The 118,951-nt window shown below is 40.4% G+C and overlaps 7 protein-coding genes across 14 annotated transcripts; 2 read left to right on the top strand and 5 right to left on the bottom strand.

Annotated features, from left to right (window-relative positions):
• Nucleotides 1-1,055: 1,055 nt before the first annotated feature.
• baz2a (bromodomain adjacent to zinc finger domain, 2A) lies at nt 1,056-17,600 on the bottom strand. 3 transcript variants are annotated; one of them, XM_080898228.1, is made up of 30 exons: nt 17,423-17,600; nt 16,043-16,166; nt 13,971-14,864; nt 11,311-13,416; nt 10,868-11,143; nt 10,452-10,781; nt 10,312-10,372; nt 9,807-9,915; nt 9,555-9,656; nt 9,203-9,425; nt 9,043-9,104; nt 8,883-8,948; nt 8,375-8,767; nt 8,022-8,276; nt 7,711-7,925; nt 7,546-7,620; nt 7,284-7,458; nt 7,141-7,203; nt 6,911-7,055; nt 6,183-6,817; nt 5,756-6,098; nt 5,423-5,578; nt 5,179-5,339; nt 4,785-4,850; nt 4,398-4,681; nt 4,157-4,292; nt 3,885-4,031; nt 3,543-3,772; nt 3,276-3,419; nt 1,056-2,997 (listed from the first exon to the last, which is right to left on the bottom strand). In XM_080898228.1, exons 2-30 carry the CDS (start codon nt 16,164-16,166, stop codon nt 2,838-2,840), a joined length of 8,136 nt encoding a protein of 2,711 aa, XP_080754354.1. In that variant the 5' UTR covers nt 17,423-17,600; the 3' UTR covers nt 1,056-2,837. The 3 variants fall into 3 exon arrangements, with proteins under 3 accessions (XP_080754354.1, XP_080754356.1, XP_080754355.1); XM_080898230.1 differs by having other exon boundaries at nt 17,531-17,591; XM_080898229.1 differs by lacking the exon at nt 17,423-17,600 and adding an exon at nt 17,079-17,306.
• A 3,435-nt stretch (nt 17,601-21,035) lies between these two features.
• Nucleotides 21,036-26,390, bottom strand: LOC308406932 (prostaglandin E synthase 3-like). Its single transcript, XM_080898252.1, has 8 exons — nt 26,168-26,390; nt 24,907-25,020; nt 24,736-24,805; nt 24,530-24,628; nt 24,350-24,439; nt 22,284-22,340; nt 22,122-22,149; nt 21,036-22,020 (listed from the first exon to the last, which is right to left on the bottom strand). Coding segments are annotated over exons 1-8 (480 nt in total). The 5' UTR covers nt 26,170-26,390; the 3' UTR covers nt 21,036-22,000.
• Nucleotides 26,391-29,497: 3,107 nt separating this feature from the next.
• naca (nascent polypeptide associated complex subunit alpha) lies at nt 29,498-39,948 on the bottom strand. 3 transcript variants are annotated; one of them, XM_080898242.1, is made up of 8 exons: nt 39,843-39,925; nt 39,243-39,317; nt 30,842-30,927; nt 30,557-30,634; nt 30,324-30,470; nt 30,023-30,151; nt 29,817-29,939; nt 29,498-29,621 (listed from the first exon to the last, which is right to left on the bottom strand). In XM_080898242.1, the coding sequence occupies exons 2-8, from the start codon at nt 39,310-39,312 to the stop codon at nt 29,607-29,609; spliced, it is 648 nt and encodes a 215-aa protein (XP_080754368.1). In that variant the 5' UTR covers nt 39,313-39,317; nt 39,843-39,925; the 3' UTR covers nt 29,498-29,606. The 3 variants fall into 3 exon arrangements, with proteins under 3 accessions (XP_080754368.1, XP_080754366.1, XP_080754367.1); XM_080898240.1 differs by lacking the exons at nt 29,498-29,621; nt 29,817-29,939; nt 30,023-30,151; ... (1 more) ...; nt 30,557-30,634; nt 30,842-30,927 and adding an exon at nt 30,934-33,499 and having other exon boundaries at nt 39,843-39,948; XM_080898241.1 differs by lacking the exons at nt 29,498-29,621; nt 29,817-29,939; nt 30,023-30,151; ... (2 more) ...; nt 30,842-30,927; nt 39,843-39,925 and adding exons at nt 30,934-33,499; nt 39,568-39,836.
• A 927-nt stretch (nt 39,949-40,875) lies between these two features.
• Nucleotides 40,876-49,297, bottom strand: prim1 (DNA primase subunit 1). The gene is made up of 13 exons (XM_080898243.1): nt 49,069-49,297; nt 47,670-47,827; nt 47,481-47,587; nt 47,322-47,395; nt 47,090-47,226; nt 44,075-44,133; nt 43,615-43,724; nt 43,405-43,496; nt 43,188-43,320; nt 42,578-42,647; nt 42,384-42,496; nt 41,281-41,379; nt 40,876-41,173 (listed from the first exon to the last, which is right to left on the bottom strand). Exons 1-13 carry the CDS (start codon nt 49,175-49,177, stop codon nt 41,154-41,156), a joined length of 1,281 nt encoding a protein of 426 aa, XP_080754369.1. The 5' UTR covers nt 49,178-49,297; the 3' UTR covers nt 40,876-41,153.
• Nucleotides 49,298-56,425: 7,128 nt separating this feature from the next.
• On the top strand, nt 56,426-67,898 carry LOC308406931 (rho-related GTP-binding protein Rho6-like). The gene is made up of 5 exons (XM_080898251.1): nt 56,426-56,684; nt 57,101-57,188; nt 64,502-64,611; nt 64,705-64,839; nt 64,967-67,898. The coding sequence occupies exons 1-5, from the start codon at nt 56,565-56,567 to the stop codon at nt 65,210-65,212; spliced, it is 699 nt and encodes a 232-aa protein (XP_080754377.1). The 5' UTR covers nt 56,426-56,564; the 3' UTR covers nt 65,213-67,898.
• Nucleotides 67,899-77,462: 9,564 nt separating this feature from the next.
• On the top strand, nt 77,463-86,394 carry ddx23 (DEAD (Asp-Glu-Ala-Asp) box polypeptide 23). Its single transcript, XM_080898239.1, has 17 exons — nt 77,463-77,619; nt 78,847-79,004; nt 79,134-79,253; nt 79,757-79,850; nt 79,935-80,000; nt 80,715-80,853; nt 80,940-81,073; nt 81,248-81,360; nt 81,444-81,587; nt 81,692-81,917; nt 82,056-82,201; nt 82,324-82,501; nt 83,914-84,156; nt 84,252-84,403; nt 84,491-84,599; nt 85,393-85,567; nt 85,680-86,394. Exons 2-17 carry the CDS (start codon nt 78,847-78,849, stop codon nt 85,901-85,903), a joined length of 2,421 nt encoding a protein of 806 aa, XP_080754365.1. The 5' UTR covers nt 77,463-77,619; the 3' UTR covers nt 85,904-86,394.
• Nucleotides 86,395-89,822: 3,428 nt separating this feature from the next.
• Nucleotides 89,823-116,171, bottom strand: cacnb3a (calcium channel, voltage-dependent, beta 3a). Of its 4 annotated transcripts, none has more exons than XM_080899291.1 (15): nt 115,869-116,169; nt 114,918-115,010; nt 101,695-101,814; nt 100,525-100,615; nt 99,782-99,904; nt 99,532-99,647; nt 99,367-99,446; nt 99,250-99,269; nt 98,602-98,679; nt 97,465-97,523; nt 97,250-97,350; nt 96,559-96,710; nt 96,384-96,479; nt 95,219-95,389; nt 89,823-91,792 (listed from the first exon to the last, which is right to left on the bottom strand). In XM_080899291.1, the coding sequence occupies exons 2-15, from the start codon at nt 114,962-114,964 to the stop codon at nt 91,379-91,381; spliced, it is 1,668 nt and encodes a 555-aa protein (XP_080755417.1). In that variant the 5' UTR covers nt 114,965-115,010; nt 115,869-116,169; the 3' UTR covers nt 89,823-91,378. The 4 variants fall into 4 exon arrangements, with proteins under 4 accessions (XP_080755417.1, XP_080755416.1, XP_080755419.1 ...); XM_080899292.1 differs by lacking the exon at nt 100,525-100,615 and adding an exon at nt 94,951-94,996 and having other exon boundaries at nt 91,655-91,792; nt 115,869-116,171; XM_080899290.1 differs by lacking the exon at nt 100,525-100,615.
• Nucleotides 116,172-118,951: the final 2,780 nt, after the last annotated feature.

Here is a 118,951-nt window from a genome sequence, read left to right as displayed (position 1 = left end):
GTTAAAGTAACTAAAGTGGTGATACAGAAATGTTTTGATTCCACCAAAAACATACCACATATTTCAAATATGAAACCTTCAACTGTGTGCTGATGTGCGGTTCAGTGTGTGGTATCAGGAAATCTACAAGGAAATAAATCCATCCAGCGTTTATATTATCTGCTTAGCTTTCTGTGAATGGTTGAGTCAGAGGGGAAGCAGTTGTTTGGCATTAAAGGTTATTTATATGCATTCAGGAGTGTAGAGATGGTCAAGATGACCTGCTGAAGTTCAAAATGAGCATTGAATTTGGAAGATGCGCAATTTAAGCGATCTTATGGTTTTTAGTACAAGATGATCCGAGTACGTCTGAGATTTACAGAGAATTGTCTACAACGGAGAGAATATCCAGCGAGCGGCAGTTCTCCGGGTGAAAATGTCTTGGTGATGTCAGTGGAGAATGCCAGACTGCTTGCTTTAACGTTTAACGAAAAATGTTTTTTGGTTGGATGAGTCTCAGTTTTCGCTGCAACATTCGGATGGTATCATCATGTCAACATGGAGCAAAATCTCTTTCGTTCTGAAGTCAAAGCGGGTACAACCCAAAAGCAGCGCTTTCCCCAAGTATTACAGCAAAGATATTCAGCAACGGTTTGAAAAATATGAAGATTACAATTTAAAAATGTATTTTCAATCGAACATTAGCAGGATTTACTAGAACTAACCCAAACCAGCAACCCACGTTTGAAACCACAGGTCATCCCTGAAGGATCGTTGTCCACAGAGATGTTTTGTCAGGATGAGAGTTTACAAGATGGATGGTTTTAAGATTGGAGCTGTATACCCAACTGCTCGAGTAGAACATATAATAGTTTTTCTATTGAACTTTGCAAGCAGAACCTTTAAAACTTTCAGTTAAATAGCCAGTTACTAGGTAGTTTTTCCAGATTAGGATAAAACTGAAGCACCTGAAGGAAATCGAACAACTGCGGAGTGGGAGACGGACAGAGAAGAGATGCAAGCATCCAGATATAAAGCTCCGTGGAGAAAGGGCAAAACAGAAATACAGAAATAAGTACTTTCTACTAGATGTGGTTCTTTATTCAACTCACAGTACATTCTACAGATGCACACGTGTTACATCACCTTAATACAACAGAGTCTTGTAATACCTCCTCTTAAAAATGATGAATTGGTCCTAAAAATATAAAGGAACAAATTTAAAGTCACCAAAACTGTACATTATTAAAAAGTCACTTAACACCACATTTGGTTTTTGTCCTTTTTTTTGTTGTTTTTTGAAAAAAAAAAACCAAAAAAACCCCACTGTCCCTTTAAGTGTAATAGGGAACATCCACGTTTATTTCCTATCAGCGGTGTTGAGTTCAGTGTAAGAAACAAGTTTAAATAAAACCCAGACTGTGGAGTCATCCTGTCGCCTTCATAGCACACCAACCATGCCGTGCAACATTGTACATTGGCCCATGTACAGCACAAAAAATATGTATCAATAAAAGGAATGTAAGGTTGAAACCCAGGCAGCACTGTGCCCAGCACTTCATCGTCAGCTCCTTTGCAATTCTAGTCTTTAAAAAGAGAGGATTTTAGCCTACTGTAGCCTTTCAGAGGTGTTCGTGTGGTCAGACGAGCTACAGAAAAACGTGTGTGTGTGAGAGAACTGCAGGTCTGAAGCTTTAATACACTCCTGTCAATCTTGATTACAGTGTAAAAGCAAACTTTCATTGTGTGTTCTCGCAAACGGACTATTTAATAAGTGCTTAAAATTACAGTGCCATCCTTTTGGTTGCACACAGTCAGAGACACAGATCAGGTGTAGCTAGCTGAATATTTACTCTTATCAGACAGGAAAGTGAAATAAATAGTCTACGACTGACCGACCAACACTAAAAATCCTCCAGTTCCGGAAACCAGTGTCTTTCACACAGCAGCAGGAGATGGGTGTGTGTCTGTGTGTTTGTGTGGGACTGTGTGCATGTTTGTGTGTGGTGGTGGAAAAGTGTTTCACGTGTGCGTGCAAGACTTTAAGTGGAGGTTATACAACGTCTACTCATGACAGTCCAGAAACAGATTCCTTTTAGTTTAACTGGCCTTTTCATAAATCATCTAGACATCTCTATAAGGTAATCTGTACACATTCACTACAAGCTATTGCTATTAAATAATCCCAGCTATTGTAATCTTTATATATATTTATATATAGAATATATAATAAAAATATATTGAGCAAAAAAATTACTTCTAGGCATAAGACCACGTTACATTACATTTCCAATGAACAGGTAAGAAATGGCCCAAGCTCTGAAGAGTTTCGATACGTTTAGTCATTGAGTGGTGGCTAAGCAGGTCCAGTATCCAGCATGATGGCTGCAATAGTGTGATCGGTCCCTGACCTTCAGGGTGAGTCTGAGGGCCAAAATACTCAGGGCCTGAGACCGCGTCATCAACCCACAGCGGGGCTTGACCAAAGGCCTTGCTACGACATGGGGCTCACGTGAAAGGACATGACAGGAGAACGCTAACAAAAATGAGGTGCTGAGGTGAAGATGCGGAGACACGGAACAATGGAAGGTGAACAGAGACTCGTTCTCGCTATCTGCGATGGGGAATGGGTACAAGTTCAACCCAGTTCAGCTTTGGGCCCTTAGAAAAAGGTTAGGCCGGTAGAGGAAACAATAACAGACAAATAGCCAAAATCTATACATATATACCTTTACAGAGAATACACATAGCTGGAAGAAACTCCAGACAGTCTTAGCAGTAATGGAGAGTGTGTGACTGGGACGGTGAAAGCACCAACAGTCTACAGCCCCACCATCAGCGGGGATCGTCGTAGGCTCCTATTTCTCCTTATTTGAGTAGAACTCCGCCCAGCGGCTCTCAAAGAAACGCCTCATCGAATGTCCTGCCATTCCCACCTCTGACGTGTCTTCATTGAAGAGCTCACAGTTGTTGAAGACCAACTGAGCATCTGCTGCAAATTCCTCGCAGCTGAGGTACCTGAGATGAGGATAAACAGGCAGAGAAGCTTAGAAACAAGGGACAAATGACTGGCAGGGATTAAAAATGTCTGAAAAATCCAAATCATTGAACTGTATAAAGTAAGAGCAGTTGATTTAACATCATTGTGATCTAAAGACTCTTGTGCTTTTCCATTCAGTTCTCATATAAGAGCGAGAGAGAGAAAGACTACCCCCCCCCCCCCCCCTCCCCACTGCAATGCAGTGAACCCTACGCTTCTTTGCATTAATGAGACGTGCAGCATAATCAGCACTTACCCTCCTTGTAACAGTCTTTCTCTCATGGTGAGGAAGTCCATGGGGTTCTTGATGATTCGGCGGTAACCTGGCACCAGTCGGGGATTGACAGGTTCAAGGAATGGCCAGGCGTCTGCATGAGCCTCCATCTCCATTAGAATGATCCTGGCAGGAATTTTTTTTAAGAGTATTAACACGAATCCCCCGCAATGTAGCTGTCAAAACATCTCAGAAGACTTTAAAATCATATCATGCAGAGCTGGTGCACTCATGGCAGGTGGGACTCACTCGCAGAAGGTGAGGTCGGGTTGGTTGCGTGTTGTCATGCGGCGCCGTTTAGCGCTGCTTCCTTCTCCGGAGTGACGAGAAGATGAGGGAGGTGTCGTCACGTCTTTGTGCCGTGTCGTCATTCCGCCACTGCGTCGTGTTGTCACCTCGTCCTCGGAGCTGTCGTCTTCGTAACGTCTCTTCTTCACCCTGGTGCGCTTTTTGGACAAGCGCAGTGAATCGTCTTCATCCTACAAAAAAGGAGAATATTTCTTAAAACGAAGCAATTTCAGGGATACGATCTTAAGATTGAAAAACGGCTCAAAGTGTTATGACGTCAAGAGTGAGAAGAGGAGTTCTCACCTTAGCGACACAAGTGGGACAAAACCAGTCTCCCTCTGGAATCTGGGTGATTTTAGGCCGCAAGCAGTACATGTGGCAGCCACGATCGCAGCCGTCGCACAGCAGCAGGCACTCATCATTGTCTCCCTTCTTGCAAACTTGGCAGATCTTTAAAAAAAAAAGAAAAAGAAAGAAAAGAGAGAAGCATTTATCCCATAAAGGTTAGAAACCTTAGGAGTTTGAGAAGAATTTAGTGAAATTAAGTCCAACCAGGCATTTCTAAGATTTCTTACCACTTTAGTCACAGATCTCTCCCAAGCAATGGCCTTTTCCAACTGAAGTAAACACAGACACAGCTGGGGAGCACTACGGCAGCGGTCTAAAGCCTGACGCCATGTCCGCAGTCGAGACGTGATTTCACTTTCCAGACTGGAACAGAAGAAAATTAGTTAACCCCAAAAAAAGAAAAAAAAAAGTGTACCATATGAAATGTAGGATTAATTTATCCCATTTAGTCCAGGTTGTTTTTCTCACCTGATGACATCCATGGGATGCTCCTCTCCAGGTGTGGGAGTGAGAGGAGCGAGGCGCATCACTTCTGCGGGGTTCCAGAGCGGCTCCTTCAGGTAGCGTCTCTCGATGTTTCGCTCGAGGTTGGCTAGCCGCAGCACGCCCAGGTCCAGCGGGTGTGTGGCGATTCGCGGCAAGCCAGACCACTCCTTCTTGGTTCGCACGATCCAGTCGTCACGTGGGTCAGCGTCATGTTCGTAGTATTGGAGGTCATCGCGTGTGGAGTCTGGATCTGGGATTGTGTAGGGCTTAAAGGAGACAGAGATAGGAGGAATTTAAGTATCAGTGACGGACTTTAACACACATCGGGTTTCAACAGAGGAAATGTGTTATCAGTGTTTTAAGGTTTACCTGAAATTCGGCCATTGGTGCGTCTGTGGTTGTTTCAGCATCGGTCATAGCGCTCTGAGGAAGTGCCTTGAAAAAACAAAATAAAATAAGTTTTACTACAAAAAATTAAAAAAAATCTACATGCACATTTGTTGTAACTTAGATACTTTTCTTGTTGCCATTTAAAGTTTACGCATATTCAAACCTAAAGCTGCATCCTGGAGCATTGTATGAATTCTTTGACAGCAGAGACACACACAAAGCAGGGATATCGAGGTCTGCAGAGGATATGAACTTCTTGTGCAAACATTTCCTGCTTTTATTTTCTTTAAATCACATTAATTCACTCCTGTTAAAGCTTTAAGAATACAGAGTGGTTCTGTTTTATTGTGTGGTTTTAGTTGTGATTTTCTACCTTCAAATGGAGGTCAGCAGCAATAACCCGCTGTTCCAGGTCCTCCACCCACTGTAGTGCGCTGATGTCTGTCTCCACTGTTTTCTCCTGCACTTGCCAGGGCTGCTGCAGAGCCTCTAGCAGAGCATCCTTCTCTTCTACCTTCAACTCAAAGATTGGGTCTAATTGGATGAGAAAATCTTAATGAGAACAAATATGGCACAATTATGGGAAAGCTCATAATGATCCAGTTAACAACATTCACCGTTAATCGGTTTGGTGCATATCTCGGCCAAGCTCTCCATGTGTTTGGCTAAATGCTTATGGAGCACCTTCTCCCTGATGCCTCTTGGATGGAGGGACTGCAAGGTGATAAACAGTTCCTCTGGGGTCTTGATCCACCACCAGCCACGCACCATTGCTGGAGGGGGGAAAGAAAAAGAAGCAAAATTAAACACATTAAACAAGTGAAAAAAGAAACCAAAAACACAGGAAGAGTATGTCACCCCAGAAAACAGTGAAGGCCACAGAAATCTTCATGCATATTTATGGAATTCAAATAATTTCTGAGGTAAAACTGATACATTTCAGTACTTACATGCTGGGATAGGCTTGACCACTAGCTGTGTGAAGTACTGCTGTTCAAGCTCCTGGAAAACTGAGTTTGGTGGGCGGCCGCGGCGTTTTGCTGCAGCTCCACGGGGCCCTCTGCGGGCAGGACTGCTCCCTCTGCTGCCTCTCCTTCGCCTGCGAGCTGGTCTGGCAGGTGTGGCAGGAGTGGATGGAGCTGGAGGATTGGGAGTTGGAAGGAGCTGAGGGTTTGTTGGTGGAGAACTGGCTGGGACAGCACAACCAGGGCCTGTAGGTGGAATGTCCTGTAGTGCTGGTGGTGCTGGAACCACAGGGTCAGCAGGAGGTAGGCAAGGCAAAAGTGGGTCCGGCTAAGAAGGAGGAGATTATTGATTTTTACATTATACAGACTGTGCATTGTTGTAATATTTACTATCATCATTCTGGTGGCTAACCTGCACGAGTGGAGCAGTAAGTGCAGACAGAGCACTCGGGATCTGCGGGAGAAGTTTGGGGGGTGAGCTGGGTGAAGTGGGCGTCTGGAGCTCAGTCAGAGAGTTATCATCACACGGTTGTTTGGGGAGCAGGTTGAACCACTGTCCTTGCTTCTCTGCCAGCTCTTTAACACTCTCCTCCGGTCGATTACCCTCTGGAGCTTCCCCTGCTGATGAGCATGTGCCATTCATCACTGCTTCCTGTGATTGGCTGAGCCAGCTCTGGAAAGCCGCTTGTGTGAGGTCTTGTGTCCCGCTATTTGGTGATCCTGGCCCTTCCTCACTCCGGGACCTGACGCTACTTCTACGCCGGCGGCGGATTTTTGCTGTGCGGAGGTGAAGCTCAACTTCAGGTTTGATTTTCCGGGGACGTCCGCGTCCTCTCGGCCTGCTCATGAGGGATGCAGTGCCCGGGAGGGGATCCTCCTCCTCCGCAGAGAAGGTCTGGGCCTGGCCTGGGGTCGCAGAAGTCGGAGAGGAAGGCAGAGTAGGAGGAGGAGTGGTTGGCAAGGGAGCTTCCTCAACTTTGGGCTCCTTTTTGGGCTCTTTTTTAAGGAAGGTGACAGGCACCTCCGCTATAAGGACTTCTCCAGAAGCTACAAGATAGAACAGTAAGGAAATGCTGAAGTAACGACAGACAAGTTAACGGTTTATAAAGCATAAATATTCGAGTTTAGACTCAGACTTACTCAGCAGCTCTTCAGGGCCCTCGACGAGAACTCCTCCAAGGTGAGGTAGGGCCAAATATCTGCGCCGGTAACGGTCCTGCCCCAGCAGTATAGCCCGCATGGAATGAGATGACTGTAGCAGCTTTTTACGGAAAAACGCTTGGCGCTGTGGAGGATTAAGAGCAAAGGAATATTTAATATTAAGCAACAAACATGTATACAGCACTGTGCCTGTGTCATATCAGCTTTACCTTAGTTAGCTTATCTATCTGCCTTTCAAGCTCTGGAATGCTAGCATTGGTAGGGCTCTCGCTCTGCAGCAAAGAAGGAGTTCAATTAGTCTCAAGTGCATGCATGATCGTGCTGTAGTTAAAACAGTAGAGCTGAAACATACATCACTGAGTTTGGGTTCTTCTTTGCGTGCACGGCGGTTCCCTCTCTCAAGGATTACACCACTCTCCTCCAGGCTGAGGTTCTCCTCCTCAGCTACTCTTGCACTACGCCTCCTCTCCTCAAAACACAGCTCTTCCTCTGAGCGTCCTGTACGACGTGATAGCGCCGCCTTCAGCCTGGCAGGAGGAAAACAAGTCCAACATTTAATACTGCTTGGATAAGTAGCAGAACTGAAAATAAGCGTTTAAGAACATTGATCTTACTTTCGGAGTTTCCCCTCAATGATCCACTTGTTCTTCCTGTAGGTTGTCATATTCTCCACTGTGTTGTCAATATCACTGAAATTTAAAACAAACACTGATCTTACTGTTTCTTGAGTAAACTCTCCCTTTAAGCAGTCTTAGAACAAGTAATCATCTTGAACATACTTGATCACAGTGTTACTGCTGTTAAGCTCTTCCACAAGGAAACCCAGGATGGCTGCCTTGGTGTCAGGAGGCAGGGCGTGAAATGGTTTGGTTCTCAGGGTGTTGCACACTTCTGTCTCATAGCCATGAGCTTCCAAAAAAATGCGAAGTACTTCTGAAACTGTGCTGCGGGTCAGCTCCAACTCAACCAGCTTTTCCCCAAGGATCTTTACCGACTGGAGATTAAAGAAAAACTCAGACTAACGGGTTTCCGCCACATACCAAATGGGGTTACATTAATAAGCAGAATGCTTGAAGTGTATCACACACACCTGATAATACGATGGTAGGCCTGGATCATGTAGTGCAGCCTCCACCAGCTTTAGCAGTAGATCCTGCAGCTCTCCTTGGCTGTCACCCAGGCCCAGGAGGCCTTCCTGCAGGGTAGCAAGGCTGGGGATGTCCTTGGGTATGTTGAGACCGATCACCTTTCCATACGCGTGTAAGAACTCTACCACAGCCAGACAGTGTGCAAAAGCTGTTCCAGAAAGCACCACACCAGGAATACGGGACAGCTCCGGGAGGGGCTATTGGAAACAAAGTTCAAAGGTCACAAAACATCAGTTTTTACATCAAAATTTTAAAAAAAAACATTTTCTAAAAAGGGGGTTAAATTAAAACTCACTTTGTGATCAGTGAGACACATATCCTCTGTGGGCTTCTTCAGCTCTTCGGCTATCAACTGCTGCCTCTTCCGCTCCTCCATCCGTCGCTGGGCCTGTGCTCTCCGCTCTGCTGCCCTCTTAGCAGCCAGAACAGCCTGAGCTGCAGCCTCTGCCTCCGCCTGAGCTTTAGCCAGGGCCTTGGCTTTACTCCGAGCCCCCAGCACCCTCTTACCCTGGGCCACCCTTTCCGTGTCAGTCTGCTGAACCGGTGGGGTGGGCTCAACCTTAATTGACCTCCTCCGGCCGAGATTCTTAGGCTCTGCAGCAGACTCTGATGCCGGCTGTGAAGCCTGTGGCGCTGATGGGTCAGTTGGTTCAGCCTTTGCCTCTAGGTGCTGGGCCTCTTGCTCGAGCTAAAACAAAAATGAATAAAATAAAATAAAATAAGAAATAAACACAAAATGATGAAGAGGTGGAGGTGATAAAGATGTGCGTCTGAGGACACGAGTGTTAAGCATTTTTCTTTACCTTTGCTCTCTTTTTTTCATCTCTCATTTTCTTAATCTTTGCATCCTCCCTTCTCTTCATTCTTGCCTAAAAAAAACAATAAATAAACGGCACCAACAAAATCAGGATGATAAATGAATAGTGTAACAGATCAGGATTACAATCAACTTGATCTACATACCTTTCTTTTCATTTTCTTTTTGATTTTAGCCAATTTCTCCTTTTCCTCCTCTGTGAGAGCTTCTATTTTTAAACACAGGGAATTAAAAATTATTTAGTCGCAGTAGAAAGAATGAGTTTATATAATGAGCAAAGACATTACGCACAACTTCTTTACTCACCCTTGGCTTCAAGTCGTTTAAGCAGCTTGGCATCAACCTTGCTAAGGAAATCAATCATCTTCGGTTTAGGAGGTCTACCGGGGCGACGGACCTGTCCTCCCTTTACCCCACGAACCCTGCGAGGTTTTTCTTTATCGGGATTTGGAGGTCGACCACGACGACCAGTGATGGCCATGATCATAGAGGGAACTTCCTCATTAGCCAGAAGGACCCACTTCACACCCTATAAAACACAGAGAAAACAGACTTTCAAAAACAATTTTCCTATATATTTTTTAAGCATTTTTAATACCTAAAGTTTAACTGTTGAGTATTTGAATACTTTATAGTTCTAATGTGAAAATATACAGACCTCGGGAGTTTCTCTCTCTTCGTAGAAGTCTCCAACAGGCATGCGTGGACTGAAGCTGAAGTGTTCTCGCGTGACCACACTGTCTGTGTGTTTCTTCAAGTACTGTGTCATTAAGTAATAAAGACACAGCCGGAGAAGCATGAGACAAAAATCCGAGTTTTAACATAATATAAAACCATAAATGAGAAGACCATGATTTTAAGAGTTTCAAATAACTTTTTAAGAATAATTAAAAAGTTCTGGGAAATTCACCTTGATAATTTCTGGAAACTGTTTCATCCTCCTTCCACAAGGAGTATAGTACCAAGTTTCGCCCTTCATCCGGTTCTCCATTTTCTTCACACGAATCTCTCTCTTCCAACTACAATTAAAACAGCGTTGATCATTACAGTCTTGTCATACCTTTTTCCAACTAATTTAAGGATATTTTTGTAAACAACAAATATGAATTTATCATCCTTCCAGATATACGTCTGGTTTAGTTTGTTTACATCTAGGTTTCCATGGTATCACATTTGGCTAGCAAGGACAAAACCTCACTGAAAAATTGACATTGTTAATGAAGACGTTTTTATAATAATTTAACTTGACATCAGTTATTAAAGCTTCAGCAAAGATAAGCGTGCTCACTAAATCCAAATAGCGCTTCTGTCATGTGAATATTTGACTGTGTTGACTTAGAATTTTTTTTATATGACGAGTTCTGACTGAATTTGTGTCGTGTAAAAGCTCAATAAACAGTAAAAGGAAACTTTACCCGTGCAGCAGAGGGAACTGGACCTGCTCCTCTGTTGCCACTCTTCGTCTGCCAGATTCACCTGTTCCAACAAACCAAAGGTTTACCATCAAACTCTTAAACAGTGACATCTTCTTTCAACAAAATGGCCTTTTCATTACCTGCAGTGGAGCTGTCGTCGTTTTCATCAGCATCATCACCAGCTGTTTCTGCATCTTGTTTCTTCACCCTTTTCATCTTCTTGGCTTTCTCGACTGTTGGGCTGATAGATGAAGCGTTGGCCAAAACAGCGTCAATCGTGGCTGTTATTGGATCAACCTCTTCTGTGGAAGGCCCAGCCTCCCCAGATGTTTCGTGCGCATCAACCTTTAGAGACTTCTTTCTCTTTCTGCCCTTAGCTGGCTCCACATTAGTCCCTTCCTGTTCGTTAGACTTCATTTTCTCCACCTTTGGGGTTCGACCCCGAGGCTTCGGCTGGACCTCCTCTGGAGCTGAACACAAAAGAGAAAAAAAATATTGTAAGGTAAAATCTAATACTATTAGAATAGCACTCTGTTGGAAGTCGACTGTTAAATACCTGCAGGTTTAATCCATATTGCCTTAGTAGTTCGAGGTTTGCGTGGTTTCCCTGGGGTTTTCAGATTTCCTCCGGCAGCTGGCAAAGTCTGATCAGTAACTTGTTGGAGTGGGTGTACAGCAGGGCTCTGTGCTGGGGTACTGAAGGCGATGAAGTTCTCATCTCTCATCTTGAAACTTGGTGGTGTCATTGTGTCATCAGCAGCGATTTTAGTATTAATGCCTCCAGATGAGTCTGGTGTATCATGTCCTCTGGGATCCCAGCCTGCTTCAGGTCCTGAGAATGAACAGAGCTCAAGACTAAGTAAGTGATGTTAGGCGTACAGTTCCAACAGAGAAAAGAATATTCTGATAAAGAATAATACTCTATTATTTAAACTGACAACTTCTTCCTGTCAAATGATGCCATACTAGTTTTAATGATCAGAAAAGAAATAACTGTACCTTGCTGAGATGACACAAACAAGTGTGTGTTGGACACATCACTCAAATCAACAGGAGGCTCTTCAGTCTGAGAGGTGTTGTCTAGAGAAGACTCCATCACTGATTCTCCTGTAATTTCGCAGCCGTTCCTGGTTTCTTCTGCTTCTGAGGTCTCTCCTTCCCTGGTGGAGTCTAATGTGTTGTCTCTGGAGTCTTCCACAGAAAAGCTGCTATCTACAGAGTTGTCAAATATACTAGATGGCTCCTCTTCTGCGCAGGAAGTGTTGTCAAACTGAGAATTGCCCTTTCTCACGTGAAAGCTGTTGTCAAAGTGAGTCGAGTCCTCTATCCATGAGCTATCACCGCCTAAAAGAGAGGTCTTTTCTAAAGTAGAGTCGACACTGATTCCAGAGGGGGTGTTGCAGGTTGAATTGCCGTCATACTGAGAGGCCGGATGCGAAGAGTTTGCAAAGCTTGTCCTGCTAAGGTATGGAGACTTTCTGAGAGGAGCTTGGTCTATCGTGCAGTCCTCTGCTGCCCAGACATCACTTGGCATGTGGTGATTTTCAGAATCTGTTTGCCCATTCTTGGGCTTTTGATCAGGAGCGAGTGTGGTTTGTAAAGTTTTCCCAGGAAGCTCAGAGAGGGATTTGGGTGGCTGACTTTCAGATTTATGACTCTCAGGTGCTTCCAGCTGTGGCATCCTTACCAGGCCTGAATCAAGCAAAGGGAGGTGTTCCTCTGCGTTTTCATTTCTTTTATCAGCTAGTGCTTTCCTGTCCTCACAATGGCCATGGTGCTCAGACTTGGAAGGTGACTGCTTTAGCACACGAGGAGGAGCGGTGTTAGGAGGATGTCGCTCAAGGTCAGAACTTTGGACCACTCCAGAAGATGTACCCGTTACAGGAGGCACAGACACCAAGGCAGGAGGGCTGGGTAGGGGTGCAGTCCTGGAGGCTTGAGTGGTTAGAAGAGGTAGGGTAGACAGAGGTCTCACTGTAGGACTTACATGGTCAGTGATCGAGGGCAAATTCATGCCCCCTGGTGGTGATGAAGCAATGGAAAGACCCAAATCAACAGCTTGAGGAGTGTATTTCTGACCCTGCAGTGTGAATGCTGGTTCACTGCCAACTAGAGGAGTTTTTTCCACTGAAGAGGGTGATGCAGATGGCAATGAGCAAGGGCCAGGTGGTGTCAAGGTTGAAGGTCCCAATAAAGACATCTGAGATGGAGCTAAACCGCCAGATGAGGAATTTGCAGCCACAGAGTCAGAAATCAGTTTTGGGGGTCCAGGCTTTTCATGTTGACCTCCAGATGCATCAGAGAAACGTGGTGGCATCAAAGGTGGCTTAGATTCTTGAACCATTTGCCTCTCAACCAACAAGCTGGGTTCAGAGTAAGTAGATGCAGACACTATGGAAGGAGGCAACTGTTGTACAGGAAGTCCAGAAACAGTTGCAGGCTTTTGATGAAATGCAGACTCCAATGATGAAGAGACTGAAGAAACTGCTGCAGGTCTAGACAAACTATCAGTCGAAGCAAGAGGTGTAGACAGCTTTGAAGGTGATACAGGAAGCGATGAGGTGGATGAAGACCCCACTAACAGATGCTTGAATCCTGCAGGTGATATATCACTCATGCCAGGAGGGGGAGGCCTGAGGCCTTGAACCATCAGGGGAGGAGAAGAGAGCCTGGGAGCAGCTGTTGGAGATGGGGCAAAGGATACACTGGGAGGTGTTGATATTTGTGGTGAAGTAGATTCTACATCAGGAGACGAAATTATAGTGGGTCCAGCCTCAGATGTAGGAGATCCAGAGAAAGCAGGAGCTGCAGACACCTGAGGTGGTGTTGAGGACTTGGTTAAAGAAACAGATGTATTTGCTGTAGCCACAGAGAGCTGCGACTGAGGAGGTGGGTTAACAGCTGGATCTCTGACTGGGGAAGACATTTCTGGGCGCTGAGCTGCTGGCTGTTCCGAAAGCTGACGATAATCACTCGGAGGACCCACATGAGCAGCAGGAGGTTTGGATTGGTGACTATCAGTCTTGGGTAGCCTCTGGGCAACAGGTGACCTATCACTGCCGTTGTAGCTTGTGTCTACCTCCCTGACAGTTTCCCTCGTATGCCCTAAAATAAGGAGGGAAAAAAAACATAGCAAAACTGTTAATATAATGCGAGATTGTTGTACACTGAAACACATGGTTTTTATTCTCATACTAAACATAGATAGTGAAAATAAAAAAAAAATAATAATTTCGACTGATCAGACATTAAACATAGTCAAACATTGGCACCTGCTGGTTAAATAATGGCACTGTCCCCAATAATAAATAATGTCAACGAGTGACGTAATACTGAACACTGTATTAACTAAGACTGGAAATATTTTCTGTTTTATTATGAATTAAACACTTGATGATTTATTTATCCTTTTCCAGGAATTAAAAGGTGACTCATTAAATTGCAATATTTTGTCTAAATACATTTGGCTTTCTGATTACCAGGACAAAACATCAGCTGTTTCTGTTGGTCAAGTAATCAATTCACATTTAACAACTAACACAGTCTATCACAGTTATTTGTATCACTCAAAAGCTGGCATTAAAATGAGGAAATAGACTATACACAGATTGATTAAATTGATTGAAACTGCAAAAAACAAAAATATATTTAAGGGTCACCTTGCATTGGAGAGGACATCCCCACATTGCTAGAGTGGGGGCTCCGTTCCCTGCTGTGGCCCTTTGGAGATCCACTATCCTGCACAGCTGATGGTGACATCATTTGTGCCGAGGACATCCCCACGGGCAGAGGGCTGCCAGTGCTCCCTCTGCCTAAGCTGTGGTGCTGAGGGCTGCCACGTGGAGGAGTGAAATTCTGAGAAGCTGGAGGCATCATCTGAGCCTGGGCTTGTGGCTGAGTTTGCTGTTGTGGTGGCGGCTGCTGCTGCTGGGGTGATGACAGGGACGGGTGCTGATGCTGGTAATACGGCATCCCATTCGGCATCATGCCGTAATGCTGTGGTTGCTGGTGCTGCTGGTGGCGGTGGTGTGGGAGAGGCTGGGAGGAATGGAAGTGTTGTTGTGATGCCTGATGAGGGGTTGCCTGTAAGGACTGCTGCTGGTGATGCTGTGGTGGTGTAATCCCAGGATGTGCTTGACTCTGGTAGGTCCCATACATGCCATGGGAATTATAACTCATCTGCTGGGTGCCAGGGTTACTCCTGTTCCAGTACTGGTTCCCCGTGAGAGGCATGTTCGCTGGGCCTGAAACAGGGGCCTGATGGGAGCTTTCTATCCCCCCATTCAGCTGGTACTGTCCATGACCCTGGAACTGATGCTGTGACTGAGGCTGAACCATCCCAGGTGTAGACTGCTTCTGATGCATCCCATGCGCAGGAGAGTTGCTCACAGCTGGGCCATACTGAGGGTGCCCTCCCCACAAGTAGTCATAGCCCACGCTGCTCTGGTGGTGGTTGCTCAAGTGTGGATAAGGGGCCGATGGTGGGTGGGAACCAGGGACACTGGATCCGAGTACAGTAGTGACGCCATTCACATTCATTTCGCCATTCATATCTGTTAGTAAGAAATACAAGTTGAAAAAAAGCTATAATGGTAAAAATCTGTCTCTGAGTCACTGAGATCTGGGGCCTGTACTGCAAAGCAATTTCAACATACCCAAGACATCATTCCCTTATCTGGTTTCACACTTTGTCAATCAGGCTAAGTGGTCAATATGGTTACCAACTCCATAAATCAAGCCAGGGTTTCCCAATCTAGCTATGACCATGTGCACATTAAAAGGGTGACAATGGCAGCATTTGACCAATCATCCACAAATCTACTGAAGGTAGAGTACTGATGTTACAAAGGAATAAAATTAAAATATTAAAAAAAAACTATAAGGAGTTTTAACACATAATACAGACTGAAAGCAGTGTGTGGGCATGTGAGAGAGGAAAAGGACAGTATTACAATTGTTGTATGAACGTGTGCGGACTTTAAGTGATATAGTCAGTAAGACTGGAAAAGGCCCAGTATGCCAAAAACATCTGGCCTAACTGAAGCAAGAAAGAAAAGCTGGAAAAAATGCTGCGTAAGTTACCAGGCGTTTCAGTATTACAGTTCATTCAATGTCAAGATGTGCCTAAGACACTTCTAGCTTTCTCTTTCAACTGCAGCCCAAGTGATGTCAAGTGTTTTGAGAAGAAGGAAACAGCACACACACAAAAAGTTCAAACCGGTCAGGGTACTTTTTCCTACTTGTAGTTTGTGGAAATGTCATCAGTTTCATGGCTTAGGTGAGCACCGCATAAATATATTAAGGATAATATAACAATAAATATCATTGCAGGAAACAAAAAAACATCAGGAATAATAAAGTCTCACCTGAAGAAAAGGGAAATCTGAGTTTCTTAATTGATGTTCAGCAAATAAAAGCAAAAATTTCAGTTTCTAAAACCTCTAGGTCTTTTCTCCAAAGAAATGCTCTAGTGATGAATTCATATACCTGATGTTGTCTTATCTTGAACATAAACCGCTCTAGCAGGTGAGTTCTGCACTATAAGTTACCACGGTGATATATTCCAAGTTGAACAACAATCCTACCATTGAAAACCCAGGGTTTTAACCCTGTAGTTCTCAGTAAGAACTCAGTAAGCCCCCTAATCCCACTTTATGGTAAAGGCCACAATTTTTTTCTTTTATATATAAACAGTAAGGTTCATTTTATTCTAAGGTGCAGAAATACTCACTCTTCCCCTGCTGAGGAAAACTCATGGAGGACCCGTTAGTATAAAGAGAATCCCCTGAGGAGAGTTTCAGTCCTGAGTTTGCTGAAGAGTGAGTGCCATAGTTGAAATGATTATTTGAATCCATCTGAAAAACATCAAAAATAAATAAATAGTTAATTTATTAAATGTATTCATTCAGTCTGCTACCTAATGTTAGTCTACAGTATGACGTATGGAAGCGGTGCAGGTACTGAGCACGGATTAAATGTGTGAGAATCTGCATGACCAAATGGCTCTCAAACATATTATTTAATTCATTTTCGCTTCTTTTCGTGCACTTTTGAAGGCAGTCGACGCTACGTAATGCGTGCTATTTCTTCCACGAAATGTCTTTCCTCGGTGATTCTGGCAGCTGCGGCTTGTGACAGGCAGCACCATTTCGCTCCAACAACAACCGTCAAAATGTCGCAGCCAGCAACAGCAGATGCCAGGCCCTAGCGAGTGTAATGGACAAACGGGATATTACGATAGAAGCTCATCATTACCGCTGATGAGGCACTGCTGCTGCTAACACGAGCTCAGGCTCTTCAGGTCTACGGTGATAAATGTACGGCCCAGACACAAACAGTCTGAAGACCCGGCGGCCTCAGCTCAATAACAATGGGAGTGATAATATTTCACACCGTGAGGCCTGGATAATTGTTTTCTACGCCACTCTCCGTTTAAAGGCTGTCTGCAATGCATAAATAGCCCTCAGGACACTTGATTTCCTATTTCAGTAAGGCCGTTGCAATAGCAGGCGTTAGCTTGTCGCGCTAGCTGCGCTCTCAAACGAACAAACCCCCATTTCTACCACTTGCGAGTCAACTGAGCTAACCATTGATAACGTTGGATACAAGTTCAACTCTTCAAAAAGCCATTCAGACAGTTTATTTTAACGTGAAATTCCGTGCGAAAACCCACCCCGCTCCAGTTCCAAGGTTATTTAGCTAAATCATCACAAAAGAGCCTAGCTAACATACGCTAGCCACGTAGCTAACTTAATAGCATTCTTTACGTTTATCCAGAGTAAGCGCTGCGATGTTAGCTCATAGCCGGGTAGCAGGTACCATAACCACGCTACGTTGGATCCATGATGCCCATCAGTGATAGAGAGCTCCGCGAACGAAATAAATATCCACCGGTCTGCCGGTAATGACCAACATCAACCCCCTCATCAGGCTCGCTAGTTAACAGATGGAGGCGTGCTCCCCTTTTGTTCACGGGCTAACGTTAGCTAGCAGCCAGATGAAGTTACATTGTTTACGCTGCGAGCACAGACAATTTTCACAGAGCATCACGATCCTCCCACACTTCCACCGTCCAAAGTTTCCCCGATATTTCTCTAAAAGCGTGTCCGACCTTTCAGTCCTCGGGTCCCGAAGGCGCAGGTGTCTCTAAACGTTCTTCTTAACGGATGTGCGGGTGAAGATGGCAAGGCGATAAATAATAAACAACTATTCCCCTAACCTTTGGGTTTTAAATTAGCAAACATGGCTGGTGTGGTCCGGTGCAGCCATGATCACAGAACAGAGCGAACAGGAGCAAATGTCCCAACAATAACTACGTATGCATCCGGTTACATTTGTTCACTAAATTTCACCCAAAAAAAAGTAAATAAATAAAACTAAACAAATAAAAAATAAACAAGGACATTAAACTATAAATACAAATAGATAAAAGCTCAAACTTAGCAATAATAATAATAATAATAATAACTATTATTATTGATAATTATAATAATATAGGAATTATTATTATTATTAGTCAATACTAACAATAGTATCTGCTATTACAAGTAAAAGAATTACCAACCAAATGCACGTAAAACATGAAAAATAGTTCCTTTTTATTATGAAGAATTATAATAATTTTATTGCATTATTATTACAGATGTCTAGAATTGAAGCAGCATTAAAGAGACAAAGTTAAAATAATTTACTACATAATTGCTATGGTTAATTGACATATATTTTATGTTAATTTTGTTATGTTATTGTCTATTTATATATTATTATCATTTGATTATATTTTTTGTTTTTGCAATTCATATTATCTCTATATTGTTCAGATTTAATAATATTAATATATTCCTCTTTTTTACTTGTGTGTGTTGAATAGCAAGGCTTCTGACATATAATCCTTCCACTATGTAAAGGCATCTTTATGATTACTTTAAATGCTTCTAATTCTGATACTTATTGCTTAGTATGATCGCAATTAGTATGTGCTTGTGACATTTATCATGTCTGAAACGTGTTGGAGGAAAATAAAAGTAAGTCAATCAAGCAATAGCTTCATTTAGAGAAGCATAATTGTTATCATTACATCACCATGGTAAATATTATTATTACAATATTATTAACCTTGAGCCTTCCAGTCTTCTTGAGTGGAAAGTTTCACCAGTCATCGTGAAACACTTTCATACATATTTGGCCAGTTATCTTTTAGCTTTATCTCAATCTTTATCTTAATTGACATTCACTTGAAAAACAAAAAAGATTAAAAGATTATTAACTTTCAGCAAAGTAAGTTTTTAGAAGTTTTTTCCTCTCTTGACGTCGTACTTGTACCACAGTTTTTGTTATTGCAGAACTCTTTAGTGGGTTTTAATTCATCATATGACTGCCATGTCTCTCTTTGTCTCTCATAAACGTTCTGTATATGAGAGCCACGCTTTTATTTTAATGCGCTTCAGGGTGAAAACAGGAAACTCATGTTGCTTATTACCGTCACCTTCTGCTGAATGACAATCAGTGAGAAATTCAGGCCCGAAGAGGAAGTATGCTAATATTCTGGGCCGAGGAGCCTGAAGGCTTCAGGGTCATAGCGCCGAAATACACGGGTAAAAGTTACAGTTACCCCAAATCCTACTCAAGTACAAATACTCCAGTACAAGGTAAATGACGTGTGGGCGTTTTGTATGTTAAAATGATGTAATTATGCGTATCCCATGCCGGCTGATCCCAATGCAATTCACTGATGCCCCCTAAAGGTCTTTTATAATATTTCTCTAGTTTAGGAAGCTTCACTGCCATCCACCTCCTTTTCTTTGCAGTAAATTATTTAGTGCATCATACACTCAGCAGTCATTTTATAGTTGAGCTTAAAATACACACTCACTAACTCCTTTGTTAGATATGTATAGCATCTCATTTTGCCTTCAGAACTGCTTTAATTGCAAAGATTCAGAAAGATGCTGGAAACATTTCTCTGGATTTTGCTCCATATTGACATGATAGGATCACAAAGTTACTGGAGATTTATTAGCTGCAAATGATGTGTGTCTCCCGTTTCATCACACCCCCAAAGTTCTCTACTGGACTGAGATCTGATGACTGTGTCATGTTCAAGAAACCAGTTTGAGATGATCTGAGCTTTGTGATATGACATGACAGTTAGTACAAAGGAGCCCAAAGTGTGCTATGAAAATGTCACCCACACCATTACACCACCGGTAGGGACCTGAGCTATTGACATAAGGCACGATGCATCCATGCTTTCATGATGTTTATGCCAAATTCTGACTGTCCCATCTGAATGTCATAGCAGGAATCAAGACTCATCAGACCAGGTAATGTTTTCCAGTCTTCTATTGTTCCGTTTTGATGAGCCCGTGGGGATTTTAGCCTCAGTTTCCTGTTCTTAGCTAACAGGAGTGGCAACCGTTGTGGTCTTCTGCTGCTACAGTCCATCTGTTTCTAACAGATGTGTTGTTTGTTCAAAGATGCTGTTCTACATTCCTTGGTTGTAACAAGTTGTTATTTGAGTAACTGTTGCGTTCCCATCAGCTCAAAGCAGACTAGCCATTCTCCTCTGACCTCTGGCATCAACAAAGCCATTTCACCCAGACAACTGCCACTGACTGGATATTTTCTTTTTGCCGGACCATCACCCAAGATGGTCTGGTGTAAGTTTGTTATAGCTAAAACAAAACAAAAAAACAAAACTAGATGTGAAAAAAAACCCAAACATTTTCGATAGCTAAAATTAAATAAGAAAGAAATCTAACTGAAATTATTTTGTGAACTTGGAAAATTAACTAGTTTCAGTCTTTGTCAATTTGGTAAAACTTTGTTGTCACTTCTTGCCTGATGAGTCTTTGATGGAGGTGTTTGGTGAGACTTTGGTTTGCTGGAGGTCTACAGGACTGTGAGAGTTAACTGTGTTCAAAAGAAGTTCTACATTTTTATTGCAGTATCTTAACAGATTTTCCCAAATCTTGCCTCTCGTATATGTTCTCCATATAGTAATATCAAAAAAGAGATTAACTAATAAAAACTAAAGTAAAAGGAAAATTTTTCAATACAATAAAAACTGAACTGAAACGACAAAACCCAACCTTGAAACTAACACTCAACTAAAAGGAGAAAAAAAAAAGTCAAAACAAACTAAAATAAAAATTGGAAAATGCAAAACTACAACTGGTCTGGTTTGATGGTAAGATGGTTATGCAGAAGAATCCCTCGGACCAGCCTTTCTGACACTTAAATCCTCTCATTGTGAAGCTCAGTCTGGAGTTCAGCAGGCCATCCTGAGCATATCTACATTCCTGAATGCACTTAATTCCTGCCATGTGATTAGCTTATTGGACATTTGCATTAACAAGCAGTTAAACAGGTGTACCTAATAAAGTGGCAAGCAGATCAGCGAGACTGTCATAATTTATTTTCCCCGATGCATTTTCTTTTTGAAAAAATCTGATGCATTTATGAAATTTACCTCCTCCCCCAGTGGTCCCTCAAAATTAAACTCAGTCTACTATAGTTGGGCAAAAAACATTCACATTATAAACTTGACAGAGAATAATTGCATCATCCCTGCTGTATTCATTTGCATCCGATTCAAATAAGAGTCCAAATTTGCACAGCCTGAACTTCCAATGATTAGAAGTCGTCCCAAAACGCCAGTGATATTGGCAGGCTAACTCATTAACCCTGACACCTCATATCTAAGAAAACAAAAAGCATTTAAAAATGATTCTTCAACAGTTTATTAGAAAGATGTAGACAATAAAAAAAAAAGAATCCCCACTCTAATTCAACATTACTGGTCTCCCTTTACAGTTTATTGACAGTGCAAGTATAATTTGGTCATTACATGTCGCCGTATCGTTCAATCAAGCTGCGTTTTTCAAGCCTCTTTACCAGCTGCAAAATATGTCAGCTCACTTGTGCAGTCTGACACAAGTGTGCACGTTCGGTGGTATAAAGACATAGTCCATATGTTGAATTCATTCAGATTAACAAAGTACAGTAGGTGATCACTGGGAAGATGCAAATATGCCTGGAATGAGTTCAGAAAATTCCAATTTTCTTTCTTCTTCTTCTTTTTTTTTTTTAACGAGCATTAAACAAGAAGTAAAGGGAAACATGTAAGTTGGAAGGTTAAGCTACTGAAACAGTCTTCTTGGATCTCTAATTCACCGCACATGAGAGATGCTTGAAGAAGAACCCAATTGGTAAATTTGCCTAATTATTTTCTTAGAAAAAACAAAAAATCATGAGAAACTACACTGGTCGACTACCTTAAAAACCACAACATTAGGAATGGTTGTGCCTAATCAGCTTTGAACCAATTCATTTGAAGACAGACTGTCAATCTCTTTAACACACATTGCTCAGTTGAGGACAACTATACAGTTTTTTTCCCTCCAACAAATAAGGTGTGCTTAGTTGTAATATTTAACAGTAAAACAAGATATCCAAAAGGTGCAGTACAGCAAATGGAAGTGGAGATAGCTGCTCTGTACAATACCATGCATATCAACCTTCAGTGAACTGATTGGTCAAAGGTTTGGAGCTGAGGCTATGGATTTAAATATGGCTACTGACTCATTATGTACAGTTGTTTGTCACTGCCTTCAGTTTCAAGATATACATTTGTTAATAGTCTTCTCTGTTCTGTTCTTCTGTTTTCTCTCCAGAGTTTTATGGTCTTCTACTCCAAATCTGGCATTTCTGAAAGCAAAGTGAAAAGGAGACATTAAAAGTTGATTGAAAATAAATAAATAAATAAATACAGCTATAAGTGTAGATGCTACAGAAGCTCAAATACTTACTCTCATCGTCACTATCTGCAGATTCATCCTGAAAGAAAAAAAATAAGAGACCTGTGAAATCGATCTTAGGTTACGTCCACAACCTCTAGTGTCACCAATTAAAATCTCCCTTATCTATAAATATAAGATCAATCAAAGAGATGACTGAAGAGGAGGTCTTACATCATCTGCACCGTCTAGATCAGGTAGGTCATCCTCTCCTCCCATGTTGTTCATCATCTGCAATATAAGATTAGCAATTAAAGCCACATCATTTAAATGCCAACGAGTCGAAGACAGATTGATTTTTTTCCCCTTCTTCCTCATGAGATTAGATTTGAGGCATGCATTAATCAGTCAAAACAGTTTTGTTTTGTTTTTTTAAAAGCAGATCGATTACACTTATTCCAGCCCTTTATATGAAAATATACATGGTTCTATATTGTCTTGGACTCTACCAGAGTACTTTTGCACAATTTATATTCAAAATGATCATTCATATTAAAAAACACAACAAAAACAATGGGAAGTGGGTGAGTCCAGGGTTACTTTTCCCAACTTCTAGGTGCGCGACTGAAGCGAGTACCAATGAGAGCTGGGGATACTGCTGATTAATGTATGACAGGTTTGTAAATACTTTACAGGGTTACCTAGGCAACTGGAGCCTGGAATGTCCACTAGCAACCAACAGTGACAGACTGATACATTATGAGCAAATCGCTTCCTGGGTGGACGCCCTATATTTATTTAGACTTAACCTCTCAGTGAATTCATCAAGATTCAAGACTAGTTAAAAACAACTAAAACTGAGTATTTAGAGCAGTTTGAAGCTTTGATGTTTAACAAACAGGAGCAACCTGAAAATCTGCTGAGCTCATTATTTGAAACTTTGTTTAATATGACCATTTACCAGCATCCACCATTGTAACAGTACATATGGCCGAACATAAACACAATGGTTCCACTTTAACGTTGGCAATAGCAGAGCAGAAACAACTTGTTTAGTTTATCATTTACAGACACGGGTAGTCAACAGATTTCTGTTGTTATTAGACACACTAGTAATAAAATAACCTTTCAACCAATTGCACATAGGTGTCACGTTTTTAGATTCAGAAAAATGTGCAGATGATGGGAGACTTCAACCTATGCAGATCTGATAAGTAGTATAAAGTAGGGCTGTGCGATATGGCCAAAATCTCATATCCCGATATAAGACATCTATCGTCCGATAACGATATAAATCACAAAAATGTAACATTTTCTGTAAATTCTGTGAATCTCGGGCAGCTCGACATGCGTGAAGTGTTTCCAGCTGGGCGTCGTGTACTTGGAGTCGAGTGTTTTAACCGATGCATGAAACGATACATTTTTAGACATAAGTTGTAACGGCTGCCGTTTTCTTTGTGAGTATTTATTACACGGCGTGCTGCAGGGAAAAGCCTGTTCTAACGTTTGAGTCTAAGGTTTATTTTTTAGCACCTGGCGGCTCTTTTTTTACTTCTCATCCGTAAATAATCTGCTCTTTCACGTGATTCAATTTATTTTGAAAAGTCTCAATAGGATCTTGAGGTTTATTGTGAAAGGTTTATGTGGAAAATAAACAAGTGGACACAATGGTTTTACTGTCGTTGTTGCTAACGACAACGCATAAAAACAGGCGCTTGTCCGTCCATAGTGTGGTTATATTAAAAATAAGAGAAAGAGAACTGTAAGAAATTAATATAGCCACTACAGTGACCATCAAAACGGTGAAAGAAATATTGCCGTAACACGAAACAAACGATAGCGTAAAATGAAACGACAGACGTTTTTATATCGTCATCCGATAGATATCGTTATATCGAACAGCCCTAGTATAAAGTATGTTGAAGAAGGTCATGTGGGGAAGTAGGTTAAAGTACAGGAATTTTCACCTGGAAGAGTCGAGACTAGAGTCTGCAAGAAGTCTGCCTAAACCTACTGTTTTTAGGAGGATGACATGTCTGGAAGAGAAAAGAGAGGGCTACTTTCTATGTCTCTGGCATTTGTTGGCTTTAGCTGAGTTTATTTAGACTAAAAAAATAAAAAGCAGGGGAAAAAAGTATTTTTACAGTCAGGTACCCTATATCTGCCTTCAAAGTTGTTTCTTTTGCTGGTTCAATTTGAAACTGTCTGTATTAAAGCTTTGTATTAGCCTCATTACGTGAAAAGTGTTTTTTAATTAAGTACTTTTCAAATATGAAGTATGATTTTATCAAAGCGCTTACATCTGAGAATTGATCGAAGTTGCCCATCTCCTCATCTGAGTCGTCCTCCCAGTCTTTCCAATTGTTAAAGTCGACACTGAGCCAACTCAGCTGTGGAAACAAAGTCAACAATTTTTTTTTTTAAATTGCTGTCGTTGCTTAAATCTGAATATTTTTCAGATGTCCTCACGTGTGGCAGACCTTCGCCTTCTCTTTCGTTAGCCTCGGCCACGCCTTCCCTGGCTGCGCTTTTCGTAGATAGCACAACACTGAGCGGTCTGTGCGTTTGTGTTTGGATTCCTGGGTCGAGGTTTAAACAGAGCACAGAAACAAATGCGGTCACTCCTGCATTGTGTGCAGTGAATAAATGTTTTATAGCATTTTTGAAAGCGGTCAGTACAACTTACATTTTCATCAATGGCATCGAAAAGGTTTATTTCATTCTCGTGCTTCACATTGTCAGTTCCTCCAAGACAGCTGCAGGGAACAAAGACACATACTCACTATAAATATACCATATAAGAGAAGGTCCAACAAGAAATGCACAGATAAATGTAGCCAGAATTAGGAAAACTCACCTGAAACCACACTTTGTTTTATCAAAATTGATCTTAACATCTTTGCTGTCTGCTACACAGAACTCTATAAAAACAGAGTCCCTCCTGTCGTACCACTTGGCAGTCGCTGGATGCCTTTAAGAAAATGAAGGGCATGAGAAAAGAAGAAAAAGCATGCAACTCACTTTTATCCTTTAAAAGTTCAGCTTTTCAAGCCTTCAAAAACAACTTCAATGAAAAAAAACAAAAACAAACAAACAATAAATAATCCGAGTGCTGGTGAAGAGACAAGACAGCCTGTTATCAAACCTCCTTTGTGTGAGGTTGCTGTAAAGAGCATCGAGTTACACACACTGCTCCAGTATCAAAAGTGAGACATCTGTGGATACTAAACTGTGACAAGACACATTTACAAGCTGTTGTGGATGGAGGGGCCCCCTTCTCAAATTTTCCTTTTAACTTTTAAGTCTTTAGGGTATAATGTGAGCCAGTATTGCTAATTTTACTTAATGTGGTCTAGTAGCATGACAAGTTCTGAAAAGCTCATCTCTAACTTTGAACATGAGGGATGAACAGAAAAGCCATGTACTTTTCTTTTTTTTTTAAAAAACACCAATGGATACAAATTAAATGATGGGTATATTTGGCTTCATTACCACACACTTCCACCTCAAGTAATTTTACAGAACACATGCATGAGCCTGGCTGACCTGCATCCATTAATTAAATGGTCTTTGCATGGAAGCTACAGGTATGTTTACTGCTCTCTTAGCATTGTGGTGACTGTCTCATTAGATAAATCCTCTTACAAACCCTCAATGCAGTGTGGGGTAGCTAGCTTTAAACATCGTTACAGCCCAAACAAAACCACTGATGGAGTCTGATTTTCTTTACAAATCGGAAATCTTGCCGCAGATCCGATGCTAATCTGATCTTAGCCTTCCAGAAGTCTTAATGAAGCCTCCTGTAGCCAAGCTAACAGCGGTGCCGCTACGCTAGTCGTGCCATGCGGTACACCTGACCCATGCTACAGCTAAAATAAACCGACTCTTTCGCCAATGAAGGATAAAGCGGTCTGCTATATTAGCCTTGCCGATACACTGTGAGGTTTTACCCAGTTTGTAAGGCAGCGAGTCACGCTGAGTCCCTACTTCATTGAGGCCATGCCACCCTCCCGCCTTTCCAACAGCATGTTTCAAGCTGCTAAAGCTAGCTAATCATTCAGCCTGTACTATCGTACTTTCCCTCCACTGCGCCTTTACGTACGCTCCCCACAACTTACATGTCTTGGTGTGAAGTGAATTTCTTTATCACAGATAAAACAGCCTCGTGAAAAAGATCGGTGGCGCCTGTAAAACAAGAAGGAATGCCGCCCAACACACGGCCAAAGCAAACGCCTCTAGCCCCTGGACTCTACTCCGGATCTTATTGCGTATCCCAGGAACGGAATAGCAGTGCTAACGCACTCCGAGCGCACTAGACGTTTCTAGAGCTTTCAGCCACAGCTGCGAGTGATGCGAGAGAGGGCGACTACTATGGCAAGTCACTACAACCTGACTGCGGTCCAAACACCTCAAACGGTTTATCAAGGCTTATGAAGCTGCAGGATCCTTGTAGTATGTAACTGCAACTAGCAACTCAAATGCATGCAAAAATATAAATACAGATAGATCCATAAGTATTTTTACTCTGACGGTTTTTTTGTTTTGTTTTTAATGATTTATTTTTATTTTGCCACCACAGTTTTTAAATCAAGCAAGATGTAGCTCACTTTCAGGTTTAATTTAAGTGGTTTAAATGAATAAATATTTAAAAAGAAAAACTGTCTAAACACCTACGGACCTAATATCCCGACAATTTTACTTATAATCTAAAACACTTGAGCACATATAATCTGTGTTAATATGTGCTCAAGTGAAAATAAAACAGTCAGAAAATAAATACAATATAAAATATAGAATTAAAACATGTAAAAGGACATGCATAGTTTTAGTATGAAGTTTTCTTCTTTTTTTGTCTTTTTTTTTACCAACCCGGTGGCAGTGTCAAACCCACAACCAGTTCTAAGTATTTCCACAAAAAAGCCCCCAAAACTGCAAAAGAACAGCAACACACAATTTTGTTAAGAAGTTTGTATTATTTTACTTAAAAAAGACTAAAAGATAAATAATACATAATGAGTTTTTGTTTTTTTTAAACGGTGAACACCGAGTACGGCAGTCAAACGAGTAAAGCAGGGTTTGAAGCCATCGACCTTTTCAAGGAATGATCAGAAGTTGATAACACAGTCTAGAAAACTGGATACTGGTTGCAACATTATATCAAATACATTACATTCCAACATTCTGTTTATAAAGTGTTGCATATAAATCACAGCTGGGAAAAGAAAGCAGGTAAAATAAACGTGGAGCACCATGGAGCACCATTAACTCAAAAGGTGTTTTGATGATGGCCGTGAAAAGCTAACACCTCACTCTGAAATCTCCCATAGGTGCTCAGCTGGGTGGAAATCTAGTTAAAAATGTTGTCAGTGCAAGATCACCAGTTAGGTAACTTGATATGAATCTCTTGTTCCACCACATCCCTGAGGTGCTGTACTGGGTTGTTATCTGGTGATTGTGGAGGCCATTAGTGTGGTGAATGTACTGTTATGTTAAAAAAAACAAAAAACAGTTTAAGAAATGGCCTGTTATCCTGCTGAAAGCTGTCATCAGAAGATGGGTTCACTGTGGTCATAAAGAGATAGGCGCAGTCAGCAACGATAGGTAGGCTGTGGTGTTTAAACAATGCTTAACTGGACCCAGAGTGTACCAAGACAATATGCTCACACCATCACAACACCCCTGCAAACCAGAACTGAGGCAGGCCTAGCATCTGAATGTTGCATGTTGAGTTTTAACTGAAATGCTACATTCAAAGTCACTTAATTCACCTTTCTATACCTATCTGATGCCCAGTTAAAATGTCATGCGCTCACTGACGACATCTACATAACTAAATACACTGATATTATACTTAGCCTGATAGGGTGAAGGACACTGTCTCAGCTGAACTATGGACACGCACACACTTACACTGATAAGCACTCACACATCCCCCCTCCCCTTCAAATGCCTTCGATGCTTGTTGCCTTCTGGGAACACGAGGCGGGTCTGGGCCCGCGCTGGAGAGTCGGCGCAGTGGCAGGATGGCTGCTGTGTTGCCTGGGATTACTCCTTATCCCCTATCCAACCCTGTTGCTGGTCACGTGCTCTATAATGTTGTACTGTGGACATTTGTGTGCTTTCTGTGCAGTTTTTTTTGTTTCCAGTCTCATGCTGTCCTCCTGTAGCCCAGCATGAGCAGAGGTCTCTTTTTTTCCTCTTGTACTTTTCCCATAGTAGTGTACATTTCAGTGGTTTTTCTGTAATGCAACCGTTCTCTGACTTGTATCCCCATGTGAGGTCTGTGTTGTGTGTGTATGTGTAAGGTCGGGGGGCGGGTTCATTCCACTGCAGGGCAACCTGCCACTGCATGTGGCGAATAAAATTTGAACTGAAACTGAACTTGGCTGCCATGCACTTGGCGTGATGAAATAGTGTTGAACAGGTGTACCTAACATAGTCACTGGTGAATGTATACCAACCATATTAATCACTGCTCAGTCTGCCAGTGACTTAGTCATTTGCAAGCTAATTCAGCTATGCTTTAAGTATAATTTTGCGGCATTTTTTCTGCAATCAACAACTACTTTTAGCTGTACTGAATTTTCTTGTGCTTTTCCAGGGTCGGGTTGCGGGGGCATCAGCCTAAACAGAGAAACGCAGAGCTCCGTCTGTCCAGCCAGCTCCTCTGGGTTATCAAGGGGAACGTTGGGGTGTTCACAGGGCAGCCAAGAGTCCGTGTCCTGGGTCTACCCATTGGTCTCCCAGCAGGACACACCCAGGAGGCGCCCAACATATTGGTACTCTATATTAGCTTAACAGTTCTACCTTATAAATGTCACATTAAAACACTATACACAAAGTAAAAACAAGCAGATACAAATTTGATTATAGTTGTCTCAAATGACGCCGTCAGCAGTTCCTGAAAAAATAAATAAATAAATCCTTAAATCCTTTAAGGTCTGACAAAAGTACTCACTGTCATTTTGTGCAATTTCCTAAACAAATGAGAAGTTATGCATCAAGTCATTTCAGATTTATCAATTTTATTTTTTCCGAGAACAATGTGATACCTTCAGTCTTACACAAAGTCCACAAAACATGGAGAGATCTACAGTTTTCTTAGAGCAGGAATCCACATCCCCCACTAAATAAAACACCAACATTCTTCTACAGTCAAGTTTTCAGATTTTTACTGCAAAACAAAACAAAAAAGAAAACTAGTGTCTCCATTATACCTCTGTGCTGTTAGCACTGTAACAGCTTCAAACCTAACCTGCAGTCTGTATGCTGGGCCTTCGTAAGAAGACAGGAGAGGAAAAAATAAAAATCTGAATGAACCCACACTACATATATACATTTCCCAGATTAGGACTGTGACTATCCCGGCCTTAACCAGACTAATAATTACACTTGCTCATACAGCAGAGCTCCATTTTCCCCACTAAAGAACCACAAACGAAACAAAATTTAATTTCATCAAGCCACGACTTTATTTCCATCTTGGGTATAAATTGTATAAATGAGTTTGGATTAAATCAGCAACCTTTCGTCAACTCTTCGTCGACAGGGTCCCCATTACATTGTCAACTCCTGCAAAGCAGCAAAAGCAAAAGTCAGTGGATGTGTAAATATTAGCTGATATAATTTTAAAGCTTTGCTCTCTTCTCAGGACAGAAATATTGGCTTCATATGAATCAGAAGAACGAAAGTCACTGTGTTAAATCATCACTTAAGAGCGCTGGAGAGTAAAGTGTTTAAATTGTTGATAGATAGTCAAAATCTCACCATGATGGCATTGACGATGTCGTTGTTGTTATTTTTCAGGGCCCGAACAGCCTTCGCCCTCGACACGTTGGCTTGTGACATGACGAGTTCGATGTCCTTGACCTCAACTCCGGTCTCATCAACCTATGAAAATAATCAATGCAAACATTAATCATCTCTCCAACACAAAGCCATGCCCATCTTCATTTGACTAAACTGCATCTCACCTCTTCTTCTTCGCTTTCCTCCTGTACTGTTGGCGTCTGTGTGTTTTCCTGGACGTTTGATACAGTTTCTCCCGGTACCTTGAATTTTTCTGCAGCGGCCAGCTGGGCTTGCTGGGAAAGATCTTCAATCTGAGGAAAGCAGTGAGGAAGTTAAGAGGTCAGCACATCATTTAGCAAAAATATTTAGCTTATGAATGCGGTGATGAAGTCCATTTGCCTGCATTACACAAAGCTAAGACTACACACACTCAGCAGCTCTACTGACAAACCCTGACAACTGGTATTGTTGTTGGCGCGTTACCTTAGCTTCCCCGAAGACGATGTATGTATCTGATGCAGGGCTCTTGTAGACATCTGGTTTGGTGATGACGAACAAGATGTTCTTTGACTTGCGAATGGTGACCCTAGTGACTCCTGTTACCTGCCTGAGACCAAGCTTTGACATTGCCTGAAAGAAATGGAAGTAAATTTATCAAATCTAATCTTTAGACGTACAGAATGTTTATAGAGCACTGAGTGAACTGGGACTGTTACCTTTCGTGCCTTCTTTTCACTGCGGCTCTGTTTGGCTTTGCTGACAGGTTCCTCATCTATTTCGGCAGCTGCTGCAAGCTAAAGTAGAATTTACATTAAGTGTTTTACACCAACGAGTAAATGCAGAATCAGCGATTAGATACGTTTTATATTCATCTCTTCTCAGGACAGAAAGGCTGGCTTCAGTAGGTTCAGAAGAACGAAAGTCACTGTGTAAATCATCAGTGAAGAGTCAATGACGGACACCTATACCAGTGAACACAATAAACCAGACTCAAGTCTCACCTGAGCTTGCTGTGTCTGTGTCTGTGCAGAGTCCTGTTCCTCCAGCTCAGGGACTGAGTCGTCGCTGTCCGACTCAGTGCCGGATCCTGTAGAGACCAACAGAAAAACTGTCACAATGTGCCACTTAGGTTACATGTGTACACCTGAAAGTTAATCTGAAGGTAAGCTGCACCAATATTGTGGAACAAAGTACTTCGATTCAAAACAGCACATTTTCTGTCATCTTATTACCATTATAGTAATTTTCCTCAGGACTTTGAGAACATAATCTCTTTCCAGCCAAAAAAGCCATTTCCAAACTTGATCAGACAACACATGATAATACCAGCATTGACCTGCACTACATTTTAAACAAACAGTAACCAATAGAACTAATGCATTCCAAAACCAGGAGCACACTTGCCAAAATCTAATAGCATCTTATATTTTAGCATCTATAGGAGATATATTTATTTCGCAAGCTAACCTTTGTAAGAGAAAAGCATATTTAAGCATCCGAACATCTTTCAGAACGCTAACAGATTGGGGGGGGGGGGGGGGAGAAACCCCAAAACAAACAGACGGCACAAGAGGAGAGAAAGGAGGAAATACCATTATTGTTCTTGTCGTTCACAGGCTCCATCTTGGCTGGGGTTTTAGCAGGTGTGGGGACAGGCTTAGGTGGCGAGACAGGTTGAGGAGGAGTTGAAGTAATTAACTCAACCTCAGGTTTAACAGGGGCAGGTTTTGCAACTGCCTCAGCAAACGTGAGTTTACGGGGAGCTGGGTTAGGAACAGCAGGCTCAACTGGAGTGGGCTTTAAGGGAGCAGGTGAAGGGTCTGCAACTGGTTTTACAGGTTTAGCAACCTCAGCTGATGCTGCACTAACATCCACCACTTTGGCTGGCTTGACATCTTCAGCTGGCTTATGTGCTGCAGCTGTCATGTTAACATCAGCAGGGGCAGACATGACCTCTGCGTTTGGCTTTGCAGCCTTAGGAGCTGCAGTTTTAATCTCTTCAGCTTGTTTAGGAACCTTGTTGGGGCCAGATTTGGCCTCAGCCACTGGCTTAGGTGTCTTCTTGGAGGCACATTTGGCTGCCTTAGTGGCCTCAGTGGTTGTAGAGTTGGCTTCAAACAGTGGCTTAACGGTCTCTGAAGGAGCAGGTTTGGCTTCAAACAGTGGCTTAACGGTCTCTGAAGGAGCAGGTTTGGCTTCAGCTGCTGGCTTAGCAGTCTGTGGAGGAGCCGGTTTGGCCTCGGCCGCTGCCTTCGCAGTCTCTGAGGGAGCCGGTTTGGCCTCGGCCGCTGCCTTCGCAGTCTCTGAGGGAGCCGGTTTGGCCTCGGCCGCTGCCTTCGCAGTCTCTGAGGGAGCCGGTTTGGCCTCGGCCGCTGCCTTCGCAGTCTCTGAGGGAGCCGGTTTGGCCTCGGCCGCTGCCTTCGCAAGTGGTTTAGCTACATTTGGGGCTTTGTCGACAGTTGCTGGCTTACTGGCCTCTATGGGAGCAGGTTTGGCCTCAGCTGTCTGCTTAGCAGTCTCAGTAGGCACAAGTTTGGCCTCAGCTACTGGCTTAGTTTCTGCAGGAGCAGGTTTTTCCTTGGCAGGTGGTTTAGTTCTATTAGAAGCTTTGTCAGCAGCCTCAGCAGAAGCAGTTTTGGCCCCAGGAGCTGGCTTAGCAGCCTGGGTAGGAGCAGGCTTGCTTGGGGTTTCCACCACAACCTCCTCAACTTTGCCAGGGTTTGCTGGTTTAGTCTTGGAACCTGCTTTAGGAGCTTTGACAGGAGCTGGTTTAGCAACATCATCAGCTACAGCTGATATTTCAGAAGACACCTTAGCAACTTCAGTGGGAGCTGATTTTACTAGGGCTGCTTCAGCAACCTTAACAGGCTTTGGCTTGTCTGCCTTTGGTTTAACTGGTGTCTTTGTAGCCTCTACAGGAGCAGAACTGCAGCTCTCAGCATTAGGCTTAGGAGATGTAGCAGGCTTTGTACCTTGTTTCTCAACAGGAGATGCACAAGCTGGCATTTTAACTGGTTTCTCAGGTGGGATAAGGGGAGGGAGCTCATCGTCAACAGATGCAATAAGTGGAGCATTTTTCAACGAGGTTGCTTTAACATCAGCTGACTTAGGAGGACTAGAGGCAATAGTATCTGAAAATGATACTGGTGCTGCAACAGCAGGCTTTGAGGTAACTTTAAAAGCAGGTGGCACTGCACCAGCCTTTGTCGCACCTGGTGATGGGGTTTTTGTCTCACTCAGGGCAGGTTTAGCATCATCAGCTACATTATGCTTGAGGCTAGGCTCTGTTGGCTTTTCATCAACTCCTGTGGCCTTGCACTCAGGGACAGGAGCAGGCACAAATGCCTCTCCCTTTTTAGCCTTACCCTGTTTGCCAGCCTTGACAACTTTTGGGCCTGAACGGTTACCCTGATTAGCAGAGGAGCTGCCAGGTGAGGCAGCAAGGGGAGATGGCAAAGGTGACAATGGAGTAGAGGAGGGAGTTGATTTTGGCGAGGTAGGAGAGGACGAAGAGACAGACATAGAGGAACGCTTTCTTCTGCCAGGGACAGCCTTTGGGGCAGAGGCACCCTGTGCACTCTTGGCATTTTTGCCTTTGGGCTTAGCAGGGCCTGAAGATGCCTCAGGTTGCTTGGAGGAAGCTGGGGCAGGAGGTGTAGCTGAACAAAAAAAGATTCAAGTTTTTCTTTTGTTTTGATATTGGAGGTCTTTCTCATGCGGGTTAAATCAAGACCCAATCTTCTGGCTTATGGTTAGGAAAAAAAGCATACCTCCCTTGAGTTGGATGCAAACAGCCACTCAATGTACAAGACACTTTAACTTCCACACTGAAAAACTATTTAGTGTAGACGCACATTTTACGAAATCACGCAACACAAACACAGCACCAATGAACTGGTACATCCAGTAAAAGCAAACACCAGGCAAAACAAACTAACCCAATTCAATTACATCCAAGTTTTTATTGAAATGGGTCATAATTATGCATTCGATTTACCATAATTTTTAAAAAACTACACTTTAGGCAAACAAATGTGTAAAAAGTCATGTAAGGATGGTAAAAAAGGACATTACACTGCATCAAAACAAGTCAAAGAATAACTACACTTTATGTCAATTATGATATACTTCCATAAAATTTAAACTCTCCCTTAAAAAAAGCCAGCAGCCTCAAGCAACTTGGCACCTTAGTGTTAAATGTCATCATGACCACATGCTGAATAGAAACAAGCCAACAAGATGTATTGAAAAGGTGGGGACCAAATAAATCATAAATAAACAAGAGGTGTTTAATGTGATTCTGGTTTCACAGAACATAAACCAACCTGAAAGGTGGCGGGTGGAAACAGGTTGGGCTTCAGATTTAGCGGCATCCATTGACTGAATGACCTCAGACAGAAGTATTACAGGCTCCGTCTTGTCAACGTTTTCATTTTGAGTATCCATGGTGACGTTCACGTCACCAGCATCTACTCCATCTTGAGCTGCATCCAAGCACATATTCGTTAAACCTTCTACCACAGTCTCTGCGTCATCGCTGGCCTTCCCATCTTCAGAAGTACAAAGCTTTGGATCAGCTGAGGTTTTTCCTCCAGGTACTCCTGACTGTTCTTCAGAAGTCAGCATAACCTCTTGGGTGGTCAATTCTTCGGCTGAAATGAAGAACTGATTTTCCTCTCCAGCAATAACTGCTCCTTCACAAATATGCAGCTCTGAAGAAACACTCACAGCCTCAGCAGATTGCAAAGACTCATTGAGAGGTGCCAAACCAGCTGAAGCTCCTGCTACTTCAGCAGTGAGCCCTTGCTGAGACAAAGGTATTGGGTTCAACCCACTTGCTTCCATTTCCCTGGTCACTTCTTGGTTTGCAGCTACACCATTTGCTTGGTCACAGGTAGCCTGACTGCGAGCTTCTTCTGCAGAAGCGCTCTCTTTAGCTTGAGCAGAGGTTTCTGGGGGGTTCTCCAGTGGGATTGCCTTGCTCGCAGTGGAAACAGCTATCACAGGAGGAAATTCATTCAATACTAAGAACATTGTGACGGGGTGTAGGGCATTCACCGTGATGACTTGAGGACCAAGACTACGAGCTTCAACACGACAAGGAAAAAAAAAATAAAATAAAATTGTGCTCCACACGTGAAGAAGAATTTGTGTATGTGAGAAAGTTGCAGCAATGCAGGAATCAGCCCAGTTTTTTGTTGTTAAATATGCTCCCAAAATCCCCCCAAAACAAAACTGTGCTCAAGTCCTAAAATACGTGCAGTGTCCAAATGTGACAGGAAACAGCAGCATGTCAATTCAAAGTGTAAGACTCGATATACAGGACTGCACTTAGAAACCGCTGAACGAGATCACTTCACTGCTTCAGTAGCATTTCTTGACTAAATCAAAAGTACTCTTATACCAAGAGGAGATCAGTACAGGCAGCATTAGCAGATCTACAGGCAACATTACTATGAAATGTGTCTCTGTTAATTACCTCACAGCTTTTATCTTGAACAATATCCAGAACTCACCCAGTCTAAAGCTTCAGCCACTACACCTTTCCAGTCAAAGGTTAATTTGTGTTCCTATGAACGTCACATTGCTCCCTCTAGTCTAGAGCTGGGCGATAGAACGATAACGATATGTATCGCGATATAACTTTTACTCGATAGAGAAATTAAGCTATCGCGATAGACCTCGCCGCTCTTGTCCTCTTAAAATAAAAAAAAAATAAAAAAGAACAGCCAATCCAAACTAAGTAGCGCAGAGCCGAACCAATCACAGCCGCAGCGTCACGTCGCGTGACTTGTTACGTACAGCACAAATGCCAAGCCGCACGTGTGTTTGTTTGGGAAGCAGCCAGCGGGTAATGGAGGAAATGAGTGTGCCGACTAGAAAAATCAACCGAGCGTGACCGAAGAGAAAACAGATGATGGTTCCAATGCCGGAGAGATTGTCGAACGGAAGAGCCATAGAAGTTCCGTAGTGTGAAGGTATTTCAGCTATTTCAAGTCTGACAAAAAACAGAGTAGCGTGCACTGTAAATTGTGCCGAAAGAAAGTCTGGAAATACAATAAACTGGTGCATGCGTCACACTGTGCGCCACGTTATTGTTTCGGTGAAATGAATTTCTACAATACTGTTACTGTTAATTCTACTCTCTACAGTGTTTAAATGCTTACATATACACACAGTTACTGTCCCTCCACACATACGACTCGGTTCTGCTTCTATGCCGCAGCTTTGTTTACTTTTTCCCACCGAGGCTTCTAGACTTCTGATTGGCCAACATTTCTGCACGGTTAGGAATCTAGCGCCACCTGCTGCTTTGGCATGTTCATAGCAGCGTTTTCCTTCATTTCTGCCTTTATGTGTGGACGGGATTATTTTTTAAAACAAACGGAAAATCTCCGTTTTCAAAAATACCCGTGTACGCGTGGACGTAGCCTCAGTCTCTGACTGGAAGCGCTAATTCGTCATTTGGCTTTTGTCAGACTAAAGTAACTGTTAAAACTGTTTGAAAAGCTCAGCTATACAACAAGGAGAGATTGAGAATTTCCTTTTAGTTCTCAGTTTATTTGATATTGACAAAAGTTAGTCAGTTTTGTCTGTTCTTCTGTAAAACAAACTAAGATTTATTTTTAGAATTAATATTTTGTTTCTAAGTGGAATTGACAATTTAGTCTGTTTCGTTTGTTCTATTTTGAAACTTAAACGCTTTAGCGGCTGCCTTTTGTGTAGTTTGCAATATTTGCCTTTATTTATCTGAAAAAGTCTCATGTTCCTTAACCCATTCACTGCCATTGACGTCTATAGACGTCAATTGAAAAACTTACGTTGACTGCCATTGACGTCTATAGACGTCAATTACGTTTTTCAATGGGAGGGGCTAGAATACAACCTCGGGCAGCTTGTCAGTGAATTTTATTTTTTCATATATTTGTAAATAAATTGTTTTGATAAAACATAACCTTTCTCAGTGTCATTTCTGTTTTATAGAAGTGAAAAACTATTTTATATGTTAGGTGTCACAAAGCAAGAAATATTAGTGTCAAAGGCACTTTTCTGCTTGAAATGTATTTTTCACAAAAAGCTCGTTTTCTCCCTTTTTTTGGTCAAAACAGGCATTTTTGGTGGAACCCACCTCTCCTACAGCTGATTACTAAAGAATGGGAAATGGTAGAAACAAGCTTTTTTTTGGATGAAAGAAGAGAGTCTGTTCTTCATTTTGGTAGGTTCAGCGTTTATATGATCATAACAGTTTTCTGTGGCTCTTCAAAAATGAGTAAAAATGCTCAAAAACCCTGGCAGTGGGGAGTTACCTGATTTGAAAATGGCTGGCAGTGAATGAGTTAAGTACATCTATCCTGTTGAACTTATTATGGGAAATAAATATTTAAATAAAAACAAGCTGCTGATTATTTCACATTTTACTTGTGAGCAACGGCACATTTAAATCTTACAAATATAGTTATTTGGCTTATATCGTGATAGATATCGTTATCGCCTGAAATGGAAAAAAAAAACATATCGTGATATGAAAAAAATCTCATATCGCCCAGCTCTACTCTAGTCCAAACTGATCATGGGAGTACAATAAGACTGCAGTGCAGCATCTGCCATCACTCTGTTGTCTTAAATCTGCATGTTCAAAGTTCAAATAAATGCACAAAGCTACCTTTGCTACTCTTAGTCCTTCACCAATATCCAATTACATGGATAAAGAGAGTAAACAACAAATACAACCACTATGAAAATTACAATTCTGTATTTTACATAGTGTCCAACAAAAGTTACCAGCAGGCTTAAAGTTAAAAATAAAGTAGTATTCGTTTGAATTTGTCACAATGAGATGGCTTTATTTTTAAATGTATAACTTTGGAACATATTTCAGATCAATATATTTTAAGCTTTGAGCACCCTATCAACATATGTTCAGTCATTTCATGTCATCTGACTAAATGCTTTCAGTAAAACCAAGTCTGATTTCCCTATAAAAACAAACTTACAACAACACCAGATAACTATAATTGCCTTTCCTCCCTTTTCTGGTGAAAATGGCTTCGTGCAGGGGTGTCCGGCTCCAGTCCTCGAGAGCTACTGTCCTGCAGCTTTTAGATGCATCCTTGTTCCAACACACCTGCAGCAAATGAATGGCTTGCTACCGGGTCTGTTCCAAACATGATGGCATGCTCAAGAGGTAACCGAACCATGTGATTCGGCGGTGTTGGAGTAGGGATGCATCTAAAAGCTGCAGGACAGTAGCTCTTGAGGACTGGAGTTGGACATCCCTGGCTTGGTGTAACGCATACAGACTAACTTTCAAAATTATTTTAGTGTAATTTGTAGTAGTGCACTGAATCCCCTCTGTAGTGAGTGACTGCACTGCATAACATTGCATGGCCATCACGAATTAAACCGGTCTGTTCATGGTGGACTACAGTTTCAGTCCTTTTGTCCTACTAAGTTTATATGTTTTATAATACCACCAAACAGACTTATTGCCATCATTAAGGTCTGTGCTGTACTGTCAGGGTTTTTCAGACTTTAAAACTGGCCTTTTTAAGTCCAAGTCTAATTTCTGAGCCTTTTTCTTCAATTTAATGCATGAGGCACATTCTTTAGTCAGAGGCCAAGCTCTGTTTGATATGTGGCAAAAACTCTGCAGGAAAAGCTTACATTTTTTTCCACCAAAAACCACTCTGTCTTCCACAATAAAACCACTGGGACAGATAAAAACATTTTCCAAGTGGGGCTTAATTTACTCAAGCATATAATGCACTGTTGTTTATCAAATTGCTGCAAACAACAGGAAATTGCATAGACTTTTGTTAAGGCAACAGACTCATTCGTTTAAACTGCAGATTAAACAACGTACTATTGCTGCAGACAACCTGCCCTAAACAAGTATAACATGTGCTTAAAAGCACAGTTTTCTTCAACGAAAATAGATGGTTTATAAAGTGCTGCTAAAGCAAAATTGTAATGTCACATGAAAATAATTACACAACACACAATGCCACTACTTTGTCACACCTAGTTGGTTTTCAAGGCATTCATCATGCACATGGAAAACCACACTTAACACCATGCATTGTGTCCCAAATCCAGCTATCAGTGCAAGTCACCACACGCATTTGTGAGCCTGTGTTTAAATGAAAGAAAGGGGTCCTGGATTAGCGTTTACTGCCGCAAATCCCCTCAGTGTGGGCATACATTCTGCTCCAAACACACGTATTATTAACTGTGTTTTAGGGCCGGACGTCCCCAACACACAGCTGGTGAGTCACCTGTTACGTCAAGTCAGGGTCCTGCCAGCCGAGTTAACTCCCTAAACCCCGAGCCTCTCATCCAGAACCCCACTCTCTAATATGCAGCACTGCATGCAGGTTGTGAGAAAGCCAAAAATATACGAACCAGTCTCGACTTGAGGCTGCTGCATCTCCTGTTCGGTGACTGGGACCGTTTCTGTGGCTTCACCAGGCATAGTTGCTGCGGAGAAAAATAAGGATTAGATATTTAGTTAGTTACATAAGTCGGGACATATGAGCTCCCCAACATAAGTGACTGTTAATACACCGACTTGAAGTTGTCATAACTAGCTGAATAGGCCATAATGAACCCATGCTTTAGCCCGCAGGCTTAGTGTTAGCTCAAGTTAGCCTCAGCATGGGGAAGCTCGCTGCTAATAACCCAGTCTACCGCATTTTTCTCCAAATTCATCCTCTTTAAAGTGACCTACTTGTTGTCACTCAAATATCTCCCTCATCTCAGGCCACCTAACTCACTGCGGCCCTGACAAGGTGTGAGCGGACTGCAAGACATCATGCTCCCCCATTTTGAGCCGGTAATCAGCGGCACAACGACACATTTATCACCGAGTAGAGAGCCCACACAACGGTAATAGTTGTACGGATATAATGACTCTACATTCAATAAACACGCCAACCCTTTGATTCAGGTGGGAATGAGTAAAAAACAGCTGGATGATGTTGGATTATCAGCGGAGACACTCACCGACTCAGGACGTTATATCCAAGATGGCTGTGAGAGAGAACTTCTGACCTCCGCCTCACGATAATATCCGCTTCAGCCACAATTTCTACTTCCGGGTTATTTAAAGGCAAAGGCCTCGTTTGTTTAGCTTTATCCTACCGCGAAACACAGGAATACAAACAAAACTCAAAGCTTAATGTAATAACATTTCCAATAGTACTATAGTGAAAGAGGAAAGAATTCTATTCTCTGAAATTAAATCAATAAATTTAAGTCACAAATACCCAAATATTCCCTCAGATTGTCAGGTCTCAAAAAATGAAAAATAAAAGAAGAAAAAATGCTTTGGGCTTATACAGTTTTACAACAGTAAAAATGTTTGGGTCTTCATTTATTTATTTATTGTCCCCCATGGGACAAAGAATATCCCTTTATGGCATATTGGTGCAGCTGAAGGCAAAAAAAAAATAAAAAAATAGAAGGGCTGTGTTTAGGTGCTGGAAAAATTAAAAACTTTTGAGATTAAAGTAATAGATTTTTGAAGAAAAAAAACTTGGTTAGAAACAAAATGGCCAACACCTGCCAAAACTGAAGGCAAAGATATATTTGAAAATATACATATTTTGAAAAAACATAACATGTCAAAACAGAGAAAAACCTGGAAAATCATATTTTCCATGGAGTTTCAGTTTTTGAAGGATGAAAATTAATTTGAAAAGAAATGTGTTGTAGTAAAATAATGTTAGAACATGAAACAGAAATCATAACATACCTAAATCTCGCATTGCAGTATAATTCATGCATGTAACTCGCTAGGAAGGAACAGTAAACATTCAGATTGAATGGACTCACAGGAACTGCTGAAACTCTCATTACATGGACTAGATAGTTACAGATGTTATCATTAAAGCCTATAACCTGAATATTACAGATTTGAGGCAGAGTCCCTGCTTACACATCAACAGGACTCCTCATCTTTAAGCTTCAATGGATTAAGTGAATCATGTGAGAAACCCTTTAAAAAAAAAAAAATTAAATAAAGGAAGACAAAGTGTTTGCAAGAGTAGAAATACTGAATTTATTCATCACAAATACAGCCAACAATTAGACAAATAAAACTTTACTGTGAAATTTTATGGTAAAAAATCAGGGATTTATTAAGCATTTTATTAAATGTTTTATCAGCGAGTCTTTTATTACAAAGCATAATAAAACAGATTCTGGCGAAATTAATGTGTAGTAGAAAAATGGCACCAAAAACACCACAAAGCATAATTAGCAACATTAGCCAACAGGACGTTGTTCTGAGGTGTCACCTTCTGATGATCCAGTTCAGAATTCTTTCTGAAGATCTGAAGGAGAAAAAAAGGAAGAAAAGCAAAATGATTAAAAGTTGCTGTAAATTTTCTGTTTAATCTATTAAAAAAAAAAAAAAAAAAAGAAAAAGAAAGAAACCTACCACTGTTTCTGAGACGCTCTCCTTTCCATGAACGAGCCATTCCATCCAGAAACTGGTCAAAGTATTTTATGTACTTCGCCAGGCTGGTTCTTTTGTAATCTGAGACGAAATGTAGTAAAAGTAGCATTAGCTGAAACACTCAGATAAATCAAAGATATGTTTAAATATTTACACTATATGAATATAGTAACAATAAAGTTACTATATAAAGTTCCAATTTTGGGGGGGAACTTTATACTGCAATGCACCAGTCATTCATTCAGGTGTACATAGATTTTGAAAAGTTGTGACTGAATGCAGTTTCTAGTGAAATTAGTCACAAGTTTGCTTTTTAATTGCTTTGGTTGCTAGAAGATTATGCAGTCCATGTATAGTTAACATGGGAGACACCGACTTGTCTGCACTTACACTCAACTATTTGCAGTGAAATTGTGAAAAATGCGATGTAAACCAGACATGGAGAATGATCACCTTCAGAGTAAAAGTTCCACCATTTGAGATATGTTGTGTTACAGCAGTTAGGCACAACTTTTAATTTAAAGGCAAAATGTACATAAATAGTATTAACTTTGCTACCCAAAATGTACATTTTTATCCAGATGACAACATTTCATATGCCACTAGCTCTTCCCTTGATCTGGTCCTTCAACATCTTTTGGCTGTTTTTGATGCATTTCATAATTCTGCAACAGCAAGCAATTATGCAAACAATAGGTGATCTTATAGCAACCACAACAATCATAAGATTTTGGATGAAGCACGCCCTTTGCAAACAATCTCGCCTAGCAACAGCCAGCAACCTTCAGCAACCATGTGCCACTTTGCAGGGGAATTGAAAGTTTTTGGATCGCTTACTAGTGACTAGGCCTGTACGTCTTAGCCAATTATGTGTAACGAGCATTTTTTAGAGTGCCGATGATTATTTTACATCACATGATCTTTACACTCAGAAAAAACCATCATGCCATTAAGAAGACCCTAGCCCCCAAAACACCTTATGTCAGCCCATTTAAAGGCCTGAAGATTTCAGTTTTATGTGCTGTCCAGGTGTATTTTAGGTAAAAGTTTCAGGTAGATCTTTGCATTTTTCTTTCCCCCAGCACCTCTGCTCTTGCGCTTCTCTATTGCATCTTTCTCGTCTGCCTTCTCCTTCGCATCCTCCAATTTCTCTTTCTCTTCGCCTGGCCTGGGCCGATCCAACTCCTCACAGATCAGACTACAACAAGATAAAACAAAAGTCTTCATGAGGATCACTCACATGCTGCAGACAACAGAGCACCAAACATTAAATTGTTACCTGATCGTGGGCACAGAAAAGGGATCAAATTTGTCTAATTCACTGACATCTATGGGAACAGAAATGCGGCCTGGACAGAGAGAGAGAGAGGACACAGTTTTATACACTCATACTTAAGTCAGATTAAATCAACCTGGTGACAAAGAAAAAAGATCCAAGGTCCTCTGAGTTTGGAGGTATATCAATAAAAAGCCTTTAATATTACACAGCTGACATTTCAGGAATAAAAACCTTGATATGAATGACAGAATATCATTTAACAGAATGAAGAAGCCAATATTTTATATAAATCCAGTGTAAGCTTTTATTATTTATGTTATTATTTTCATTCATTTAAAAACAGAATTTTATATTTACTTGGGTTATCTTTGTCTAATATCAAAATGTATCTGATTATCTGAAACATTTAAGTCTGACAAATATGCAAAAATATAGGAAACAAGCAAGTAACTGCATTTTTGTCTTCTTGTTTACAATCATGTACATGTACAGTATGACTCTTGACTCCAAGGAGCACCTTTGCCCAAAAAGTGTGATACAATATTACTAGCATGTACTCTTAGCAAAGGCCCAGACATTTCCAGTACAAGCCTCTTTAAAGTATGCTCACCTGTTTTGGGGTGTACACTGAAAGGACTCTTCAGCAGATGGTTCACACCTTTGCTGACGTTGGCGTCGAGCCGTGGGTAACAATACTGCAGCATGATTTCGTTTTCAAAGTACTGGCCCTTCTTTGCAGTGCTCTTCAAGGAGACAGATTGTAAGACCATAAGCCCTTCTGTTCTAATGTGTAAAACAATGTAAAAACTGTGAGCGAAGTTACCAACCTGTTTCCTTAAAGCCTCTTCCTTAATCAGTTTCCAACGTTTCTCAGGCTTCTTCTCCTTTTCGAACTCCTGCTGTAGGTAGCTTCTGGCATGTAATATATAAAGTCAAGTCACTTTCAACAAGATCTTTGAACTCTTTGCCAACAAATGTCTATAGGTCCAATCAATTACTTTATGCGGCAAATATGCGGTAAACTAAGAAAAGGATATCCTCAGGAACGAGTGCCAGCACTTTTTCTACAGACTCCTTGCTTCCCATCAGGTCCTGGTCATGTAGTGCATATCGGCTAAAGTATTCCTTTACCACTTCCAGAGACTTGCTGTGAAAAAGAATCACAATTTTAAAAAGCACAGAGTGCACTGTACCCAAGTGTGTGTAACCAGTGATCCCTGTATGCAGGCATGGTGATCACTGTGCTCACAACTGCACCCAAGCACAGAAATCCAGGACAGCTGTCTCAGTGAAAGTAATTAGCAAATTCACAAGGCAAACAAGAACACAGTGTGTCACTGCTTACAAAAATGGTCCTAATTAAAAATGATGCCCAGAGATTGTGTTGATGAAAGAGAGACAAAGCAAGAGAAATACTGAAAAATAAATGGGTACAATCTTACTGGAACACAGACACAGACTATAAAAGACAAACACCAAAATGTATCAAACAGTTACCTGATAAAAGGGTGAATTGGTTCAGTCAGCACTACTTTCTTTATGGTTTCATCACCACCCTACAAAACATCACATTTTTAAAATCAAACATTGCAGGCCATTTGAGGAAGATACATTTCACTAATATGCTGCTCATGAAACAAGACAAGACAACAGTCTGATTAACAATCAAATCAGAGTCTTAAGACTGTGCAGATGTAAGGAAAACAGTCACATCTTTTAACTCAATAAGTACCATATTACAGAGTTCATCCACATTTCTCAGGGTCAAATTCAAGCACTTTTTAAGCACTTTCAAGGTCCACTTTCAAGCTTTTCCAGCACATTACCCATAAAAAGAATGCATGTTTCACTTAGCATTTAGGGTACAAACTCAAAAAACGCATTTCTCTTAAAAATTAAGATTTACAAATGTGAACAAATCAACTTGTTAGAGATATTCTCCACTTGAAAAGAAAAAAAACATCAATCCCATAAAACAAGAAAACTGCGCCAAACACCACAATAATACACAGCAAGGCCAAATTAATAAGTCTTCTCATCAGATATTGACTCTTCTTTAGTATGTGGCACAAAAAAATAGGAGACAGATGTTTGTTTGTTTTTAACTAGTTAATCACCCACGCCCCCAAAAATGGGGGCAAAAGGAAGATTACCTTTAATCTGTTATAACACGAGGTCAGAAATATAAGTGCCGACAAGAGTAGTGTCCACAGAAACCTCTGAATCTCAACTAAAATCTCATATAAACCATTTCTACAAACACCAAACATTTTAGAGCAGTTACGTCACCATGAATCTGGACAGGTAATATCCATATTTTGATTTATGATTTTCTAGAGTTAAATGTGAACCAAAGCATATTTTCAAAGGTGTTACATGCTATAAAATACTTTTAAAAATTAGGCGAGGGATATAAAAAAAAATCAAATTTTTCTATGTTTGAGTCACAGCGACGTTGACATAGTAACATCTGCAGTAATATTTACACGTCTGATGACATCTCACAAGTGTTACCTTTATTTTTGATACCAAGACTATTTACACAGACTCTGTAACAGCAGAGAAATACTCCATTTATTTTGGTCATTTCATTTTCGAGCAGAAAGCTCAGAAAACCCCTGAGGGCCTAACAGGTTAAAGTTAATTCCCAACAAAACCAACTTTAAGTTGTTTAACTACATTGTCTGTATTACTGTAAAAGTCATAAATGATCACCTTTAAATTGTTTGTGCTAATAACACCATTTACAATAAGACAGGCATGGAGCACTTTGAACAGATGACATAGTTCGATTCAACATATAAGACTTTAAGAATGCACAAGCATCTACCTAAAATCTATTTATTTAGTCTATCATCTGTGATATTATTAGGTACAATTATAATGAGCCCCACTGAGCTTGAAGCCATTTATAATTTATAACAATAATCAGATTTTGAATGAAAGCGAGGGAACTTGGGTAGCACAAAAAAGAGGCTATTCTTTGTGCCCATGTAGATCAGTCCCTCTTATTACCATTATTTCTTTAAGCCTTAAGTTGGCTAGTTAAGTATCGGACTAATGTTTAAAGCTTTTACTTGAGTGAAGTAACTTACATTACTGCTACTGCTAAGTAATGTTAGCCAAATTCACAGCATATTCTATAAATCACCATGTCATAACTAACTGCTATAATAGCGCTGCCGTACTAGCACGATCGGATATCGTCGTGTTGGTGTTGTTCACAGATCATCATACTAAATGTTGTTCCAGGCTCAACATTGCAAATGACCAATCAGAATGTTGTGACGTCATACTTTTGCGACTTCGGGAAAAACCGCCGTAAAACAAAAAACTGTACTTAAGCTGCGAGAAACCGCCTCTGTCCGCCGATCAACGGACCCTGACCCTTTAATAAACGGTAAGCAAAACTGATATTGTCCTTGCAACATTGGAATTTCATAAATGCACGAATGGCTTGGCGCGCAAAAGAATAACGTCACAACAATGTGATCGGTCACTTGCAATGTTGAACCTGGAACAACATTTTCATGATGATCTGGGAACAACACCAACACGACAATATCAGATCATCCGCCGTGCACCCATCACATTCAGTGCATTTCAATCATTTCTCCAGCAAGTTTGATAGCTAGCAAAATAATAATAGTTTTAAAAATTTGCACGTGTTATGTACACATTCTCAAAAATGATTTACTAGGACTCACCTATCATGTGACTCGAGAGCGCAAAGTCTACCATTGTCATTTCCATCAAACACTCATTAAAACGGCAATCTCCAGGCATGTTAGCGCACGCACCCCCGAGGGGCGGGTCACACATTGAAACAGACTGACATGCAGAGGTGCTACGCAGCTCAGTCGGAGAAATTTTGCTTTTAGAATTTGCGACTCATTTTCTTTCTCTATCTGATAAGAAAACTATTCAGTCAGATAGTTATTCGTGGTGAATGAAATACAGTTTCAAGCACTTTTAAGCACCACATCTGAAATTCAAGCACTTTTCAAACCTTGAAAAGACAATATTAAAATTCAAGCATTTTCGAGGATTTCAAGTACCCGTACGAACCCTGGTATTAGTCTCTTTTTAATAATGCTCTTTTTATTTTGTTTTAAGAGTCTTAATATTTGTACTTCATGTCTGTCTATCACATGCTGTTCTAGCTGTTGTGTGGTCTGTTCTATGAATCCACATGAAGCACATTGTAATGTAGGTGCGACACTTTGTTTAATTATAATAATCATAGTTCACCTTATTATAGTAGTCTTATTTGGTCTGGCAGGAAAAGTAGCTTTTGGTGGTTTATGAGCAATGCATCAATTGACTGACTTTTCTCTAACTGCGTTACATTCAAATTATGTTTTAGCAATCCCAACCTGTCCACTGTGGTTATATCCAATAACATCTGTTAATTACAGTTTCTAAAAAAAGAAACAAAAAACTTGAATTGATTAGGTTTGGAAGTAGAAAGTACTTACAAAGGACTTCTATTAAAAGTTGAAGTACTCGTACCTTGACCAGGCTGAGGTATTCTGTCACAGCAGAGCGTGCTGCTACAGACAGTTTCCGGGCAGCTTCATCACACACCCAACAATGTACTCCTCTTCTGCCAGAATAAACCCACAGACGGTGCTGGAAACCAAAGTCATCTGGAAGTAACACAAAAACCAGCACATGCTTGATGAGAATTTCAACAAAAATCCACACAAGCTGTCACCTGGCACTGAATCTGTGATGACCAAACCTTGAAGAGCTCTATCCAGGATACGGATGGCGATGGTCATTAAGGTCCAGCACTTGGAGCAGATGTCAGCAGCACTAAAATGACAGTTTTAAAGTGTTATGTGGGCGATGAAACGGTCAGGATATTCTGCGACAGGAAATAAATACATAATTCACCTACCTGCAGCAGCTTCGGACGTCATCATAATCTGTCATATCGATATCAAACACAAGCTCCTTCTCCAGAGCCTGGAAGGTCCCCGACTTCACAGTGTTGTGTTGACTTGGCTGTGGGCAACAAAGGGAGACAAACATACTCCATACATATGTCTGCTGTGATGCACAAACTCTGTAAGGTGTGGAAAATTACCCTGTGGCTGTACACTGCTCCCACGTCGATCTTGTAGGGGTTCATCTTCTGCATTTCTTTCTCCAGCTCATTCTGCATGCTGAACGACTGGTAGCGTACATAGATGTCATCTTTCAGGGTAAACGAGAACTCGCGATTTTGAAAGTAGTTTTTCTGCACTGAGATTGTACAAGAAAAACAAAAACAAATAACACAACAAGACACACACACATTAGTCCTGTATTTGGGCATTTTTAACTCTTTGTCTAACTCTTAATAGTTTTACATGTCAGCATCACAGAGCAGTGGATCCTGGCTAAATTGTGAACTGCACTTTTACGGTTTCATTTATAAGCAAATGTTACAGAATCAGAATCAGAATACTTTATTAATCCCGAAGGAAATTAGGGTACAGTACTGCATCCATCCAAGTCAGTAGATGTAATACAAAATAAATGTCTGTGAATGAGAGGGAGACAGGTGTAACAGTGAAGCTGCAAGGAGGAGCGGTAGTAAAGGTGGATATATTTATACATCTGCAGTTACAATAATGGCTAGTGCACAACAGAGGTCAAGAAGAGAGTGCCGGCATGGAAGTGACAGAAGGATAGCAGCAAGAGTGAAAGGGAAGGTCTGCTAAATGGTAGTGAGATCTGTTGTATGAATTGGAGACAGGGGCACTGTCAAAAAGTAAGGAGGTTGATCCAGAGGTGGCAGAGATGAAGATTCTCAGGTTTTTATTGAGAGTGACCAGGAGACAAAGAGAGCCGAGATGGACGTATGCACAGAAGGGACAGTGAATGTACTGGGAAAAGGATTTTGAATATGGAGGTGACAAGCAGGAGGAAAAGAGGAAGACCACTGTGCAGCTTCGTAGATGTACTGAAGGAGGACATGCAGAGGGCTGGTGTGACAGAGGAGGATGTCAGGGACAGGGTATTATGGAGGAAGAGGATCCACTCTGGTGTTAAATGGCATAAAAATCAATAAAAGTGATGAATGCTCACATTTTTCTGCAGATCAGCCGTGTGTCTAATGCAATGTTTATGCTGGATAAATGATAACTTGCTGAAAACGTGAATTATTTTAAAACACTTCGAACAAAACAAACATTTGTTTCATAACTGGCTAGAGGCTTATTTTAAACACGAGTATCTGACCAGAATTTCAGCATCCCTGTTAAATAACAGCATTACTATAGATTCATAGGGATACATAAATACAAAATCATTTTACTTTTTACTGAAGCTAGAATGGTTGAATAGGATGACTTACTTAAGTTGGAAGAAAGTCAAATCCAGAATAATTCTACCATTTTAGTGCCTAACAAAACACGTAGCTTCCTACATAACACAACACAGATCAACGTCCACAGTTATTTAGCCGCATTTATGCTAGGTTTCCATGCCTGTGTACTCACCTCCTCCGTAGCTCAGCCAGCGGTAATACTGGGAGAATGGGAAAAGCCGCCGGTAGTACAGCGGTAAAAGGTCCGGCAGAGAAGCCGGATCATAGTCTGATGATGGCATAATATGGTAGCAAAAATTAGCTTTGGATGTAAAGATACGGTAAAATATTGTCAAGACGCTAGCTACACTGTGACAGCTCACTGTGTTGTTTTACACCGAGGGTAGCGCGGGAAAACTCTCAAGCAACGGACAAAACCAATGACACAAGGTTGGGACAGTGACATCACCACAACCCGGAAGTTGAAAGGCAAAAAATATATTTTCCGTCACCCGTTTCCCTTTTAGGCCATAAAAAATCAACGAGGACAAAATCATCCAGGGTAATCAGAATTTTTTAAACTATTGCTGCATCGAAACGTTTCTATAACACTGACAATGGCTTTCCTTCTTTCTTTCTTATGGTTTTACTTAACCTTGTAATATTAGTCCTAGAAGCTTACAAAAGGCGGACGTGACGCCAATGAAGAGAGGTTCATGGGACATGTAGTCGTTTGGCAGCAATAACTACAAAATACAATATGACAAAATAAAAAAGCTGTGGTAAACATTATAAATTAATTATTTAAAAAATAAAGTAGCTCAATGAGTAAACATGAAAACAAAAAACAAAGAGCACAGAATATAATACAATAAAGTGGTTTTTGGTAAAGTAGCTCCATAAATTACTATATTATTGTAAATCCATCCAACCATTGCTCTCACTTCATCCCTCCTCCAGTTTTGCTTTTTGCTTTTGTCCTTGATACTACCAGTAGCATGAGATGGTACCTGCAGCCCATTCAAGTCACACATGTGACACGCTCTTCCAGGTTAGAACATGCAGACACGCTGCAAGGTTTGCTGTGTGGCATAGCATCAGGCCCTTACATCCTTCAGTGGATGTTGGGAGACCCAGCATTGATACAAATGTCCCTTTCATTTGCACCAACACAGCTGAAATGGTTTCATGATGGTTTATGCTTCTGGGCCTGGGGGCCTGAGCAAAGGAAACAAAAAGACTGGAGTCTGAGATGCGACATGATGGGGCATAGGACAAAACAAACAACTAATTAGAAACTGAAAGCAAACAAACGAAAATGGGGGAGGGGGGGATTGAATTGATTTAATACTATCAATTCAATTTTTCCTAAGCTGCACTTTGTGCTGTACATCCCTAGAGGGCAGTACAGTCTCATGACAATAATTTGAACTTTCCCACATTAATCCACATTTCAGGAAATTTGTTTTCTTTTAGTAGTTTTCATCATCCTGGCAGATCAGTTGTACTAAAACACTCAGTTATTCTGTTTCTTGCATCTTTAGTATGAGCAGTAAACACTCAGGAAAGAACAGAGGACACTTCCACAGTTTTCAGTGAAGCATGGATGAAATGGTGCCAAATACGGGATCCAAATGAGCTAAACAAGGACAAACAGCAGCTTAATTCAGCTCTTTTTCGTGTTAATTGATTGATTCATGCCATTTTTACTCTTCAGTCAAATCCACCCTTTGCTTGACATTTGAAAAGGCCACATGCGCTTTCAAGACAAAAAGTGTCAGGCATGGAGCCTCTTTCTGTCCTGCCCATCAGTCTGGCTTGCTGCACTATTAGTGTTTCAGCTTTCACTGTGGTGCATCAAACACCTCCTGACTGAAGTGGTGCTGCTCACAGTGAAGGTTGAGAGGTGTGCAGCCACAAGAGCCCTTGTCAGCTGTTGTACTTCTAATGTGAAACAACACTCTCTATTTGCAGTGTTGTACTTTAAATATGTCTGGCTCTGTAATATTGTTCATTCCATCTCATCCCCAGACTTGAATCTCTGTACATCTGACACTCTGTTTTTATTTCAGACCAAACAACAAACCTTCAAAATCATCCTTCCCCACTGAAGACATAACAGTAACTTGTAACTTCTAATATACAGGAAATATTTCAAGGGAAAACATCTTCATATGCACTACATTTAATCTCCCTCTCCACTTTCACACACACATGTAAATGCTGAGCGAGCCAACTACAGAAACGTGTAATACCTACACTCTAGATTGATAGTAATGAACCAGCTTCAGTGAAATGTGCCACACCCAAGAGCAACTGATAGACAAGTAATGCCAATACATTTCCTTTTATGACTGCACTTTATGCTAATATACCACTCATACCCTGATTTGCATAATGCAAGAGCTCTCAACCTCATCTTACTTGTATTATGCAAATTTTTTTTCACTGCAAGGCGTATTGGATGCGATGCATTTCCCCCCCTTTTGAATCAATTTCTAGAAATCATTTGAATCAGATTTGGGATTAATGCCTTCTGTTGCTTTTATCCACAATTCTACCGTATATTAGAGTAGCAAATTAATGCACATTTACATTCAGGAGTTTGCAATATCGAGCATTTCTGTGAGTTGTTCTATTTAAGCTCTCCAGTGGCTCATCATACGCGAAGACACATACTGTAACACATAGCAACCAGACACAATGCTAAATGTCAGTGGGGCAAGTTAGATAAGGCAAAACACGGAGTGAAGATACAACTTTCAGCTGTTGAATGTAGGTCAGACTGCTGTCAGGTGTCCACGGAGCCCACTGGCCAGCACCAAAGGTCATTGTGTTTGCTGTACATGAGGAGTCGTAGTTTTGCGATGATTTAAAAGTCACTGTGTCTTTAGATGGCCAAAGTGTGTCACTGTCACCTTTCATCAGGAAAACCTGGTGAAACAGGCTAGTAGAAACCCTAAAACCAGTCTGCAGTGACGCAAAAATGCATGTCCAAAGACACAGTAACCTTACCACAGGAGGTATGAGAGCTAATTGTTTTCATTTTTGGATTCCACTGCTTGCTTGTCTTGATTTTAATCGTGGTCTGTTTGTATCTGCATACATATGTTTACGTATGTTTACATATACCGTGTGTTAATATGAGAATGGCTTCTACCGACTCGATTAAGGCAGGAGGCTTGAGACAGACTAAAATGACTGGTAACAGGTGAAACCTGATGCCTTTTATAGACTGCTAAGCCAAACGTGATTTGATGATTTTATCATAAAAAGACAAGACATATTGGAATGGTCATTGATCAATGGTCATGACAACTGGCAAATTAATTACCACGAAACTGACCTCATGGCCCATTGCCAATCAGTGGTGCTAGTGTCAGTCATTATGCAAATGTACTATTTATAAAGACGGAAGAAGTCGCTTGGATGAGTGACGAAACATTTCTCCCACTGAAAAGACTTCATCCAAAATCTTTTTTTGGGGGGGGATTTCCTTACCTGGATGATTGGACATAGACTCATATTGGAAATGTAATAATTGATTAATTTAGCAAACAGAGGACTCAGTAGGATGGGAAAGAACCATTCACACCTACAATAGCCTGGCGCATCTCCTTCCACATGCTGGTCAACAGCTTGGCTACACACTGCTGTGGGATGGCATCTCAGTCTTCAACCAGCATTTGTTGTAAGTCAGCCAATGTGATTGTGTTGGTCAGAGAATAAGATGCTGGCCTCTGTTTGTTAAATGAATCAATCAATGAATCAATTGTTAAATTGCCAATGTCCTGTTTCTTCAGACATTAATCAACTAATCCAATAAATGACACCAAAATTCAATTCAATTCAATTCAATTCAATTCAAGTCAAGTCAATTCAGTTCAGTTCAATTCAATTCAATTAAATTCAATACATCTAGTGTTAAACCCCAAAGGCAGTTACCTCAAGCCGCTTTTTATTGTAAGGTAAAGACCCTAATAATACAGAGAAACTCCAACAATCAGACGTCTCCCGGTGAGCAAGCACTTGGTGACAATGAGAAGGAAAAACCTTTGGCAGAACCAGGCTAAGTGAGTTAAAGCAAAATAAGATGTCTTGCAATGACAGAGAAGATTTGGCAAGTTTTTCATGGGCACAACCCACATGCTCAACTCAAGATTGCTACAACAAAGAAACAATCACCCCAAAACAAGTTTAAAATGAAAGTTAAGTTTATTTTTACTACATTATATTCGATGTACAAAATCTTGGATACCAATTTTTCTTTATAACCTTAATGTAGGCGAACAGTGTGTAGTAATACATTTATTCTTTAGGTAATAGATGGTTGTAAATACAATTTGCTGTACATAAACATACACTTGGTTACATCTTTATCTTCTGTTTATGTACATAAACAGCAAGTACCACCCCTATTTTGCTACTCTTTAATGAGGTTTTACTTGAGTCTAAATAAAATGATGTAATTCTGGAGAGAATAGTAACAACATAGTCATAAAATGTTGAGTTTCACAGAAACTTCAAACAGTCACTGTTGGCTTTTCACAGATTTCACAAATGGGGAAATGTTAATCTGAGGAGGCTGACCTCGGGATTGAGTCATTCAAAAATTCCTGCAAACTCGTTTAAAACAAACAGTCCACCAAAGTGTTTGTAGTATGCAGGGTGTTTCACACTAAGATACAGTTAGGACGCTAGTAGGGAGAAATAGAGCTTGAGGAAGTGAGGTAACAGAGTGTATAAACAGAAGCAAGACAATAGGAGACATTTACGTGGTTTCTCTGTCAGGTTGCAGCTTCTGGTCCATTCAAAGTTTCTCACATTACATTATTCTCGTAAAAAGCCCTCTGCATTTATGTTGTGCACACCGCACCATGCTCCATTTCCTCTCTGCCACACAGCTGACACTCTCGAATTATCTGTTTTTGTCCAGACTGATGAAACCAACTGTCATTTGTTTGATTTAGCAGGCAGCACTTTGCCCTGTATGCTGCACACTGTATGTTACACAAACACGTGCACACATGCAGTCACTCATATGTTTTGTGTGAAAATAACTGCATCCTTACATGACTGTGACACATGAATTCAATTAACAGAGTCTTTCAGGCTACGTATACATCACCAGATTCAGAGTAGCTTTATTTGTATGTGATCCTACACTTTGAACCATTTTAGTTGAGCCTTTTCATGACAAAATGACCTTTGACCTTAGGTATGGCAAGGTTTAAGGGGGAGAATAAAACTTGTGTATGTGTATGGGTATGCTTTATTTTCTCTGGTCTTTTCTTGCGCTCATTGCTGACTTTGTTGTTACACTGCACACAAAACCCTCACTGACACCACTCGTATAACAGATGAGGTGCTTTTGATGACTCCTGGATGCACCTACAAAAACCGCCTGACAGAAGAGGAATTTGCACAGCAGTTGATTTACATGAATCACATTTTCCAGCAAAGTTGGCAAATATTTCCCTACGAGTATCTGTTTTTATCAGCTGTGAACAAAATTAGAGTCATAGCCAGAGATGCATGAAGTTTTCCAGGAAGAAAACAAAAGACAATCAAAATCCCCTTAAACTTGTGGATTTACTGTCACTGGAAGGGTTTTGTGTTTACTTAAAGAGATACCGTAATTTAGCACTGCTGACGCTTATTTGCCCTGTTAATTTGGGAATTTGGTGACCAAATAGATACCACTCTCATTTTTGTCTGTTAACCATGAGTCATGGAGCTGTTTACTTTTGACAATAACCAGGAAAAGGGGGAAATAGCTTGCCTGGGTTTGCCCAAAGGTAATAAAAATCTGCTTAGCAGAGCTCACCGTATAATACTGTCTTTAATCTGTTTATTTCTAGAAATACTGGATTGGCTGGGCACAAAAACATCTGGATTAACTGCTGGATGCCCCTATAACCTAAATTCACCTGCGTGCCCAGAAGTAACTTTGCACATAAACCTGCTTTAAAATAGAAATTTTTAATCTTTGTTTTAACAGGTTAAATAAATAATATCTGAAATAATTAGTGAACTTTAGAGGTCATTTGGCCACAGAGGGGCTTTTTGTTTCTTTCTGCTCCCATCAGACTTCTTTAACATTTTATAATGCTTCTGTGAAAAGTCTCCAACAGCCTTTAACAAGAAATAGTAGAAAATTTAGAACTCCAATGCAAATATTTTCAGTTCTGAGGTTTAACTGCATGTCATGAGTTATACACTGTATTTGTTATCCTGACTTAAAGTTCCAAAATCCACTGTTGGATGCTTGATATTGACTTCAAGAGGCATGAAAATGACTAAAACACAGTTTGGAGTATTTTGAGCCTTTAGAAAACATTTTTAAAATAGTTTTTTTTTAAAAAGCCATGAGCACATAAGCTTGATAAGTATCATTGAATCTAAAGAGGCAGTTGGGAAAGCCATCAATGTTTCAGAATCAAACAGGCAAACGGAGCTGTGAATAAGCTTTTTGGGGTGGCTGTAGCTCAGGTGGTCTGTTCCAGTGTGCATGCTAAATAAACCCAAGTTGCTCTCCGATGCATCTATTGACATATGAATGTGTGTGAATGTTAGATAGAAAGAGCATAGAAAAAAGTGCTAGTGTTAATGGGTGAATGAGGCAAGCTGTGATAGGTGCATTGAGTGCACAGTTAGAGTAGAAAAGAACTATATATATATTTACCAAGAATCTGATGATATTTATAAGTGTGACCAGGTGTCCCACTTGGAATGAAACACTACTTTTTATTCTTTTTCACCCCTTAATATATATATTTAATGGTTTTGCTTTTTAAAATGCATTTTATTTCATCTTTAATCTTTTTTTTGTTTTTGTTTTTACTATGTATTCTGCTTTACGCCATTTTTTTAAAAATGTTTTGGCTGCTCTAACGCCTGCTTTTGGGATATATAAAGTAAACCTTATCTTACAAAATGTGTCCCACATTTTGAGAGTCTGACAAGAAAAAACTGTGACTGTACTGTGACATTATTTATGCTCATCGTAGATACTTTTACACGAATTACACATAGATATTTGCCCATGAAATTATTTATGTCAATCCTGTTAACTGCATGGTTTGTTAATTTTCAAGTTCTGCTTATCTATTATTATTTTTATTTTTTTGGTCTAGCCAGGCAGGGAAGCATTTTACACTTTTTTGTATGTATTTTTTTTTTAAACACAAAACAAAAAAAAAACTAAAAAAAATTATGCTCTCCTTTTTTAAAATTTTCACATTTTCCAAGCCATCCAGTGGTTTGGATCAAACCCTGATTGGTGGCCCATTCTGGCTCTCCGGACTTATGTTTAACATCCCTGGTCTACTGTGTCCTCTGTTGTCCCACATAAACAGTAAACAAAGTGTCCAAAATAAAAGCAGAAGAACATTCGTTTGTACTATTAAATAAAAGGATACTCGTGGTGAACAAGCTGCTCCTCCAACCCTATTAGAAGATGAGCTCTCGTGCACGGCCCTCCTCCTGCGGCTCGCGCACTGCGCAGCGCTCATTGGTTGGCGCGACAATATAAAGTTCCGCAGTGACTCCTTCACTGACTGCTGCTCAGCCTCACTCACTCACTGCAGGAGGACACCGTGTACGGTGCCCGGCGTCCGAGAGGATTTACCAAACTTTCCCGCATTTGCACTCGGGCTTCCTTTGAAGGTCTCCCTGTTTTATTCCAACATGAAGGAGCGAAGACTCACACAGCCGTTTGTAGGGAGGTGTAAGCTGGTGCTGGTTGGGGACGTCCAATGCGGTAAAACAGCGATGTTACAAGTCTTGGTGAAGGACTGCTATCCAGAGGTATGAGATTTCTGCACACGTCTCATGTGTCTGCAGTCGTTTTAGGATCAATACTGAGGAAAAATCCCTAAAAAATGTCTCATTATCATTCATTTATACGATGTTGTAGATTCTGTTCTGCATATTTTTTGGGGGGTATAATTGGTATAATTATAAATAGTGTGTAAGCTATAATAATGAGATTTTTTTTAGCTCACACACACATATACATATATATAATGCTGCTTACATTTAAGCATCAAGTCATGAACTGATGTGTTGATTTTGTTTAAATGTAAAAAAAAAGAAGCAAAATTTAATCTAGAATAATATGTGAGAATATGTTGTAATTTCTTTTCTTACTGACTGATTAATTAAATCTACTTGTTTCTGTGTGTGTTTGTCTTTTTTAAATCTCTTTCTTTAATTGTTTCCAGACTTATGTCCCTACTGTGTTTGAGAACTACACAGCCTGTCTGGAGCTTGAAGACCAGCGTGTGGAGCTCAGCCTTTGGGACACATCAGGTGAGCTCCTCTTCTGTCTACCTTCAATTCAGTGTTATTTTAACTTTTGCGGCTTAGGTTGGGCAGTAAAGTAAGGTAATTTGGTTCACTGCTGGGATAAAGGGTCATTATTGGGAAACTCAGCCAGCCTGGAGTTGGTGAATCGAACCACGTCCCGTGTATTGTTTGGCTTACAGTTTTGTTGCTGTTTACTCAGTCTTCACATTCTGTCAATCCTGTTTTGATGCAGTTAAGCAGCTTTTCAGTGGTGTGAGATCTGCTGAGAGATCAGTGATCGGCAGGTCTGAGCCGCAAGCCTGCCTGGATTACTTTAAGAACATCTGGAGCCAAACATCCAGTTTTGAATCTGAAATCCTAATGAGCCAAATTTAGATTAAAAAGAGACCCGGTTTGAAAAACTATGAAACTGTTATTACGAATAAATAATCCTGATGGCTGGTAGACACGTAAAATAAATCTGCTGGTTGTTGCTTTTTGATCCTTACATCCTTTTTTTGTGATTTCAACATTAAATCATTTATTATCTGTCATAAAAACTGAGAACAATACCAGCTAGCCTGGTGTGTTTCAATACCAGACCAAAACCTTCATATATGCAGTTTACAAAGATATTAGACTAATAAAAAATGTGGTGTTTACCATTCGTGTTCGAAAACGGCCTTAAGTAAATAATCAGTTTAGCAGCTGATTCAATTCCAGCACACTCAGCTGATCATTCAAGCCTGAATTTGCTGGCCTCTGGCCTCAACGTGGACAAAGTCAAGCTATCAATGTCACAAAAGAGTAAAGCAAAAGTAGATTTGATTATTTAGGTCTTAAATATAAAGCACACACCAGAATTTGCTGCTTCTAGTTTTTTTTAATGTGATTTTTTTTTTTTAAGTTAAGATTTCTGGGCTTGTAGGTTGAACAAATCAAGGTCTTAGCAGATGTTGCCATAACCTCTGTGAAAAGAAAAGAAATCAGCAGATAACGTATCATGAAAACAATCGGTTGTTTCTTCTTTTGTTTTTTGTTTTTTAGTTCCAAATGTTTCGTGTGCTTTGTGCCTCTGGGTTAATGTGCTAACTTCAGCTGACCTTTGAATGTACATAGAAATTATGTAAATAGGATCAATAAGCAAAGCCATCCGGTGCACTACAGATTTATTTCATAACAGCACTGGCTGAGGTTTTGTGTTCAGAGGAAGTTGAGCGGTGCCAGTTGGCCTTCAGTGGGGTTGTTTAACAGGGGGGCGAGGGGGATGCCTCGTCCACGCAGGGGGTGGAAGTCCACACGAGTGTGGATGAGCGCATGTTTGTGCGCGTCCCTTCTTTACTATGCGTGTAACCGTGTGTGTGCGGCGTACAGTCGCTGTGAACAGAAGGCACCAGTGAGGGATACTGAGAGTAAAGAGAAGCATGACCTCCTCACTGCCTTATGGTGTGTGCTGCTTTGAAAAAAGAGGTCTTATGTAACTGAAAGCAGCACTGAACTAATGTAGGTTTGTGTGTTTGTCTCCCACGAAGTGAAAACTTTCTGGACAGTCACCCTTTCCAGAGGAAACGTTGCATAAGACCGATTTACATTTAGAGCACAAACATAAACACGAGCTTCCCATCTCTCTTTGTTTTGCTTATTAATTCCGCTTTCCTGTTGTCTTTATTCAAACATGTAGAAGACGTTTTCTGATAATGGATTTCAATATTTTCACATTTAACCAAGCTAACTGTTCGGTAGAGAAATGAAGAGTGAGTGTTATAACTTCCTGAAGCACAAATTGGTTCCTCGAGATGTCTTAAGGTATTCGGTGTCCACAGAATTTGATATGTCTTATAAACTAATTATTATCATTTCAGATTTACTGACACTGCCTAAGGAGGAAAAAAAAGAGATTTTTACCCTATTTCTATGTGCATCTTAAGTTTCTTTGCATATGAAAGGCTGTTTTATTTCTGATTTATATTAAGGCAGTCTTATAGTCCTCTTGGTGTACAAAGATGAGTGCAGCTCCCACCATTTGCTTTTTTGTGTGAGAGTAGAGCGGACAGTTGCAACAGCTCCTGTTTGCTCAGCTAAAAGGGTTTTGTGTGCGTGTGTGTGTGTTTGGCTTGTCTTGTTTGTGTGTCCAGGCAGGGGGCTGCTAATGTGTGGGAGGTGGTAGGTGTTGGAAGTTGTGTCCTCTTTAGATATGTCTGCCTCCTCTTTCTCAAGCCTTACATCACCCTGGATAGTTATGTGACGGCCGCTTTGATTCCCTCTGAAAGATAGAGATTGTGTAAGTTGACTTACTTTGCAGCTTTAAGTCCAAAAATTTAGACGGGCTGAACCAACCAAGAGTTCGTTTGAACAGGGTTGCTTCTTGGCAGTAATATTGTTGTAAAACGTTTAGTTATTGACTGTAAAGCTCATCAAGATAACATGATTGTTTGTTTGTCCAGCTGGGGGACTAATAGAAAAATCTATCTTTGCTATAATTATGACCTCTTATATCAGCACAGAAGGCTTGAAGTTAACCTCGGAGGACAGGAGAAGGAAATTACATTTTAGTGTTAGTGTGTGCGGAGTGATTAGGTAGCAGAGGGAAGACAATAGAAAGCGGACGTCCTGTCAGTCTGTTTTTAGCACTTCCTGAGAATGATATAAAAAAAAGTTGCTTTTTTTGGAATTGTAAGCTAAATATGCTTCCTTAATGTCATAATTCACTAGGACAAACAAGGTGTTATACAATGCTCAGGAGGAGGTTTTTATATGTTAGGGCTTTAAGTTTGATAGAGGAAAAAGCCTTCAAATACATTTTAAAAATGTGCAATGATGTCAAGGTATCTGCAAGGGCTAAGAAATCAGAAGATCAACCTTTAATACTAAAGGTATTAAAGGTACTACTCTCCTTTAAGTGAGATTTAAGTGGACAACACAGCCTCTCAGTACAGTGATTGCTCCACAAAAGACTATAGTGAAGCAAATAATCATAATTAAATTGTGGGTACTATACAGCAGTGCTATAAAAGTTGATGTTATTTTGCAGCAGGTGTATGTAAATTCGTATTGTTTTTGCTGGTTTCCATCGAGCTGAGTATTTGAAACTGTGGATCGTGAAATACAGCGTAAAGTTTTGGAGTAATTGTTTAAAAATTTAAAAGAAGCATTTGGACAACTAAAAGTGTTACATTAAGATGGATAACAGTTCCTTATGTAGCAGGTTGAATATAAGGCTTCAGCTAGCAGTAGTTTAGGTTGGGTTAGCAAAAACACTAGATGTAGCTGGGAGGCAGTTAGCTAAAAAAAGACAGCAACAATCCACCTAAAAGCATAACATAAATCTGTATATTATATCTTATTTGTCTATACAAATACCACTGTGTGAGAGTTGTTATGGTCTGTAGTCTGTGGACTCTGTGTTTCTGCTTAAGTTTATTAATATTCTGTGGTTTTGTTTATTTTGGGTTGTTTGTGATCATCTCTAGTGTTTTGTGTCCTCTGTGCTCTCCTTTTCCACGTTTCAAGTTTCTATGTTCTGTCACCCCAATCTGTGTTAAGTTTGCGTGTTTAGAGTGTTGTCGGTGTGTTTCCTGTTTTATTTTGAAGGTCAGTTTCTCTTGTCAGTGTTTCAAGTTTCGCTTCCCCTTGTCATGTTATGTCCAATTAATCCCAGCCGTGTCTCCCTTCTGTCTCACGGTCCCTGATTGCCCTGTGTGTATTTAAGCCCTGTGTTTTCTTGGGTGCGTTGCTGGTTCGTCTGTGTTCTTTTTCTGCTTCATTCTGTTATTTCTGCGTTTCATGGCGGCGTTTTGTTAGTTTCTTCCAGTATAGGTTTTTTAGGCTACATCTACACGTACCCGGGTATTTTTGAAAACGCAGATTTTTCTATGCGTTTGCACCTTTCGTCCACACGTAAACGGCGTTTTTTAAAAACTCCGGCCAGGGTGGATATTTTTGAAAACTCCGTTTTTGCATTTACGTGTGGACAAGAAAACGCAGCGTCAAAGGTGTGCGCCTTTTTTGACGTCACACTGTGCGCCACGTTATTGTTTCGGTGAAATGAATTTCTACAATACTGTTACTGTTAATTGTACTCTCTGCAGTGTTTAAATGCTTACATATACACACAGTTACTGTTCCTCCACACATAGAATAGAATAGAATAGAATAGCCTTTATTGTCATTGTACAGAGTACAACGAAATTGGAGTGCCACTCCCTTGGTGCAAGTTTCAATAATAAATATAAATGTAAAATATAAAAAGTACAAAAAAAACAATCGTAAGTACTCAAACAATAGTATGTACAATATATACAGGATAGCAGCATTAATATAATGACAGTATGAATAGCAGCATAATATAATGACAGTGACGGTATGGAATAGGTTCAATTGTTTTTGTGCTTATTTACTACGGTGATAGCTCTGGGAAAGAAGCTATCCCTGAATCTGTTTGTCCTGGTTTTATGTGACCTGTACCGTCGGCCTGACGGTAATAGTTCAAACAGTTGGTTGCTGGGGTGAGAGTGGTCCTTGATGATATTGCCAGCTCTGCTGAGGTACCGAGAGTTTGCAGTGACCTCCAGGCTGGGCAGAGAGCAGCCAGTGATCTTCTGGGCTGTGTTGATGACCCTCTGCAGTACTTTCCTGTCTGCAGCTGGGCACCCTGCATACCATGTTGTTATGCCGTACGTTAGGATGCTCTCTATGGTGGCTCTGTAAAATGTCACCAGCAGCCTCTCCTCCAGGTTGTTCCTCCTGAGCACTCTCAGAAAGTGGAGACGCTGCTGGGCCTTTTTAACCACCGCTGTAGTACATACGACTAGGATCTGCTTCTATGCCCCATCTTTGTTTACTATTTCCCACCGAGGCTTCTAGACTTCTGATTGGCCAACATTTCTACACGGTTAGGAATATATCGCCACCTGTTGCTTTGGCATGTTCCTAGCAGCGTTTTCCTTCATTTCTGCGTTTACGTGTGGACGGGATTATTTTTTAAAACGAAAACAGAAAATCTCCATTTTCAAAAATACCCGTGTACGTGCGGACGTAGCCTTAGCTTCTGTTTTTGTTTGTTTCACTTACCGGTTTAATAAAGTTCACCTGCATCTGACGCTTGGGTCCTACTTTCAACCTCCACTCGTCTGCCAATGCAGACGTGACAAGAGTAATGTGTTTGATGCTGTTGAATAATGTTTTGAACAACAAACATTGCAGAAAAATGAAGAAGACGCATATACATTTTTGCAGCTTTGATTATCAGTTGCAGTTCAGTGAGTGGCGATAACAACAGTTACTGCGCTTGACTGAAAAGCAGTCTGACAGTAGAGCCCACTGACATTGTAGATTGTTGAACCATGCTAGCTGCTTTCATCTCTTTTCATCCAGAATGGAGATTATTTGAATTCTTCACTACAAAGATAAAGAAAAGTGTTTTCCAAGAATGTTACATACCTTCCAACCACAACCTTCCAACTCTTGCACGAGAATTTATGTTTAGAATTAGAATTTAAAATTAGAATTTATGTTTTTTTTCATTAGGGAATAATAAAGTATTCTGGTTCTGATTGTGATATAGAGATATACTAATTTTACTAACAGGCCATTATTTTAGGTACACATGTTCAGCTGCTTGTTGCAAATATCTAATCAGCCAATCACACGACAGCAAGACGTCAAGATGGTCAAGACAAACTGCTGAAGTTCAAACTTAGCATCTGCTGCAGCTCACAGATGGCAGGGTCATAATTTGGCATCATGAAAGCATGGATTAATCCTGCCTATCATCTGCTGTTTAGTGTTTGTTGTTACGGTTTAGTGGATAATATTTTCTTTGCATACTTTGGGGTCATTAGTACCAAGTGAGCATTATTTAAAAGCCACAGCTTACCCAAGTATTATTGCTGACCATGTCCATCCCTTTATGACCACAGTGCACTCATGTCACAAAGCTTAGATCATCTCAAACTGCTTTCTTGAACATAAGAGTGACTTTACTGTACTCAAATGAGCTCCACAGCCACCAGTGTGTATGTCTTTATTAGAGAACAAATATGTAAAGAGTCTACCTGAACATTTAACCAGGGTTTCTATTTTATCATTCAAAACTCTGGTATGAAAAGTTTTCTATTGAATCATTGAAAGATAGTTGCACTGTCTGACTCACTGAGTTAGTGGACTTTTCTGGAAAATTTCCCATCAGTGGGAAGGCTCCAGGCTTTGTGAAACTCTCATGAGCTTGGCAGGGGTGTATGTGTCTGTTTGTGTTTGTACTGTGTTAATGTGAGTAGGATGACTGTGATGGAACATTATAATACTGTCAGCTGGCACACCGTAGAAAGAGCAGTCATATTTTTGTTTTTGCTGGCTAACAAAATTGAAAAAAAGCTTTCAGTTTTCAGAGATGTTGTTTCGTGCCGAGTGGCCGACTGTGGAGGGTTGAGTTCTTAGGACCGAAGAGCACGACACAAGAAGCAGGTTATAGAAATAAAAAAGTAAAAGCTTTACTTACAAAAATAGGTTCAAGGATGGAAAGTCCAGGCAGGCAGACAAAGCACACAGTCCAGGCAGTGATAAAGTCAAAGTACAGGCAAATTTAACCCCGTAACGACTAATGTGTCATATTTGCTACATGAGATTTTGTGTGTTTTTGAGACTTTTACATCATCATCAAAAAAAAAACTTCAACATTAAATCAACAGTAAATTCAACAATAAATAAAAATTGTGAGATGTAGCAAATATGATACAAATTAAAACTCATATGCTCAAATTAATATTTAATTAATCTAAACTATTGTCAGAAGGTTCAATAAACACTCATTTTTTAAAATTGCATTTTCTTGCCATTAATTCGTTGTTCAGGCTTTGAATGACTAAAAAGAAATCAGAATCAGAACCACAATGTTGCATAGATGTGACATAAACTGCCAGTCTGACATATAACTAGCAGAGGAATGGGTGTATACACTGTGTGGAAAAATTAGTAAAGGTGAGCAAAGCCCCTAAAACAAGCAAAACATTTATTAAAAATGAAAACTGTGGTGTATTAGAACACCATCTTATGCATGCTACCCATTCTTTGCACCTGTGGCAGCTGATCCATTGTGTGCGATGCCTTTTTAAGACAGTGGGGTGCACACATTTGTCAGAGTGAACATGTCCCAGGTGATGCAGCAGGCAGGAAAAGCAGTGCAGGCGGGAGTGACTGGTCTAAAGAGACAGCAGAATGGATCACGAGACGCAAAAACCAAACTAAATGAATGGAGAAGCTCGGAATCCTAAATCTCTAGCTTCCTAAATTGCATATTTAGAAAATTATGGTCTCATTTTGTCAATTCTCTGTCTCGTTAGGTTCTCCGTACTACGACAATGTCAGGCCTCTCTGCTACAGCGACTCAGATGCAGTCCTCTTATGCTTTGACATCAGCCGACCGGACACAGTAGACGGTGCACTCAAGAAGGTATGTATCCCTGCAGTTTGCCCTCATTGATCAGTTGTCTGCCATCCCTCATGTCTATTCTTGCCCAGTTAAACCTGTTTCCTTTATTTGCAGTGGAAAGCAGAAATCCAGGACTTCTGCCCCAGCACTCGGATCCTGCTAGTAGGCTGCAAGACGGACCTGCGCACAGACGTGTGCACCCGCATGGAGCTGTCCAATCAGAAACAGGCTCCAATCTCCCACGAACAGGTTTGTTCCTCATCAACTTTTTGCTCCTTAGTATCTGCTTAAGCTTCTGTCTCCATCCTGTCTACAAGCCCCTCCTTTGTCTTTGATTTCCTCCGACCCAGACTCATCTCTTCCTTCAATTTTATAGGGTTCATCATTAGCCAAGCAGCTTGGAGCCGAGGCTTACTTGGAGTGCTCAGCTTTCACATCAGAGAAGAGCATCCACAGTGTTTTCCGTACCGCGGCTCTGGCCTGCATGAACAAACTCCAACCCACCAATAAGCCCAGCCCAGTCCGGCGCCTCTCCAAGAGACTCCTACACCTGCCCAGCAAGACGGAACTCCTCTCCTCCACCTTCAGCAAGGACAAGTCCAAGAGCTGCTCCATCATGTGAATACTACTAAGATAAATGTGGCAAAAGGACAAACGAACGAGACTGTTGCTGGCTCAGCGGGGGTGCCTGGTGTGCAAGGGAAAGAGAGCAATTATGTGGATTTTTACAAAGCCTCTCTCTCTCTCCTTTGCAGCTTCCTCCTGCAAACTCCTGTCAACCGCTTCCAGAAAAATCACTTTCTATATTCAACTCCAGTGCTGAAGTTTTGATCATGACTTGCCACCAGCATCACAATATCTGCAGAGAGAGAGAATTATGTTTGATGTTCAATTAAACCATGTGCTAGCAGAGCATAACAGGCGCTTTAAGGTGCTGTGAATCGTCTTGAATAAGGTCACTACTGCCTCTTTACCAAAGGAAGGGTTTGTAACTATTACATCTGACTGCATTTAAAATTCTGAAGGCAGTGCCCTTTCCCATCCATCTTTGTTTGAATGTCTGTCTGAGGTCACCGTATGGGCTGAGTGACGAGATTAAATGTAAAATCTGACATCTGACAGGAATTGGTATCAACAGAAATACGGTGCGGGGGATTGAAAATGGCAGGCCTTGGAGAAATTCCTCTCCCAGCTGACCCCTCTTGGTATATCGGTTGGAAATTAAAGCTGACAGTGGAGAAAAGGTGGGGAGAGAGAGGAGGGGTTCGGCGAGCAGAGCGCTCATTTGCAAAGGCAGCGGGAGGACAAACCGAGAGCTCGTCTGAAGGAGCACAATGTGACTCAGCACTCACATGATCTGCAAAACAGTCACGGGTTGGACGTGCTGTGCTTAAAAACAAATAAACAAACACGTGCATGTCTTTGTGGATTCTCTGCCATTACCCATCATCACCCACCACGGCAGTCTTTTGTTCAGTGTTACTAACCACAGGCCTTTATTATGGCACTGATGAATCATCTTACCCTGCTTAATGGATATCGGTTTTTATACATGTTCCAGCATAAAAATGAAGTTGTTCTTGCTGGGCCTTCATCGATTACACAAAGATGTCCTTTTACACAACACAAACTCGATAGATGTATTTTAGTGTACCAAAAGAAATCTTTCTTTTCAAATCCCTCTCCTGCTAGACGTTTAATGACAAGTAGTCCTGGGAGGCTTAGGAGCCATAAACGTGCTTATCAGGGTTCATGAACTCCAGGGGCTGATTTTAAGGGGTATGAAACTGATTAGCAATTTTACCAACAGAAAATTGCCTGATGGACAATGGACTGTTAAAAAAGGAAGACCAAAATTGGGTCATACTTTTCTCCTTCTTTACAAAAATCTTGACACAGGCCTACAATTTCAATAATGAAACCTCCATTATAATTTCTAAGCTGGAAAGGTGGCTAATGTTCATTCTCAATGGGCCCAAAATTGTATAAGTGTGTGGAACATTAGGATAACTCCCAAAAGAAGAAGCCTAAACCTTTTCCTTTTCTTATGACAGCAAATGAGTCTCTTTTTTTACATCCATGCTAGTGGTAGCTAATCAAGCCTTGCATTGATTAGCTACCAATCTTCAAGTATTAAGAGACACTTGAAGATTGCTTGTCTGGTGCTTCAACCATAAAACATTTTCCAGCTTCATGAACTTTCTGGTACAGTATCCGCTCTTTAACTCTTTAAATCTGCCTGCTTATAGAATAAAATGACCGGGTGTGCATCAGAAGTTAGTGAGGGTGATCTCTGCCTATGCAGCTATGCTCGGAAGAACCCAGAAACTGCTCTAAAGGTTGTCAAACCCTGGCTTTATTGATATATACTGAGGTGCTAAAAGTCATCATTAAGGGACAAGGGAGGTTGTCAAATGCCATTTTGATGGGGAAGTTAAGCAGTAGTTTGTCCCAAAAGCTGTTAACAGACTGATTTGTAATATGGAGAAGTTTCTCCAAGCTCAATTCTTAACTAAGTTTCCTTGAGAGAGGAACAGGCTGCTCCTGACTTTTTTCTTCCTCATTTCTTTTTTTATGCATTAGATATATTTGGATATATATATATATACATTTTCATCCTAATCCGGCCTTTTCCCCCCCGGTGGATGCTTTGTTGTGGCTGTCACGGGTGTTTTTGTAGCTGATGATGTTGTTCTTGTATTCACCGGAGTCTTCTGGCATTAGCTGCTGTTGACAGCTCGGCTAATGGAGGACTTGATGATTTGTAGGTCTGCGCCGAGAAGCCCGGCAATGCGCGGATCACTGGAATTTAACGTGTTGCCTAGCAACAGTGTGAGCAGGGGCAGTTCCTGTTTCTCGGAGAGGAGGAGGGAGGGATCTCTCAGAGAAGGCGCCTGACCTTTTTATTTGTAGCATTTAGACAGAAGGAACAGCAAAGGTGATGGCTGCACATATCGGAGCAGCGGACTGTTGGGGATGTCCCGAGCCGTCACGTGTTGTCTAAAACTTGTCTTTGTAACACTACTGCAGTCATTTTTTTCACTCCTCAGTCCTGCCTGGAACATCATGTCACCCTTAAGTTGCATTTGTCTAATGTACAGCCATTATTTAAGTCTCTCTCTCTGTTTTTTTTTTTTTTTTTTTGTATATATCCTTTTAGAAATTCCCCAAAGAATATCAGTGAAGCAAAACTAAATGTTCATGTGAAGTTGCCAATTATTGCTTAAATTATTGACTTGAGTTCTGTACTTGTTAATGCCATACACTAACTTCTAAGTCTTTTACTTAATAAATATGTCTGAAGTTTATTTTAAGTCTGTGTTTCTGTGTTAAGCTTATTAAAGGTGAAACTTTGTTGGCTGTATTAAGTCAGTTTTCTTTATGCAACCGGATATCACAAATCTGTTGGTGCACTCTGACCTTGGACATTTCATCTCATTTAAATGAAAACTTCACAAAAGCTCTTTAACAGGAGCAAGAGCAGCTGAAGAGCTGAAGGATCCTTCTTGGACAGCCATATGTACTGACCAGTGATTATAAAGAAATCCACACCCACCCTGACTGACTCCCCGCTATATCTCTCTACTTTGGTCAAAGTACATCACACTGCACTTTTCAAGGTTTTGTTTAGCAGGAGCAAATGATTATTTGGGTACACTAATCAAATTCCAAGACTGATAGCTTGGCAGCACATTGTCTATTTTGTCTTAAAGATAACCTTTAATATCACTCACTCTTACTTTCTTGATCGAGGACACAATGGCCTACTTCACAGTCATCACAAAGAAATGCGGCATTACAAATAACACTATGCTTGAATGAAAAGCCTTACAAATAGTACCAATGGCAAGGCTGCATTTAAAAAGATTTGTGGACAAAAATGATCAAGTCTAAACAAGGCTCTGGACGTACTGATGAAACATGTGCACACGCTTAAAAACACACATGTCCAGTGCTGCAAGTACCACAATCGTGATAAAGAAAGGTGATTTAAGTGACAAGTATGTATGCAGAAAAGCATCTCTGATCGCACAACACACAAAAACCTTGCAGAAGACCACACCATGTGTTGATCCTCTCAGCCAAAAATAGGAAACTGAGGACGCAATTGCCGTCTTGTTCACCAAACCAACACAACAGAAGACTGGAAAAATGTTGCTCACTCTATGGCAACATTCAGATCAGTCAGAATTTAAAATAAACAACATGGAAACGGGGAGGGTGGTTAATCTTTTTTTTTATATACCTGAAATGTACCCGATTTTAAGATCGCTCCTAGGTGCACAGGTAACCATGTTAGCAAGTCTGTAGCACTTAATGCGAACCTAAAAAACAACTCTATATGCACTGATGACACTGGCTGTTGTAGAAAGCCACTAGAGGTCTTCTGTTCCCCAGCACAGGCCATGAATAATAAGCCTAAACACAGAGAACCACTCCTTGAGGTCAACTGGGTGGTGTGGGGGTTTTGTGATTATAGATTATATGTTTTCAAGTCTTAAAACAACAACAACAACTTGATAACACATGCAGTGTTTAAACCTAAAACAGCTCTTTACCTTCAGCACAACAGGAGTTTTAATGCGTTAACTGCATATTGAACTGGGGGATAGTGGGGAACTGGAAACACAGATAGGCTAAATAAACGTAAATAAACGACTGTCACGTTTTGTTTTGACCACAGTCTGTATTAACAAGCTAGCAAGAGAACATCTATTCAGTTAGCTGAAAAATCTTAAGCTTTGCCACTTTTTATTTAGTAATGAGTAAATGGTCTCTTAGGAAGCAAATAACCAGGATAAGCTTGAACCTATTTGCTAGCATGATGCTGTGGTGTTTCTGCTATAAGGTTAAACTTTTTTAAATGGAGTCATTTCTTAAATAAATTAGCCCCCTGCTATTTCAGTGGTTTCCATTTCTTTTGCCTTTCCTTGTTTACACAAACCATCCTCCGTGACCTCCACCTCTAAATTTGCTTTGTCTTTCGCCCGGCTGATATTGGCCCTTATCAGAATCTCCTTGGCTGCGTCCTGCTCTCCCACTGATGATAGGACATGGATGAAAGGTCTGAATGTTTGCAATGCCTGAGCTATCACACACAGGATACAGCATTAACTTATCCAGTACAGTCAAGGCAATTGTGGGAATATTCTCTGCACCGGCAGCTTCAGATAAATTTCATCTCTTGGCTCCTCCAACATTGATTTTCTACAACAAGAAATGGAATAGCGGTCTGATCATCTTTTGGATAAACAGGGCTGCCAGCCAGCCTGTCTCCCTACGACACTCCCTTCTCTTATCTTTTCCTACAGTTTCTGTCTCTCTGTTTTTCTTCAGCACATTTATCAAAAAATTTGCCCATGTACATTACATGTCTCCGCAAATCAGATAACGGTCTGACAAAAGCGTACTCAGCCTGTCATCCATGGCAGGTTGCTCGAAGGCATGATTATTCTTTAAGATCACAGTCACGGCAGGCATGTGGTCTTTTGACAAATACTGCACCTTTGTGGATTGCGAAATGTAACTCCTGAGCTGGTTATACTGCAGACTGCCATTAAAATGATAATTGAACAAGTATGTGAATAGACCTACAGGGAATCTTGTGTATAACTTTGATCATACTTTCATGTCTGACTGTGAAATATGAAGCTAGACTAGAAATAAAGCCATATAAAAGCTATATAGTAACAGATATAAAGCATTTGTTGTAAACACATAGAAAGGACTTATAGTTGATTATCTGTTGAGTCGTGCTCAGTTGACACATAAAATATGAACGTTGTAGCTTGTATATTAATGTAAAAATTTTAGATATAATGGCGTAAATAATGTGAAATAACCCATGTGAGCAAAAACTTTACCATGAAGACATGTGGTGCAGCTGTACCTTAGTAGGCTTCCAGAAGGTGACCAATCAGAGAGAAATAAGTTTTTATAGAACGGGATTTCAAGGGAAAGGATCAGAGACTCTGTAGACTCTCAACAAAAGGCGACATAGTTTCCATAAACTGCAGTTCATCTAATGGCCACTTGAAACTGGCTCCAAGCTCGCTATAGTCTTATCTTACAATTTTGTGTTCAACGCTCTGCAAATGATATGCAAATGATAACTTTTGGCTCCAAAAAACCCCAAAATGATAGAAATCTAAATACTAAAACTGAAACTTTAAAATCCGATGACGAAGGTATGGTGGTTGTGTCCTTCATATAATACAGTCTACGCTTTAGATAAAAGATGAACTGAGAAGTTGTTTAAAGTAGAAAAACAAATATTTTCGGTAGGGCTCATGCAAAGCTACTCTAGTCCCAGGATATTGAAGTTTTAATTTCTTTTTACTTGGCAGTGGATAAAAGCAAAAAAAAAAAGAAGCTGATTTATTGATCAAATTAACTCCATCTTCTATGCCAGCTTCTGAAAAACAATCCCTGCTTGGAAAACAGATTTGTGCAGCCCAGAAGAGGCACATGTGGCACTGACATATTTGATGTAAACTAATGAACAGGTCAGCAGCAAGTAATCTGTGCAGTCTAGACATTTGTCCCTTCCTCTCATGATGGATAGGAGCCTGCAGCACAGACGGTGAGACTGCCTAGGACCGGGATCGGGATCCAGAGGGAGGATGACTGAGGGAAGAGCGCTGCCATCTGAAACCCTCTTGAGGAGCTGGAGAAAATGGTCGCTTGTGCAGAGCGTCTCATTACTACACAAGCACATCATCTATCAGACATGGCAGTGCAGACCCACACGAAACACACACGTGTTGCAGGTTCACACACACACACAAACTATTGCATACATCTTGCACAGCAGCAGCAGAAAAGGAAGCTGAGGAGAGAATATGGGTTGGCAAAGCTATGCTGTCTGATTGCTGATGAGCTATCTGCACACTGACATGTAGGTTACGTTCTCTCTGTGCAGTGAGCTTTGCCACAGCTGCTCTGACGGTCTCGTAATTCCTGTCTCAGGATGGAAAATGGGGTTGCAGTCGAAGGCTCAGCTGGATGAGGAGCAGAGGAACGACTGTCCTACATGAGCGACCCTCTTTTTCAAACTAGCACACTGCTATATCTGCATAATCCATGAACTGTAAGCAATAGTTTGATACTTGGGAAGATGAAAACCACTTGCAGCAAAAGTTAACAAATCAACAGATCATAGGGATAAATAAGTCTTTGCCTACCACCTGGGTCTAGACACATATATTTGCCAGAACAGAAATGAACTTAAAACAAGTACTTAGTATCTTGGTTATCCTTTGTCAACCACAGTTTGTGAGCCTTCCAAATTCCTATCACATATATGTTTATATCTGTCATCTCTTCTCTGAATAAAAGAACAAACTAGCAGTCCTGGCACAGCTGCAAACATGAGAAAAATCAGAGCGGATTTTTTTCTGATTGTGCAGGACTTTGTAATGCTTCATGCAATCAGTCCATCTCTGTGTGTCTGATTTTGAGTCCAGAGCTGTTCTGATGTGATGGCTTCACGCAGCTCTCGGCCTGTTTGTCAGTGAGCTTCTGGCTATTTAATGAGGCATACAAACATCACTAGACAGCACGCAGCACAGCCTCTGTAGCCTTAAACCCTGAGGATTCATTCTTTTTAATATTAACCACATTACGCTGTTTTAGCATTTACATGCAGTGCACAACAAACTGAAAATCAAATACAGCGCTCGATAAATATGGGATAGATGTCATTGGGGCACTATCAATTATACCCATATGGGGCAATTTTAAGTTCGTATGTGTATCTGTGGGCAAATTATCTGCAGCTTCGGGCAGCCATGCGTAATCATGCACATGTGAACTGGTGTATGAATGTGTGTCAGGGTGTGCTGTGTATACTAAGCAGTTTAGCGTGTCTGCTCTGCTTCCCAAGAGCAGAAAGGTGAGCGAGGTTCACACTGACAGCACTCAACTCATCTGCTGGAATGATAAGACTTATTGTGTCCCTGCTTGGGGTAAATAACCTCCCTGCTATGTCCTTTGCACTCCCCCTTTATATAACCCTTTCACTGATGCTGCTCACCTTCACCAGTTCTATCCCTCTTCCTGCATACATGCCCCGTTTGGCACACCCTTAGGGCATGTCATGAGTGAATGCTCTTCTAGCACTTTAATTAGACAACTGCGTCTGGCATTGGGGAATATGGGGGGAAGGGAGCTGAGGCTGGGGCACATGAGGTGCCTGGGATGGGGGTTGACTTTAGTTAGGAGTTGGGAGAAATATACGAGATGATGTTTCATCCAATCATGTGACAGAAGCCTGTTTCCAGGGCTTCAAAAGTGATAATAATCACTGATCGGCAGAGCTATTTCAATGTCAGATCGTAAAACAATGGCCTGAACAGTGTCACTACTCTGGTATTGATTCCTTTCTCAATCAAAGCCTAACTTTAACCATCATCAATCATCAGCTGCTTGTGATTAGAACTGAGTAACAGTCAACGTTACACAATGCTGGTCGAAAGCAATTCACCTTCCTCACTTAAAGAATGATTAAGTGGTTGTAAAACACACATTTTTTAAAGACTTTTGGTCATAGAAATATCCAAAAAGGGTAATTGTTTTCCAGTTACTGTAATTCTTCACATTCTCATCGTCTCTGCCCTTCATCTGTTTCTTGTGCAGGCATTTATTCATCTCATGTCACGTCTCTTCATCTCTTCATCTTCCCACCTCTTGTCACTGCTCGTCTCCTCTGCCTCTTTACAGCAGAAGCGTCAAAAACAAAACTGCTGCTCGTTAGGAAAATAATAGAGAGTGGATTTGTTTTTTTTAGGTTCATCTGTTGTGCTGAATCTTTACTCTGTGCAGCGCTCAGTGGGGCTGTTGTACAGAAGTCAAGCTCCTGATGGCAAACATGGTGTAGTCAAGATGAAGAAAACCAGTGTGCATTTGTATATGCGTAACAGTGATGTGTACTCATGTTAAAAAGAAAGTACTCCCTCTGTCACTTCTAAGCTTTTACATATTGGAGAATAATAAAAAAAAAATTGGCAGCAGGTTTAAAAAGTGTGTAAACACAAAATCAGGTGAACTACAAACCTTCACATATTGCATTGTGTTACTGTTTATTTAAAAAAAAAACTGAAGGCAAATGCAGAAGCAGTGTGCAAAAATCTAAGGACTCCCCTCACTGCTTCTACTGAAATTAGGAGGGTAAGAAGCAGCCAGGTGCTGCTAATCAAATACACTTGATTAACTGATTATTAGCCAGTGTGAGCGTCTCCATAAAACCAGTTTGTTTTGGCAGTTTGCTGATCTGGAGCTTTCAGGTGTGTGTTAACACAGCGCCAAGGAGGAAAGATATAATCAGTGATCTCAGAGAAGCAACTGTTACCGCCCATCAATCTTGGAAGCGATATACAAGGCCATTTCCAAACAATTTGAACTCCATCATTCTACAGTGAGAACAATTATTCACCGGTGGACATTCAAGACAGTTGCCAAACATCCTGTCAGGCCAAACAAAGTTTAGAGAAACTGCAAAGAAAAACCCAAGAGCTGTCAAATTTTAAAGGCCTATACTGTATGTTATAAAAAGACTGAATAAGTATAGTTTGTTTGGAAGGGTCACCAAGAGAAAGCCCCTTATCCCTAAAAAGAACATGTCAACACAGCACAACAGCACAAATGTTTGCAAAGTGGAATCTGAACAAACTACAAGACTTCTGGAACAATGTTCTTTGGATAGATGAGATCAAAGTGGCCATAAAGCCATGTAAAACCAAGCCCACCTGTTTTTTTCAATCATTGAATCGATCATGAATTCCTCTGTGTACCAAAATATTCTAAAGTTAAATGTGAGGCCATCTGTCTGATGGCTAAAGCTGATCACAAACTGGCTGGTGCAAGAGGACAATGCACTACGCTCAGCAGCAAATCTACATCAGAAAGGCTGTCAAAAGAAAAGCATCAAGGAGCGGAATGGTTCAGAACTGAACCTGACTGAGATGTTGGCCTTTAAAGAGCTCTGTACAAATAAATGCCAACAAACCTCGATGAACTGAAGCAACGCTGTAAAGATGAGCGGGCGGATATTCATCCACAATGATGTGAGAGACCGATAAAATCAAACAAAAAATAATAATTTTACTGCTAACAGTGATTTTACATGCTACTTAATAACACACTGCTTCTGCATTTTGGCTCAGTTTTTGCCGAGTAAAGAAAGACACGGCATCATATGTGTGTGTGTTTCTTCTCAGGTTCTATTTGAATTATTTTAAAACCCAAAAAGGACAGGATGATTTTTAATTATGTCCTAAAGTGTGACACGTTAGAAATGAAAGGCTGCATGTCAGTGCTTACAAATGCCAAAATTGATTTGTGCAGTTTTATGACTCATTATTTTATTGAGATTGTTAACATATAACATTTGATTGTGAATCCATAAAAACACATACACTTATAAACCCATGTTCAGAACCTAATATTATATAAGATTAATGCAAATTCTGCTATATTCTGATAATTTTACATCTAAAAACTTATAAACTGTTGTCATTCCTGAATATCACAGGAGAATTTTTTTTTTTTGTAAAGAAAGTACAAATTTCATGACCACCAGCATCACAATCAGATGTCTTTCTTGGACACAGTGCATACTTGGTGTTGGGCCTGTTTTCAGCTTTATAAGATAATTTTTCATGTGTGTTGGAGCTCTTGCTGTTGCTACTATATGCATGTAATAAATGGGCACTGTTTTGCGTTTTTCCATGTTTATTTTATTTATTTGCTTATTGATTTTTTTCAGTACCTCAGGCTGACCTTGCTTTATGCAGTTCTTTTTCCACCTTAATGGAACAAAAAGGTCTTCTTGATTTGTTTGCTTAGCCTGACTGTCTTTATGTTACCTACATGGCTATCAAACAAGACAAGACTGCTTTACCCCATCTGTTTTGTGAGATACATCAGCTTACCTGTGTGCTGACGTAGACTCTGGGTTCAGAGGCTCTAAACCATAAAATATACATTATGTTAGTCTTTAATGCAACAGGAAAAGGAAGTGAAAAGATTAGCAGAGATTTTAAAAATTGGACCTAATCCTCAGCAGGCATTTTTGTCATAGCTGAAAGAGTCAAGCTGGAATTAACAACATTAACCCTTGTTTTTTATGTTCAGGGGTTTCAGGCCATTGTACTCTTAATGGATGGACTTACGTGCAACTTACATCCTCAGACACTGATACAAGTTGTTGTTACAGCTCAGTTTAGACTCGTCGAAAAAAAGCAAACCAGCAAGAAGCACAAACTGTTCTAAATGAATAGAAGGTCAGTGAATAAAACCTGTTACTGTCTTACCAGTCTATTGTTTTCTTTTCTCCTCCTGTAGTGTGTGTGTGTGTGTGTGTGTGTGTGTGTGTGTGTGTGTGTGTGTGTGTGTGTGTGTGTGTGTGTGTGTGTGTGTGTGTGTGTGTGTGTGTTTTCTTTCTTTCTTATTTTTAAACCATCATCTTTGATCTGTTCCTACTGAAACTGTTCAACTGCAGAAGGGCTCCATAAATCTCTTTTGATCTCGTCTTGGAAGAAAATCCACGTCCAGAATATGAATCAGCATCCAGCCAATCCAGACTGTAGTCAAGCAAAGCACCATCTAAAATGTCTTTCATCATAAGACACATGCATACACACACAAAGAAAGAATGGCTATGATTACAGGGAAGAACATATTCTAGCTTTGGCACTAACAGAACAGCACTTCTTGAATTTTAATCTGCTGCAAAGGATAGCCGCTCTAAGTGCTGCTCAGCAGACAACACTGTTTCATCATATCAGCAGGTCTGCATAGCATTTAGGGTTTTATCAGGCAATAACAGGCCAAGAAGACATCCCACAGAATTGAAAATATCTTTCAGTACTGTGTGAAATAGCTTAGATAGATAGATTCCAAAGGTCTGCAACCAAAATAGGATATATTGACTGGTTCTTATAGATTTTTACTCACTGAAACTAGGAAAATATTCCATCTCGTCAGATTTTCTCGCAAAACTTGTGTTTTTAGTTTAATTAAATGCACAATTTCCAATTTTAAACTGAAATCCGGTAACCCCTATACTTGTGTCAAAAAAACACGTCCCAATAAAGCATGTCCCAACAGCTTTGTTTTGTTCATAGCGAAATTATCTCAGAAATCTCAGAAAAATTATGCATAGTTAATTGCAAAAAAAATATTGATTTTTAAAAAAATGTAAACTCCACATGTTTTGCAAAAAAAGTACTTGATCAGAATCAGAATCAGAAAGGGTTTTATTGCCAAATGTTGAGCAGGTTTACAACATTAGGAAATTGCTGCGGTACTTAGTGCAAAAACATACTGTCAGACAACGCTTAAATAAACATAAAAATTAAAATTAAAAGTGCTAAGTAGATAGATATATACATGAATGCAGGTGGTGATCAGTGCAAAATTGGAATGATGCTGTGAACACAGTGTAAGGTCATGTGTTAGTCGTGCGAACAGTCATATGGTTATTGTTCATGAGTCCAACAGTAGAGGGGAAGAAACTGTTCTTATGGCGAGAGGTTCTGGTACGAATGGACCGGAGCCTCCTGCCCAGACTGTGTCCAGGGTGAGAAGGGTCAGCTGATGAATGGAGGGAAATGGAGAACAGTTTTGGATTCAGCACCCTAAAAAACATAAAATTTACCGAAAATATCCCATGCAGTTGAAAAAAACATTTTTTTGCAGACCTGTAGTTTCTATCTATCGTGGTAACTCGTAACCCTATCGCCACCTCGTGCCCAAAATGACAAAAATACAACATAATAGAGAAAGTAATTTTGTTCAGGCATTTAGGCGTCTGTATGCTAAACATTGAGGGCCCTGGCGTAAGCTTACTTTTTTGGGAGGGAAATGTAGTTTCAAACGTTGCCTTTTAGCCGCTAGTTTCCACTGTTTCGTAACAGCCAGTACTACAGCCCCCACAATTCCTGGCGTGCTCCAGTTCGCGTTGCGGGCGACATGGCGTCTTCTTGAAGCGTAGATAAACCGTAACTGTTTTGTTGACAAGTGATTGAGGTAAGCTCTAAATATTTTTAAGTATCATAGACTCTGACTGCGCTGTCCTACCTGCGATTAGCTGATTTTAATTTGGTTTAACCGGAGCTCTTTTGAGCAGCTTTCCTGGAGATAGTTAGCCTTTTTGCTAGCTAACGTAAGAGGCTAGCTAGCTTGCTGCATTTATTTTGCAGAGGATAGGAAGGTAATTCAGTTTCTCTTCTCGTTTAACAAGTTAGTCATTTTCGTTATTGGTTTGTAATTTCTGTCCGCACAAAAAAATGTGTCGTTATTTGTTGCTCTAAGAGTTTAATCGCGTTTTCTATCGGAGAGTGTTGAGGAATAACAGCTGTCTTCACTTTTTGGGGCACATCCTGATACCCGTTTTTAGGGCATAAGAAACTTATGCATCCACAAAACATATGTTATTTCTGTATTGCTATTGTTTTCATGTGCTTTCTCTTTTCGTATTTCACAATTTGATTGAGTTCAAAATTGTCAGCCATTAAAAAATTATCAAAATTACAGACAGAAAAATTAGACCAAAGGATTAAGCTAAATATACAAACGGACAAAGGTTGCAACACCCTTCCTTGCATGATCAGAAACAAAACAAAACATCATCACTCTGATCATCAGGCTACCCTTTTTACTTCGTCTTTTGCTATTGATAAGATATATGGCATGAATAATGTAAATATGTTTCACAATTTCAATATTGTCTGAACCAGAGACTCTCACTTTCTTCAAGTAATAGAAACAGATATTTGGCCTAAAATATTGAAATGACATTGCTTAAGTAGTTGTCCAGATAAAGCCATTTGAAAATGACTCCACCGAAAACTCTAAATAGGCTCGAAAATATCCCTAGCTTTATCGCAAAAATAGTCTTATGAGCAAACTAACACTAGAAAGCTTTAATTTGACAGCTTGTCTCTTAAGAAGTGTATCATCACCCTGAAATATTTCTTCAGGGAAATCAAGGTTGGCCAGGCTAGGAATTTTTCTCAAATTTAGTCAACTGAACTCGAGCGTAATTCAATTAGAGGTGAAAAGAAAAACTGGATTTGGAGATGCGTACACAGCAATATATAAACAGTAACAGCTGGCAAACGCATGATCTGTACTCATTGTACATAAAGCAAATATAATGTAATATTAATATATGTCCTGCCACTGTGGTGTGATAACAGTTTTCACTTTTGTAAATGCAATGAAAGCAGAGTTTAATGTCTGGTCTTTGTGCAGATGGCAGCTGACTCCACAGACAAGAAAGATGCAGACTCTTCGGGGACCAAAGACCGAGAGAGGAAACGCAGCCGTTCGCGAGACAGAGATCGTAAAGTCTCACCTTCCCGCAAGCGCCATCGTTCCCGTGAACGAAACCGCTCTAAATCTCCCGAAAGGTAACCGCTGCACAAAAAGAACCCATCAGGAACACCAGACTGACTTCTAGCTATTAATCTTACTGCGTACTTGTGTTATCTTTCCCTTAAGCTTTTTTGTGTCTGTGTGATTTTGTGTCATTACGATAGAGATCGACGCATGAAAGACAAGGACAGAGACAAGGACCGAGATAGAGATAAGGACAGAGACAGGAGCCGTAAGGACAGAGACAGCCATCGGCGCGATAAAGATCGCAGCAGGAGATCCAGGTATGTGACACTGATTAAGCTTCTTCGGTCAAAGGTGGCAAAGGAGATTTTTAGTCATAATTATTTCATAATCCGTGTTTGCCTGAATAACACGCCAATATTTTTCACATTAACAAAAATTTGATATTCAAAGGAATTAAACCCAATTTAAGTGACAATATTTTCAGTGCACAGTATTTTTGGCACTGACATTACTGTTGCCTCATATTAGAAAATGCCGATAAGGCCATCTGTTAGCAGTGAGGGTTTTTTTCTCATAAATAAGCCTCAATCCAAATAAAAAGGTCTTTTATCAAACCACCTGAAGTTCATCCTATGTCTGAAAGAAGCAGTTTTACCTCCTCTCCCTTTAAGTCACCTTTCTTCTCAGAAGTCAGTTCTCAGCTGCACTTTCTCACTTGTTAACTAAACTCTTACCAAACATCCAGACGTTTGGATTTTGCTACAGTTAGCACTTCAGCTAAATTTCTGTTTTGTCGTATTTACATTTTTGTCATCTATAGAAGCGCTTCTCCAAGATCAAAGGATGCCAAGATAAAGAAAGAGAAGGATATAAAAGGAGAAGATGAGGAGGATGAAAAAAAGAAGAAGGAAAAGGTAAAAGTCTGGTTTAGTGTTTGTGTAAATTTGAACTGCCACTTCGGTTATTATTTTGGGTGTTTGACATGTGCTGTTGTTCAGGTCCAGCCGCTGTCTTTGGAGGAGCTTCTGGCCAAGAAGAAGGCAGAGGAGGAAGCTGAAGCAAAGGTGAGAACATCCATCCGTCTGTCAGTTTGTCCATTTTCTAAAGCTTTTCTGGGGCCAGGGCACATGGGCAGAAGTCTTAAGCAAAGATGGCCAGATCTCCCTATTCCCACCCACCTCCTTCCAGCTCATCCATGGGAACACCAAGATGGTTCCCAGGCTAAGCGTCCAGCACACCACACAGTGACTCCTGTAAGGCTGGATACTCTGAACTGTTGTAAGCCTAAATAGCAGTCAGAACCAGTTTCCCAACCCAAAGATGTTGGGAAGCAACACTTGTGTCCACCATGAATAACCCTAACATTATACCCATGCCTGCCCACCTCCTGTCACTGAAGGCGACTCCAGATTGTAGCACAGTCAACTCCTCTTTAGGAAACTGGTTCCACTTAAATCCAGGCCAACACATATTGCATCCGACCCCTACGGCACTGCAGGTGTTGGCATGCCAATGTCTCCTCTTCATGCTGTTCCCGACTGAGTCCTGTGGGCTAAGGGCCAGCTACCAAGCACTCTTGCTTGAGCTCCTTCCGGACTCCAGAGTGGGGAACCAAAAAGTATGCCCTGCACGGGGTGAACTAGTCCTGAACTAGTTTTTTTTTTTTTCTTTCTGCATTCATGTTTTGTGAATTGCTCTTCATCTGGGAGATTAACTTTTCAATTTAAGATTATATTTTCTCTAAATTAATATTATTTCTTTTGCTTTGTGTTTTTCAGCCCAAGTTCCTGTCAAAAGCAGAGCGAGAAGCCGAAGCTTTGAAGCGCAGAGAGCAAGAGACTGAAGAGAGAAGGAGGATGATTGAAGAGGAGAGAAAGAAGAGAAGGACGTTTCAGGACATAGGGAGAAAAATGCTGGGTGTGTTTCAGCCTCTAACCTGAAACAGTTTGCATTTAATTACAGGATATTAACGTGTCGATAACCACCGTGATTCTTTGTTACAGAGGACCCTCAGGAAAGGGAGAGGCGGGAGCGTAGGGAGCGAATGGAACGAGAGAACAACGGCAATGAAGATGATGATGAGCGACAGAAGCTCAGAGAGGAGAAAGATAAAGGCAAAGAACTCCAGGCTATCAAGGTTAATTGCATGAGAAAGAGTTAAAATTACAGTTGTGTACAGATTGGGCTGACAGAAACTTTATTGTGTGTAGACTAACAAACAAAACTTCCACTTATTATTTTGAGGGGCTTGAAAATTCCTAGGGAAACTGGAAAAGCAGAATTTAAACCGATGTCCACAAATTATTCACAGGAGCGTTATCTTGGTGGGATCAAAAAACGGCGACGGACTCGCCACCTGAACGACAGGAAATTTGTGTTTGAATGGGATGCTTCTGAAGACACTTCGGTCGACTACAACCCGATGTGAGTGGATCGTGAGCACAAAATATATCCACAGATTAGGTCTTTGCGTTCCCTCGCTAAACTCTCGTGATCGGTCTTTGCAGTTACAAAGAGAAGCATCAGGTGCAGCTGTACGGACGAGGCTTCATCGCCGGCATCGACTTAAAGCAGCAGAAAAGGGAGCAGTCGCGTTTCTATGGTGACCTGATGGAGAAAAGGCGCACGCTGGAAGAGAAGGAGCAGGAAGAGTGAGTACAGTGGAGTATCTATAATGGAAAATGATCCTGTATCCATAGTTTCACCTTCAGCTTCCGCCCACCCCACATCTAATCTTTGTTTTACCTCGCTTCAGGACAAGACTGAAGAAGATGCGTAAGAAGGAGGCCAAGCAGCGCTGGGATGACAGACACTGGTCTCAAAAGAAGCTGGACGAGATGACAGACAGAGACTGGCGAATCTTCAGAGAGGATTATAGCATCACCACCAAGGGAGGAAAAATCCCAAATCCCATCAGGAACTGGAAGGAGTACCCGCTGCCTGCACATATTCTGGAGGTCATCGACAAATGCGGCTATAAGGTCAGCTAGGGTTCAACTTATCTGGTTCTGTGTTTTGTAATTTTTCTTTTTTAAATTATTTTGTAGCTGTTCACTGTTTTTCACTGTGTTCAATTCAGTCTCCACTAAGGAATTTTTTATTAATTTTTTTCTCTCCAGGATCCGACGCCGATTCAGAGGCAGGCCATTCCCATTGGTTTACAGAACCGTGACATTATTGGTGTGGCTGAGACCGGTAGCGGTAAAACTGCTGCTTTCTTGATTCCACTGCTGGTCTGGATCACCACCCTGCCAAAAATCGACAGGTAACGTGTCTAAGATCCAATAATCTTCAGCAATTTCAGAAATAATAACTCTGCATTTGGACTGTCTTACTGTGCCTCTACTATCTCTTATGATCCTTTGCTCTCTGTATGACTGGATGCAGGATCGAAGACTCAGACCAGGGTCCTTATGCTGTGATCTTAGCTCCGACTCGTGAGTTGGCGCAGCAGATCGAGGAAGAAACCATAAAGTTTGGTAAACCGCTCGGCATCCGAACTGTGGCTGTGATCGGAGGAATCTCCAGAGAGGACCAAGGCTTTCGACTCAGGATGGGTTGTGAGGTAAAACGGAGAGGGCTAATTTTAGAAAGAAAAAAAAAAAGTGTTTCTGCCTGTGAAGCAAACTGAAGCCTCACTAACAAGTAGTTTTTAGTAGTTTTTGTTTGCTGTCAGTATTTTTACATCAAAAGAAGCCCATGAGGCTACTGAAATAAACTCAGCAGAAAGGCGAAGATGGTGCAGGACTACTGTTGCATTTGCAGAGCAGTAACAATCTCATCACAGGTGTAGTTTATGGAGGAGCTGTAGGCTCTAGTCTCTTGACACACACACACACACACACACACACACACACACACACACACACACACACACACACACACACACACAGAGGTGATATTTCAACCAGGAAATTGAAGTCCAGGTGAAGTGAGAGACGTTTCTTCAGCAACACTCACTGTAACCTTAACCAGAACCTTCAGAGGTAAACCCCCCCCAGAAAAACAAAAAAGGTCTTTTATCAAACCACCTGAACAACAAGCTTAAAAGAGAATGAAAGCTCCAATCCACTGCTTGTGTTAAACAGAAGCAGCGTTACCGAATAAAGAATCCAAACTGCTTGTCTTGTTTGCCACTAGCTCTTAAATTTGGCAGCTTTCTTGCAGACTTGGCTGCTGTCAGCCTGCAGCCAAGTTTATTTAATGTGCGTGGATGCTTACACTCCTGATTCACTCTGTTTATAGTAGAATGTTTCCAATCTTTATTTACAGTCTCCCACATTAAGAGCTTAATGGGAGAACACGGATATAATACACACATGCTTCTTGATAATTTTGTGCACATTCAAAACATGGACTGAAAGATGCTGCTGAACAAATTGAGCAGGATGTAAATTGTGCACATTTGCCAAATTGTAAATAAATTAAAAAGCGCAGAGAGTTGTGGGCTAACTCACCGAGCCATGAATATCTGTAATAAATTTGATGAAGGCATAAAGAATTGTGCTTTCATGATTGGGCTCCATATTGGCAATTTTTTTTTCTTGCTCTTATAATTTCCAGGCTTCCAAGTTTATTTCATACTTTGTTTCTATAACTAATTTTGAGCATCAGTATCATGGGATTTGTCATTGTTTGAATGGTAAAACTGCATCAGTTTCATGTCTATGGCATAGAGCATCTATTGATGTTTTTTCTGAAAATCGTCTGTATGTTTTGTGTGTGTTTGTGATGTGTAGTGCTTCTGTCAGTGTGTATATTATGTGAGTAAAGAAAGAGGGAAGCGGTACAGATGGTGGTACAAACAGTCCACATGGCTCATTCTCAGACGCTGGTAGCTTAGCAGCTTAAATACACACAGACTTTACACTGTGTTTTTTGGCAGGAAGTCCATCCTGGCTTTTTATCCATAAGGTGAGGATTCTACTTGAAAATCATCTGTTCACCAGCGTCATATTTGTTTACATCGTCTAACAGATCGTTATTGCCACGCCCGGCCGTCTGATTGACGTGTTGGAGAACCGCTACCTGGTACTGAGCCGCTGCACCTACGTGGTCCTCGATGAGGCCGATCGTATGATTGACATGGGCTTCGAGCCCGACGTCCAAAAGATTCTGGAATACATCCCGGTGACCAATCAGAAGCCAGACACCGAAGAGGCGGAGGACCCTGAGAAAATGACGATGAACTTTGAATCCGGGAAACAAAAATACAGACAAGTAGGTCTTTCTTTAGCAGTTGGAATCTTCTGAAGGTACCACATGATTATCTGTTGAGTGTTTTCACTGATTGTGTGTCTGATTGCACCGTACAGACGGTCATGTTCACAGCTACCATGCCTCCCGCTGTGGAGAGACTGGCCAGGAGCTACCTGAGACGTCCTGCTGTGGTGTACATCGGGTCTGCTGGAAAGCCTCACGAGAGAGTCGAACAGAAGGTCCTGCTTATGTCGGAGGGAGAGAAGAGGTGAGACGGATGCAAGCATTAATTTTAAACACCAAAAATTTCACTTGCATCAAGATTCTAAATGTTTTGTATAATGTGCCCTTGCAGGAAGAAGCTGCTGGAGGTTTTGTCGCACGGCTTCGAGCCTCCGATTATCATCTTTGTCAACCAGAAGAAGGGTTGCGACGTGCTGGCCAAGTCACTGGAGAAGATGGGGGTAAGTCACTGTAACCTGAACCACAATGGATCTCAATTTGGGGTCGAGATTTGGTAGAAGCTTCATGCTTTGGAGTAAAAAAAGTAACAATCATGTCAGGGGTGTCAAATATAAGGCCCGGGGATCAGAATAGGCCCGAGAAAGACTCCAGTCCAGCTCACTGGATGATTTTGGAAATATGTGAAAGACAGCATTTTGGATTTTAAATATTTTCCTACAGATAAAGACCTGAAGCATTGCCACTCATAATACACCAAATCAATTAATGGATAAACAGATAAATGACATTTGATGTTTGTGCCAGCCTGTAGAAATTTCTGGGGACATTTTCTATAAAATATCAACAAATATTTCATTGATTGCCTTAAAATTATTCTCGGATACGTTTAAGGTCACAAGAGAAATATTCCTAGAAGTTTTTGTTTTCCTACTAGCAGAACAAATTGTCTTGTTGCACTAAAATTATATTAATCACTCAAAAAACCCACAGTTTTAGTATAAAGAAGAAGTTATGAAAATTCGGAAAGCCAGATACATTAAAAGGCAACAACAGCTTTTTAATGCACAGTATTAGCCTCAGCTGTACTTGGGGTTCAGTGCTAGTGTTGCATCCTGACATAATGCTGAGTTTTGCCGTTTGTTGTCAGAAGTTTTATCCAAAATACAAAAGAAAGCCAATAAATCTCAGATGGAGGTTTAATTTTAATTCATTTTGGTTTCTGATTTCCTAAAATACTAAATATTTTGAGCAAAGATTAACCTCCACTGGTCCTCCTTCTCTTCTTCTTTGTAGTACAATGCTTGCACGCTGCACGGTGGCAAAGGCCAGGAGCAGAGAGAGTTTGCGCTTTCCAATCTCAAGGCGGGAGCCAAAGATATCCTGGTGGCCACAGACGTTGCTGGGCGAGGTATCGATATCCAGGACGTCTCCATGGTCATTAACTACGACATGGCAAAGAACATCGAAGGTAAGAGGCCTCATCTGGTGTGCAGTGTTTGTTTATTGACTGAAATTAAATTTTTGCCATAGGAATCACTAAATGATTCACTGAATCGTTGTTGCACTTTCTCCTCTTGCAGACTACATCCATCGTATTGGTCGTACGGGTCGTGCTGGTAAGAGTGGTGTAGCCATGACTTTCCTCACTAAAGAGGACTCGGCGGTGTTTTACGACCTGAAGCAGGCCATCCTCGAGAGTCCCGTCTCCACCTGCCCTCCAGAGCTGGCTAACCATCCAGATGCTCAGCATAAACCTGGAACCATCCTGACCAAGAAGAGACGCGAGGAGACCATTTTTGCCTAAAATGACCTTTATCAACTGAAGGGGGAGGGGAAAACCCCACCAACTGTTTATTTTTCTCCCTCTCAGGATCTGCTCTCTAGGTTACTCTCACACATTTTGTTCTTTCCCACCTTGTCTTTGTGTTTTGGTCCCATCTGTGCGTGCAGAAACACAGTAACTGGTGCCGAAGTCGTCAGCACACTGGTTCTCATCAGTGTGGGTGGATTTTAAGATAACTTTGTTTTGCGTCTGTAAGCCAGAACCAGGAGCAGTATGCAGGACCCCAATCTGATCTGATCTGTACTGTATAAATACCCAATGCACCAAATTACAGGCAGGATGTGAGTGTAGATGAGCAGTAAGTGCTGTGTTTTTAGTCATAATTTGAGTTTTCTATGTAAGAAACCTTTACCAGAAGTGACACCAGTTTTCTTTGCTTCAGATACATCATTTGATTAAAATGGAAACAGCTGTTTTAAATGTATGATGTGAATACAGCAAATTTGAGCTTCTTAACTGTCAAACTGAGTTGTTTTTTTCTTTTTTCTTTTTGCATTAAATTACACGTGAAATGTGGAGTTTTCACAAGTAGAAGAGCAGTGTTTCCTTTCAACATGCCAATTATAGAGCTCTTCATATCTCCTTTAGTTTTCCTCTTGGCATTTCCCACCTATATTCTTTAACCTTTTATTCCTTTATTTAACCAGAAAAACTCTTTGACCCCAATATCTTTTATATAGGAAAACTCTTTAAAGCTCTTTATGTGTTTATCTATGCCATGTGGCTCACCACCTTCAAGAGGCACCATAGGGGTCAGGTGCAGTGTGTGTTGGGCAGAGGCCCTAGCAGTCCAATCACCAGCTGTTGAGGCAGGCTTTTTGGACATTGCAGTAATAATGATAGAGTAATGCAAAACTCCCTATTTCTTAAAATTTACATTTGAAAATGAAGGAATATCGAACTATTACCTGGCAATTACGTGGTAGTGGGACGTCATAATAACACCATAATACTGAAGTTCAATCATTTCTGCTAATACAAAGAGAGGCAGAAAGTTCTGTTTTTGAAACTATGAACAACTATAACTTTATCAATACGGAAAGTTTTAAATCTAATCTTAAAAGTAGAGAGGGTGTCCAAACTGGGACTTGTTCTACAGAAGAGGGGCCTGGAAGCTGAAGGCTCTGCCTCCCATTCTTCTTTTAAATATCCTTGGAACCACAAGTAAGCCAGCAGTCTGAGAGTGTGGTGCTCTATTGGGGGCACTATGAGGTGTTTAAGATAAATACCTCATAGATTATTCAAGATCTTGTATTTGAGGGCAAAGACTTTAAATTAAAAAATGACTCCAAGATTCCTCACAGTGTTACCAGAAGCCAGGAAATGCCACCCAGGGTAAGTACCTGGTTACACACCAGGGCCCGTATCCCTAAAGAATCTTTGTGCAAAAAGTGGCTCCTAGCGGCCAAATTCTAAGAAAATTCTCAGAGTCATGACGTTTTCTTAGAATTTCCCCTAAAAGTGACACGACAATCCCAGTTAATATAAAAGCTATTCCTCAAGATTCCTAGCGCTTAAAAGGGCTCCTAAGGCGAGATCTGCTAAGAGCAGGGAAGAGGACTTTTAGTGGCTTAGGAGTTCCCCTAAGCAGCTGCACAAAATGGCCAACAGAAGAGGCAGGAGAGATGTCCTGCAAACACTGGATGACAGGGAATTATTGAGACGCTACAGATTGGATCGTGCAGGAATCATGTTTGTGGTGGATCTCCTTAGAGATGCAATTACTTCACCAACTCGACGCCACAACACTATTACACCGGAGACGAAAGTAATCACAACCCTGAGGTATTTGGCATCCGGGAAAATGCAACAATGCAGCAGTGATGACTTGGGTCTGCAATCACAGACATTGCTAAAAGCTGAGCCGTGTTACCCTCGTTAAGACCACACTGGACTTGTAACGTTGTGATTTCTACTTCATTAAGGACAGCCCCTTGAGATAGGCCATCTTGTTTTCAACAGGGTCCATATGGGAGTGAAAGTACAAAATATGTCAGCTAGGATATTAATATGAGCAAATAAGACACGAATCATTATTTGAACAGGGTGTAATGAGTTTAAGTTTTCACATATTTTAGATTCTAATGTTAGGCTATAACCCCTACAGCTTACTATTCATTTTCCAGATATTTTCTTGAATGTGAAATATTATTTACAATTACAGTCAGCATAAGATTAGAGTGTATAATTATGTTTATTGATTTGAGGGTACATCCTTTGCTCATTATCACCAAAAGCTCATTTCCATCAAACTTGTAGGATCAACCAATCACGGCTTTTGAAATGATGACTCATACCTAGCAACGGGGCCAACCACACCTCCTCACTAAGATAGGATTTTCCATCCATTCCTTGCTCAGAGTTCACTGAAAATGTTCTGGAATCACTTCTAAGCTAAAACTCCTGGCAAGGAATTTTTAGGTTAAGTTAGCAGCTCTCTGAGAGGATTCTCAGAATCTTTAGGGATACGGGCCCAGGTTTCTAAGATTTTTTTTAGGCCAGTATAATAACTTAACTTAGAGGTCGTCCACATCTTCGTCTTTAAGACATTCCTGATGTCTGGTAGGTTTCATCTGACTTTATGGATAGATAAAGCTGGGTATCATCTGAATAGCAATGAAAATGTAAGGTGTTCCTTCTAATAATACTGTCCAAGGAAGCATGTATAATGCATATAGAATTGGTCCCAGCACAGAACCTTGTGGAACTCCATAATTAACTTTACTGTGTGAAAATGACACTATTTACATGAACGAATTGGAATTATTCTGTATGCTTCAAACCACTCCAGCACAGTACCTTTAATACATATTGCATGCTCATGCAAACCAATGCATGTCATTGGTATCAGATGCTCATAGATGATTCCACTGTCAGCAGCCATAAGAACATCATTCATAACCTTCACAGTATTTTTGTACAGTGATGAATTTTGAATCCTGACTGAAACTCTGTTAATCCAGTTGGAGATCCACTTAATTCTTATGGCAGACAGTCCTTTCCTGCTACACATAAATGCTCATAGGTATTGGTCAGTAAATGACAATGAAAGACAAATGAGTTACACCATTAAAAGTACATAAAATGTCATGTTTATTTAGTTTAATTCATATTTTACTTAACATTGTAAATCTATTTTCAAATAGAAAGCATTCTATACAGCATCAGGCAGGAAATGTCTCACTTTTTCATTTGCTGTCTCTTTTGATAAATAGAGGGAAGAGGCGTGTCAGGTCACGCTAGCACGCTGTGGTAGTCTGGTGGATATATGGTTATATTTAGTGCAGTTATTGCATTACAAAGCAACCATCCCAAAAAAAAAGTAGTGCAATTTTTTTTCTCTATTCACACAAAAGAGGAAGTCCAGATGGTCTAAGGCGTTTAAAGTTTTTCAATGTTAGGCTTTGCATTGCATACAGAATAAGACAGAGGAAACTGAAGTATAACTCTTGTAAAAATTGTGCTTCATAAATCGAAAAACCTTCAACTGTTTTATCAGTTGCTAAATTGGTCCGCATTGAAAAACATACTCTGCCAAAATATAACGAAAGGAGCTAATTGTTGAACTAAGACATGCAGGGCTTAGATAATCCACTCATTAGATCACAAATTAACAAAATCAAAGGCCTGATCTGGGACGGTTTTTTTTTTTTGTTTTGTTTTTTTCCCCCAGTGAGTGACTTTACTGTGGAAGAATGTCCTCAGTGTTAAAGGTGTGTGAAGAAATAAACAGATCTTTTTAGTAATCGTGTTGTTGGTGGTGCGAGGAGTGAGTAGCCCCAAAGACAAGACTATCACTACAAGACGACGAGGAGAGTCAGAATCGATGCATTACTAAAATACTTCAAAAGAAACAATCAGATTTCATGCAACACTTGCATAGATTTTTTTCTTAATTTTTTTTTCAATCATGCTGATTTTTTTTTCTCTTTAAAATATACAGAACACTAGATAGAGATACCTGTGACACATGGAAGCAGTAAACCAGGGTTTCCTATCAGCCGGCCGTGACAACAATCCACCCTGTGTAAGGAACAGAGTTGGGCCGCCGCTTATCAGCATCGCGTCCACCTCGTCGTCGGCTCACGGACTAGAAATGGCGCAGGAACAGAATGACGTGTCACGAGTGCTACAAGTCCTCGGGGAGCACGACACGGTCGTTACATGGAGCTGAGCGCGATGAGTGTTGTAGGACATACACCTGAGGATCCGCCTTTGTAAAAACCAGCTGTCTTATTGTATTTATTCTTATTGTATTCTAATTTTTGCGTCATAACTTTTGCACTGTCCACTTCCTGCTGTGACAAAACAAATTTCCCACGTGTGGGACTAATAAAGGTTATCTTATCTTATCTTATCTTAAAACTGCAGTACGCAAACAATGTTCGACACACAAAAAATATCCGAGGAGAGTGAGGTGGATGTAAGGGGAGTGAGATCAGTTTAGAAACTGTGGATGCTACAATCAATAACGTGCTACAATCGAATTTACGGGGCGATAGGTTGTGCGACCAAGTGGTGCTGGAGGTGCAAAAGGCATGCAAGCTTACATTCTCTGAAGCCTGGATTTGAAGAGGAGCTGCAGCTGTGCAGCATGTGCTTGAAATATGTGTATGAGTGGATGTAAACAAGCGTGTGTTTTTTTTGTTTTTGTTTGTTTTTTTGGCAAGGAATTCATCCTTTAAAAGATTTAAAACATTCCCTTTCATGGTTGTGTTTACATTCTCTGTGCCCATTCAAAGATTTTTTTTTCTTAAGAGAGTGATTGTGCAACAGCAAAGACGAGCGATGCCCAGAACGTACTGCACTGTAGGTGACGCTGACGCTGTACTGCAGCTTCATATCGATGACGTTTTAACTGTTTAGAGACTGTACAATGTCTCTCCAAAAATCTCCGTTCACCGAACACATGGATGGCAACAAACAAGTCCATATAAACAAAATCAAACAAATAAAGTAGCAGTGCCCATTCAGTATATACATTGGAATCAAATGCATTACTATTTCCCATAACTGATTCAGCGGTAGACATTCCTACGTTAGTTTATCCATAAAGGTCATTCACTTCCTGTTCTGACGTTAATGTGCAAATAGTCTTAAAATTATACATGCAATAGTAAAGATCGTTAAAAGTCTTAGGAATTTTAAGGCCAGTATATGAGACATCCTACAATAGAGAAACCTTAGGCAAAGCAGCTAAAGTTTGAGTTTGCGTACAGCTGGTAGCCTGAAACTTTTCCCTTTCAGAGGTGAGTAGGCCCCCTGGAAGATTGTGATTGGTCGATAAACTGGGCATCTGTTTGTGTTTGTTTCCAATTGGCACTAAAGTTTGGCGAATCTGGGAACAAATTTCATCTCTATGTTGCTAGTTTGGGCCTGTGCGGTGGGTGGAGGGCTTGGGGGGGGGGAGCTGGAGGCTGGAAGGGGCCCCTTGTCTCAGTAGGTGTCTCGGGGCCAGGGGCGGCTGCGCTGGCGGTTCCTCTGGTTGTGACCTTGCTGAGCTTCGCGCTGGAGCAGCCTGTCTTGTGACTCGTGCCCGTTGGCACTGTGGGCACCGCCCGTATGGCCGCGGTGAGAGGGGTACATGTCCCTATATGTGCGAGCGTGGCAGGGAGAGGCGTATTCATCCTCCTCATCTTCCTCCTCCTCTTCTTCCTCTTCCTCCTCTTCATCCTCCTCGCCCCCCCTGTGACAGGGGCTCCCCCTCCGGCCACGAGAAAGCGAGTCGCTGGCTTCGTCAGATGGCATAAGACTGTCCTGCTCCAGGGGGGAGTGGGCCTCCTCGCCGGCCTCCTCTTCCTCATCACCCTCCAAGCCTGCTGTCTCACAAGGCTGCGGCTGGTTCTTGTTCTGGATGATTCAAGTGGTCATGCAGGAAAAAAATACAAATAAAGGCAGAGTCACATCAAAGCTTGGACTCAGGATATCATCTCGAAGGAAAAACACAAAATAAGGCAAACACTACATCAATAAGGACTTTGAAGGAATTGTGGGAGTCTGTCTGAAAGGAAAATTCTGGTTTCTTTCTCATTATTTCCCACTGAAGTAACTATTTTGAGCCTACAGAAGACATTGAGCTCTCCAAGTCTCTGATCACAGTGTGATCAGATCAATGCCCAACCGTCGTTCTAAGTGGTCAGTTTTTATGTTTATTTTTAGTAGATTTAAATTAAGACTTTAAAATGATTCATACAAAATTGTTTCTTTTCTTTTCCATGAACAGCATAAAGTTAGCATTACCCTCAGAGACCAATAGAATATGGCAGACTCAAATCATTCCTCACATACCCACGTGTGCCTTTAAAAAAGCTTCTTACTGAACACAAAGTGACACCTACTGTAGGAGTTTAGGTACAGTTTAGACCACAGTCTTTGTTCTGTTTAAACAGGTGTCGAGTATTAAACGAGTATAAAGGGCAAAGGTGTCACTTTTATTTTTGCTGAAGAGCCGTGCCCAGTTTTACTTGATCTTGGTTAGTAAAACTACTGAATAATGACCAATGAAACAATGTATCATCTTTGTATCTTTGTGTTAGTGTTTGAAAAGGTTCAATCTTCACTAACAATCCCTTACAATCAGATAGGAAAAAGCCTCAGCTGTCTTAAGAAAAAGAAGTGCAATTTCATCACATTCAGATGGTCATTGCAAAAAAACCCAACAAAAACAAAACAAAAGAACTTAAGTGAAATATATATGTGATATCTTTGTCAGTAAAACTGCTGCAAAACTGATGACGATTCAGACCTCTTGCTCACATAAAAAGTTATAATGCGATCACTCTTAACACCGCAATACTTCCTGATACAAAATACAGAGAAAAGTCACAAAAATAATGCCGTGCATGTCTGCAGTTTTTACAATTTGAAAAGCTACCTAGTAGGCCACATTGGACCATTTGGCGGGCCACTTACAATTCCTTGTACATATCTTGGACACTCCTGCAATTCAATGCTACTTTTATGATTCTTTATATGGCCTGAGGACTGTGGGCTCTGTAATCTCTCTTCTACATCGGAATTGCATTAACAGTAAGTAAGAGTAAGACAACAACACAAACTATTGATATCAATTGATAAAAGATGTAAGTACATCCTCTACTGCTTGTGGTGCTATATTTTCTTATGTAACTCCAGCCCCACACCACCCTGAATTGGATAAATGGTAAAGAAAATGGATGAATGGATGGATATTCCAATGTAAAGTAAGCTACCGTAACCCAAAAGCTTAATTCCGTGACACAGAGCTGCAGAACTACAGTTGTGGTCAGAAGTTTGCATTGCACTTATAATCGACATGAATGTCATGGTAATATAGGGCTTTCATTTCTGCTAATGCTAATGATTTCTTTGAACTGTTATTTTTCCACAGTGGAATAATTGTACAGCATACATCTTTAATGAAAAAAATGAATGGGTGCACAAATTTTAATTTATCCAGTTTTTCCTGTAATCCACACAGGCTCAAATATATACATATTACACATATTTGGTTAAATGTTCCTTAGCAAGATTCACCTCGACCTCATGCTTTTGATTGTCATCAACAACCTTCTGCCATAATTCTTGCCTGGACATTTGACCACTCTTCCTGGCAGAATTGGAAGAGTTCATAAATTTTTTTGGTTTTCTGGCACAGACCCGACTTTTAAACATATTCCACAAGGTTTCAAAATGTATTCCAGACGCTTAATGTTAGCTTTATCCAGTCCAAAACCATTTTTGATGTGTGTTTGTGATCGTTGTCCTGTTTGATCACCCAATTATCTTCATGTTTCAACTGTCCAGCTGTGTGTTGATCTGAGGTAAAGGTGAAGAATTTGCATGTAGTCTTCTTCTTCATTTTTCCATCCACTTTGTGTAATGCACCAGTACCGCTGACAAGAAAACAGCCCCAGAACATGATGCTGCCAGTGTATGTATATGTTTGAGCCTGTATATATACTTCTGTCCCTGTGTGAATTAGAGAAAATTCAAAATAAATTCAAACTTGTGCACCTACTTGGCACTGCTCGAATTATTAAAATGTTTGCTGTGCAACGATTCCACCCTGGAGAAAGAAGCCAAAATGACCATGACATTCATGCTCATGATGAGTGTATGTAAACCTCTGACCACAACTGTAGGTAACATTAAAAAAAGCCTATATAATGACCAAAAAACTCCTATTTTTACTAAAATTGCAAGCAATAGCAAATGTGATGTATAACCTCAGAGATATTGTGGCATTTTCTAAAATATCAAGGTATAGAAAACTGGGATTACTTGTTCTTTAATCAACCTGCAGTCAGTGTCATAAACCGCAGGTAAGTAAACTGCAGAAATAACACAGAGCTGAGCGACATAAAAGGGTGATAGTGTTCATAAGTGGCATGCAGAAGTGCAGCAGTGTTGTTATCTTCAAAGTCCTTTGTTTTGTCGGTGTGTGTATAGATTAATACAACAGACACTGAACAAAAAAATGCATGTGAAACGGCTGAATGGATGTTCAGGAAGTTCCTCTTGGAGGTAAAAAGTTATTTTGCCGATGCTGTGGACTCATTTTTTGTGTGTAAATTTGCATTTAGTTCAGGTGAAAGCATCGTTTAAGCACCCATCACTCGCTTTAATTAGCATCATTCAGGTAGCTTCATGTGCCACAGTGAGCGGGGACAGCATTCACAAAGCATGCTTGGAAACTGAACACAATAGGGAAAGTTAGATTTAACAAAACCAATATATTTCAATTGTAGTATTAAAATGGAGACAGAGCTTAGCTACTTTGTGAATAAAGCTTGTGGAGCAGTGATTCACCTGAAACCATCCAAGTAAAGGAAAAGAGGCAGGATGCAGTAAATTAAAGACAAACAACAGCAGAAAAACAAAAACACACCAGGTCTAATCTTTTCTGAGAGTTGAATGAATAAAATGCTTTTCATTCACTGTCTCAGCCGCAGGGTCGTGTTCGGGTGTCGGAGGTGCGCAAGAGAGGTGCAAATATATATACATATTATATAAACCCTACTACTCACCCCAGTTTGTACGCGATCATTCAATTAATTCCTGTGTTTCAGAAAACTGCAAAGATGTTAAGCATGGATGAGTGAGAGGACAGACAAGACAACTGGAGACAATTAAACAAAACACAGGAGTGAAGCCTGAGATGGGAAGAGCTGGCAAAGACAGTGACAACATACAATGTGTTCAAAAAACAAGGCTCGTTGTCAAAAGTCTTACATTATTTTAAAAGCGTATTTTTACGCTCTCCTGATTTATGTACACACTCAGAGACAAACTTACCTGTAGGCTAGAGATGGCAGAAGGCGGGGTCATGAGGCTCTGCTCCAATAGTGGATTAAGAGGGGTGTTTCCTGGGAGGTGAGTGGCACGCCAGTAAACCTCCAAGTATTCAGCCAAATGCTCACAAGCATCTTCCAACTGGTTCTCATCCAAAATGACATCAAACATATCCTACGAATGTACAACATGAAAAATTAAGACTGTAACTCAGTGGCATTCTGTTAGGACAAGCAGTGCTTGCATTATTAAATCTAGAAATAAAGTAAAATACATTGAAACATTCCAAACTATAGCGATCTCTCTCCTTTCATCTCAGACAGTGCTGTCATAAAGCACCTTGCCTGTCAATTAATGCGCACCCAGTCTGTACATTACTGCCATCTTGTGTTAGGTAGTTGGCTATTGTCGCTGAAAGCTGTGCTTATTTCATGACATAGCAAAGTGTAGTCGTCTCCTTCTCTGAGGGGGTATCTGTTTCCTGCTAACAATAACTGCTGCTAGGCAAGCTGAGAGGCCAGCAGTTTTTTTTCTGGTGGTTTGCGCATGGGCACTGCGGATAAACCTCTGGTCTTTGATGGTAATCTAAGGGGAGAGCAGAGTGCGAGGCAAGCTGCCGCTGGTCTGCTTTCACTGCTTCAAGATCAGTTATGACCTGCGCTTTGTGTGGAAACACAGCTAGCATTAGCAAATGAACGGGCTTCAGTGATAGCATTATAGCTTCAGAGGAGTTTTCTCTTGCTAATCACCTTGGCCAACTTCTGAGATGTAGAGGAGATGGCACGTGAAAACATTTTTAATAACTTCAATACATTAGAAAGGAAAGCAATGACAAGGCAGCTCTGACCATGCCTGGTCTAATAAAACAGGCAAGTTGAACAGGCGCAAGCTCAGGAGCACTTTGAGATTAGCATCTATGAGAATGTCTGAGTGCAACAAGCTTAACCAGCTGTTTTGCTAAAACTACACCTTTATTTTTCATTCGTATTTTAATCCCCCTGTAGATACTAACAGTTAACCATGCCACACACTGCTTAAGCCTTTAATTCAGATGATTTTTTTGATATTAAATATTTTAATATACTTTTTGAAAAATCAAAAAAATAATTTTACATGATCATGTAAAATGTCCAAACTGTATGGACTTATTACAAACTGTAGCACTCACAGGGGGGCACTGAGAGAGTTTGTCTGCAGCCATCATCTGCACATTCAGGTGCTTGCTCTGAGACTTCCCCCTGGATTTGATCAGCCTCTGGAGCACCTGAGAAAAAGAAACAGATGGTGTAAGAAACCAAGAAAGATAAGACTGCCTTAATCTAATGTTCATGAGCAAGGTGTACCTTTGGTGAGGAAACTTTAACATAGACAATGATGGGTGCAAGGGAGGTTTTGGCGAGCTGTGCGGGATGGTTGATGGTGTCTGCGTCCAGAACAACCAGTTGCAGGGTTTTGGCGAGTTCAAATATCCTTTCAATCTCACTCTGAACCTCAGCTGCACAGACAAGATACATTACATTATCAAAGTTGATTCCCTTCCCTAAATGTAAAATAGAGGTGGCCAACCTCAAAATACAACAATTTTGGTTTGTCATTAAGTGTGAACTGGATAAGATCTTCACCACTGACTCTGAATGCACTCCATTGTGCATGCTACTTGGAGTAGCAAACGTCAAAATCAAGGGGAAGTTTGGAAAGCAGCTCTATGCACTGTTAACATTCTGTGCAAGGAAATGTGTACTTTTGAACTGGATCACGGACACGGCCCCATCTAAGACTCAATGGCACCGGATGATACTGGAATGTGTGTCACTGTGGATTCTCTATTTATTTATTTGTATTCTTGAGCCGGGTTGTTTGTTTTGTCTGTTTTGTTTTATTCTGTTATGTTGGTTTTGTTTTGTTTAATGATGGTGTCAGTGTAAAGTTTAAAACTCAATAAATACATGGAAGAAAAAAAAAGTTGCTTCCCTTCAAAAAAAGAAAGAAAAAAGAAACTTGTGGAACTTTCATACTGGCATCAGCATAGCTTACCTAAGCTCGAGCGAGTGTTGGATCTCTCCATTATGGGTCTTTTGTTAAGGACAGATCTCTTGGCTAAGGACAGGTCGGCAGTTACACGGGTGATTGAAATTCTGTGGACAAGTTGCAAAATGCAGGTAAATATACACTGAAACTCTTTCACTGAAATAAAGGCCTGGCTTTCACCAACTACTTGATTTATTATATAATCTCCCCATTTTACTGACCTTCCCTCAAATCTGTGTTTCAGGAAGTCAAAGAGAGCTTTCTGCATCATATCTGTCACCTTTGGGAACATAAGAAAAACAATTAATTACAAACACATTATAATTAAAAGGCTAAGACATCCTGCTTCCTCTTATTGTTTTTCAAATGTATGCTGCTAGAGTTGTTCATGTTAGTACTAAACATGGTCAAATCAAATAAACCAAAATGTTATGCTTCAGACTGCTCTTAACATTTGACTCTGGACATTTTTTTCTATTCTTGGCTTGGTACGATATCAGTGAAAGTGGATCCACCCCTCCACCTGCTAATCAGCCAATCAGAAGAATGCTATTTTGAAGGGAGGATGGCAGGAGGTAAAACAGCTTCTTTCAGGGAGTGGATAAAATGTACTTAGCACCAAGGCCCAGTTTAACATAAATAAAGATTATTTTAAGATCTGAATCCTGCAAAGTGGTTTTAGTGAAGTCAAAGATTTATAAGTAACTAAAAAGTAAAATTCTGAAAATTACCAAAACAGTTCAAATAAATAAACAAAACATAAAATGTTTGGGTTACTACAGTAAAGCGTACTAGGTACACTTGTTAGACTGTTCGCTAAATGTCTAATTAGCCAATCACATGGCAGAAACCCAAAAAGTCCACTTGAGTCAAAGTACAGTTACTTCATAAAAGACAAAAGCTTGAGTACAGGAGTCATGAAAACAATTACTTGTGCAAACGGATGAAACTGTCTACTGAAAAATAACTTATGAGTAAAAAAGAGACATAAACATGCAACTGTATCAATAGTCCAGCTTTGATGAAATTCTTGATCCTAATTTCCTAAAAGTAGTAAGTAGTGTTAATTACAGACTGCATAATCGTCCAAATTTCCAAAAACTGTAATGGCTGTCAAATGGCCCTTAACAAAGTATAAATTCAGGGTCTGAGGACTTTCATAAATGCAAAATCACAGTGTCATTTTCTCATTATGTGTGTAGACTAAATAGCAAAAAAGTCATCATTTAATATTTGAATATTTTCCAATAACTTTCAAAGGACAAATTCACATGAGCTAATAACGAACGCAGCAGTGCAAATAGTGCAGAGGAAAGCAGTCGTTCTGTCTGCTGGAGGTGAAATGGGGAGAAGCTGACCTCATAGCCCTTCAGCGATGGTCCCACGAGAACCACCGGCCTCATAGAGGGCACCACATCATAGGGAGGGACATGTTCCTACCAGAAATAGAGGAGGACAGGAAAGGGGATAAAGAACAGCGAAAAAAGGGGTGAGAAATGATGGGAGTTGGGTTTGGTTGTTGTTTTTTACCCTCATATTCAATCAAACAATGACCGAAAAACCAGTATTAAGACCTGAAGTTATTTAAATGCATTTTGGTTTTATAATATTACATAACAATAATTACTGGTATTAGTTAATCAACTAACCTGACAATGAGACAGGTGACAGAAAAGGGATTGGTTAGTTGTAAAATATTTAAAGGTTTTGCTAAAATCACTCATTTTAAGATCAGGTGCTTCCAGTGTACTACTGCAGTGATTATTTTAATATTAACTCCATAAAAAAACAATTAAGCAACCTCCTATACTCACAATCTGTTACACCAAGCCTGCTTGTAGTTTCTAATTGTATAACCTATTTTTGTTTATTTTCCATGGCCTCTCTTACTTTAGGGAATTCAGTATTATCTTCTACAAACTCTGTGTTGTTTAGAGTGAAAAATTAAAAAAAAAAAGCATGAATTATAAGCAAATTCTACATCATCATAAAGTACCAGAACCTACCTGTTTTTGCTTCTGTTTAGCTTGTGAAAACAAGAAAATAGCAATCAGTGACAGAAACTGATAAAAGACAGCAGAAGCTGCTTTTTGTTTCAGGACCAGAAGGTTTGCTGTACTTACATTCACCTGCAGATGGCGGCGTCGTCCTCCAGCTCCCTGTCACCATGTCTCCTAAACTTGAGGAGTTACCTCCTGTTTTCCTGCAGAAGCAGCAGCAAAGACACATTGAATTACCGAAGCTGTTTTGTGGAAATAGATCACCTGAGATGAAATGAAATAGCCGACCTCTGTTTCTGCTCCTGTTTCAGTCGCATTGCCTCCAGTCGTAGAGGGCTGGGGATGAAGGTGATGTCTGCTCCTTCTTTTACTAGCCGGCCGATCCACCAGTCATTATTGTACTTCTGTTAAATTCAGTTCAAAAGTAGCACTGGTTTACATACAGCATGTGTCTTGTTTTAATATAATGAAAGGGCATATTATTATCATTATTATTAGTAGTAGTAGTACTAGTATTATTCAAAACAGATAATCTCACTTCTTTGATGTGCAGGAAGTCTTTGGCATCGAAGTTGACTGCAGCTCCTTGGACTGGACAGTCCTCATCCAGAGCTCCACAGTAACTCACATTCGTCTTTACTGCAAACGCTACAGGTTTGGACTGTGGTGTCAACAAATAAGAACATGAAGAAGACTTGTCAGTGATCCAAATGCTCTGCAAACATGTGAGACTCGAGGACAAGAACAGAGTGCAATAGATCAACTCCTTGTTACTTGAAAACAGACTTCCTTTGATTGAATCTGTTAGGTCTATAGTATAAACCTATTTGCTGGAACGTTAAGGACAATCTGCTACACAGCAAAAAGCAAGACTCAAGGCACCAAAGTTCTCTGGTTACTCATGCATGAGGGAGACCTGGCTGGAGCCAAGCGTCGTTCCACCACTTGACCTCTGTCAGACTCTCAGCCAGGCTCCCCATAGCACTCCTTTTATTGTAGTTACATGAATATGCATAGGGTCATTAACATATAGCATCTTACATAGGTATACATGTGAACAAAGAATACTGTGTGTGTGTGTGTGTGTGTGTGTGTGTGTGTGTGTGTGTGTGTGTGTGTGTGTGTGTGTTACTGCTGATCAAAGGGTCATATAACATGAAGGCAAACATCCTTGGTCAGGAAGAGGGTAGACCCCCCCCCCCCCCCCGGTGAGGAAGTCCAGCAGTTCATCTAAACAGAAAAGCACTTAGACTAGAACAGACGTAGCTACGTTAATCCTACCATAAAACAATTAAGACAAGATGCGACCTCTTCCCATGCTCCCAGGATGTAGGTGTGCATTCTAGTGGAATACACACCAAGCCTCTGTAGCCTGTTAAAGATCACACAACTTATCACTACACAATTGATTATACACCTCTAAGAATATATGGTTAAATGTTTCCTAATACAAATGACAATAATAAAATCTAAACCCAACAGAATCAGCAACCAATCACACAGCACAAAAGATGGTGACCAGACTAGCAGATTATCAAAGGATGTGACCGGGTGGTAATATGCCAAATATGTGGCTCAAATAGGAACGCACCAATACAACATTTACATTGGATAATGGTCAGATCCTAACTCAGAAATCAGTGACAGTGATTGTGCACATGATGTCACATGATGTCACCTTTCATATTGTTCTGTTTACTTCACCGCACAACAGCAGCAGCTAGCAGAAGCACTAACAGCAAAGCGTTAGCAGTTTAGATGCCTCCTTTACCAACAACCCGTCTTTCTAATAACAATTTTTTTAAAGTTATGTCAACACCCTGCTTGTTTGCTCACTTATTATATTCAGTCAGAAAAGTATCAGGTAGAAGCTGGTGCAAAAACTTGTTGGAAAGCTTTTAATATGGTTACAGTAGCATAATGTGTCATAGTCAACTCAAATAATATTATTTTGCTCCAACTGTCCTCTGAAAAGTAAACTAGCACAACTGTAAAAGACAAAGGTACTTAGACTAGTGCAAATACATTTGACAAATCCATTAGTTATCTTGGGCCTGTTGTTGCTTATTTTTTACCAATTAATATCAACTCATTAAAAATATACTCTTGGTTACAGAGTTAGGAAAGATATGTTTAAAATTAATAGTGATGCTTCCATAGACATAACAAATGACTTCCTGCCTCTTTCTCATAGTGATGAACAAAGTTTGATAATTTAACGCTAATTTAGCGGTATCAAACAGCACAAACGATGAAAAATGATTAGATTTTCAGATTTCTTTGTAAAAGCACCGACATTAACATCTCCTTTGCTGACTTTTACCTACAACCTAGACTCTTCTACTTCAAAATTCAACTGGAGAGATAGAGCCAAATGTTTCTTAGATATTTTCGTTCATAAACAGTCTAAACACAGCAATGTGTAGCTACGATAATGACTGTATGGTGTACCTTAGCTCTGTCGAGCTGCTGTTGTGCCTGGCGCTCGGCTTCACGCCGATACGCCTCGCGGTCCTCCTCTGCTGACAGGTCTGAATCAGATGGTCTACTGGTGTACGAATCAGCTGACCCCTGTCGGGAAAGAGTGACATGATATTAGTGGCACAGTGTTTAATAACTCAGTGAGTCACATGAAGATCATCCAGTCATGTTAACATTACTTAGGCTGTATTACTGTTTGTTTTTTCTTTCATCTGCTTCTCCCTTTTAGCGTTTGTTTGAGTGCAGGTGTGCATGCAAATATGTGCCTGTACTCATGAACACATTCATGTGTGTGCATCTACAAAACAATGCGTTGCTCTCCCACACCAGCCATCTTCTGAGAGGCCAAATATAGCACAAAGGAGGCAAGAGCTTCCTCTTCTCTCCTGCTTGGCCCCAATCCAGTCCATCATCCCCCACAGTGCAGCATATATACATCATTTATTCCCCTGTTTATTCTCCAAGGACATCTCCTCATTAGCAAAATATATGCTGGTTATCATTTTTCATTGTAGGACACATACCAAGGATGGCTAGCATGTCATGCTGAGGGCGAGGGATAAAGCAAACAAAGAGCTATTTTACACAATAAGTAAAATAGTGAAAATAGCTTCATAGGTCCTTCTTTTATTCACAAAAAACTCTAATTTTCTTAAAATAGCTGCAACCATTAGTCAATTAATTAATTAGTCAATCAACTAAAAATGAACAGGGAAATATTTAGGTAAACATTTTAATCAGATTCCAGTACCTCAAGTGTGACGTTTTCTGGTTTTTCTTGATCTCATGTGGGAGTAAAGTTAATATTATGGTTCTGAACTGTTAATGGAAAAAAAGGCTTTTCAAAATAGCCCCACAGATTCAATCAATAGTAATAATAACAATTGCAGTTTGTATACAATGTACAAATGGACTTCCACAGTAATAGTTTGGTTACTGCGTGTCCCTGTGAGCGTGTGAGTTCTCCTATATTTGGCTTCTCTTAAGGAACTCAGTCCTGAATCTGTCAGCAAAAAGAAAACCAAGTCAGAGGAGACAAAATACAAAGGGGGTTCTGGCAGGAGAGAAAGAAAAATCTGTGGTGGTGGTCATGAAAACGCTCAGGTAAACCTCTCTAAATGACATGATCAGCCATATTGTTGTAAATAAAACAAAATGTTGAGAAACTAAAAAACAGCAGAAATACAGTTCACTTTGGTTTTCCTCTCCTCCAGAGTGCAGCGATTCAGTCCCGATCATCCATCTTGCCCACATATACAAACAGATCCTCTGGAGGACCAATTAGCAACAGCAAAACAAAAAGAAGTACAGGCACATAATATAGACACACACACATACACAAAGTGTCCAGACATACCCCCCCCCCCTCCACAAAACAAAACAAAACAAACAAACAAACAAAAAAAGAACCAGCCAGCACCTTTGCTTTCTCTGCACTTCAAAACGCATGCATGCAATCCAAAATAAATCATCATCTACAGTACCACTGCAAGCGAACACCTCTGCCCGTTTCTTTTTTTGGTGTGGTGGTGTCTGTTAGATAACTAGATCTGATTTCTAGCACTCAGAAGCTCTGCAAGGCAACACTGCACCAGTGCCAGAGAGCAGCACCGTCAGAAAAAAGGAGGGTGAGAAAGAACGGGTAGAAACAGACAGCGAGAGAGAGAGAGGGGGGGGGGGAAGGGGGGGTGAATACTGTTGACAAGACATACTGAAAAGAGGATGTTTACGAGTGAGTGATGGAGATGCGAGAGGTTTTATGCAACGATAAAGACAGGCTATCTAACGGGAAAGATGAGATTAGGACAGAGTAAAATGCTGTGAAGGACTGGAATGAGACCTACATATCTTTCCTTACTGCAGATACACGAAAAGATGGGAAACAGAGGGAGGTGGAGGTGGTGGTGGTGGAGGGAGGGACCGTGACCACATGAGACAGACGCACACAGATACCGGAGAGAATTGCATACCTGGCTGATTAGCAGGACGGCGCTAGAGTCTGATAAAGACATGAATGTGAATTTTCTCACTCTAACAACGATCCCTGTCTTCACTGGGAATGCTCACAAACACACACAGACATAAAAGCGGAATAAATATGGTGGTGGGCGCAGAGGAAAGGTGTTATGTCAGAGTGCCTTTTAATGATGTTAGAACACAGAGAGCTTTTCGTTAATAACGTTTAGACAGGGGAGCATGCACCTGTGCTGCACACTCACTAACTTACCAACTGTTAAATTCTCCAAAGAGCAGCTTTACCACCAACGTCTTTTAGGTGAAGCTTGGCTGCATTGCAGAGTGTAACAATATAAGAACATCCTTATTGTGTTTTCTAAGGATGTCTTGTTTTTTGTTTCTGTTTTTTTGCTGCTAATGTCCCTGTCTGCAGACTAAATTTAACTCTGTTCCTTCCTACTCTGCTTCTGTGATTATTCTTCACACACTGCAACACTGATGGCCCCAACTCCACAGGGAGGGGCCAACAGGGAAGTGTGTCATCTAACTAGTCGAGTCCTCAGAGGGCCAAGTCATCCTACAGGCTAGGGACCGAACAACAGAGGATTTCCACACTAATTTGATTAGGCGGATTTCACTTATACTGTTCTGTTCTTTCCCCCCCTCCTTCTGATAAGACATGTAGAGATGTCTTTACTACTGGCTCAAGACTAATGAATTTCTTAGCCATGGTAGAGTAACTTTACAGAAGCACAACCCCATTAACAACAAGGAACAACTGATTATTGATTTATGATGTTGATAAATCTTATTAGAAGAAAAATGTGGCTTTTGAGCTGCTAAATACGAGAAGGTGGCATAAACTCAGTTAATCTGATATTAGACATCATGTGTACATGTGTTGTGGTAACAAAGCAGAAGCTTTCTTTGGATTAAATTACATGTGGGTTCGTCCCTATGATGTGAGTCTTTAATATTATGTGTAGTAATTTGAGCTGCCATTAATACAAAAATTGGGTGTATATTTTACGCAAGTACCTCCAAAAATCAGATGTAAAGTTATTGACTGTATTAACCCTATTAAAATTTTATATTTTACCCTTTTTCACCTTCATTGACATAATTTATCACTTGTTTACTTGTTCTCCCAAATTTGATTTCAATGTGAAAATCCAGTCGCTACATGAAGTTTAAGGTTTACAGGCAGCAAAACCTTGGGAAACTCACATGACCTTACCATTGAAAACAAAGACCAGTAAACACAAGCTCCAGCTGAGACTGATGTGAAGGTCTTTAGTTTTGAAGTGACTCTGTAATTAGTATTGGACAAACTGAAAGTTTGATCTCATTAAATGTATAATAGTGTCTCGTCATCCTCTTAAAGTCTGGGAAAAATCCATCCAATAGCTGTTGAGTAAATCCTGGCAATCAGCAGGCTGGCATCCATCCCTGCTGCCATGTGGCTAACACAGCAAAAAACAATGGATACCTGCCCTCTGTTTTGCTGACAATAGTATTTCACAGTATGCCATAGTGGTATTATTACTGCACAAGTGGGCTTTTACACGTTGGCTCATACTTCTGTCAGGAGTGTATACAATACTTAAAAAAAATTTAATTCCATTATTATTTAAAAAATTAAGCAAAAATAAAGCGAAACCACACAAAAAATTTTAAATTATCTCATTTTGCCTCTGTTAACAAAAATGACATTGTGCCTGTTATGTTTTAAAAAAGAATCTGTTGGTCTTGACTAACACGATATCTTTGCCTCACCTGAAAAACTACAAAAAGCAGACACAACCTCTATTTTGATCACAACTCATTTTGAAGCTTCTCTGGTCTCTTTTCTTTATCCTCCATCTGTCCTTCCTGTTCTTGAATATAGTGACAGCTGTTAACAGACTGTTGTGCTACTGTGTAAACTGCTGTTCTTCAGTGTTCATATCATGCATAAAATGATGCCCTGCACATATTTAAAGTGATGTTAAGTGAACAGAATTTGTTAATCAATACTTTAGATATTCTCTAAACATCTCATGTGATGGCAGTTGGTCCTGAAAGCTGTCATGCACGCACATACATAACTTTCCTCCTTAAAAAGAAACTGTGCAATTTAAGAATGTCTGTGTGTTTTTGCGTTTTTTGCAAGGCCACTATTAAACATAAAATCTCAAGTGAGCCCTAGGACCAGGGCTAATGCAAACCGAAGAAGCTGCTAAATAATCAAATTAAAACTTAATTTCAATGTCAAGATCAAGTCGTACATGGTGCCAAACATGTTTTTTAAAACTGTGTCACATTGTAACTCCAGTGTTTTCCCCAGGCTGAGATTTACAGTTTAACAGTTCTCCCTAAACGCCTCACTTGTTAACTCTGACATCATTAGCCATTTCAGGGCTCCAAATGCTCCTTCTGTTCCCAAAAGCAAACAAACACTGAGGCACCAATGAGGCTTAAGAATGGTCCAAATTCTTTCAGCTCTAATAAAATGATGAGTGTAGCTGTTTCAGGTGTTACTGTAAAGTTTAACTTGACAAAAACAGGACGTATGAGTTTAATCTAGCTAGCTGGAATCTAAAGATGATACACCGTGTTCTGACTGAAGGACTGGGCAATAAAGTGATAAAGATAGTTAATGCGAAATAGGTTTTCCGTGATATGAGACATAATTAAAGTCTATAGAACGTCTGTGTTTTGAAGGACAACACAAAAGGCCAATGATAATGAGAATAGTACTGTGCCAAATCAATCAGGTGGCTGGAACAGAGTTGGAGCCACATCAGGTTAGACTGAGGAGTCTAGGAGGCGTGGGCTACCACAGCTGTATACACCAGCACAACAACAGAAAATCAAGCAGTGCCATCCCTGCACAGCTGACAATTTACCTGCACAATGCAAGACTTTACAAGACTCTTTCTCCCGTAACATGCCTTATGACAAAAACGAAGAGACACAGATGTATCACAAATGCAAGCGCCTGTGTTATGGTAACACCTGATGTCAGTAAGTACAGTCAAAAACACAGAACTTTAGCAGCTGATTAATGTAACTGACCCTTGTTACTAACTCCCTGGCCATAAACACACTGAGTGTAGAGAGTGTCACACTTCTCTACTGCATCAGATTTCATCCGATCCGTGTATGAATCTCGCTGCCCACCTCACTGCGACTGTACTGCACTCCCTGGGCTGTAATTTTTTTTCCATTTATTTTTTGCTTTGGAGCATAAGCCAACCACAGTTGAGTGAATATGAGTTTTTTAAATGTTCTCCTTTGTTTACATTTTAGCGTTTCTTACATTTATACTAAGGATATTTAAACAGAATGCTTTGTTTGTTTTTTGTCTTATTTATGTTTTTGTTTCCAAACAATTTAAACCAGTTCGAATCTATACAAATTAAGAGGTTTTATTTAATAGTTTTAGCAGATTTAGATTTCATTTTGAATGAATCTCTATGTATTTATTTGGAATTGACAAATAAAATGTAGTTTTTCATTTAGATTTTATTTTTAAGTAACACTTTAAGCTTTTAACTCGTCAGATTAAAGATATAATATTCTACAGCAGTGGCCCCCATGGACCGGTTTATGTCTGACAAAATTTTCATGGACCAGCCTTTAAGGTGTTGCGGATAAATACAACAAAATAAAAACCAGTACTGGTACCCCCCAAAAAAGAAGATTTATTCATAACACACGGGAAAAGACCCATGGAAACCATGTTAAAGATAAAAACGATAAAAGAAAATAACGGTAAAAACCGATAAAAACCCTGAAAACCATAAATTTCACACCCAAACCTCAACTTTTTTTTTGGGATATTAAGAAAGTAAAAAAATATCACACTGCTTTAGACGTAAACAAAAACCTTAAACTAAACACCAGTCACATTTAGAGGGTAATTTTGGTTGGACTCTTTGTATAATGATATCCTACTTCGTCGCTAGCTACAGAGCTATGGTTAGGCCAATATAAACACATTAGCAAAGGAAGCTGTGGGATGACGGTTAAATGCTCTCAACAGAAGTACATATTGAGGGTCTCGAATTGAAAGAGAAAAATACCATCATATGGCAGGCAGAGCAGGGCGATATGACCAAAAATATTTATCACGATATACATTTGAAAATCTGCGATAACGATATAACTGACGATATAATTGACACTAGACAAAATACTTTACAACTCCTTAATTCATTAGTGCAAAAAAAAAAAAAAACATCAACGTATTTTCACTTAAACAAGCAGCTTTTTTGAAGTGCATTAAAATTATATAGCTTAGCAAAGTCGTACTGAAACATTTGACAGATTTTCGAGCGACCGTGTACCACATAAAATCGTTTCGAGGTCAGTAAACACAACCAGAATTCATACATAAGGCACACGGGATTATAAGGGGCACTGTCGATTTTCAGAAAAATCAAAGGATTGATTTTAAGTGTGCCGTATTTTCCAAAAAACACGGTAATAACGACGGCCCACTAGCATGCGCTACCAAAAATAGTGCTTTGTTGTGTATCTGACGGATGAAAGCTAAACCAGTTCCACACCACTGAAGTTGCAGCATTTTTACAAACCAATTCTGGTTCATCCGTTTCATTTAACGATCCACTTTCGCTCTTCTCATTCTGCGTCGCTGCCATGTGCGTATGTAAACAAAGTTTTACCCATATTCTATCGCGATATTTCATTTTCCTATCGTTGCCCAACGTGAACGGTATGATATAGCCCAGCCCTAATGGCAGGTATAAGACACAGAAAACAGACAAAACTTTAACCAAGACGATGCCTAAAAGGAGCCTTCTGAGGCTGAAAAGGTCATGATTCTACGTTTCGTGTCTACATTGAGTTTAACAGAAAATCCAAAAATCCAAATGATTTTCAAAGTGTATAGATCAAATACATACAGAGAAATAAAATGCAGGGACAGCATGCTAATGCAAATTTCTATGGTTTTATTAAACCATAGGTAGCAGATTATCCAGAGCAGCAGCAAAATACATTATTCAGCATGCTGAAAACCCTTTCCCTCTTTGCAAATATTCTGAGCAAAAACTCCAGCAATCAGGATATCCAGCAACCAAATATCTAATTTCAAAAAGTGTTCGATTAGCTGTGCGGTCGTAATTCAACGTCAGCGAGTTCCACGAGCTACAGAGCTCTCTGAAACACACTGCAATAAATCAGTCTGTGGTTACATCAATATGGAAGGCAAGATCAGGCATACTGCATGTCAAACTGCAAAACTCAGAAGAGGTGTGAAGAGCAGCTGAGGCAATCATAAAGTCAAACAGGTGAACGAATGAGCGAAACAACGAGCATGAAAGAGGAAGACAAAGCAAAAGAGAGACAGGTGAAGCGGCTACAACATGATCCTTTAGAGATGTTAGGAAATCAATAGAAGAAGAAGAATCTAACTGTATTATAAGTCTTTGTACTTACTCAGTTGATGTGGTGATGGTGATGCTGCCAGTCCCTCCCTCTCTATAAACTACATGCTGCGTGCAGACAGACCGCACTATGTCCCATCACCTTACCTCACTACAACCTGCACTGGAGCAGACACCGGCAACACCTTTTTCTATTCTTACCTCATCACATCACAACACAACAACGAGTGCAGCTTTTGCGTCACCTGATCAAACCGCCTCTTTAAATTTACATCACATTCTTACTCATTTCCATTACAGTCCAATTCATCGGAGGAGAAACTGAAGAAACTGCTGTTATTATCATGCACTCCCTGAAGATTTCTCCTCTGGTCTCAAAGCCTCGCGTCCTACATATAACACATACATCCATACTGCTTATTGTATCCTGCTGCAGAAATGAGTCATACTCCACTGCTCCTACATAGACACCCCACCCCTATCACAGACAAGAAACTATCTGCTCTGTTTGTGAATTTTACTCCTTCTGCATAAAACACTTTGTCATATCAGCAATGGGAGCAGGAGGAGGCGGGGTGCCTGTTGTGCGTGCAGGGAGAAGGTAATGATTGAAAAGAAACCAAAAAGGTGCTCGTGTGAACACTGAACCCACACATCACATCGCCCGAGGCCTTCAAAATGAGAGTCATGAATATTTTAAACCGTGCAATATTCTCTGGAAATCTGGAGATTGTCATTAAGCCTCGCGATCTGGATAACTAATGTCCCCTTCTGAAGAAGATGTCTGCTCAGCCCTTTCCCCCCCCCTTCATCTTCTTCTTTTTCTCACGCCTCTCAGTTACACTGTTCCTCATTCGATCGTGGCTTAAGAGTTGGGAGTTCGCCTTGTAATCGGAAGGTTGCCGGTTCGAGCCCCGGCTTGGACAGTCTTGGTCGTTGTGTCCTTGGGCAAGACACTTCACCCGTTGCCTACTGGTGGTTGTCAGAGGGCCCGGTGGCGCCAGTGTCCGGCAGCCTCACCTCTGTCAGTGCGCCCCAGGGTGGCTGTGGCTACAATGTAGCTTGCCATCACCAGTGTGTGAATCTGTGTGTGAATGGGTGGATGACTGGTTGTGTAAAGCGCTTTGGGGTCCTTAGGGACTAGAAAAGCGCTATACAAATACAGGCCATTTACCATTTACCATTTACCAAAAGAACAAGACTGTGGATATAAGGGTGTCTGGTGTCATCTGGTCTATAAAACACTCACAAAACAGTGCAGAAAACCCTAAAGTGATGGAAGTTGCTATAACGTAATACAACACAAAGGGTTTAAAATGCTAAAATTTGGCACCTTTGATTAAAACTAACTCAATCGGTTAAGGATACTACTGCTTATTATTAGTGTAATAGCTTCAGCTTTACTTTGAGAGATTATCTGACCAACTGACTTTTCAAGGTTATTTTTGTTAAATGTTTTCTCAAAGTGCACGGAGTCAGAGTAAAAATTGATCAGCCAGGAATCAGAATAGTCTGATTTTCAATGTTCTGAGTCTCACATATGACACAAACATTTTTGTCTATGCACAGTGGTGTGAGCAAATAATCACTTGCACACTCACAGTCACAGTAAACTGTGGCGGAACCGCCACAAAAACATTTCTACACTGAAATCACCTTCACCCAGCCGAGCATGGACATTTAAAGAAGCTAACAAAGGGGAAAGTAGCTGAAGCTTAAGCTACCCAGAGCTCAGATCCAGGCGCAAAAACAAACAAACAACAACAAAAATGCAGCAACTGTGTGAAAATGTAACACAATGTGTGAAAAATGTTTTTAATACATCTGTTCTAAAAGTGCAGCAGCCTCGGTATGAGCAGTCACAGGATCAAAGCAGTAATGAGGAAAATTATAGAGACAAGCAAAATGTTGTAATGAAAACAACGTAAGCGCCTGACAATTGCTTTGTTAAAGAAATATGTTGCACCTTCTTTTGTTTGGTAAAGTAAAATATGTCAGATAAAGGTGAATGTATATCGTCTTATCTTCAGTTAATTATTTATGCCTCTTTCCAAGAAGCAAAGGTCTTTATTTTCAATTAGTTAACTTAGTGTACTGGGGGTAGGCGGAAATTTGTAAAGTTTAATAATATATTTTGTTATTAAAATTACATTTTGAACTGATTTTTTTTTTGTAAAGGCTGTCAATTATAGTTTTCAAAAGAAAATTGTAATTGACAAAATCATAAAGAGACAAGTAACTTTAATCTTCATCAGGACAGAAAAACCTAAAGTAAAAAGTTGCCATTCAAATCTAATAAAATAAACTGTTAAAAACTTAATAAACAATAATGTTTAAAGAGCCTTTTTATCTATTTGTTTAATTTACCTCAGTTTACCTGACTTTTTCCAGGCCTGCTACGTTTCCCTTGTAAAGGTCCCTTGTAGGTGGAGTTAATCAGTGTAAGTGGGAGCACCTGGCTGGTCTCCCTGAAACATTTACAACATTTGCTTCTTATTTGGTCTGCTTTAGCCCTGTTAGCTCGGAGTTTATACTAAACAACACCTTCCACTCATCATTCAAACACTCATCCCACTGCTGACACACTGATAATACTGACTAACACACCTCATATTGCCAAGTATGGTGCCGATCTGTTTTAATTAATACAGTTGTGCACTTTTGAAACTGTCCTCCTATTTGTCACAACTTATGAGTTGGACCACGACAATGGATGTGGTAAGCTGGCAAAATAAGTACACTTTCTTACATCTTTACTAACAAGTTTTAGATAAGCTGCAACACTAGTGAAACTGCTGTGTACCTCTATCTCTGCTGCATGAGTGCAAAGGCATGGCTGGCTCATACGTTTCCTGTTTTAGCTGCTGTTTGGCTCTATTGAGACCATCTTTCAAAATTCACACTCAAATTTTTATTCAGGATTTTTTCTGTCTTTGCAATATTTCTGATAAGGGTGCGTTGGTTGTTGGTTGTGATGGTTTATTTTTATTCTTTAGGGAGGGGACGTCGGGAATGGCAGTTAAATTGAAATATAATCTACAAACAACCATCACTGATAATAAATATATCTATGGGTGTATTAGGCAAAGTGCACTAAGGTGAATTATTGTGAAGCGCAAGAACTTGCCTTTGGTATTTTAAGTGTGCTGCTACTGATATATTTATGTTCACAGTAAATAAGATTATGAGCACATGGCTTTTACTGTTAACAGAGTATTTCTACTTCTCCTAAAATAATAACTCAGAATACTTGCTCCACTCCTGTCCCAGATAAGGAAAGTTGGGAGAAGTAGCAGATGATAAACTGTAAATCCTCGTATTTCAAAAATGGGAAGTGGTTACCTAAAGTCCCAATAAAGCCCCAATTCCAAAAATGGTGGAATGCCATGTAAATGTATACAAAAACAGAATACAATGATTTGCAACTCTCATAAATCCTTATTCACGATTGAAGATAGAAAACGGAAATATTTTAAGAAAAATCATTAGCTCCTTTTGAATTTAATTGCAGCAACATGTCTTAAAAACATTGGAGTGGAGGCAGCAAAATGTTAAAAAAGTAAATGGTACTAAAAGAAATGGCTGGAGAAACATTTTGTATCAGGTTTAACCACAAATACATCAGTAATATGACTGGGTATAAAAAGTATGTTAGAGAGGCAGAGTTTCACCAATATGCAAAAAAAAAAAAAGTGAAACATGTTCTTCAATGTAAAATTTCCAAGACTTTGAGTATATCATAATCTATAATATCAAAAGTAACAGATTTTTGGAGAAATCTCTGTGTGCAAGGGACATCGCTGAAAATCAATACTGAGACCCTGTGATATTCAGTCCTGAACACTTCCAGAAATCGCTGTTTGAACACAGTTCTCTATACTATCTACAAATACAAGTTAAAGTGTGATCATACAGAGATGCAAAAATGGCTTAAAAAGGACTGAAACACAGTGGAAAACTGTTTGGCTGTAATAAATCAAAATTTGAATTTAATTTATTATTTGTGTTTGCTTTGTTTGTTTTTAAATCATATGCTATCATCCAGAATTTTATTTTATTTTTTTAAAGACTCAGCAAGACGATGCTTAAAGCATTTAGCACATCATGAACCAAAGAATACAATAACGATAAACCAGTATGGTTGAGCAGCTAGGATCCTCTATCAGACAAAAATGGGTCAACACTTCCCTCCCAAAGGTCCAACAACTGGACTTCTCCGTTCCAAGATCTTTACAGACAGTTAAAAGAAGAGGGGATGCTGTGGTAAACATGGCCCTGTCCCAACTTTGACAGGTCTCGCTGTCACCAATTTCAAAGCGAGCTAGTGTTTTTTTTTTTTTTTTGTTGTTTTTGTTTTTCTCAAAATGCTACATTTTCTCAGTTTTACACATTTGATTTGTTTCGTTACACTTCGTTTATTGTAAATAAATGTGGGTTTTATGAGTTTTGCAAATGATTGCATTCTGTGTCATTTATATTGCAGATAGCATCCCAACATTTCTGGAATTGGGTTTTTTGTTTCTGTTAATGCATCTTAAAACCAAATTCCAAAACGGCACATGACAACTAACTTGAAAATACATGGGAGGAGCCGACACATGGTCCATGTGATTCCAACCCTCAATGTTCCACAAAACCGAACAACAGAGCACCTTAACGATATTCAACTTTGCTGTAAGAAGCTTTTTAATTTGACTTCAAAAGAGGGTGCTCCACCTTTTTTTTTTTTTTTTTTTTTTTTTTTTTTTTTTTTTGGCAAAAACACTTTTCTATGATTAACTCCAGCACATTGCAGATACAAGCTAAACATCTGGTTTTCTCATATCTGCCAAATTTGATAGTTTTGCTGAGTGGCAACGATCTCAAGTGATCTATTACGCTAAATAACCCAATACATCACAATGACTTCATATTTCAGATGATTTGTTCACAAACTGTAACAAGTTTATTTTTCTAAAGTAAAATATTAAAATTTAAAGTAGTAAGTAAAACAAATTTCATGTCATCAGTATACATATATATTCATGTCAGTACATCGTATTGACACGCAAAGACACATTTTTTTTAAAAAATTTATTTATTTTTTAACTAATTTCTCGGTTTCTGGAACACCATCTATCAGATTAACACAGTTTAAAATAATTCATGTTCCAGTTCAGCTGTTCAATATATAGCCTTTCAACTTAAAGTCAATATGATCATCTGAGAAAATCTTTCCCACCCCTTGCCCATTTCTACAATCCATTCAAAATGGCTATGCAGCAACATCACATGGAGAATCCTTTTGTTTCCAATTACAGATACCTTTTTTCTTAAATAACACTAAAACTCCATCGGAGTCTTCCACACTTGTCTGACCTGAAAACATTAATTAAAAAAATACTGTGCTGTGTTGGGATTTTGGTTGAACCTTTTTCTTTTTTCTTTTCTTTTGTCAAGCACTTTGCTACCCTCTACTGGGCAAAGCAACCTCTGCAACTGAGGGAAAAGCGCTGTGGATGAAGATGCAGAGCAGAAACTGTCACACTGATACGAACAAAATAAGTAGAGAATCATGCAGGTATTTTAACACCCCCATCCCCACCTCCACCAACAGCAAGAACAGCCTATACCTAAAAAAAAAAAAAAAAAAAAATATGCAAGAGTTGCGTTACTGCCAACCAGACACTTCAGAGACATTGGCTCTGATGACAAATTTCAAGCACCTTATAGCTTTATTCCAACATTTAGAGCACACCATGACCTATATTTTCCACAGAACCTACACCTTTTTCCACCCACTAACAATCAGTGTGCAATAATGGGCCTGCAGTGAGACAATCCAGGCACAAAAGGAGCTTTTACCTGTCGTTTGATGAAGCTGGACGTAGTGTCGGAGGATGTGCTGCCATCTGAGCGTTTGAAGCGGCTCTTGCGCTTAGGCAACTTCCGGGGCAGCTGTGAGGAAGAAAGAGATGCACACGGGTGAAGAGATAAAAAGGGGAATGGGTAGATGGATGGCGATAGATAACGGGATGCAACAACTCTCTAGCAGTAATACTGGCAGCAAGGCTGACTATAATTATTTCAGTGCTTTAGTTACTAATTATTTTGTAGATTTGTATTATTCATACAAAAAATAAATCTACTGCTGGCTTTTAAGGACTGCAAAAGACAAAATGTATGGTCATTAAGTGCAAAATAGCTGCTTTGCACCAAAGCAAGCAGTAACTCTGCCAGAATCACACATATTTCAGGGCTGCCTTTATTCGGCTTCACATGGTGGTTTGATTAATGCAGAGAGCCCCATCAAACTGAGGAGAAAGCCTTTCAGATTCAGGCTACAGGTGAGTCCAGAGTCACGGCCTGCACATTTGCACCAATATCCTGCATGAAAGTCCCATAATGTTACTGGTGTGTGCTGGTTTCCCTGCACTGGAGTGGATGAAGCGTAGCACGGAGGGTAAAAATGCACTGAAATAAATAATAAAGCATCAATGCAAAGGCCTGATCTGCGAGTTGAGATCAAAACAGCAAATGCATCGACACCCAAGGAGGTGTTAAACTGTGTATCTGTGTTTAATAGCCATAATATGAGGATACATGACCGTTCACCGGCTCAAGCATCAATCTGCAGTTTCTGAAAAGGCGGAGGTGAAAAAAAGGGAAAACGGAAAAAAGTAGCTCGCTGCCAAAACGCGACGCCTCAGATTGAACAACAAGTAGCATCTGACACACTAATTACCCATTTTCCTCTTTTCTCGGTGAAGACAGAGTTAGATGCGAGAGAAATGGGAGTAAAGTGAGCGGATTTACCTGGAAATAGTGCGACTGGGAGCCGGTTTCCACGGCAGACAGAGGGTCTACGGGCGATTTGGACATTTTGACTTGCACCATATATTGAGAGCGCAGGGAGGCGGGATGCACATAGACATGGGTTACTGGAGGAAACAAGAGGCATCAGATACAGTGAAGAGAGCGAAGAAGCGGGAGGGGGGGAAACGGACACTAATATCCAAACTCAGCTGACGGGAAGGCTAGCTCATACTCCCGAATAAAAACAAAAAAGTCTGTGGCGGAGAAACGTAAAGGGAGTGGGGGAAAATACAGAAGCTAAAATAAACCGTTAACGCTGAAGCATCAGCGCACGAGCGAACCGTACAGGTCCGTACTAAGTGTGAGACTCTGCCGGGGGTGTCGGCGTTGATTAAAATGACACAAAAATCAATTCAGACCTGCTTACAGGCAACATTTGGCTTCTTTCTTTTTTAGAAGTGCCTGGCTTCAAACAAACGCCGTGTTCCTTCTCGTCTGTGCATAATATTTGCTTGTCAAAGAAGGATTCAAATAGTTGAAACCGCAGTCAAATAAATGTGGAACCTTCAAAGAGGGCAGCTTTGAAGTCATATTTTAGAGGAGAGGTGGATTTTAGTTGAACGGGTTTGTTTTTCTTTGATCACCTTTGCCTCAGTAAAAGTGGTACTTTCTCACGAGGCATCATTTATAGTGCTTTATTGGTGATTGATAATAATTTATAAATACATTATAGGTCATTTAGGAGCTATTAATCACAGATACCCAGCAGTCTAATAGATTACGTAGTGTGAACTTGGATTATATGAAACCTAGTTAAGATCATTTCAAAATTAATCCATCTGAAATCAGTAGGTTTAGATTAATGCAGGCGTGCAAGCCAGGACTGGCCTGCTAAATGTTCCAGTATGATCGACTAAGATGAGATAAGATAAGATAACCCCTTATTGTCATTGCACAGTCATACCTAGTACAATAGTACAACGAAATTGGAAACTGTCCCACGTCGACACTAGGCACAACTAAACACAACACAACACAACACACCTTTGCAACGTGTAAAAACTGAGGCTAGACTTTGCATTGCAATTTGCACCAGGAAGCGCTGTGGTGCAAGTAATGTCTAGTAATGAGAGTTTTGTCATAAATTTAGGTCACTTTTGCAGCTTTCTTCTTTTAAAACCTTCTATACCACACTCAAGATTGACGCTGATGTGTGTCTTTAGGTTAGATAGTTAAGATAATAGTATCTCTTTGTTATGACAGTAAAAGACATATTGGTGAAATTGCACATGATCGGGTTGATTTAATAAGGTTACAAATCCTGTCAAATTATCTGTAGTACAAAGAGTAGGCCTGTCTGTGTGCAACAATACAGTGCACATTACTAATGCTGAGATGTGTTCAGTGTAAGATTTCTAACTGACCAAAAAAACCCCCAAAAAAAACCTGAGGGTTACTTTTGTCATAGGATAGTATTCTGTTGATCAGACAAAAGACCTGGGCTGTAGTTTCAGTAGGTCAGGCAGGTCTTGGCAGTACCTCAAGACCTCAATATGAAAAAAGGGATGGGAAGCAGCCAGTTGGGCAAGTAATAGATCAGGGCAGGGGTGGTGGAAACCTGCTCCAGCAGTATGGTTCGTGTGCAACGGCAAGGTCTGTGTACACAATGCAAACCAAAAGTGCTCTATTGCTTTTGTCAATGCTAGAGAGAAGTCACGACAGCACATGGACCCAGCAGTGGGTCTTCTTGCAGCAACCTGGGACTGGCAGAAAGTTGACCTGGGGAGACACCATAACCTTGACAAACCTCAGACCTGATATGGTGCTAATATCAGACTCACTGAGGCAGTTGGTGGTCCTGCTAGAATTGACCATTCCCTGAGAAGACCAGATGGAAGAGGCTTCTTGCCAAGTAGAAGAAGCTTACAGGTGAAGCAAGGCATGGAAGACCCATTGTACCTCACTGTACTAGCCCATGAAATTGCTCAGGATCAAGGGACTGAACATCATTAATGCACCCGAGAAGACATCAAGATGGCTGTGGACCAAAAGGGGAGATCTGCAGATGACTTAAGCCACCTAGACACAAGCTGGAGACTGATCACCCGTGGCTAGGTTGCCTGGGTACTGGTGTCTGATGTTGAAAGACCTGAAACACCTGATGACACTGGGTTTGGTTGCACTGTGGGTTGTTTGTTAAAACAAGCACTCTCATCACTACCTTTTGTCCCCAAAATAATTAAAAATGTTATTTACTGTTATTTGTTATTAATGTTGCTGTTTTGTCGAGCAGTCTTTAGGGTTTCCATGCAGAAGTGCTTTTTGAGCTGCACATTTCTCATTCAACTCAAATAATTGAGAAACATGTATATAAGAGAATTTAGTAATTTGAGAATCACTTTCCACCACTTTCATATTCTACAAAAATCTGCACAACTTTTTTTTTTCTTGGTAGTGATTTGCAGTTTTCCATTTTTGACATTCTTCTTTCTTTCGCCCTTTACCCCCAGTACAGGCCATGAACAAGACACCTCCAGAGTTTTCCCTCTGGGGAGAAAACACTCTTCCTAAAGCTAACACTACACATAAACTACACATTTCCTATCAACCATAATAAGAAATAAAAGTGAAAATATAAAATTGAAAGGATAAGTGAGAAATTAAGTGCTATGATATTCCAGGATAATCAATATTTTATGGTATCTTAGATGGGAAAGGGTGGAACATAAAATTGAAAGTTGAAATAACAAATTGATTTCCCTTGGACTGAGTGTCAAAGTATGATTTTTGCCATTACACCTTTTAATCTTTAGTGTAAAATTACTTCCAATGCATTCGTAGATAAAGTGTAAAAAGAAACTGCAGCAGTGAGACCTCTCAACAGCAAACTGCAGCAGCAACAATTTCATAACCAATGAAAACAAACTGAAATTTTACCCTTACGAGGACATGTATATTCTGAAAACTGAACCACAGTAGATGATGAATAGCCTGACCTGTCTTAAGAAAAAAAAAGTTTAGTTTTAACAAAATGTGTCAGTTTTTCCACATTTGGTCAGTCAGCTGTCATTACAAAAACAAAA

The sequence above is a fragment of the Rhamphochromis sp. 'chilingali' genome, assembly GCF_963969265.1.
Source record: "Rhamphochromis sp. 'chilingali' genome assembly, chromosome: 12".
Classification (NCBI taxonomy): Eukaryota; Metazoa; Chordata; class Actinopteri; order Cichliformes; family Cichlidae; genus Rhamphochromis; species Rhamphochromis sp. 'chilingali'.
The sequence above is the reverse complement of the archived record's forward strand: the minus strand, read 5'-3'. Positions and strand labels throughout refer to the sequence as shown.

Excerpts from the sequence above, each read along its gene's own strand:
- baz2a (XM_080898228.1), bottom strand. The coding sequence starts at position 16,166 with ATGGATTCAAATAATCATTTCAACTATGGCACTCACTCTTCAGCAAAC. Across the intron at positions 9,105-9,202 it reads TAAACGACTTGAAGCCAAGG|AAGCTCTCACAGAGGAGGAA; the intron begins GTGAGTAAAGAA and ends GTTTAAAAATAG. Across the intron at positions 7,056-7,140 it reads AGATAGATAAGCTAACTAAG|CGCCAAGCGTTTTTCCGTAA; the intron begins GTAAAGCTGATA and ends AATCCTCCACAG.
- LOC308406932 (XM_080898252.1), bottom strand. Across the intron at positions 24,440-24,529 it reads TAACGAAAGAGAAGGCGAAG|CTGAGTTGGCTCAGTGTCGA; the intron begins GTCTGCCACACG and ends TTGTTTCCACAG. Across the intron at positions 22,341-24,349 it reads ACTTCGATCAATTCTCAGAT|ATGATGAACAACATGGGAGG; the intron begins GTAAGCGCTTTG and ends CTTATATTGCAG.
- naca (XM_080898240.1), bottom strand. The coding sequence starts at position 39,312 with ATGCCTGGTGAAGCCACAGAAACGGTCCCAGTCACCGAACAGGAGATG. Across the intron at positions 33,500-39,242 it reads GCAGCCTCAAGTCGAGACTG|CTACACCTCCTGCCCCAGCT; the intron begins GTTCGTATATTT and ends TTTTTTGTTCAG.
- prim1 (XM_080898243.1), bottom strand. The coding sequence starts at position 49,177 with ATGCCATCATCAGACTATGATCCGGCTTCTCTGCCGGACCTTTTACCG. Across the intron at positions 44,134-47,089 it reads AATACCTCAGCCTGGTCAAG|GGTGGTGATGAAACCATAAA; the intron begins GTACGAGTACTT and ends GATGTTTTGTAG. Across the intron at positions 43,497-43,614 it reads GCTGGCACTCGTTCCTGAGG|ATGCCAGAAGCTACCTACAG; the intron begins ATATCCTTTTCT and ends TTTATATATTAC.
- LOC308406931 (XM_080898251.1), top strand. The coding sequence starts at position 56,565 with ATGAAGGAGCGAAGACTCACACAGCCGTTTGTAGGGAGGTGTAAGCTG. Across the intron at positions 57,189-64,501 it reads CAGCCTTTGGGACACATCAG|GTTCTCCGTACTACGACAAT; the intron begins GTGAGCTCCTCT and ends CTGTCTCGTTAG. Across the intron at positions 64,840-64,966 it reads CTCCAATCTCCCACGAACAG|GGTTCATCATTAGCCAAGCA; the intron begins GTTTGTTCCTCA and ends TCAATTTTATAG.
- ddx23 (XM_080898239.1), top strand. The coding sequence starts at position 78,847 with ATGGCAGCTGACTCCACAGACAAGAAAGATGCAGACTCTTCGGGGACC. Across the intron at positions 81,074-81,247 it reads AAGAACTCCAGGCTATCAAG|GAGCGTTATCTTGGTGGGAT; the intron begins GTTAATTGCATG and ends AATTATTCACAG. Across the intron at positions 81,918-82,055 it reads TCGACAAATGCGGCTATAAG|GATCCGACGCCGATTCAGAG; the intron begins GTCAGCTAGGGT and ends TTTTCTCTCCAG.
- cacnb3a (XM_080899290.1), bottom strand. The coding sequence starts at position 115,949 with ATGGTGCAAGTCAAAATGTCCAAATCGCCCGTAGACCCTCTGTCTGCC. Across the intron at positions 99,648-99,781 it reads ACTTCCTGCACATCAAAGAA|AAGTACAATAATGACTGGTG; the intron begins GTGAGATTATCT and ends TGAATTTAACAG. Across the intron at positions 97,351-97,464 it reads AAACACAGATTTGAGGGAAG|AATTTCAATCACCCGTGTAA; the intron begins GTCAGTAAAATG and ends ACTTGTCCACAG.